Source organism: Plectropomus leopardus, chromosome 17 (genome assembly GCF_026936395.1).
Source record: "Plectropomus leopardus strain MGB_pleo_1.0 chromosome 17, ASM2693639v1, whole genome shotgun sequence".
NCBI lineage: Eukaryota > Metazoa > Chordata > Actinopteri > Perciformes > Serranidae > Plectropomus > Plectropomus leopardus.
Window position 1 is genome coordinate 19,322,194 of NC_142192.1, and position 144,179 is coordinate 19,466,372.

Sequence of the window (144,179 nt, forward strand, 5' to 3'; positions counted from 1 at the left end):
GGGTCAACCAGTTCTGTGCTGTTTTATATGGGCTCTTAACACCCATTGGACCTTGCAGTAAGATGATGAATGATAAATCCAGGTCACGAAAAGGAAGTGGCCAAAGTTGTTCATTTCTGGAATTGTACCCCACCAGAGGGTGCGGGGGGGGGTGTAACTGAAAGAAGGCCAACTCCAAAATGGGGGCAACCAAACCATCCTTCTCACTTGATGTTTGAGGGGTAAAAATATTCAGTTGTTTTGATACGAAGGATTAAAGGATTCATTTATATGGACTGAAATTTGGCCTGTAATTTAGTTTGGAAAAACTGCAGCATGGCAGATGCATTGAGAACAATCAGCACTCTTCATAAAGTCTCAATGAAAACACAAAAGTGCATTTTAAAATCCTTGTAAATGTTATTTTCAAATTTATTAATATTTTTTAGAACTAAGCCCACAATCAGCACTATTTCTACTGCCTGAGCTTGGTGGCCTGTAAGCTGGAGCTTACCATTATCTGAACTTTTAAAGGGGCATTATTATGCTTTTCCATTTTTTGTGTCTTACATATAGTGTTAAAATGAAGGATGTTCATGGTAAACATACAACAAAAAGGGGTTAATGTATGTAGTGTTCCCTATGAGCCAAACCTCAGGTTTCCTACTGTTCTGAACACTCGGTTTTCCAGCTTGTTTTTCTACTCTGGATACAGTATGATGTCATAGTGTGCCGAATTTCTTTATATGGTCATCTGCTCAAGGCACGCTTCTGCAAGTGTTTATATTGAGCCATTTCAAACTCATCAAGTACAGCTGCTTAGTCAGGGATTTCAGCATCAAACACCAATGCCAAAACCCACCTTTCAAAGTGGTATAATAACGCCAGGTGATGTTGGTTTATAATGCAGTCAGACTGAACCTTTTGCAGCGTTATGACACATTCTGGATGGCTCCTGTCACAGCAGTTTGAAACGCTGCTGGTAACGGCGTAATATAGGGTGCAAAGACAATGTAAAAATGCAGTAATACAAAAGGCCAGGAAACACTGACCAATCAGAGCATGGATACGAAAATAAGAATTCACCAGCAGGCGTCAAAAGACATGGACCAAGAGTCAGTGGACCAATGAGAGAAAAATCAAAAATAACATTCACATCACACACCTGAGACCATCTTTGAACATTTACCTGAGCAAGTAAGGTTCACTACATGGAAAATGTGAGATGTGCTCCAAACCTTTGAAAAAGTGAGTTGACCCTTGAGGGTAGATGAGACCAAATATATTTCACTCTGAGAATGTTTTAGCCAGATAGGATTGATTTCCGTCTCAGAGACATTAAAAATTTACTCTGGTCTCTTAAGGATACTCTCAGCAAAGAAACTGGTGTCTAGCTGAACACTGTTTTTATCGGCTTTTTACTTTGACTTAGTAGCCACACTTCCAAAGCTCCACCTACAATCGAGATGAATTTTTGGCAATTTATGAATTTATGCATAGAAATTAGAAGAAATTTGGTGTAGCTTTATATGAGATGTACTTTTTCTTTAAATTCCAGCACACTTTTTCATCACAAGGCATGTGATGAGGTGAAATTGATAAGATGTTTTCCCGGCATACAAAAGGAATTGGCTATTTCCTGAGTGTATGACTCCTGTCAGGTTCAACAACGAATTACCACTAAATCTCAGCGAGGATGCTGGGAATTGGGCGAGTGTTGGGCCGGCTGTGAGAACACAGCGGGGTTAATAGGATACACTTGTTTCTACGTGATATCAACAGAGGTAATTGATGTCCCTGGTTGGCCTGGCTGTATTGGAAATGTCACGCTCCTAACTAGCGCTCAGCTCACCATGACATTCAGTGTGTCTGCTGAGGCAGAGCGGCAGGATTCAGGGCGTTGCGGAGGATGGTTGGCAGGGGAAAAGAGGCTTGGAGAGATGGGAAAGAAGGTGTCAGAGAGGCAACAGAAGATAATAAAGAGTTGATATGAATTTCATCTTTGATCCGTGGCTCTGAAAAGCAACTCTATTTTCTATAAGTGCAGACTTGTGATCTAGTTTTGTATAGGATGCAGACAACGTCCCATGTGTCTTTATGACAAAGTATCCATTATTCAGGTTCTGTACTGAAGGGTGATATTCCTAGAATGTGGGTCAGCCCTGTTTTTCTTCTGCAACAGAGGCAGGGGAGCCACGGACCACTCCCATCACTACACAGTCTCTACACACATACAATGACTGAGTGGAGATATCTAGGCTGAAACCACCCAGCAACACCTTCAATAACAAGATTAACAGTCAAGTCCTCACGGTCGGCCCCTAGAGGCCACAGTTCACAACACAACTGTTAACGCTGCCGTGTTCAGTGCCTTACTTATGACCACTATGATGGATCAGGATAATAAAGCCAAAATTGCGAGAATTATGTTGAAATATTTTGAGAAAGACGGTCAGAGGATCAGAGTCATGATTTCAAGAAAAAAATTGTACTATGATAAGAATAAAGTTGGAATTTCAAGAACAAATTTGTACTTTTTGAGAAAAGGGCATGCTTATTTCAAGCAGGAAGTTCTTAATGTACAAGAAGAAAGACATAATATGAAAAAATTATATTAAAGGTTCCGTATACAGGGTTAATGGTGATATATTGGCAGAATTAGAATATAATATAAGTATGTTTTCTTTAGTTTAATCACGTCAGAATACAAATTACAAATTGGTCCCTGTACATGAGCCAAAAACGTAGTAGTAACCTAGTAGTTGAGACAGAATAAATTAATTGGCAACTATTTATCTTTCTTACATGGGTGGTGCCCCGAGGTGGGCTTAACAAAAGTGAAATTCTGTTATTTAATATTAAAGTTATTATTTCTGATCTTTTGCTTGATCTGTTGTACAAATTTATGTGTTTAGGACGCATACTTTCAGAGCCCCTTGAGGCTTGTAAACTGTCGGTGCATATTTTGGTATCATTAATGCACTTACGCTACAATAGTTTCCAGCCACAGCAGACAGCTGTTTTCAGGGAAAAGCTCTGAAAACATTGTACACCAAGCCAAGCACCAAACAGCACACAGACAAAGTTGACGCCTAGCTAATGAACACTGTGGAGCATTTAGCAACTAAAATGATACAAACATGACTGCAGATGACTGCTGATGTTGATCTTTGTCTGCTGGATGTGTGAAGCAGGGGTCTTGGATAAATCCAGAAAGGTTGAGTTTCTGCCTGTACCTGTACGCCCTAGCATTTCTCCTCTAAACTTCCTGCTGTCTGAAAGTGTGCACTGTATTTAAACAATATTGTTTCTCTTCCCTTTGTGTTGGAGCCAAATTTTCACTCTGCCCTAGCCTCCTAGGACACATGTTTATGCTGTTTATGTATTTTTAATTTCTCCCAGCTTTTTTTGAATTAGTAATGTGAAATGGAAATAATTAAAATAATTTAATTGTGGGTAATATAACGACACATTTGCCATTCATATGAAACAAACCAAGTGTAAAATGGCTAAATATAATTTGTTTTTTTACTTTTTAATTCATACTGAAATTTTGATGAATCACACCAGCTCGGCACAGAGGCACCAAGGTCTGATGAACGAAGATCAAGAGTGTGTGGGTTCAGTTCAAGGTGAAAGTAACAGGATCATACTCCCTTCTCTGGGAGCTGCTCAGAGGCATTCTGGTAATATGTAGGAAACCTCTAATTGCAAAAATGTTGCAAAGGCACAAATGGGTGAATTATGAAAGGTAAACCCAACATTAGTAAGACGTTACACCATAACTTGCTCTTGCTAATTTTCTGTTTTCATGATGTTGATGGAGCGCACTGTCTGACGAGTCTCTCCAAAATATCCCACAGGTTTCATCAAACCATTCAGAAAACCTTATGACCTTTATAGAAGCATCCGGTTGTTGATTCAAGGAGCCAAGTGGATATTTCCTTTAGTACGACCATTCACAATGAAGTACTCTGTTTATGGCGTCTTAGAGCTTACAGCAGTTTACAGCAGCTGATAAGACTGACACCATATTTTGAGTTTCAGAGCATTTCATCACCAGTGATCATGGGGACACATGAGTATTGTACTTGCATGCCCTCTTTATCTCAGGAGCTCATTATGAAATCTGGTTATGCAAAAGACAAGAAGCATGGAAGACTGAGTGAGAGTGATGTTATTACTCAGAGGGTCTTATGGCAACTGACGGAGGAATCAGCACCACATAATGTGAGAACTTGTCAAAATGTAGTCAAATAAGAGTAAATCAAAAATGATCTCAGTGAGAATGTCCCCATACTTAGTTACATTTCTAGTTTAAATTTCAGGCTTTTCAAGTAGAACTTACCATGAAGCATATAGTCCCTAAATTGATATCTGCAGCTTATTGTTAGTGACTGAAGATCACATTAGAAACCATTTTCTGTTGATTACGCATTTTACTTATTTCTATAAAAAAAAATACTGCAGATGGGTTGACAATACTTCAAGTTGTTCCTACTGCAGTTTCTTGTAAAATTGCATTAAAAAGAGTAATGTCTTCAAAAAAGATGGAATAAGGCCTCTAATCATCTTATTTTTTGCAGCACATTCTCTGTAGAGTTATTTGCACACAAAGCATCGTTTATAAATAAGGTAAACTGTTGAATCAGATCTGACTCACCTTTATGGGGTTGAAAATCCCACTTTTGAGGCATCTAGAGATGCCTGGTGCAACATGACTTGACTCAAACTTTGTTAAGTAACCATGTGAGTAGTGCCAACTGTGGAGATGGATTGGAGCTGCTGGCATCAACCCCAGTAAGGAATTTAGATAAACACTGCCATCGAGTGGATGAATCCTAAAACTGCTATTTCAGGGGCGAAGTATCAGCTTCACATTAGGGTCAGCAGTTTGTGTCAGAAATTGCTGTTATCAGTATTGTGTCAAAATGTGTTCCCCCATTGAATAGTGTTCCCATCTGTTAATGCAAGCAGTTAATGTTAATACCACCCTCGGTGGTCAGGGACTGTTTTATATCAGGTGGGAAGGGGTGGTGCAAAATGGGGATGGCTTTTTTTTTTTAAAATAAGCACTTGGGAGGGACATACAACTTCAAATGGTATTAATTTTGTATTATTTTCAAGAAACCTCAACCCCAAATCCCGCCAGAAGGCATTTTTTCTTTAAAAATCTGTAAAATCACACCATTTATCACAACCAGGAAGTGTACAAAAAGAAAAACAAAATTTCCCATGGTGCTTTAACGCATCATTTTTAAGCAGGATTTGTATTTTTCTTAAAGGGATTGTTCAGGTTTTTAAAGTGAGGTTGTAAGAGGTACTTACAGGCAGGCGCATGTCTCTCGCACTGCTGCAGCATTTCCCTCATCTGCAAGAGACAATACAAAATAAAATGAAAATACAATCCATTAATTTAGTGTGAAAAAATGCATGTCTGCACCAATAAAAAATAATTAATGTGCTTAAACACATTCTGTCTTGTAAACAATCCACTACAGACTTTACCAGAGTGTTGACAGATGTATGTTCTACCTGACAGAAATTTCAAACCCTGTAGGTTTGAGTCTCTGATCAGATATCAAAGTATTTCAATTAAAAAGGTTATCATACAATAGCCTTATTATATTGTTTGCTGATGTACCTGCTGTAGAAGGTCCCCTCTAAGAAGCTTTGCCATGCTAACAGGCCAGAATCACTCTCATCTCTCACTCACACACTCGCTGACTGTAAATTGAAAAATTATTAATAAGGTGAAATTCACTTAAAATGGGTTGACAACCTGATGATGGGATTTTTCCTTTGTTTTTCAACACTGTATGAGTTACTTATCAATAGTCAGTGTATAACCTACAGTAGATGTCTGTCAGTATGGGGTGCCCAGTGGCTCACCTGGTGAAGCGGGCGCCCCATGTGCATGGGGCTGCGTGTTTGCCACAGCGGTCATGGGTTTGATTCCACCCTCTGCCCTTTGCTGCATGTCATCCCCTCTCTCTCCACCTTTCACACCATCTTTACCCTGTCAAATAGAGGGAAAATCTCCATAAATATAATCCTTAAAAAAAACAATGTCTGTCAGTATGCCCCCTGTTTGGAGAAGTGGCAAGAGTGCCTAAACAGAAGCTAATCAATATACTGCTATGGATGGGGTCAGCAACAAAACATATTTAAGCCACCTAAAGAAGTCCCATTGAGAATACTTTACCTTTCCGTTATACAGCCGGTTTCGACAGGAAAGTCCTTGAAAGTGCACATCTATGCTCTTGTCAAAGCTACAAGACTCCACTGACAAACAAAGTAATTTTGGGTTGCTGAAAAAGGGGAGCTGCTGGTCTACTGCTGCTCTGGTTTGTCAGGTAATTTGTGTTATTGTGTTGCTTTGGTGAGTCAAAGCTAACTTTTTTAAACGCCAAAGTCACACAATAACACAAACAAAAGCTCTGTTCAGGATGTACACCCGTCCACTATATAACTCACTTTTTAGTGAGTCAGCCATACTGTAGTGCTGTTCAGAACCTTAAATGTAGATTTCATTCACAGTGTAGTGCACAACAAACTCGTTTCATGACTTTGCAGAATGCAGGGTACAGATGCTGCATCCTACCCTTAACCGCTGGTATAACTGATGAGATGAATTTTTTACTGTCAATTGCTGAAAGAGCCGAGGTTTTGCCAGGCATCTCAGACATCTGGACCTTTAAGTGGCATGTCGCCTCCTCTGTCTGAGCTGCAGGATTTTAAGAACTATTATTCAAGCCCTTACATGAACCAAATTGAAGTTAGGTTATGTTACTGGTTTGATATGTAAGTTGGCACTGATAGCTCCTTATGTAAACATTTCCATGCAGACACTGTACTGGTACCGCAAAATTACAAATAAATTGTTTTTAGAAAAGCATAACACAGCTTTGGTCCCCATTATGCTTTTGCTGGAGGCAGCCAACAAAGCTGCAAACAAAGACGAGTACACCAATTTGTTTTACATAATTTCATTTCAGCATGTTTTATATAATTTTATTTCGGCATTGTGAAGAGATATGTGTATATGATATGTTACAACTTACAAGGGCATATATGGTTAGAAACAGCCAGGTTGATGTACGTGCTGTCAAACACGTAGCGCAGCTCGGTCTTTGACTCATGAGACAGAAAACAAAAATACAGAGTACATATGTTGCACTATCACATCCAAGTAGTGTCCCAATTGTTATGTCATTAATTGCTGCCTTTGTCTCCGACATAGCTCCCTAATGTAATGCTTCCCAAACAGCAGAGGTAGACCAGCAGATCCTGTGTTGAGCAATGTTAAATCACTCTTTTTTGCTATGGAGTTTGGCTACAAAGAAAGGGATATGAGTTAACCAGTTTAAGATGGTTAAGCTGGTTGACCGGCTTTTTTGACCATCTTCAGGTGTGTTTTCGCATAACTTCCTGTAAAAATGAAACCAAATCAATGCCCTTGAAGAAATAACAGTGTCATGAGGGGGAAGTAAGAAAAGCAAAGTAAGTCTGCTATCATGTGTTATGCATAAAGATAAATGTGCATAGCTTAACAGGTCTGTCACACCAGCATGTCAACCAAAGACCAGCAGGAACTGGGTCAAAACCAAGTAGGCTAAGACCATGTTCGGCCAGCTAAAACCAGCTACCAGCATAAGGTGTTTTTTAGCTGTTTTGTTTTTTTGTTTGTTTGTTTTTTTGGGTTTTTTCAGCAGGGCCGGGACTCTCGTAATAATGTGCACTTAAAACTGATTCTGAGCGTTTCTTTACTAAGGGAACATGTCGGTGTAAATTTAGCTTGCTAATAGATAGTTAGCTAGGCAGAAAATTTCCTCATGTGGCATGACATTGCATGCAGATGTCCACATTACTGGAGAGTGAAAACTAAAAGTGGTAACCCACATTACTTGTACAAAAGTAACGTAACTCACCCTCACAAGCACTCAAAGCACAAACTGAGCAGGACTGACGGTAGCGAGCTCGCTGACGCGCGTGCATGCACACGCCTTGTACTTCCTTATTTTCGTATTGCCCGCCAACCACCCGAGGGGGGCGGGAGCTCCGTTGCATGTCATCAAATGCGAATCAACCAATCACAACAGCTTGTAGTTTTTGGCAGATCTTTCGCTTTATCAGTCTTTTAGACTGTATATAATATCTGTGTCTTTACCACAGACTGTATAGACTATATATAAAGATAGACGACATGACAGCTCCCCCAAAGTGAAGTTATTAGATCTCGATCTCCCCCTGGTGTCTGACTGCAGTACAGGTCCTACGACCCGCCCCTCCATGTCAGTGAATGGTCTTAGGCTGAACTAAAAACTAAAAGTATACGCCAAATAATTTTTTCCCAAATATGGTTTCTGTCACTGGTGGTAGTACCGTGATGTTTGTTCAAGTGTTTGTTTTCATGATACGTTCGGTTTTAATGAAATCATACAAAAGGGGGCGTTTTTGCCATGATTGACAGCTGTATCAGCCAATCCGTTTGCTCACATTCAATGGAGCTGCTCACGATTGGTCTGACGGGTGTTTGGGCGGGAACTCTCTCCACCGCGGTTATCATTACTGCGCAGATCATGGATGTATTATAAGGAAGTCAGATGCAGGGCTCCCAATGACATCACACTCGCGGGATGGCAGCACTCGTATCCGGGATATTTAAATCTCACTTAAGCATATCGGGGGTAAGTCGACTTCCATGGGGTAAGCAGGGGCGCGTCGTCCATGTTTTTGCTACTTGTTGGTTAACTTTAGGTTATCTGACTGCATCCCCTTTCAGAAATTTAGTAACTCGGCTGAGTTAAATCTCCATGAACAGTGACTAAATTAATGTCAAATAAACCTATTGTTGTAGAAAGCACAATATTTCCCACTGAAATTTAATGAAGCAGAAGTATAAAGTAGTAGTCCCATGGAATTAGCCAAGTAAAGCTACCTCGCATTGTAACTAACTAGCTACATTACCTGTATAAACGCCAGCCCGTCGCATTAAGTTAGGAGGCAGCGACACTCATCATTATGCCATGAGTAACTCCTCGTACATGCAGTACATTCAATTTTTAAAGCCATTTCTCTTTTAGCTTCAACTAAACAAATTAGACCTACTGAGGTGGTTAAACAGATGTGTGTAGAGAAACGTTGATGTTGTAGCTGCAGTCGAGCTGATTTAAAAAAGAGGTCTGGATATTCAGGCTGGATATTTAAACATTTGATTTGTGCAAGTGCAGTCTGTGTTAAAGAAATATGACAGAAAATACATGCGGCTGTGATTGGTACCATCATATGCAACTGCCGCCCCCACAGATTAAAAAAAAAGTAGGTTACACAGCTGATCAAGAGCCTCTCTTTGCCTCAAACTCGGGCCGGAATCGCATCAAACGGTCAAACTCAGTGTTGCCAGATTGATATAGTTAAACTAATTACTAACTAATTACTTAACACATGCACATAAATTGCTAGTGCAACAATACAACGCATAAAATGCACTCTTTCAACCAGTCAAAAAATAATTGCAGCTCCTATCTTGTCACCGGAAGACTTTTTTGCGTCAGAATGACGTGACATGAGAATGATTTCATTCATAGTGATCACCTATAGCCCACCCGGCCCCTTTTACCTGTTTGAATATCTTTTAAAGGGCCAGAAGTCAAGCAAAAAGTCAAGAGCAAGGCATGCAAGTTTAATTTTTATTGTGGTCACTGGCATTGAACACATTTTCAATTCTTCCGCGCCATCGGTAGTCATACAGCAGAAACTGCCAGTCAAATCATACTCCATGTTTCTCAGTTGTATTTTTGGGCTTCTTTTTTGGGTCTTCATGAAGGCAGGAGCTGGACATGAATATTTCCGACGCTGTGAAGGCAGCATTTGAACACATCAGCCTCGTCCCTCTGCTGATGCGAGCGGGTAATGCATCTACAATTGATTAAACATGAGAAGGGGGTAACAGTACAATATCAGGTTTTTATCATGATTAATATGATTTAAAGCGTTTTGCAACTCCAGAATCCATTCACATCCGTCTCTAGTTTTCCCTTTCCTGTTTTCCTGAGGGTAAAAAGCATATAACAGGGTCAGTAGTTTATGTTGTGGTATGTGTAGGCCTATATGTGTGTATAAGTGCAATGGCATATATTAGTGGTATTAGTCAGGTATCTGTCAACAAGCTTCTTTTAAAGTTTGCCATTCTGTCTTTGCAGAATTTTATTTTGAAAAAAAAGAGAGAAAAAACAAACAATAAAAATGAGGCAACTGTAAAAAAAAAAAAAAAAAAAATGCACAGCAGAACATTACAAACATTTGAAGGTCACAGGAGCTTGATTTTCTCTCAATTTAGAGAAAATCAGTACCATGAAGGTAAACTGAAAACCCTCTCACAAGAAATTTAAATAAATTCTGCACTTGAAGTCAGAAAAAAAAGTTTAACCCAGCAATTAAGTGCATTTTATGGTTTGAAATGGTCTATTAAAGGTATTTAGACAGGTAAAAGGGACTGGGTGGGTTATAATCTGTCAAATATAATCACTATTAGTGAAATCAAGTAATTTTGGGCAAAAATGGCCTTTCAGTAACAAGACAGGTGCTGCAGTCACTTTTTGGCAGGTGTAAAAAGTACTCAGTTAGTAATCAGTTAGCATTTCAGCACCTCCACTTCCCTCGTCTCAAAGTCAATGACTTTTTTTGATGGTCTTTTGGTTAGAAGCCTTAAATAAGTTCTGTGGTTAATACAAGCTTAAGAGACCTTCATGTTTTGCTCTCAGAAATAACATACATCACAAAATACACCACTTGGAAAGGACCACTTCCAGCGTGGCCATATTTACATTTTGGCAGTCACAGATTATTTTTCAAAATGAGTTGAAGCATTCCCACTAAAAGCTAAAACTGCCGGGGAAGTGGCTACAAACCTTTTGTCTATCATTTATAGACACGGTTTCCCGGTCAGATTTCTCTCTGCTCAAGGAAGAGAGTTAATGAGCTGAGTCTACGAACAAATATACACATTTATTCTCTGGAAAAACTCAGAATTTTGTTTTCCAAAAAGACTGCAGTAAACTATTTAGTCCTTGTTTTCTTCTGTCCAGTTACATATTCTGTGCAATCACTTGTGATGAGTGTTGTGATATGTATTCATTCTGAACTGCACGGCCTTACTGAAAAGGCTAGTTCACCATTATGTTGCACTTCATCATTTAGGACTGTGAGCTGGCTGTTCAATAATAAAATCCATTTATTAATTTATTTCAGATTAACATCTCTATTTGTGACCTGCTCTCTATAAAACGGGATGTGACGGCAGCTGCATATCACCCACAGACAAACATTCTGGATGAGGAAACAAATAACAGCGTAAAGAGGTAATTAGTGTTTATTGTGCTTGTGTGATAGGCTACTGTATCTGTCTTATCTGCTACGTATATGACCATTAGGTGTTTGCCACTATTCTGTTTTAGGGCCCTTAAAAAGCGAGTCACTGCCCATCAAAAAAATTGGCATCTCCTCTTCGATTGCAACTTTGTTCTCCCTGCGTTCAAAGAGTCATACATCCACAAAGTACAGTCCTTTCATGCTGATATATGGCCGAGAGGCAAGATTACCACGAGGTCCCAGAAGAATTACCTGTGAGCTTAAATGGTTTTCTTAATTCCATCAGTTAGGTGATATTACACTGGAGTAGGTGTGCCATGATGCCAGAAATGTTATCGTCACTACCTATACCAGTTGAATTCCAAGGTTCTCAGTTCCCAGATTGAAATATGGTAGAGTACCATCTGTGAGTTTCTGTCTCCAGTTGTCTCTTCCTGTCTCACTCCCTGCCTCCTCACTCTGTCGTTCCCTCTCTTCACCTCCTTCTCCGCCCTCTACGCCTTTGTCACCTGTAGATGCAGTGAGGATGACTTTGCTAAGTTAGAAGTGTTTACTCCTATGGTGTAAAAAGTTCATAGGCACTGTTTGCCTTATACTTCAAAGGATTAAACTGTAGATTTAATATTTGAAATATACCACTAATTCCCCCCCCTCCGCCCTATGCCCCATTACTCCTTGTCATATTTGTATTTTTCTCTTTAAAATATTCTTCTTAATATATATACATTCAATTTCTGTTTGACATCAACCATTATTAAAACATGAAAGAAAACTGGCAAAACTAAATTAAAACAAATAAAATCATCAAATAATACTGTTTAACATGGGAGCTGAAAATGTTCTCAATGAACGTTGTTATCAAAGTAAAAACCAAATCCACAGGGCAGTACAGACAAGTCAGGAGCAGATGGACCTGATGATGATGATGATGATGATGATGATGATGATGATGATGATGATGTTGTTGTTTATAAGTTTTGTTTTAATATTTCTACATGTCACTGTATATCTTCTATGTTTTTTTTTTAAATGTTTTTTTTGTCTCTAACTTTTCTGAGGCTGCAGTCGTAGCCAGGTCTCCCTTGAAAAAGAGATTGCTGATTTAAATGAAACTTACGTAGCTAAAAACAGATTAACTTGACAAAACATTCTAAAATATTTCTTCAATCACATTTTTCTGTCACAGCATACTATGACTTCCTGCTATACTATTAATTAATTTTTTCATTGCAGTGCTATGAAATACTATACTGACTTTTTCATAAAAATCTCATAGCATGCTATGTCATGACCTGTTTTTATCACATTGTAACTATTTTTTCCCTCACATCTTTATGACACACTTTACTACCTAACATTGAAAACGTTGATATGATACGTATGAATCATGCCAACATGTTCTTCTTGCAACTGGGCTGCCACAAACCATCTTACCATTTGCTATCTACTGTATTTTGTGCAAATTTTATATAGCAAATACAACACGACATCAGCTCACACAATTGGGTCTTTAAAACTTTTATACCTTTTATATTCTGATCTGCTGGCCCTATTTTTGAGGAGGGTAAATGTGTCCATATCTAGTTTTAAGAACTTCATTATTTCAACTTTGTGCTTATATGTTGCATATTAAGTTATGTCATGTCATCAAATCACCACAGAGAAAATATGAAACTGATAGTATTTCAGCAGGAAAACTGTAAACACTGCAAAGGGAGGAACAGGGTGTTAATGATGCTACTAATACACAGCAGCAGATTTTAGCTTCAACTTCAACAGTTTTGCCTTAACTCCTGTTTGTGAATAACAGCTACAACAGTAGAATAAAAATCAACACTGCTCTACCAACATTTTGGCATGGAGAAAAATTAAAATGTACTGTATTCATTTACGATAAATGCACACTCATACAAAGCACATTTAATTCTAACTGTGCCATAACATTACCACCAGATGTCAGTGAAAGACAGCTTAAGTTGTGCAGACTGCTCAGTTGGAGGCTGGCGTGATTTTTGATTTGGTCATACTATAATGCCTTCCTACATGCAATATTGTAAAGCCTAAGTAAAGAACATTGAGATAATATTGTTATTTTTTTCTAATTGCTGGACTGATAGAATGTATGAAAACTATGGATAAACATATGTGGCAAAAAAAAAAATCACAAAAAAATGGAGAAGCAGTCAGGTCAAACACTCAGTACTTGAGATATTTCCCTTATACTGCATGTTTGCGGTTTTTACCACCGTGTAGTTTTGGCTACAGAATGCTCCCTGAAGGCACGGATTCTGTACTAATGCAGTCATGTAGATAGACAATTAGGTCTAATTATTCTAGTCCTCCATTGGTTAAATTGTTGTCCTCTGCTTGTTGAAGTAATGTAATTGCCTTTATCACCAGAGCCCCTGATTATGATCGGATGTTGGGAAGTAAAACAGAGACAGGCTACATGGTTTTGGTCCTCTCATTTAATCAGCACTTCACGTAATCATGTCTCTGTCTTCCAATTAAATTCCCTCTGCCAAGAAAAGGCTGCCCTAATCAATTAAGTCATGTTGTAAAACCCACTTCAAACCGGTGACTTTGCTGCGACCTCAGAGACATCAAGATCTGGCGGAAAATTTGATTAAGGATACTAGGTCAAACACTAAAGATCATCTCTACAGCATTCTTTGTTTCGAAGTTCTGTTCCCCGGAGCCTAAAGATAAAAGATGTCTCTTTTAACTGATAATCTCCTCCTGATAAAATAAAGCACTGCCTCAATCAAGGAAAGTGGTGGTCTGTCTTTAAAAAAGGCTTTCAGAAAAGACTGCAGATACTGTGGTGAGTGAGAGAGGAAAGCCACGGAAGAACCTCCTCATCTCTCATTAAATGTCTCTGTGTTTTCCGTCTTTTCTTCAGCCATAGCCTGTGAGAAAAACAGCCTCTTTCACTGCCCCATATGTTGGTGAAAAGGGACTTTTTGATAATTTCAGAAATTTAAAATTAATTTTCAGTGAACTGCACACAGCACACTAATGTTTACCAGCGAGCTGCACTTTGATAGTTTAGAGCAAAAGATAGCAAAGGAACAAGAGGAGTAAAATATGTGCTTTTGCCCAGTGCAGACTAATGTTTTTATTTCACTCTTTTTTTTTTTCCCCTTTTTCCAAAATCCATGCCTGAAAGAAGAATTTCATCTATGGAGACACAGTTTACAGCAGGAGAAAAGCCTTTGTGTCACTTGTTTGAGTCTTTGATGCTAGATTTACACAAAGAATTCTAGCTCTTTGGGCCGTCATGGTCGCCTAATATTATAGTATGGAGAAACACAGTCAGGAGAGCCAGTGGGTTTTAGTCAAACCCCGCAGTCTTAGAATGGAATTTGAAGTTTTAACTGTAAAAATTATTTCCAAACTATCTGTTGTAAACAGTCATCACGGGTTACTGACCGATTTCCCTATTCAACCATACACTATATAAAAAATAGACATAGCTACCTTGATGTCATCCATTAATTTGTGGACTTCCATTTTGAATCCTCCAGTTCGGCATTTCAGCCGTTGCCACCTTGTTTTTTTGTAGCCAGAAGTGACTTTATTTGGCTGAGAGGGTGAAGCTGTGGAGGAGCAAACGCTGGGTGTGACTCACAGACTCTTGCAATGATTTACAGACAGCCTGTCACTCAAGTGGCCCCGCCCTTAAATATGTGCAACTTTGGGCCATAATAAAACGTTATGCAAGTGTAATGCAAGTTATATAAAAGTATCAACTATCAGTCCTTTAATAGCCAGAAAACAGGTCGGTACACAGAAGATCTAAACAAATCCTAGGCAGAGGTACAAAATCATCTGGCAAAGGGCAGAGAGCAAAAACAGAAAACAGGTCATACTCTCAAAAAAGGCTCACAAAACTCCCACAAGGATGGCTAGGATGCTGACGGAAAATCAAGACCAACTCGCACAGAGACTATATACTAAAGGGGAGTGCAGACAATTGGACACAGGTGCAACACATTAGGGCTGGGCAGGTAATCACACAGGAGCAGGAAGTGCAGGACCTGAAATAAGACAAGATGTGAGTTTCAAAATAAAACATGAAGTACAAAACAATGAAACACAAGGAGAACAAAAAAAGACAACTTGACAGGATGAGGCATGACAAATTATGACATCCTTTCAACTTCATCAGTTACTGTCAGAATTAAATTATACAAGGATAGAAAGTGTGTGTCCCCGTCCTAACTTGGTGTGTATGTAAATGTATATAAGAATGTCTATACTGTACTGCACAATAACAGTTTAGGTTTTTGTTGTTTTTATTTAACTTTTTTTCACTCGGCCTATGATGACTGCCCTCTTCCACCAATTCCTGGTGCCCTGAAATTGCACATATGTTGCCACTTTTAATTGGTAGCTGATCAACAGGAATGCAGGGTATATAAAAGATTCTGATTTACCTCCCAGCATCTGTTAGGATGGCATATCAAGCCATGCTGGAAGATATTGCAGTCTGTGCCCTCAGGAGAGAGCGCATATTTGGAGAGCAACTGGTAACACTTTCACTAGTATGTGCAAAGAAACAACATCACCACTTTCTCCATGGTGCACATCTAGGAAAACATATTTCCTTGTTTAGAAAAATGGTTGTGTGGCAGCATGCTGATGGTAAACGCCTAGAATGTGCCTGTCAATTAGATTTTGATTCACCAACATCGGAAAGGTGTTAAGAACTAATGAATGTCATGAATCATACATAATCACATAATTGTGAGTGAGGCCCATTGAGATTGGACAATTCTGCAAAAACAAGAATTTCATTCAATCAGAAACATTTAACTTTTAGAGCCAACATTTCCATAATCCATCTACAGTATTACATACAGGATGATAAAGGTTAGGTAATGCTGGTCTCCCACTCGAAAGTTGGATGTAAACACGCAGCCAGCACCTGTAAATCGTGAAGTGCAGAATCACACAATATGTATTTACTTTCAAGGGATACTGGGTAGCAATGTCACCACCTTCCCAAATTTCAGCAGTAAACTTGGGTACAATGTTATCTCGACCAATAGGGACATTAGTCAAAGCTACAAAACATAAAACCGAAGTTGTAATAAACCTGATTCATCCTTTCACGCTATCTTCCTGTCCCTTTGCTCAAGAATTCTTTCATTGGAGACTCCCTTATGGTTTATAGCAGCATAAAGACAGAAAGCACTCTGCTCTAGCCAAGTTAAGTTCTGAAAGTTTTCAGCAAATTCTGTCTTTCACTTGAAGACTTGTAGGCTATTCACACCCTTCAATAAGCCAAATGGTAGCTTGAGTTTCCGTCCCCGCTCCTCGGCGGTGAAGCCGGCAGTCATTCTAATTGTGATGAGGAAGCAATTGATGTGCAGCAGCTGCATCCTGTGACCGACGCTCCACTCAGCCATTTGTCTCTGTCAGCTCCCCCTCAGCCCGCCCACCCTCCACATCCTCCTGAAAAGCACTGGCAGCCTCAACCGTGACTGCAGACCGCCGGGCCTTTTGTCGCCACACATGGCGTGAAGCGCGCCCTCGGCCCTTCTGGTCAAGCCCAGTTTGACTCCTATCCCTTGCGTGGAGTGACACTTCAGATGGCAGCTGGTTGGGCAGCGGCCACGGCAAACCTGCTGCCGCTGCGTCACGGCCACGCCTGAGGGCCCGCAGCAACATCTGCCCTCACAATCGGCGATGGAGCTGGGCCAGCCGAACATATTCATGCCACCACATGCCAGCATCACTCAGCTGGGCAATCATCCTCTTCCTCTCTCTTGTCTTTATCTCTTGCCCCTCCTCTTTACAGCCCAATGGTAAGCTATTAGGAGAAGGCTACCCTGTAATTTTCTCCCCCAGCACTGAATGGGCACCAAAAGGTGTGCTTGGAAAATTAGCAACTTGACCTCCTGATTATACTCTATCAATGAGGGACGATCTGGTGCCCGAAAGGAGGAAGGAGAGCAGGTGTTTGATTGAGAAGTAAGAAATGTTCTCTTTTCTCCCCTTTCTGTAGTGGCTGGCAGGGCCCGGCTGTGTTCACATCACTCTTGTGAATGGTTCTCATTCTGTGACACTGACACAACTCAGTGGCTCAGTTCTAACTCTCTGTGCTTCACTGATGCTCTATAGTGCCCTTGAAATGCAATGAGACTCATATTTCCCTGCTGACTGTCTATGTTACTGACTCGGAGCACATTCCAAAGCATTAGTCAAAGCACTAAATAGCTTATGCATTTTTATTCACCATTTTATTACATACATTTTGACACTGGCAAGGCCAAACCGCCCTTAGATGAGAGGTGTCTGTATACTCAGTGTCTGCAGAAGCCACTGTTGTTAGATTTTCACAATCATTAAGAAAACCTCTTTCACGAATTTGAGAATTTACACCATTATACTGTTGTTTGCAGGCCTCCTGTTAACCTCACAAATGCTGCATGAACCAAAACACAGTTTATACTGGTGCTGTATTGAAATATGTTCCCATATTGAAAACTGTTTCCCTCCTTATTATGCGCTGTGCCCACCTTGGTGGATGGCTCTGGGCAGAGGGTTTGAGTAAGGTTTAGGGAGGGATGTCAGACACATATCAATTGACAAACCTGCCCAGCTTGTGTATACGTGATCCTAGGATTGCAAAGGCATGACCCGCCCTACTCTCCCTGTGACTGGTGAGTGCTCTTTGCCTTTATTGGTTGGATTGGTTAGGTTTAGGCAAGAGGAGTGAAATTAGTTAAGGTTAGGTTAAAGAGTGTCAGGGTAAGCCAAACAGTGGCAGAAAAGGGCAGAGTAGGGTGGGTCAGGCCTTCGCTATCATAGGACACGCAAATTCACGCCAATTCACCCTTGGAATTATATTCATATTGGGTGATTCCAAACCTCACGATTTATGATAAGTGTCACTGTAGGAAGTAGTGTGAAATACATGAACCAAAAGTTGATGTTTACCTAACCTAATCTCTAACTCCAACCTTAACATGCCTGTTGCACCCTTAGAATTAGGGCTCTACCTGACTCAGAATTATGCCAGCTGAATTAGATTTGGCTGTTTAATACAAATATTCAACAATTTGTTTGGCTTTCCATACCAAGTTTTATAGTTATAACAGGACTCAGCCGGATGTTCAGTGTATCAGCAGCATTCATGTAATGCACTAAACAAGTTAACTGCACTAACAGTGGATTGTAAATGTGAGACAACGTTTTTCCAACATAAGATATCAAACAAAAGCCAGAGACTGTATCATATTAAGTTGCTGTGGGTTGTAAATTCACCACTTCTAAGCAGAAGGTCTCTGCTCCCAATTTTACAATTACTCAGATTCAGCTTTTTTAAAATTATTTATATAAAAATGACTCTTGAGTTACAAATGTTAATTACTCCATCAACAATGTAGCCTAAGATAGTAAGGGTAACATGACATACTAGCCTGTTTCCTGATGACTGAATCCCACCCACATCTTTGATTTGTAGGTCTGGTATTGTGCTCACCAGCGACTGTTTACCCTGGCTGGTGAGATAAAGAATCAACAGAGTTCTGCGGGGATGACATTTATTTGTAGGCTTGGCCAAAAGTTAACTTCACCTTGATTCCCTTAACAAAAAAAAAAACAATAGTTGCAGTTGCAGCAAGTTTTGTGGCAAACTAAAGTTTATGATACTCACATGTTTTGTTCAGAAAGATTATTTTCACCAGGGAACACCATTTTTATCATTTTCAAAGCATAAATGCAACCACCAAAAGTAAAAACCTAACGTTAAGCTTTAACTGAACTACATCATGGTTGCATTACTTTAGCGTCACCATCACAGAGATGCAGTAAATCTGTGTTTAGAAAAAAAAGAAAGAAATCTGATAACATAAACATGATGCCAAGCTGAATGAATGTAGTGAATAGAAATGGCATGTCTCATTGTGTTTATAAAATTTCAGAAAGAAGTGAAAGAAAAGTGTCCTATATAAATTTGCCTGCCTCACTTATAAAGTCCAAATACTATACTTTAAGTAATGCTATCTGCTAACAAAACATAATATATTTACTTAAAAAATGTTAAGTGTATCATCCAACCTTGCAGGCAGTCTTGGTTCTTTCATTTATGTCACTAATCCATCTGAAAATCAATTTAAATCTTGAATATGCCTGACTGTATCATCAATGTTGCATCATAATTACATGGCAAAGTGAAGCCTTTCTAACCACTCTGCATCGCCAACTGCATTAAGATACAGTCTGAACGTGAACGGTCCCGTTTTCTACAAAAGCACTTCACTGTGGTGCTGAACATACTGTTCAAGAAAGATTCTGTTTGTTGAAAAGATGCAGTTTTGGATGACATGTAGCTCTCTTTCCCATGGAGGTGTCCTGCTTTTATTGTAAATCACTGGACAGAAGCATCTTCCAATTAATGTAATGTCATGTGATACATTTTGTCTAATTCAAGTATGTTTCAAGCCAATGCATATTCTACATCAAGCGAATGGAAGGGAGTAACTGATAAGTAGGAAAACACATAAAATAAACAACAAACAAATAAAAATGGTGGTATGGTATATAAAATGTCAGGTGTGGTCCCTTTGCCATTACTAATGACCAACTCTTTAAAATCCCATTAAGGGATAAAGTTTTTCTTTCTTTCTGCAGTAACTACACGACAACCACAGTATGGTTGAGGTAAGAGAAATTTATTTATTTGGTTAGGGTCAAGGCTAAGGTTTAAGACCTAATATTGCAATTCTGTCACCAGATGAGAACATTGGCACTGGACAATTCGATGAATCCTTTAGCAGTTCAAACACTTCAGACTCTCTAAATATAAAGGACACACAACACCTTAAACTGATGCATTACGAGATACAGAATTAACAACCCAGTCTCACTCTCTACTTGTCAAATACCGATGCTTGACCAGTGGCCCTCAGCATAAGATACTAACACACAGAGGCACCCTTTAGCAGTGTGGGACAAACTGGGAAGTGGCATTATTTAAAGCTTTCAGCAACTGCCATAGCTTAAAAAACACAAGAAAATCATTATAGGGTAGGAGGTCAAAAAATGTATGACCTTCCCCCGGGGGTCTGCTCTAATGTTCTGTGTGAAACCACAAGTCAGTCGAGTTATTTTGATAACAACACAGTGGTCTAGTGTGTGGAGCATACAACACTACGAACATATGTCACATGATGTAAGTCACATGACATGTAATGTATTACAGTGTTACATATGTGGTAACGTATATACGTATACATTAGTAATATATTTACTTATTTTAAGCCAAATCATCATTTAGTTTTTAAGCTAACTATATGCTTTTGTTACCTAAATCTAAGTAGTAAGTATATGTAAAAATAATTTTTTACCTGTGTTCTAGGTTTATTTTTAAAGGACTGCAAAAATTTAATGAGTGAAATGTACATGATGCGTTTTCTTTGAAAACAAGTTCATTTTTGCACACACTCACAAAAATAGCTTATTTCTGTGCATTGTGGAATGCATATTTTTTAGTACTTTCTTTTTAAACATTTTTTTTTAACAAGTCTTTGCACGTTTAATTTGAAAAAACACAATGCACGTAACAAGCGCAACTTGACATGTCGTCCCCGAGCGTCGGGTACTGGATTGTCACTGTTTGACATATGAGGTCACTGAACCAAGCTTCACTATTTGAGAATTATTATGAGAAACAGAATTCTTCCCAATCCTAATCACCTAATCACTCTGGCATTTAAGTCAAACCTGCATCACAGAGGCTCACATTATTCAAACAAGCCTTATTCGAATCTCAAAAAAAGGGTTAACTTTTGGGCAAAATGTGGATAAGAAATCCTTGATCAACAAGGGGAGAATGTTAATCCTGAATTATGGGCCTTTTAGTTTACCATAGACCAGATTGTGCTTTATTACCGCCACAATGGAAGTCAGCCAGCCTCTGGTGATTTATCTCCCCTTGCTCTACCACCGCATGCCATGCTGGGCCCGTGAAGGCTATCTGGGCCATTCAGAGCAGGATCCCATCAGCCCTGCTGGCTGAGTTATGGCGACAATGCTTGACCACTGCAATGTTGTAGCAATGAGACTGCTGGGGATTTATTAAAGTACAGCCCCTCCTGTCTTTTCTTTTCTGCTCACCTCCCCGCCCCTTCTGTTCCTCGACAAAAAGGATCCTATCTATCTATCCCCAACCCAGAAACACACACTCAGCATCTGAGAAGGCTTTAGTCACCTTGTCCTGCCTCTGCTGGCATACAGAGCAGACACACACACACACACACACACACACACACTGGCTTACACTCACATATATAAACACAAACAATTTTGTTTGGCTCTTATCTATTTAGATGTGAAATGTTACTCTTAACAAAGCTGTCTTGACTCACAGGTCCACGTATCATTTTCAGAGCTTCGCCGCATCTGATGCTCTTTTTCAGTGAAGTTGACTCAGTTGTCATCACATAAAATAAAAAAATATAAATGTATTACATTCTCCTTTCTCATCCGAGGCTTGATTACCAAAGCTGACAACTGACCATGGGCCCCAAACTCTCAAGGGTCAAGGGGGCAAAAGCCCTAGGATTGCCTGCAACAATCTTGAAACCCATCGGCTATTGGTCTGATGATGTTAATCGTCTGAGGGCAATGGCCAATATTTCAGGAGATCCAGGGTAGCAAGTAGATATCCGGGGTTAAGACTTCCCCTTCAGCGCACCGGTAATTTTGGCTAATTTACATAAATAGATATCTGCATATGCATGAAGATACATTTTTAAAAAGCTGATATGAAGCTAAATTGTTGTGGGATGATAGCCGATGGATTCAAAGATTGCATTTTGGTCAATTCATTCCGCCTCTCCTCACAGACTTTTTTTTTTTTTCTTGCTGCTTAAACATGATTGGTCAATACTATTCAGACCACAAAAACCGGGAACCATAACATTTCTTTTTTTTTTTACTACTCAAGCCCAGTGTCCATCAAGTCTTATGTTTCCATTGAGTTTTATTCTGTTACAACAATTTAAAAAATCTTCAACAGATAATCCTGAAGATTTCAGTTTTGGATTATTTAGTAAGGCAGGCGATTACTGGTCATAAGAACATCTTAAAATTACAAGCCCCGGAGTTCTGTTCGGAAAGACATGTTTATCAGTTGCAATTTGACACAGTGCACAAATGGCGGACTCTGCCACTGAATTGCAAACTACATTACTGAAAAGTAACCAATGAGTGTAAATACATAAATAAATACTTGCCATGAATAACTTTTAAAAAACAAGTGTGATATAATGAAAATCCTATGGATTGTAGCTTAATTATGTAAAACATGTTTCCAGAGCAAAGCAATTTTAAGTTGTATTTTTTCTATCCTAACAAACAAGTGTCATTTTTCTGTATTGGAGTTCAACATCTTATTCTTTCTAGTTTCCATGTACTGACACTCAGCCCTGGAAAATTCAGTGCCTCTTAGAAAGCGCTTGAAATATTCTTCCTGCACAGACAGATTATTTCATTTATTTAAGGAAAAATAGGTTTTTAGAAGTAGCCTTCAATGCATTGCATGATTTGATAAGATGGAGATTTTTACAGCTGAGGTTTGTTCCGTAGATGTTGGGGATATTAGTTGCATTAGTATTAGCAATAATGCAGTAGGTCCTGACATTGATGATGAGTATTAATACACTGGAATTATATCACGAACAACAGCTGTTGTGCTGTATTTGTTCAGGTTTGAGGCTCTCTTGTTTGGGGCTGCCTGGAGTTATTGGCAGCGGAGTTCTGAATGTCAGCTCATTCATCTACATCAAGCGCACTAACCAGCAGCCAAGGTGAAACGCTTTTCCCTCACGCGTCTGTTTATGAAAAAGAAAAAAAGAGAAAGAGGGGGGGGGGGGAAACTTCGCTTTCTTCATCCTCGCTGCGTCTTGGACCAATCTCCTCTCGTTTTATTCGTCTTTTCCTGCTTTTTTTCCTCCTCTCCCCCCTTATCTCGTCCCTCCCCCCCTAGAGCGAGAGTCTCCCTGGTTGTGTTGTGGGCGCGTGTTATAAAGCGGAAAGCCCCGCCGTTCTCCTCAGATCGGAGCGCTCCGACCGCTGCGCGCGCCAGCTATCAGACAATCAGGACCTGAACCTGCTGACAGCTATGACCCTGCCGCTCCCTCTACCTGGATTAACCCTCAAGTAACCGCTGTTTGTCGCCCCCCTTAGCCCCATCTGCCACCATCACTGCCCGCAGCAGCAGCAGCAGCCTCTTCATCGGCTCCTCCGTCCTGCTCCCCAGCCTCCAACTTTCACCTTTTGTTCTGCGGTCATGGGATGCGCTGTGTCCTTTTTGCTTGGGCTGCTGACAGGCTTGACCGTGCTGTGAGGCGGATACCAGGTGGATTTATGGTCCGCAAAGCCGCAACTACAAGCCGAGGGAAATTAGTGGAACTTTGAGCTCCGGGAGGATGCAGGTGACGTGTTGGTGCGCCGTGTTCCTCCTGACGCCTGCACTTTGCCTGGTGAGTTAGATTTTCCTACTCAGCTTGCACTTTAAGATCAACTTTCTCCACTTTGCGCTGCTCTGATAGAGCGTCTAAAAGCCATAATTGTTATTATTTTCTCAGCGTAAGAGCACTCCTCTCGGGTCAAACGTGCGCATTTCCAAATGCATGTACAACGTGGCTTCTGGGTTATTTTACTGTGTGGCACAGTGCATACAATGCCAAGTGTGATTCAAACTTTATCCTAACACGTTTTATATATATATATATATATATATATATATATATATATATATATATACACAACTGGCAGTGAAACTTGTACCAGGTATGTTTTTCCTGTGCGTAAAACCACTGTGCGTAAAATACAATAACTTTACATTCTTTCTTTACATACTTTCACTCATGCAGGGAAAATGTGTGATGAAGATGGGAGCTTTTTCAGACTATTTCAAGGTTGTTGTTTGAATATTTAAGAAAGCCCTGAAATCGCGATCAGTAAAGGGCGCAGGTAGTGGAATCGTCTCACGGGGGCGCCATAGCAAACCAAATCTCCATGTTCAGAGTCAGTCAGGCTGCTGCCTGGAAAGCAGAATACTACACACCCCACAGCGGGTTAGACTGGGACCCAATGACACACTCCAGGTCGAGCCTTGTTTGACTGGTTATTTTACCAGGCAAGTGTAAAAGAAAAAAAAACCTCATGGTTTATGTAGCTTTCTTTTTTTTTCTTTCGAGTTGTTCAGCTCCCCTCAGTGTTTAGAGTGATTAAATTAAACACTAATTCCAAGGTTTTACAATATATTTATTAATACATTTTTAGTTATAAACATAAAAATATATGCTAATATAGTTTATTCTAAGTGCTTTGGGATAAATGACGTCATTGACACGCAAAGTGAGGATTTATTGTGTATTATTTTGCTACTATAACGTAATAATGAATCAACAAAAAGAATATACTACTTTCCGATCTCTCTATCCGACACAAACAGAAGTAAAGTTAAAAAAAGAAAGGACATTGATTACCTTCAACCTTTTAAATTATTTATCTACTTTTTAGATTGCCATATCTTATTACAAACAGAAACCCTGCGTATCTCTAATGATTTATAAACCTTCAAGATTCAAAGGTGCTCTGTTTAATTTCATTTTAATCCTAGTATCCATAGGTTGAGAATTTTAATTTTCTTTTTATAAATGATAAAAAAAAAAATCTCATTTGACTGGTTACAGCCCACTGCCAACAGGTGTAATCACTGAATTCTTTTACCTTAAAGCAGAATATGAGTGCCAGTAAAAAGTGTGTCAAATTCCAAAAACTAACACTTCATTAACTTGAAAATGTATATATATTATATTATATTATATACCATATGGTAGTATTGCAGTTTTCATCTGCAGTGGGTTTAGTGTTTAAATGTGTGTGGCTTCATTTATCTAACGCACAAAATAAAACACACAACTGGTGGACGTGGAGCTCTCCAAGGTGCTGAAAGTATTTAAACACACTTTTCCTTAAAATATACAATTAACCAATGTGCTTTATGGAGCCATAATGGGATAACAGCAGGCCCGACATTAATAATATATTTTTTTTAACTCTAAAAACGCATTTAAAATTGACTTTTGTGATTAAAACTAATGTGTAAAAGTCAAATTGTGTTGTGTGACTTCCTTCTGACACCATTCTCTGCTTGTCACATTTTGAGTCCACTCATCTTCCTCTTGAAATATCCGCCCTGTGCTCTCCTTCTGAATTATATTCTCAAGCTTGATGTCATTTATAGACATCAAACACGAGCGTTAATTTATTGTTAAAATCCCCGCTATCGAGGGAAAGGTGTGTTTTTTAAATACAGCGCACTGGTGATGAAATCCACTCTCCAATAAATCCTGTTCGCCGTGTTGTCTGAGATGAATTGTGTAGCTTGGAGAAGGAAAAAAGCGCGCACACACAAAGCCACCCCGCCTAGAGTAAACCGAGTTTATTGTGCAGCCCGTTAACAGTCAGCCTTATCCACAGCAGCAGGGATTAGAGCTGAACTTTGATGGTTTTATTTCGTGTTAAAGGCTCTTGTCTCTACTTAAGCCTCTTGTCTGCGCGCCGCGCCTTGACCCCGATAACAGCACAGCCCAGGTAGACAGCAATACAGTACACACCACAGAGCGGGACCATCACCTAGGAGTCCACTATTTAATTAACTAGACTACTATTATTCCTGGACCGGCAGAGTTCCATCTGGGGTTATCATGATTTTTGTTCATATTTTATTTTAGTGGAAATTCTGTAGATTTATTTAACAGCAGTTTACATGGATAGAAGCTGTAAGGTGGTGCGTCCAATTCGGCTTACATTTGTATACTTTATTCAACTTCAAATGGCTTTAATTCGTAATGGAACTGTAGGAAATCATTTAAAATTCAATAGAACTTCAATGTTTTTTCCCATATTTTTTTCTCTGTTAGAATAAGTTGTTAATTAGATTGTAGTTGTTTTGTGGTGAGGTTAACATCAATCCACCTATTTGTACAGAAAGAGGATTAGGAAAGCAGATATTTAATTCTGGAAATAGTGTTTGTTTAATTTGGCCTTTTTTCTCTGAAAATCTACGTTTTTCAGATAAATACTGCTGTCATTTAATTATTTTTTCGTATTTTATATGCTTAATTTCTGTCTGGTTTATATCTTTTATAAATATCTGTGGTGTCTGTTTAACAGTAAGCTACAATTTGTGAATTTACCTCGTAATGTTGCCCTTTCTTATTTGCTTCAATATATCCTGATGATATTATTTGAAGTGACTCTTTTTCTATTTGGGGATCATAGACTTCATCTCAGTTTCTTCCTAAAGTCTCAGATATACTCAAGAAGGATTTAAGCTATGCTGACACACTGGTGACAGCATTTTTAAAAAATTTAATAAATGACAGATGTGGTTCTGTCTGGGCCTCGGTGCGGCATTGTGACTTGAAGTCGCTCCCCCTTCTCTCCCTCATCTCTCCCCTGGGAGTAACAGATGCAGTGGACCACTGGCGACAGTCATAGCAGTCACATTAAAGTGTTATTATCAAACAGTGCAAATGGGGCCTGCAGTGTCAAGCAGTCTGCACGGTGGGGAGGAATAAAAGTCCCACTGAGATCACTACAGCACAGCTCACACAGTGTGAACCCTCTTCTCAACCCCCTCCCGTCCCACCTCCACCTCCACCTCCACCTCCACCACCTCACCACACCTCCTTTTCAGGCCTCTAAATTAGCTCATAATAATAAAAATGCCATATGTTTGCACTGAGCTCTTTGAAGCTGAAATCAGAAGCGCGCCCAGTGTTAATTCAATCACCATAGCGAAGGCATTGCGCAAATTCCCCCATGCTGCGCGACTGAACACACACAGACGCACTGATACATGCTGCACGCGCTCGGACAATTGCATTGTGTGGCCATCAAGAGGGAGCCGTGGAGAGTGTTGGTGTATGTGTGTGTGTGTGTGTGTGTGTGTGTTTGTGTGTGGGTGTGTGTGTGTGTGTGTGTGTGTGTGTGTGTTTTCCCAGCCCAGATGTCGACTAAGTGAACATTTCTCTCAGTTCCTCGTTCAACCTTTGTGCTACTTAGCTTTTAAAGCAGCATGGAGGCGTCACTTTTGAGTTATTCAAGTCCTGCTGCTGGAGAGAGCTGAGTACAAAAGGGCTGAGGGTTCAGGCTCGGAGAACAACACTGCAATCCTCTGCCCCCCCCCCCTCCCAATTTCCAACCTCCGCCGCCGTCTCAGTGGCCTCAGCTCAGCCCACCGAACTCTGATACTTTGTTACAGTCCCCAGCTCTCGCTCAGAGTCTCCGCTGCCTCTGCAGACGGTGACAAGTGGTCCACCAGCTGCGGCGAAACGCGTTCATATGCGCAGGGGGGGCTCTCAAAGTGGAGATACAGAGAGGCTTGAGGGATTCCAGGAGGGTTTAACAGGGTTTGACACGACTGTTCGTCTTAAGGAGGTGTTTCCAGAGATGTATAGCAGCTGTCATGATTGATGTAATCATTTACAGAAGATCAAACTATACATTTTTAAACATCTGATGTATATATGCAAGGACGTAGGTTTCGTGTCAGCATTAGGAGGGACACATATGAAACGGGTGTCCTCTGCATAAAATGTAAAAATATTGACCATCCAACGCTTAATTTCATGTATTTTCATACAATTTTCTTTCACCAATTTGTGCCTTTTTGCATCAACTTATGGTGCAATAATTATCTTGACTTTTTTAGATTTAAGACAATTTGCATATCATATCATGTGCCATGTCATATTGTTCAGGGTAATACCGGTGTCATTTCAGTATGATGAGAAAAGTTCATATCATGATAATGGCAATATTCCAACTTGTTGACATAACGATGTCATACTGTTACAGCTGAGAGCAAATTTGCTAGTTACTGTTGTTGTTTACAGACTGAAGAAATGAGAGAGTTTTTGTTTAGTTTTTAATGAATATTTGAAGGCAAACTTTTATGTTTATGCCCATATGTAAAACTATACCACTTATTTTGTTTCAAATGTAAATTCTTGACATTAATACCAAAAAAATTGTTTTTATTTATTATTTTTTTGTCATACCATTAAGAATATTATTATTGCAAAAATAACCCTAAAATATTATTTTAGGGCCATATTGCCCACTATTTATACTTATACTTAAACACTCCTAATGCACTTATATGTAAATTATTATATATGCATATAGAAATGTCAGTAGAAAAATGGCTTGGTTGTGTTTAAGATGGGAGAGCCCGGGAGTGCTGAAAACACATGACCAAATTTAAGAAATCCATAACAAAATGGCGTCAGTATTTCATGTGTGTAATTAAAAAACAAAGAAAGCTATTAGCTGAAACATCATTATTTGGTTTTGTTTTAATTTAATGTATTGACTGATTTCATCATCAGCTCTAAACATCCGGTCGGATTCTAAGTTTTCATAATGTTTAGGTTAGGACTGCAACTTATTGTCCTCTTTAAAAATGATTATAAATCAAACTTTTGAATTGTCAAGTCAAACGTGATGTCTTTATATTATAAAATGTAATATATAAATGTTTTGCCCGATTAACGATCCAAAATCCAAAGATTCAGTTTACAATGATGTAACACAATACAATCAGCAAATAATCACTGGAAGTTGGAATGGTTGTCATCTTTGCTTGAAAAATGACTGAAAATATCAATCAACTGTCTAACTGACCAGTTCATAGATCTACTAATAGAAATCAGTTTTAGCAGTTTAGAATGCTGATGGTGTGTTCCCTCTTTGTTTTACAGCTAGAATGAACAGAAATAAGAATTTGATAATGACGTCACCAAAAAAATAAAATAAAAAAGAAAATATGGAATTATGTCAAAAATCTAAATTGAAACTGAGGTTTCTTTTGTGATGCTGACCTTTGACCTCCAATCAGTGTGCTGCTGTGCGTCTGGGCGGGGAGATTGATGGTTCGCAACTCTGGAATTGATGAGTCAAGGTGACTTGGTCTTGTTGTAGTGCTTAATACTGCATGAACTGTAACCTCTGTGATCCTGCCTCTGAGTCTGGAGCTGTCTGATCTGAGCCCAGCCTCCCCTGGCGGCTGCACGCTCGCACAAACAGCCAAAACAACACTTGACCTTGATGTTTGGCCATAAAGTCAATGATAATAGCACCTACTGTGGTGTCTAGAATCGGCACTTTGGGCTCCTGGCTATTTTTCTTCTCTGCATGCATCATTACAGGGACGACTATTCACATCTAGAGGAGGCTTGGATTTGGATATTTCCTTGTATTTAATTGGAGAAGACTCTACCTCAAATACTCCCAGAACAACTTCCCAGTCTGACTTTGCAACCTGAATGTCATCTGTGTGTGTGTGTGTGTGTGTGTGTGTGTGTGTGTGTGTGTGTGTGTGTGTGTATGTGTGTTTGAGGCGGTAGGTGTCTGTGATTAATGACCACAGCCTCTATTCTCTCCTCCACGCACCGCTCCAGATTTTCAATTGCGTTCACAGTTCAGAGGTCAGAGCTGGAGCTGATCGTTGAAGGGCGTTGTTCTCAGAAAATCCAGCCCGACTCACGACCCGGGTTTGATCCTGAGGGAAGCTGCAGCCTCCCCTTGCTTCTCTCTCCGCATAGAGCAATCCGTTTATGGCGAAGAGTGTGGCACCTTGATAGCAGCACTTTGAAGCAGAGAGAGAGTGGTCGAGAGAAGTGTCTCTGAAGCGGCTAGATAACCCCGTCCAACCTGCTTTACATCTCCAGGTACTCCTCTGACTCAGGAGTCCGCAGTTTGCTCGGCTCGTCATAACTGAAGTAATACAGCGGGCCTCTCCGCACTCACATTGATATCTGCATGCACATGAGATGAGTCAACAGTCTGTTTGATGGCACTCGGTCAGATTTTCAGGCCCCTGTATTTACCGTCTCTTTCAGGCCTTATGAACATGTAACATTTAAAATGAATAAAAAAACAAACATAGTAGAGGGGTATTTAATAAATTAGTTGCACTGTTTTGCACAGTTGTTTAACGCTGGACTTAATATTTTTATACTAACAATTAATCATTTGATCACTTTTGGTGACTAACACAGGGAATCTTTACCAATGCTTCCTCGGAGCTTTTTGCAGACTTTTAGCATCTTTCAGCTCATTGCTTTGGTTTTACGGCCTGCGGCTTAACTGCCAGGATTCAGTCTCATTGCTCTCATCAACCTCATTTGCAGCCACAACACTGAAAACTTTCAGCAAAAAAGCATTGATAGACTCATTGCACTAAACAGCAGACAGTTAGTGACTCATTAATGAACATAGTTTTTAGAAAGCTTTCTTTTTACAGGAGCTGATGAAGACCAAATTGCAAAAATTAGGGTGAATATTTGGCTAACATTCAGCTTATGTCCTGATAAATGATGCCCTGTTTGCCAGACATCCAGATATGCAACTGTTTGCTAACATATTAGCCATATTGTCTTTAAAAATTTATTTTTTACTTTTTATTTATAGGTAGTATGGCATGTTTTTATTCTTAAGTAAATACGTCAGTGTTTTTTTAAATACAAATTGTATTTGTATTAACTTGTTTTCCTCTCCCATGTGTCCAAATTAATTAATGCTGTTTTCTTTTTGCATATAGTAAAACTGATAATTTGTAAGAAACGCACTGGAGTTTACTGATTTTAGAATCCATTATAGCTCTCAAATCCCCAGATTTTACCTCACTGTGCTGTTACAACATTTGAGTTGTGTTAAGTTCCAAATTATCAAAAGTATTAGCAACACAGGTATCATTTTATACCAATTAAAATTTTAAACTGATTATCTTCAATTACATTTATTATTATTAATATTATTTTTATTATTAATTTAATTTAAAGTGTTCATTTTAATATTATCCTGCTGCAGTGATGATGAGCCGCACAGTCCAAATGATCTGTATTATTATCTAACATGTGAGCATGAGTGTGTGTAATGGCGTGGCTTCACTGGCGACTGGGTCCATTTGACACATTTGGTCTGATCAGAGTCTGGCTCCGCCTCACTGACTCCTCTCCAGTGATGCTCCATAAAATCTGCTCTACAGCTTCTCTCACGCTCTTCTGTCTGGGACATTTTGGCAGCTTCTCTCCATGTTTCCTGTCCCGTTTCACCCCATATCTGCCCAATATGGAACGTCCAGTTCTGCACATGTGCTCCCTCTGATATATACATGGATGTTATTTTGGGAGCATTTTGCCTTCATTAGATAGCAAAGATATAGAGCTGTCAGGAAATGACAAAACAGAGAACAGGGGTGACATGCAAGCAAGCATGCAGTCAGCCAGACTCAAACCAGGGACGCTGCAATAATATGATAATTGTCATAAAGGTTCTGTATGCAACATTCAACAAATTCATATAGCAGCAAAGCATTATACGCTATGTGAAGATACAGTAGAGTACTGGCATCCTGAGCAGAGAATGAAGTCACAGTACCTCTGTGTGTGTTGTAATCATGCACGTGAGAATATATTTTTGCTGAGGGGTGCTGCAAGGTGTAAGTGTTTGCATGGCTGTATATGTGCATGTGCTTACACACACTTACACACACACAAAATCCAATTAATATACACTTCATATGCATATTTGAACGTTGTTGTTTGGCTCCAACCCACAACTAAATTATGCAAAAATCCAGTAGGAGTTTATCAAGGATGCAGGTGTAACATTTGCAGGCACACCTGTGCAACAATTAGACCCAGCGTCCTGTTGTCAGCCTCACATTTTGTAGATTTTGGGCTTTTAGAACAAATAAAATCTGAAATTCTCTTTTGCGACATGGTTTAGCGTCTCCAGCAACCGCCGAAAGTTCCCCTATATGTGCTGACCTGAACTCTGCCTTTTGCACGTTGACCTGACGTTATGACGACAGTTGTCACACTATAGAAATTAATAATATGAATAATAACATTAAGAAAATATTTAATTAGTTTCAAATTAGGCAATGTATTGTACGCTGTTGTTGTTGAAAAGAAGGCAGTAATAATTATGTAAAAATTGTGAATTATATACACTTTGTGTATGTTCCTCCCCCTGCCAACAGGGGGTGCTGCAGCACCCTCAGTACCCACGTCATCAGAGGTTCTCTGTGGGTTTTTGTGGTAGCCATGCTGGCTGCACATTCATGTTAGCCGTTGTAAGTCCCTGTGAATATGTCCCACTCGTCACTATGGCTCTTCACTTCACAGGATGACGTTGTTGTGGAAACGTAGCATTGATTTGGATAAGGAAGAACTTAAAACAAAATAAAACAACAAGCTTTGTCCAATTTCATGAGTGAAACTCTTGCTCATCACTCCTCAAAGATGTGGTCATCATTGAGAGATATCCCCTTTAGTATGATCTTTTCATTAAATTCCACTTAAAAAAATTGATATGTACAAAATAGGGATAACAATTACTCGACAGTCGACTGAGGCAAGTGCTTACAATTTGCAACAGTATTGCAAAACAAGTTTCACTTCACGTTTGGAAAAATTATTTAAAAAACTGTAAATACTTCATAGTGCAGGGATTTCTATTATTTGCTCAAAGTTTCTATTATTTATTTTCCTTCCACATACTGCAGAAAATCCCTGAAATTAGGGAAACACTAATTTTAGGGAAATCTTCTATTTTAAGGAAAATATGTCTTGAAGGTTGAAATTGAGACAAATGACTTGAATTTTTCACAGTGCATGATCAAGTCCCATAATATCAGTGTATTGAGGAGATAAGGGTTTCAGTTCCAGTTTCTCAGGCTGAATTTAGTCATTAAATGTGGTGAAAACATACTGTATGGATATCACTGTCTGTGCTCTGCCACTGAATGGATACAATGCTGCCGCTGGTCTTGTATTGTGATGGATTGCCTTGCTTTCTAACCTGATGATGGGCTTGACTGACCAGTGAAACAGAGCAGGCTGAGATGCTGCACTCTGAAATAGTGGAAATGGAGAGGAGGAGGGCGGGGGAGGGGTGAGAGGGGGGGCGAGGGATGCCTCCCTCCACTGCGTCGCGGTGATGGATCTGCCATCGGAGCTCACGTCTTGCTGCACAGTCCAACAGTCACGCCACCCGCTGATGGGAATTACCAGCCATGTCCGTTATCTTCTACTTTAGATCTTTCCATCCTGTTAGGTTACAGTGACTTGCCATGCGGGTGCTGTCGTCCCGCTCCAGAGACATGTATGGATGACTTGTAAAAAAAATCAATGAGTGATGAACACTCGTCTACACTTCCATCCAAGGTTTAGACCCATATATTGGTTGATAATACTGGACTATTTCTGTGCGAGGGGAATCATTGCAGGGAAGTGTGGATGGATTTTACTCAGCAGTGTAAAACCTGCAATGAACCCAGTTTCGTCCTGTCTAAAGAGCTGTTAAAGAATTCTTTAAGTGGGTTTTACTGGAGAGTTTTAGTTTTCAATCCTCTAAGTGCTGTTTCAGATGTTTTTCCAACTCCAAATTGCTAAAATCCCAGAGCAAACCACTGCATAATTGTAACAATCTGAGCAGAAAAATACTGAATTTATGTAAGAACCACAGTTGGAGGAATTCTCTCTGTCTATCCAGGAATTTGCTTTCAAGCAGTCGTTAAAATAGGTACAAATTTACCACCATTACTGTATTTGTGAGACTTTGCAATTTTGTCGAATCCAGTCACTGTAGAGCTGCTGTTACAAGGCGTGTCTCACAAAGCAGGACTGGGTTTTTGTCCAGCTTACTCTGGGCTTGATTGGTTTGACAAAGATATTCCAATTTTTAAACTGAGCTCTGTTGCCATGGTAACCTACTACAAACTAAACTAGAGTGAAAGTGTTAAGGCTAACATCCTCTAACTGTAACGTAGTGCCAGTTCTTTCATCAACAAAAACAGAATTTACTGTTAATAACATTTTGCAGTGATTTTGTTTTTTTCATTTTACTCCTGTGAAAATGGTGAGACTTTACTGGAAGAAACCATTTTTATAGACTTGTTATATAAGGCTGCCCCTTTGAATCATCAGTTTGAGACCCCTCAGTTGACTTCGATAGTTTCATGTCAAGCAGTGTTTTTTTTTTGTTCTTTTTTTGCTGGTCAGGTTGCTGTGCAGGGTGCCTCTGAAGACATTTTGGTCCCCAGATTTTGCTGTGGAGTTAGTGCTCTTGACTTTCACGCTACTCTTTGGTAGAGGCTGCAGCGGATGCAATGCAGCTGCACAGAGGAAGAGAAACTCTGCACTTTAAGGCTCAGAGAGAACATTATCTTCTCTCCTCCGCTTAGAAGTGGTGAATCTGTAGCTCACAGCAACTTAATATAACATGGTCTCTGGCTTTTGTTTTGACACATAGTGTCAGCAAAAAATGTTGTTGCACACTGACTGCCTATCTGTCGTTAGCACCTTTAGCGTTTTTAATTATATTTCATGATTTACACTGAATAAGCCCGTTGAGCCCATTCAACTTTTATATGGAAAAAAAAAACGTTGAATCATCTTCGTATTTAAGGGCTAAATCTGATTTGCAGATGGCATGTTGCCTTTTCCATCATGTGTGCTGCCCTCAGGCTGCCTTGTTGAGCACAGTGACACTGAGAACATTAAAAACAGTTTAAGCTGTAGCATTCAGTACATAAGGCATACCGAACCAAAAGCTTTGTACCGAACGTTTGAAAACAAATATGTGGATCGTTGCACTCCTAAAGTTAACCCTCCAGGTAAAGATCACTCATCCTGGTGCACTACAATGAGATTCTTCAGTCTTACATCTGACACACGGCACCCAAACTGCCGCTCTCACCCACTGGCTCCAACCATTTGCTTCTTCACTCCTTTTATGCTGCATGCTCCTAATCAGCAGATTAAGCACAGGTGTGCTCAATCACTCTCTACAATGGTGAGGAGGAGGGCACCTGGGGAAAAAAAAGAAAAAAGACAGGCACAAAGACCTCACATCGTCACTCATAACACTCCACTATATATTTACACAGCAAACAGTGGTTTAAAATAGAGCTTTAACCAGCTCTTACTCTTCATCAGTGTGACTGGTTCCACTGTTTCAAACTGTTTGCAAATAATGTTTATGTCTTATTATTTGTCCAAATGTAACCACATGATATGATACTTCAAACTAACCATTTGATTTGTGGTGATTGTTGGGAGTGCTGCAACTAGGGAGAAAGCATCACCCGACAGACTGCTTTCACGCTCTGGGAACATTTAACATTCTGGCCAACTATCTGCACTCTACCAACTGGTAATGCTAACCAACCATTTGCACTAACCCCCCCCCCCCTAAAATGTGACTGTGTGAGCCTTTAAAAACACTATGTTGATCCACAGTTTCTTGCAACACACCACATAAAAATAAATTTCATCATAGCTTTTCAGAGTAAGTCTGGGAAATACACTTTAGACTGCTTTTATCAGAAAAACTCTAAGATCTGCAAGCTGGCACAGCTGATTACTCTAAAGTGGGCTGTTTGTGAAATACTGCAGTTATCCATGTGCTATATCTGTTCACCTTTTCCAACCTTCATATCAGAACACAGCAAAATCCTGGCATTAAATCTTCAAAGCGACAACTCTCTCCGACACCTGTGGTCCACTTCCTGACTTTGTAGTGCAAAGACCGATGAAGTGAGAGAAAGTGCGAGATGTGGAACCGAACGGGAAAAAAGGAAGGAGGAGGGAGGTGAGCGTGAGTGACTTTTATGCTCGGCCCGCTTTACAAGTACAGTACTCCAATTTGTTGTCGACACCCACATGTCTGTCAGGCTGGGCTGTTTGCGCTGTCACTGTCACTCCGAGCAAACAAGCTGATATATAATGCAGCCGGGGAGAGGCAGACTGAAAATTGTCAACACAGATGGTTTTTTGAAGAGGAACAAATGATAAAGTCAGTTAGGTTTAACAACAAACTGACACCCTCGGTGTTATTCTGCTCCCCCCTCTGCACTCGTAGATGGTAGGAAAAGGTAGAGAGAACGGTGAACATGAGCAGCTGTCCTCATGAAAGTATCATATATATATGTATAACCTTCTGTATTACCTCTCGTGTGTGTTTTGTTGACTTAACATAGTTTGTAGCGCAAACAGACTTGTTTCCTACTTGTGAAATGTTATGTAATGTGTTGATTACTTTTGTAATGTGCAAACCAGAAACACTTCAAGATGCCCCACTGTAAGAATAACAGTCATGTAATTGTGATCAGGAGAGCAATCTGATGACTGAGGTGTGCATGTGCCATAACCCTGACGGCATGTCTACACAGGGGGGGGTTTCAGCTGCCTCAGGTCAAAATTATCAATCAGTCCAGTTAGCATTTTTAACTCACAAGGTACGTGCTTGAATGCATATTTTTACCCTTCAAGTCCAATGAATTTTATTTCATGGCTGTAACTTCGGTGATTGTGAGTTGTAAACTCAGTGATAAAGATGGTGATAAACCTGTTTAATGACATTTTGTTCACTTAAGCTGAAAACACAACATTAATCTATAAACATATATCTTTTAAAGTTAGCGTGGCTAATGTAAAAATTGCAAATAGCAAAAACTGGACCCCTAAACATCCACAGCAGACACTGTCTTGTGCTGTTTGGTGCTGAGCAGGTATAGTTAGTGTCCAGTTTATCAGTCCTTGAATGCAGAAAACAGCTGCCTGCTGCTGAAGGTTTATGAGACAAACCAGTTGTTGTAAAAAAACTACTCTAATTAATTAATCGATTATCAAATTAGTTGGTAATTAATTTAGTTGTTTACAACTAATTTGTTAATGGATTAATCATTGTAGTGCTGATAAAAATAACGATCAGTGCAACTTTTAATGTTTAATGAAAATGTATCACATTTAATGTGAGTGTTTTTTTCCATTTTGACATTTACTTTGTTGGTTTAAAAAGGTTTCATGAACCTGGTGTTTGTATAATTCATTCTACCCACAAGAAAAGCCCGATTTATGAGGTTACAAGGCAGCAATACTCTCCTTCTGATTTTAAATTGGTTTTCATCAGGATAAGTGCATGATTTTTATTACTGCATAGACGTCAGCTAGTGAAGTAAATAGGGGAATTCATGTTAAAAATGACTGAGAATGAAAGAAGTGTTTCTTTTAAAAGCACAGCAGAGAGTGTATGGTTGGCTTAGATTTTTTTTTTACCCCATAAAATGACATTTTGGTCTGAAATGAGTGAATAATTGCTATTATTGATTAGACACGAGTTGCGGTGTGACAGTCAGCTCCACCCCGCTGGGGTAAATGGGCTTCAGCTGTTTGAAATTGCTTAGGCTTTACTTTTTCAAGACACACACCTGGGGTGGCGATGTTGGCCACTACAACAAAATTATGGATTGCCACTTTTAATGATAACACAACTAATTTTACTGCAAGCACACTTACATATAGCTTATCTTGGTCCACTAATCAATACCATACAGCACAGACCTTTGTCTCCTTTTTTCTATTTGGAGTAAGAGCCGCAGTGATGCTGGAATAGACCAATCACAGCCCTTATCAGCTCCCCAATGCTGCGAATGACAAGGCTTCATTACTTACAGCAGCCCCTGAGATTGTGGCGATATTGATTTTCAGAATTACAATTCTATTTTTTTGCCTGTGGATGGTTTCCAGTCACACGAGGGCAGAGAAAACAGCCACGGGGAGTGTGTGTGTCTGCGGCTGACAGCTGTCAATCATGTGTCAGCGAGATGAGAGTCATCCTTTAGAGAGGTGTTGCAGAAGCAAGAGTGAGGATGAAGAGAAGGAGAAGGAGGCCTTCCATTCCTCCCTTATCTCTCTTTCTCATTTACCGCTCCTCTCTGTCTCCTTGTCTGGTTATCGCGCTCTCTCTGACTTTCTATTCTCCACACTCTCTCCTCAGACTCACATGAATAACTCTTCTTATCAAGCTGACCCTCGACTTCAAACGCTCCCTTCCTTCCTGGGAATCAGATGTACTCCTTATTGTTTGCCATTTTCTAGATTTTTTTCCCCCTCTTATCATTCCAGTGCCATCAATTCATGTTTTTCTACCTTGGGCAGAGAAAATGAATTCCATGCAGGCTCTTGTTCAAACATGCAGTGTAAACATGCTCACATGCATTTCCTTGTTTACTGTCAGCCCTCTCCACTAAAACAGACTGACTTTAGACCTCTGCTGTGGAGGAGTGATCAAAGCTGTGGGACTATTGCAGGCGATGGAGACACCCCAGAAGACAGGGAGACGTTACTTTTCTTAAGTCAGCTAATGTTCAAGTCTGCATCACCTTTAAAACAGCACACACTGCTGTCATGTGTCTGTTTGCTTGCTAACATAAAGCCTTTTTGGTTTATTTATCAGTGTTTTGACAGTGTAGCAGCTTAGAAGCCATGACAGAAATGCAGCTCATGTGCACATGAAATTCCATCAGGTCTACTGCTCGTGTGTGTCATCACTCCATCAAAGACAGTTAAATTATCAAGAGTTTTTTTATTTTTTTGTTCACATCAATTTGCTTTTAAGGCAGTTTATTTTGCTCTTTCGTAAGAACCAAGCTGTAACCCCACCAAGCATGCAAGTGCCAAAAACTGCAGTTTAATGAATGGCCACTAGGGGCTGGCCCCAGGAGCGAGTCAAACATCATAGACATTAAAATACCCAACTGTACAGCAGAAATAAACGTGTACAACCTGGTACAATAATGGTTTTGGTTTCTATAGCTTTATTCCACATACAACTGTAGGGGGGTGAAATTTTAAATAACTTACCTAACTTTTAACTTTTTTAACTTTAACCTTACATTTTACTAAGGCTCAAAGCTACCCATAATTAACGGCATAGATGCTTTTAATGACAAGCTGTCTGCAATGCGTCACAAAAGTCATCGTCAGTTCCGCCCTCTTGTCCAAATGAGTCTCTTCTGACCCCAAAAAAGCTAAGACGTAAACGGCCGAAATGCCAAACTTGAGGCTTCAAAATAGGTGTCCACAAACAAATGGGTGGCATCACGTAGCTATGTCTGTTATTTTATATAGTCATTGATTACCGATTTGATGAGAAATTATATTACTTACTGTTAAAATATTAAAATGAACCTAACTCAATGCACATGCTCTTTCCAGAGCTTTTCAACTGCTTCCTAGGGAGTATAATAACACTTACAACAAAAGAGGGACATTATTTTTTTATCAATGACACAGTGAATTCCTCCATAGTTGCAGTTACCTCTCTACAAAGTTATTCACAAGTGCAAATGAAATTCACCAAAATTACAGTGAATGGTTAGACATAGAATTACAACAAAGGTTTGAAGTAATCTTTGGAGCAATAGCGCACTATCAATGTGCGTCCATTAAAAGTGTTTGTTTTTGCTACTGACAGGCTCAGATTGTTTTTGTAATTATCTGACATGATCATAGAAAGGACATAGAAAGGAGAAATTCATTTATTTTATGTACTTTATATATTGTATGTAACCAAGTCTTGAGGAGAAGTTGAGTTGAGATGTTGCAGGAAGACAATAACAAACAGACTGAAAAAAGCCAAAGGTAAAGATGTAAAATGTTCTTTCTCCGTAGGGCCCAAAAGTGTTGCCATACATTTAACAATCTGAGCCTGTCAGTGGCAAAAACAAGCCTTTTTAGTACACTGATCATGCATTATTTCCACAAAAATGAAATTGCAGCCTGTTTCACCGGTGTGGGCTGTAGCTTTCTTGCCCAATACTGGAGCAATTCCAAAAGTTGTTGTTCCCATTAGTCTCTCAGACAAAAACATAGGTAAATAGGTTCCAAGTAAAACAGAACCGAGTTACCAGTGTTAAACAAAATCCTGAAAATGGCTTGACCTAAGAAAAAACAAACTCTGATTCATGACCTTCCTGTATGGCCGTATTACCCTGCTAGTGAAGTTTTCAGTTGTGAATCAAAAGTTCCTGTTAGCCACTGGAAACAGGTGTGTAACAGAGTAAAGAAGTATCTCTCTGTCTTTCTGAGTGGCTCTCTGTCTCTCGCCGCGTCTCTCATTCTGTGTATGCTCGAACATTTATCAAATCAATTACTGCTGATGGGAGTTCCTCCTAACAGGTAGTGAGGTGTCTCGGCACTAATTCATCCTGTCGCTTTGATGGATTGGCTCAGCTCTCTGAGCGTCGGGCCTGCAGCTCGGGGGGTGGGGGGGGGGCAGCCCATCTATCAGGCCTCACAAGCCATTACTTAAAACATTAGCTGCTCAGGACGCAGAGCATGGCTCCACTATGATGATGTACAAGAGATTTCTGTGTGAATCTGAATGTTTGAGGGTGGACAGAGACCGGACAGTCAGAGAGAGAAATCCTTAGATCAGCCGGTGCGGGAGATGTTTCTGTGGCTGTGATGAAGTGTATGAGCCAGGAGGAACCCTGAGGGACATTTAACCCAATTGCAAAGAGAAAACTTTTGAGTATTTAATCTTGCAGCTGTTAGAACACCCCCCCCCCCCTCCCCTTTAGTGCTTCTGTCTTGTTATCTTCATTTCCTCTTTCATTTGTAGTTCTCCTCTCCTTGCATTTCCCTTCATTTATTTATTGTTGTTTTATGTTGAATTCCTTTTTATATACATTTGTATTTCCATTTACATGTGCTGAACTTTGATGTGCACTAAAATGCATCAAAGGTGCTGTATAAATTGTGTAAGACTGATTGAATTATAAAAGCAATGGTTGAAATATCAATACAATTATATAATTTCCATCAGTGTTATTGCATTTATAATATAATATGTTAACCTTCATTGTCAAGTAATGTTTTCTGCGCACTCACTGCTTTGACAGACAATGACAGTCAAGTTCCTATTGCAAAATCTATACTTTTTTTTTTTGAACAGATGTGAGCAAATATGTGAGTATAGAAAAAAAAACAAACATCAACCAAGAGACCTTGGTATGTGAAACTGGTGTTAAATTTCGCAAAAGTTTGCACACCCAAAGTAATCACAGTGCTCTTAAAATGATGTCAAACACAGGCCAATAAAATACACAGATGATATGCTTTTGCCCTCTTCAGTGTGCAGTATCATTTACGTAGAAACTGGGGGAAAATCAAGTCATTCTAACAGATTTGGAGGTGCAAATTTCACCAAAGGAAGCTTGCCGAGGATGCTAAAAAAGCTATATCCGTCACTGATGGTGGACAACTTTTTTCCAGCCAGACATCACATCTGGTCAGTAGTCATCGCTGTTACAAAATGTACTGCACAGAAAATTAATGTAAGGTACTTTTTTAGACTGCTCCTCTTTATCTAAATGTGCACTTGGTCACATAACTGAGACATAAGAGCGACAGAGATGCTGCAGCAAGGTGGGGACTGAGTAAACAACGGAATTAATTAACCTGAAATTCTTCTTCTCATAAGAGGAAACTAACCCAATAATGTGAACAGATGCACTCACCACTTTCAGAGGTGCAACAGTAAAGGACTGTCATGAATTACTGCTCCCAGACGGTAATAAGTAGTAAAATTACTTTTTGAGTAATGAGCCCGGCATTAAATAGAGCTGGATGCAGTATTGCTGTTGCAGAATGTCTCCTGTAGTTGCACATTCCCCAATAAAACCCCAGTTTATATCTTTGACTCAGCTAAAATTTAAAAACTATTTGGCTCTAAGTCTCAAGTTAATGGCTCCAGCAGTAAAGCCATTCCAAAAAAAAAAAAAAAAAATGCAGTGGAGTTAATTGAATGTGTTTGCTCTTGCAGATTTCTTACAGTCAGCATAAATGCAGAGTTTTGGCTGCAGCAGAGTGGGAGGAGAAGATGGGGCAGGAAATAACTGAACTGGTAGTGTGTGTCCGCTCCAGAGCATCCAGATACCGAGCTCGCCGTGTCATCCTGCCGTGACTGACGGGCCGAATGCACCTTTAACAACTTTGCCGGCGTGTCAGAGGAAAGCTTGATCTTCTTCCCCATGTTCAACACCTGAGTATCGTTTCTTACAAGCCCCCTGTGCTTGCCTGTTACTCACAGACGTAAAAAGCACCTGTCAATCATAAATCATGTCCTATCATTAGTAGGACATTAGCATGATTTCTTTTACTAATGTATTCCTCGCCCTGGAGGAACGTTTATGTATTTGGCTGAATATTTTACACAAGAAAATCTTTTTAATCATTAGCCTGAGGATCGTGTCTAATGAATCATGCATTGGAATTCTGCTACTGCTCTGTTATTGCACTGTAAGACATGCACGCTTTCCCCTCTCTCACTGTTTATTTAGCTTGTTACAACCAACAGCGAAGCAGGCCGAGCACACAGACACACACATACACACACAGACACACTCCAGCCGAGCTCCAGCGCAGGCCTGTAGTGGGGAATGCAGGGATGGAATTGGCTCTCTAATCCATCCCTTTTTAAAAAGTTGGACTAAATCCTCAACGGTTATGAGCAGCTCTCGGTCACCAGGAGAAATACCCGGCGCAGCTAATACTACAGCTGTTCAAATGAGTGTGAAATACTGTGGAAAATCTAGCAGTTTAACTCTGCAGCATCACATCAGACAGTTTTGTGCCAGATTCAAATACAGGAGAATCATTCGGACAATATGCAGTATGTGTGTGTGTGTGTGTGTGTGTGTGTGTGTGTGTGTGTGTGTGTGTGTGTGTGTGTGTGTGTGTGTGTGTGTGTGTGTGTGTGTGTGTGTGTGTGTGTGTGTGTGTGTGTGTGTGTGTGTGTGTGTGTGTTTGTTAAGCAGCAGGAGTTGTGGATCAGGCGGCGTGATGAAACACGGATTAGTTCAACCTGGTAAAATTACAGATGTTGCCAAATAAAGACAGCTGTGTCTGTTTGGATTATAAACTGTGTCTCACTTGGAATTGCTGCCTTATTGATTGACAGCATTGTATTGCTTAAACTAGCATGTAATGTGCATTATATGTGAGGTTTATTCTTCAAGTGGAGGGCTGGTTCATTTCATAGAAAATTCTGCTTCCAAAACATGACAACTGTAAAACTCTCAAATAGAATAAGATGAGACCAGGCCTTTATTTAGCCTCATATTATTTCATTATTTAGATATTTTTATATCATCATATTTTGAGTAAAACATCTGCCTGCTCTGTGATCTGCTCTTGTCTTGAATTTTCCGTTGATGCTGTTGCCTGTCAATGCAAACTCCATGTTACCTTCTCACTAATCAGAGGCACATTTAGCCCATTTATATAGTGAATTAGATATAGTGTCGGCTTCTGCATCATTAGGCAAATAGAGCAAGCACCAAGAGACTTATGCTGGCTGTGCTGCTGACTTCCTGTTTCGCACTTTGCTAACTTAAATGGGGATAAAATGATTCACTGGTGCAGCTCTTCTAGACTTTTGATCAGACTGAATGGTTGGAAACCCAAAACATCGGTGATACTGGGTTGTCCTGATCATCCATCTTAAGATAAGATAAAATGTATTATTCCCCGAATCCCAAGTGACTCAGTGATAAATTAGCATGAAACAAGACAGACCTGTGTGAAAATTCAAATAAGATCAGATAAAAATGAAATAATTCTAAAACAATTTACACCTTTCATTTACAGATACTGAATGTCGATGAATGATAATTTCAGAAAAGAAGATCAGATGAGATTTAAGATTAAAAGCATGATATTGTAAAAGGAAGAGGAGACATACAACACAGTTTTACATCATGAAATTATATGATGTTAACATGCGGGGCACAACGGGCTGTGAAATGAAACTGCCGCAAAAAGTGAGTCAATCCCCATAGACCCCCATGTTGAAAATGCCCAATTTAACAGCAGAAATAAACACATTTATAGCCCGGCCTCTATAGTTTACCTGTTCATGACAACCGTGCAGGGTTGAATTTTTGTTTAACTCTCCTGTGTAACTTGTATTTATGCTTAAAGCAATGCATAATTAAGGGTGAGTCATCAGTCAGATTTTTGGTCTCTCAACATCACAACCCAAATTCTACTGAATACCAAATTCTAACAGCTTTGGTCCCAGCTGGGTCATGAATTGAATGTTAAAGTTTCTAAATTAACTAATTTTATACAATTTTCTCATAACCACCAAATTTCAGGATGCAAAAAATTAAATAAGATAATAATTCAATCCCAAAAAAAATGCATGATTGTGAGTAAAGTCCATATTTATTGAGCCTGAAGCACAGACAGGACTGGAGGTCATTTTATAATCACATGTTGTTTCATTCACTATCCTAATATGTATGTCCATGACCTATCTCTCTTAATAGGCAGTCCATACAAAACATTCGGTCTACATACACCAATTCTCTGCATCCTCGCCGCAACACGATGGCCTGCTCTCAGAAATTTAAATCCCGCTCCACCTCCCCTGCCTGCTCCTGTGTGAAGCAATTAGCAGTATATGATTTTTGATAGTTTTTGTGTGATGTGTGTCCATAGTCATTGAATGTTGTGTTTCTTAAGCTCTGCCACATACAAATCACAGTTTTCCAAGAGATTATTTTCTCATATGTAAATATGGCTTCAATGTAGATGTAATCACTAATCACAGGTCAGAAACTGCAGCACCTTCAATGGCAGAATCTATGCTAAAAGAAAATTTGGACTCTTTTCTTTACTTTTTCTCTTTTTTTTTTGCTGTTTTGTCCATCATACCTACTTACTAATACTTTTCTTTCAAGCTAGGATATTGCCACTAAAGTGGAAGCCGACAAAAGTTGAAAAGACAAGGCTTGATTCTAAATATATTTGTCAACAAATTTCATGTAAAAACCAGTGTTAGACCATCTCTGACTACTTTCGGATTTACTCACAGGCCCATTTTATTTTTTTTTTAAGGAAGGCTCAGTAATTTCCTAAAACACTGGTCACTGTAGTTTTTAGCAAGTGTTACTCAAACAGGAAGAAATAGTGAGTGTATTGGGGACTATTTTTAGCAGTGGATTAATCCACATTTGGAGGTCTTATGAGTACTTTCAGGAGCAGAACAGTGTATGTGTGAATTAATCAAAGTGTGTGTCTCATTGATATGACTTTAATAGTTTTTGGACTACAATAGAGCTCTATGGCACAGAGGAATAAGATATATCAGGCCTTAGTGTTCTCTGTTTGCCATACACATGCAGTGACACACACCCTTTCACCCTGTCACACACACACCACTATAAATATACACAGTCCAAGCCTCTTCCTCTCTGGCCTGTGCGATTAAATCCTGCCTTTTCCATCAGTCTGAGGATGTCAGCCAACTGCCGTCCACTGTGATTAATGGTACACAGCATCAGGCTGAAAGGCACACTGCGAGGACAATGAACATTTTAAATGGACATTATTCCTACAAAAGCACCGTCGTGCTGCAGGACAATAGGCAAGGTCTTGACACAGTCAAAGTCAACCTGTGCTTCTTTTGTTCAAATATCAGCGCTTGTTTTTGGAGTGAGGGCTCTACAAATGGGGAGTTCAGAGACATGGTCAATGTTGCAAATGGGCTTTATTCTGATCCTGGTTATGTATGCAAGGGTGAGCAATGGCGACCTACAACATGAAGGGGACTTGGATTATTTTCAAATATATAAGGTTACAGAGGAAATAAAACACTCCTGCAATCAGGTAGAGTCAGCAGCAGGGATGTAGCACAAATTAAAAACATCCTCACAGACTTTTTAATTTGTTACTCTGCTGGCGATAGACCATAAAGCTCATAAAGCGGCGTTCTACAGTCATTGAAGTTGTCCATCCATCTGTCCAATTTTGGTTCAAAGCAAGCAACGTATCCTCATACAATGGCACATATGATGTCTTAGAAAAATGCATATAGAATGGTTTGCATGATATCTAACAAATTAATGCCCAAAGAATGACGTAATATACTTTACATAAAGGTACATATGTAACCTAAATTTATGGGTTTAGGCAAGTAAAATTATGCAGGTTGAATTTAGGAAATAATTATTTCACTTGGTTTCATATGGGGCATAAACACTGGTCTCCTGAGGGAAAGTCCTATGTTGTTTGATCCTTCCACCACCCCAACTTGCCAAATTATGCAGACTTTCATTTTTTTTACTGCTACCTCCGTTTAACCCATCAGTCCATGATCACATGATTGCAGCCTTCACAATTACGTGGGTTATACATAAATTACTGGCTCATGCTGACATGGGTTATGAATTGTGGTGCATCACTTTTCATCTGTATTCATATGCGCAGCGCATGACAACAACCTGAAGATATCTCGGTAAACTACTGGTGAGATTGTTTGTCCATTATGGAAAATGTTTGGTTACCACAGAATGGATCTTAATTTTTTGGGATGCTCTGACTATTCCTTTAGCATCAGTATCAGGACAAGATTGGTCTTTGATTTGTACTCTAGTCCACAACAAAGTATCTCGAAATCAATCAACCTTGCACACAGGATATTTTGTAATGTAATCGGAAGATTCAATGAGAATTTCAGTAGTTCTCTCCTGAGCAGTTAGCCTCATGCACTTCCCCATGGATTTTCCCTCTGCAATTTGCGATGCAGGCTGTGATCTTTGATCCTAAAATATGCTGACTTCTTAAACTCAAATGGCATTGAGGCAGTGGTTGATTTTCTCTAAATTTACAAAGTTATTTAACTATATTTTGTGATTGCATCAATACTTCAAGAAAACTTCAGATAGGATGGAAATAGTAGGTTAATGGGGACAAAAACATTGTGTCAGAGCACCTCTTGAGACAGACTGTTCCAAATGGCCACACTCAGATGCCGGATGAGAGCCTTTTGTCATTAACCTCCTCTCCTCTGTAGATCTCAATACAGTCAATTAATCAACGGGGATAACATTCATATAAATTCACAAAAGCATTTATGGTGTTGCACTGTTACTAAAGAGAAAAGTTGAGATCCTGCCTACTATCACACCTGCACAGATCTTTGCAAACACAGGCAAAGTGGGCCTGACTGTCAGATTGTCAGTTTTTGTCAGTTACAAAAATGTTGGCTGAAGCTCCCACAGCTTTTGAGGTCTCCAAAGGGTTTGAGGCCCTGCTAGGTGATTTAACAAGCACTGTATTTGAAGCATACTTAGATGTGAGATTCACTCTTACTTCAAAAAGGCGTTGTAACAGAGAATTCAGCATAAATGACTGCTTTTTATTATCGGTCAAATTGGTGATTTGGAAATCTTCTAAAAATGCACTTGCCATTCCATTTATTTAACACCTCGATAGCTGAGTGTACATTTGGTTTGGGTTTCTTTCCTCCCTTACATATGTGGTTTGTCTCATTTGTAGGTCATTTGGTGCTTTTTCTGTGACATCTTGTCACGTTGACAGCCTTTCTACAAAGATGTGACCAGTGCATACCCCACTGCCCCCACACATACCTGCCAGCTGCCCAAAGCCCATCTGAAAAGGATGGGTGACTTTTTAACAGGCCTGCTACATGCCATTCCTTGACAGAGTGCTTTGATACAACGACATTGCGTGGCCACTCACTCAGTTCAGAGCCGCTGAAGTGAGCACAGATCTGATATGGAATTAAAGGGCCAATTAGTCCTCAGGTAATGGATAACAGCTCATGTTCCTCTGCTGCTCCGCTTTGATGATGCAGAGAGAGAAAGAAAGACATGGCATGAAATCCAGAGCGTAGCGTTCACTTAGCAGCCTCCACCCTCTGGCTTCAGAGGCGACACAGGCCTTTGATTTTCCCATTAGCAGCCGGAATAGAGGAACCACTGCCTAAACCTACCTGGCTTATGATGTTCAAAAATGAGCAGTGGAGATAGCGTTAGCCTAACCCTGCATCCCCTCCTCCCCTCCCCTCACACAGGGGCTTCAGTCAGCCTGATAAGGGCTAATCTCAGGCTAGCTGCTGTTCATTTACAGCTGAGCTTACTGGGAGTCCACATTAATGTTGTGTGGCAGGCCTCATATCCACTCATCCTGGCCTCTCAGAGGCGGCTGCAGCGCTGAGATGCAGGTGAGCACTTGGTTGGAGTCATTGGAATGAAAATGAACTCCCCCACAGTAGTGTGATTAAGAAGTGCAGCTAGGCAACATGCTTTGAATAGGAAGCAGCTGGTGTGAATTTAATTGGAACAGAATGATAAGGCTGGCTAAAAGCAATCTATTGGCCGTCACTTTGATTCTATTAATAAAAAAAGGCTGTGGGAATACTTTCAATTTATGACTTCTGAGAAGTGATTTGAGAGTGTTTATCTCCAGTTTCCATTATTATTAAATAATTTTGCCTCATTTCTTGTATTTATACCAGTCTTCTTGTAATAATTTTGACTTTGCACACGATGACAGCAACGAACAGCATGCTGTTTCATCTTTATTAGAATATTTATGTTCCCCTAAATATTTATGAGGGTGAGTCATGAGCAGACAAAAATCACTACAGCACTAGAATTAATCAGCTTATTTAGATTTTTGGGACCAAATTTAAATTATCTAAATAGGGGAATATTATCACAGTATTTTGTACTGACAGAACAATGCCCTCCTCATGATTTAATACTTAATATTTATATTTATTGTGAGACCCAAGACAAAGAGACTGCGGCCTTAATAGCTTTACTGAGGCACAACAGTGGCCATTCTAAGGTACTGATATTTTGAAGCTATACACTTATCAACCACTGACTGCCTGCTTCAGCTTGTTTAAGTGGCTTAGAATTGCGCATTAAAATACGACATTAACTGTTTAAACTTTTGTCAATATGGATGATTGTTTATTCTTATCTACAATTTACGGAAATGTACAGAACCATGAGCACAAAATTATTATTCATTCGGATTAGGCAAGGGTCACGCTGAAAGGTTGCATGTGATTGTTACTGATCTCTGAACTTATTTGGACTTGGTAGATTACCAAAAAATAAAAACCCACACAAAATACAAAAACAGACTCAAAAGCTCCGGTTCATATGATATCCCACGAAAATGCATGCAGAAAAGTTTATATGATATCCTACAAATGAGAGCCCCATGAATGACACTGCATCTTTAACATACAGTTACATAATTAACATAAAGTTAAGAGTTAAGGTTTTGGTGATAAAAATTACTAGGTTTAGGTTTAGGAGAAGAAACACTGTTGGGCGACTCAAAATTCACTAAAAGTTGACATGGTTCTAAACACAAGTCTCTGTGGGAAAGTCCTTTGTTTTGCTCATCATTTCATTGGATTTATACAAATTTGGGTGTATTTTTATTTTATTTTATTTTTTAAATGTAAAATGTACAAATGGTTTATTAGAACAGCCTGGACCAAGAGGAAGCAACAGGAGGCAAGTCAATACAGTGCATTTATGTTCTTATGCAGTGTGTTCAAATACACGTCAAGTGATTACAATCTATAGCTAGTAGTAGGTTATTAAAAGAGAGGAAAGAAAGAAGGTGCAGAGTTTCAGCATCTTTTGCAACTCATTCTGGCGGAAAACTGGATGAGTGATTGCCAAAGTAATGCAGACTGTAGTATAGGATCTGACATACTAATGGCTTGCTACGGCATAAATTGTGGTTACTATTGGAGATACTGTGTCAGAGCAGGAGATATGGAAGGGTTTTGCAATAATTTTGCAATACCATGTCACCTGGTGTGGAGTGATGGTCAGCTGACTAGAGAATACAGGTTACAGTGATGATTGCTGAAAGGGGCACAGGTGACTAAGTGAATGGCAGTTAGAAATTGACAGTGGTTTAGTGAGAGGATCTCTGTTTGAAAACCTGTAGATTAAATTGCTATAATCCAGGGTTGGGAGAATCATCCTAACTAGAGTCGGTGACAAATTGTTCATTTATTTTTTTGCCCTGGGACTGCATAGCAGGTTAATCAGAGCATGCTTAAATTATCATAATAATAATATAAATATAAATAACCAACACGTTCTCATCCCGACTCGTCACAAATTGCCGCTTTGCACTTTGAGACATGTTGCTGCGTTGCAGTGGACTGCCTTGTCTATTTATTATGTTTAACATATCCTTCTGCATCTGTCGTTTACATTCTGGGATTGCTCTACCGTGATATCAACAAATTCACATAGTGAGATAACGCGGTATGTGGTATTGTGTAGACAACATGAGCACAAGGCAACCAACGCTGGACCGCCGACAAACGCACATGCGCACATGCTAGCATGGATACTTAGGATTAGGGGAAAAAGATAATTATTATAAGGTTTAGAAAAAAAAATCACATTCAGATGGGAATACTGGACTCCAGCATGAAAGTCTGGAGCTTGTTGGTCCCATCCACCACCTGCCCTTTAGGCGCCCTCGCACCGCTTATATCAAGTAGTTACTAGCAGTGTTTCAACCTGACGCCATCCTGCTGTGGTGTTTCATGTGAAGATGAGGGTGCCTTTTGGCGTCAAGGATGTATGCCAAAGGCACTGTCAAAGCGGCACTACTTTACGAATCCGGAATGAGAACGGGCTGGAATAACACTTGATTATAAAACCAATCGAAAGTTTCAACCCAAATGTACACTTTCAGTTTCCTGTTTTTATCTTTAGAGCACTACTGTAACCACTGAAACACATGAAACACATTTGGAGCCTAATGTAGAATAGCTGATTCAGTGAATGTGCATTAATTCATGGGTACTGAATCCAACCCGACACCCCCCCCCCTCCTCTTTAACATCACCTCATGACCTAAAAATCAATGATAGACAGTAGCAAACTAAAAAGCATTTCTAAAATGCAATTACAGGCAGCCAATACAAAGATCTGGACTGACCCAGTAACAACATCTTTTTGTCTCAGCTGAGTTATTTATGCCTGCACCTCTTATATTATATTGATTACAGCTTCTCATAGGTTTGAGACAGGGTCCTCTGGTGTCAGTGGAAGCAAAAAATGGTGGTTTATTGGATTATGAGTTTAATTTGATTTCAGGCAACAACTCTGCATAGCATAGCAATGAGATGTGGAGCTGTGGCTGTGCGCTTTCTTTACCAGATTGCTGTGACTCCCAATCCCCAGGTCAGCGCCAGCGCACTCTCAAATCAGCTCTCAACATCTCTGCTCTTGAGAGAACAAACTTAATTATGTGTGTGAGGGGAAATCAAATAAAGGAGCAGACTGGTCTCTAGCACATTTCTGAATATACTTTACATGTCTTGGGGTTTGGGAGGAATCGTGGAGTTTGACACGGGGAGTGTGGAAGATGGTAATTCCAAGTTAAGTCATTTTATCAATCCTTTAGTGTTGGTATAAATCCTTCTACGGTCAATACTTTGATTTTCATGATTAGACTGTGACATCCTAAATACTTAAATGTCTTGATGATGGCACTTCAAAACTATTCATTTCTGCTTCATTTTTAGGGGAACAGTCTAAACTAGCTCATGGTAAAATCCGACATCATGGTCATTTTAAAAACTTAAATGCATAGGTGACTAAATGTATCCAAACATTAATCCAAACAACAGTTTTGATTAATACTGTTTGCATTTTTTTCTTAGCATCCATTCAGTACTTGTTGTGGTTTCATGATTGTTCTCTTTCCTTCTCTCTGTCCTCGGTGTGTTTTGCGCTGCTGTCATTCAGCACAGACTAGAGATGTGCAGATACCATTTATTTCCTTTCCTATACCAATTCTGATTCCTGAACCTGCCTTGGCCAATTACAACTACCTCTCTGATGCTATTGTGGACAAAAAAATATATGTATATAACAACTGTGAACCTTGAATGGATGTAAAATGATTTCCATTGTTGTTGTTTGGCGTGGTGTACACGCAAAAATTAGAGATCAGACTCGTATAAATTCAGGGTTTTTAATCAGACTCAGGTCAGCACACAGGTGATAAGTCACCTGGGCAAAAATATCTGAACTGATAGACAAAAAGGGTGGTCAAAAGGCAAAAACAGTCTGACAAACACTCAGAAAACACTATAAAAATCTAGCACTTTCACTTGAAGGTAAAGACAATCTGGCACCACAGGAAGGGAAGACAAGGACTTAAATACTCTGAACACAGGTGAAACGCATTCAGACACAGGTGAAACACATTACAACGGGGCAAGTAATCACAAAGGAGGGAAACTTGACATGGGATCTGAAATGAGATGAAAGAATGGTTACTAAAATAAAACAGGAAACACAGGGATGACAACTTAACATGCACTCAGGGAACTTGACAGGTCATGGCAATGTCTTAGGTTAAACTTTAACAAAAGTTAAAGGCACTGTTGTGCCTTTAAAAAAATAAACAAATACATACAGAGAATGAGTGCATATAACTTTTTGTTATTATCTAGTTTGACATTTTGCCAGTAGCTGATGTCACACTGTGACATTCTAAATACCTAAATATCTTGCTGATGTCATTTCAAAAATGTTTTTTTCAGCCATTAACTGTTTTGACTAATGCTGTGAAAAACTGATTTACAGGGAAGCTGCGGTTTTATCTGGGTATAAAACCATTTAAAAGTTTATAAAGAAATGATGTGGTGTCAGATCAGTTCAGTTCATAAACTTGTGTACTCACTGGTATCCAATCCAGAATTTTAGAGAGTAAATGAAGCATTTCCAATTCTGGTCTCGGTGTCTGAATAACTTTGGTACAGACTGTTGATCTCATGGTTTCCCTAGTACGAATTCACTAACTTTGGTGACATGTGCACTTTATGTCACTCTGATTGAAACCACACTGACTGAAGTCTGTGTATTATGTGATCTAATATGGTCAGCAGCTCCCTGAAATGGACTGTTCAGCGCAGTATTTGCTGGTTATGTGTTTTTCTTAGTCAAGCGACAAATTCATAAATACTCATGTGTTCTCCTAGTGGAAGCAATAAAGAGGAGAATCATGTACAAGAGGGCCTTTTTGTTGATGGTACTTTGTGATGCGTAACCTTACTGGCCCTGCCTCCTCCTAAGACCAGTAATCAGTGGATAAAGGTCCTCGACTGAGATCGTTTAATCAGGGCAATAATCAACAGGTATCATTCAATAGTGAAAATTATGTTCAACATAAAATAATTTCTTTATTTTCTGTCCAGTAACCTTGGTAAAGCCATTTCTGAACAATCTTGTAGAATCCTTCAAAACAGACAAGTATATATATTTTTTTTCATTTAGGGAAACCATGACATTTCTGAACAATCTTTCTTGTAAAACTCAATAGTGAATGTAGAAGAATAGCCCTGAGACCTTCAAACAACTGCCCAGTGATACGTTCATTGCAGCGGGCATTGTCCTCAAGAAACCTTGAGAAAATCCTCTTCCTGTTGTAGATTTATTTCCTGCCGTTGTTCTATCCACTTGTTCTGGGATGCTTGCATCCTCTTCATGAAGGACTGCTGCTCAGCAGCACAAGTGCTCTCTCAAAGCAAGATGTTTACTCTAGTTTTGAACATTATGCTTTTGACAGTGTAATAGTTCACATTCTGCAACAATGAAGAATTGCAACCAAAAAAAGTCTCTCAGCAGACAAACCCATAGCTAAAGCAGGCAATACGTTCTCCATTTAACCATGCACTGCAATGAAGTCATTCTGCCAATTTGACTTATCTAAATGTTTTGTAGTTCTTTGCACAGTCAGCAGTCGTTCTTCACCAGTATCTGTTTTTTGTATAAAGCTATCATGATGGTCATGTCTTCAAGTTTTCAGCTGTTTTATCAGCTTTGTCAGTGGACTTCCATGTCTGCATATTATACTCTAGGTATCCTCCTGCATCTGCTGTTGACGATCCAGGATGCTGCAACCACTTCCAGGATGTCAACAAAAGCATGTGATTAGGATTAAGCTACAAAGGTACGGTTGGTTAGGTTTAGGCAAGAGAGGCACGTAGTTCAGTTTAGGAAAAAACATCAGGGTTTGGCTCTGCATTCATTGGGAAGCAAACACAGGGTCCAGATGAAAGTCTGTGGTTTGTTAAAATGATCCACCAACACTTCTGCCCATCCTATAGTGACCTTCCAGATACTTACATTACACTGTTACCGGTTGGTTTAAATGTTTCAACCTGATGATGTCCAGTAGCATGTCCTACAGTCGCAAAAAATTCCATCCGGCCAGGTATCATATTGTGACAACAGGAGTCGTCCAGTCAACTGGTGGCAGACCATAACACCGCTAAATGTTCTGTTCAGCTTTGTTACAAATTGATGCCACTCAGCTGCCTATCATACGGCTTTTGTTGTCTGCATCTTATGCAGAAATCACTGACAAAGCAGCAGTATTTGATGTTTGTCTGAGTGAGAATGTGCTGGAAATGCACCATTAGCATCCTGCTGCAGATGTATTGAAATTGTATGATGACATGACTTTTGGGAATTTGTGCATTTCTTTTACATGTAAAACTGAGTCACATAGATTTTTATACCTATGTGTCTCTACAGTTAGAGCGTGTGTATCTCTATATGAAGCTTAAATAGTGGGTGTGGCAACAATGTCTTATTTAGTGAAAAGCATGTGTTGAGTGAGGAGGAAACACAACATCCCTGATGTACTGAACTCCCTTGTGAATTAGACTAATGCTAAATTAGTAATCAAAATAATTACGCTAATCCCAAAGCAAAGTGTTTAAACAACACACTCTGTGTGTTTGTGTGTGTATGTGTGAGCAGCAGACTAAATAGGGAACAGAAATCCTTCACCTCTGAGTTCATCTCAGACGTCAGGGGAATACTATAAAAACACTAATAATAGCTCCCTGAAAAGTTCAGAAGGAATACATATTAGTTTAAACTGTGCTCAGGTCTATTTACCTCACATAGTAGAATGTGTTTAAACACTGAAATAGTTGTGTGAATGAACAGTTGTGTTAGTTAATCGAGTTACCAGAAAAAAAATGTTGGCATTTTATGTTTCTGCAAACTGAGGATACATAGTTACATTTACACTTAATTATGTAGTGGGTATGTTGAAACTTTGTATGTTTCAACAATTCTGTGGTAAACATTAGAATTGGGCACAAAAAACACTTGGTTGGTGGTTAGACAAAGATCATTTTGGCTTAACATACCAGGTTTTGGTAGCACAGCTTTTTGTGGTACTATCACTGTGTCTAAAAAGCCACTGGAAACTCAGCAATAACTCACAGAATCACAACTGTTTTGGTGTTTGTTGGTCTCTAACAGTGGCTTGCAGTGCTCTGCATCTTGGTAGATTTATAAATGTAATGTATTTGTGGTCTCTGTTGATTTATTTTATTTTATTTTATTTGAGAGGCTTTTTAAACACAAATACTTTTCTCTTACAGGAATGCTTTAAGTAACTGTACTTTCCCTTTCGAGACTTTAAAGAGTTAAATCCTTTCACATTTTGTCTGTGGACTAAGGAATACAGAAAATCCGATATACCACAAGGGGCAGCATATACTAGTTTAACATAATATGATAGATATGGTTATTGATTTACATAATATGAAATTTGGCAAGAATTTAATATGGGCTGTTTAGGACTATTTACCATATTAGAGAGAAAGAGTAGATATGCTTTTTATGTGAGACCATGTTAAACAAAATGTAAATCATAGAGGAGTATTTTTACAATGGTATGTTTATAATTTTTCGATCCTTTCTTAAAAAGAGTCATTCCTCTTGTTCATGTTGGCTATTTAAAAATCCACGCACAGTCCTCATTTTGTGCAAAAATGTATTCAAAGGTTTATCTGAAGCTAATATGTGGCTTAAATAGTATGAGTAAGACAAAATAAGTGGAAATTTTCCAAAGTTACTGAGTTTTTAGTAAATTCCCTTTAAGTGTAATCGTGCCTCCCATCCATGTCTGGAGGGGAATGTTAAGAAACAAAATATGAAATAGCTTGATTTGTGTGTGTTTGTGTGTAGGACACAATTGCCTACTTCACTTTGTTACTTGTTTAGTCTATATTTGTTATGTTGGAGTTTCTTTGTGACCATTGTATTTATCTGGTTAATGTCACAAGAAAAATAGCAAATATTAGAACTAATAATGATAATGAACATAAATACTGAGTGGAAATTTCGAAAAGGAGGATGCTTGGCCAAGAAAGGTTCTCTGCCAAAGACACGTCACAAAAGTCACTATGTGCATGTGCAAATGTAAGTTTTGGTGATCTATTCTTGTGTTGGTGTCTTGCTTTCTCCTGGTAACCCTAACTGAACCCAGAAGTAATGCCTGGGACCAGTGGCAAAAACTGAGCCTGAGCACTTCAGTCCTGCAGTGAAGTGTCTGAGGTTAACATTCAGACAGAAAATACAATTTAACGTCAGCCACAGGGTAAAAAAGATCTAGTAGATCTAGTAGAAGTTAACATCTCTGTGCATGGAAGTCAAAATGCTAATGTGTTGCTCTCTGTTAGATCCTCACAGTAGCCTGAAAGATTATATTTAACATCACACTCATCAAAACATTAATTACATGAAATAAAACAGCCTCTGCAGACTGCAACAGAATTAACCGTTAATTTCTGTTTAATTCAGCTAATGTCGATATGCATATTTATCTCATTTTCATGATGTTTAATGACTCATTGTTTGTAATTCTCCAGGACTGAAGACGCTGCAGAAACCGTTCATTATGAATAATGAAGTAAATAACGCCACACATTACACGCATACTGTACTTTCAGCTGCGTGTTTGCAGTGTGAATAATTCAATGCGATTTGTATAAGTAATAATCCTTCATAATGCATCCTTTACTGAGAGGAGGAATAGACAGAAGGTGCAGAAGTGGTTGCTTAAAAGCATTCGAGGCGGTGGGAATGGAGATGGCGGCGTGTGCTGGGGGAGTTATTGCTCCACTTACTTTACAAACTGAAAATCTCATTAAGTGTGACACTGAAGATTAGTTGAGAGGGACCAAAGTGGAAAGAGAATGAACTCACAAAGGGGCTGTGAGGAGGCTTTGGCTTTGTTTGCCATCATTAATTCAGCATTGAAACAGCTCAGGGGGAAGCTCCTAGCTGCTGATCAGAAGAGCTGCGGATATGACAGGCGAACAGGTGCCCTTTTTCCTCTCCAAACACTTTTCCCTTTTAGCTCCCCTCCTCAGGTCTTAATTGAGGTGAGTTGTGTATTTGGGCCATCTGCGTGCTGACAAAATAAAGCCGGCTTTGATTTATGGTTCCTCGGGACATATTAGCTTCTGAATTTCACCAGCAATCTGAACTGTTCTTGTAAACTCCAAGACAATAGGAAGAACGATTTTTATGTTTTGCTAGAATTTATAGGTAAGATCTGGACCAAGAATGAATAAGACAGTGTTTGTTTTACAAATGTTAATTATTTTCATTACATGGTTGTCTCCCTTGTATATATTACGCACATGCAGGTGTTTTATTGTCATGTTAAAATCAAGCTGTACATGACAGCTGTTGTCTTACAGCTGAGAGAATCCAACACTCTGATCCAGAGGAAGACATTACTGCAGGAGTTTAGTGTAAAAAACTATTCTTGGCTGTTTTAGCTTGAAATGCACTTCCTAGCATTTTCAGCAGATGGAGTTTACTCATTTAAAACAGCTTTTGTTTATATTAATAAACTGTTTTCAAAACTATGCTGTGGTGACAATGTAAAGTGCAGGACTGTGGCTAGAGTCCTGAGTTCCCATGGTGCCCGTAGAAAATTTTTCATAGGGGTGGCCAGATGAGGCAACTGAAAATCTTGGGGTATCCACTCAACCTTTTTAACAAGAAAATATGAAGACATGTAGTATGCTGTAATGGCATTTAAAAGGAGTTGTGGTTTACCTCTGCAGCTGAATCCTAATAATCTTAATGACCTTCTTGAATTTCATCTTTCCTGTGAGTGGTATTTGAAATATTTCCCTATGAATTCTTCAAGACTGTCATAAGTAGTTGTCAGTGGGGTTTATGTGCAGATACAACTATGGCAATAATGGTAATATCACAATGACATTTTTTTCCAGTGGAGATGGAAATGTATGCATGCTTAAGATTCAATCACAATAGCCTCACACTATCATTCTCCCAAACAAGCAACATGTTCTCATAGACCAATTCACATGATGTCCTACAAATTAGCACCCCATGAATTATGCTACTTCCTTAACGTACAGTTATGTAAGTTTAACTACAGCTATGGAGGTTAGATTTAAGAGAGTGCGTAGCTTTAAATTACGCAAAGTTCACTCAAAATTTGCATGTTTCCGAACACACGTCTCCAAGGGAAATGTCCTGTGTTCTGTGAGTGATCCACTGCAGCAGCAAGAACTGATCACATGATTGCAGCTTTTCAAAATATATGTGATATGCATGAATTTTGGTGCATTTATGTTTTGTAGGAAAACATACAAACACTAATTTATTACCAGGCCACTAGCAGTGCTCTGTAGGCTAATGTTAGCAACCTGTCCTCCTACTCTGGCAATCTGCAGTGATATATTAGATGAGAGTAACAAGTGCAACTTTGTGGTGTCATATGCCATCAAAGTGAGGGAATGTAAAATAGAAATGTGTCAAAATGTGGGACTGTCAAGCACAAATCAGCGATGATGATGTATTGTTGGCTAGATAGCCTGTCATTAAATAAGGACCGTAATACATTCAAATGAAATTAAACTAAGATGATACAATGGTTATTATTCTTTCTTACAATTGTATGTAGCCCTCACACTTTGCACCTCTGTTCCAACAACAATTGAGACACCCCCTAGACATGAATGTGCAAAACGGAGGGGTAAGGGCTAAGTGGTAAGGGCAGAGGGTGTACTGACATTAAGACCTGAACAATAATTTCAATTTAATGGATCGACAGTGATGCATTTCACTGAACAAATCCATGCTACTCAGAGGATGTACCCTTTTTTTTATAACTCTCCATAACGTTTTCCTCTAGCGTCCTTTTGCACACAGCATATCCCAAAACTTTATGGGCATATGTTCATAAAATTTGCATTCATGCTCTCCAGAGGATGACTTTATTTTCATCTAAATGACTCCATGGTCTTTCCTTTTTCCCCAGAGGAAAAAAAAAATCATTTTTAGTCCAGTCATTTGGAAGGCTCTTAGAATAATCACTAAATTTGTTCAGTTCAGCACTATAAAAGTGTAATAAAGTCAACACTGTGTAATTTAGGGGTGCAAGTAGTGCTTTAGACATTTGGTCTCATTAATAAAATTCTAAAAATATCAGCCTCATTTTAGTGGAAATCACTGTATGGTTTTACTGCTGAGTCAATATGCATATGAGCTGAATATCTGCACCTGCTGGAGAAAAAAAAGAGAGCAAGGACAGCTAAGATTTAAACACACACACAGTCTCTCTCTCTCTCTCTCTCTCTCTCTCTCTCTCTCTCTCTCTCTCACTCACACTCACACTCACACACACACACACACACACACATACAGTCTGCACATTTGCACTCACACAGAGCAAGAAAGTCAGCTCTAATGATGTGTCTAACAGTGCTTACATGACCATTAGGCAGCTCTAGTACATGGGCAAACCGTGATATTTCAGCAGCACTTAGCAGCAGTGTGGCGCCAAGCACCACTGGTTTATCTCATATTGTGTGGTGTGGGTGTTGATAGCTGTTAGCGGCTGTGTTTCATGGTTTATTCTCTCCGAGGAACACTTTATGAGATGTGGACACAGGGACCGGGAGCAGCCTCTGAATGCTTTGGTCATGTCTGAATGTGCTGCTCAATGTAGCTGAGCAGAAAACACATCAGAGGATACTTTGTAATCTGTGTTAACCACAAAAGTCTTTCCCACGTGTAGAATTTATTTGGGCAGCCTATCTTTAAAGATTTTTGTGTTGTTGTTCAGAGACTTGTTTTGCAGCTTCCCTTAGTGCTCAGTGCTGTTTGCAGCCACACATCTTTCTAATGCAAACACACTCCACAATCGTACTCTGGACACCTGGAAATGACTCGAGTGGCACTTATATTCAATTTACTTAATATAGTGCAATAGTAGGAACAGTACTAGAATACACCGTTTGCTGTGCAGCGGCATACACAATAAACTAGGGGTGTAAACATTAACTTAAACACTGGAAAACCAAGAATTAGATGAGTGCATTGATACACCACCACAGATCCGAACCAAATCTGGTGTAAAATTTGACAGAAATTGATACGACTGTGAAAAAGAAAATCGTTTCAAGCAGCTCTCACTCTGCTTTTCTCTGTGTGCCTGTGCCTATTGGCTGCATGTGTTATAACACTAAATCTTTTGTTAAGTGAATACACTACTGTATATCTAGTCACTTTATTAGTGCTTTCCTTCGGACGAAAAGAGAAGGGAAATTTTCCTGTGTTGCATCATCTGAAACTTCGCTAAGCTTTACAATCGGAAAGTGTCACTGCTTTTTTGGCTTTTGATACAGTATTATTTTGATTCTTTGGAGAACAGTGTGATATTTATTGATATCACAAAGACTGCCATGATACTTCTTCAATTTGATTCACTTCAGGGGCCTGCAATCCAAATTGACAGTTATTGGTTGTTCTTGGATGAAAATGTCTTATATTTAACCTTTTTTTTTTAAATTTAAGATACAAAACACTTGTAATGACTAGTATAAATGGGACTTTGGTTGCTTAAGGGTGGCTGTGGCTCAGGAGGTACAGCGGGTGTCTATTGATCGGATTGTCTGTGGTTTGATCTCTGAAGTCTACATGCCAAAGTGTCCTGGGGCAAGATACTGAACCCCCAAATTGCTGTGTGTTCGAGTGAATGTTATGTGATGAGCAGGGGGCATCTTATATGGTAGCCTCATGTTCATTTTGTTATTGTCAGCTTTATGTTTACATTAACTTATCACAGACAAGCCAAGCTCTGTAAGCATGAAGTCAAATTGTCCGACTCACTGATTGATCAGTTTTGGTGATATCATCCAGCATCATTAACACTACATGGACCCAGAATGGACAGTTCTTGTGACAGACAGCAGGTCATCCAGCACTCTACTGAACCCAGTGTGGTTATTTATCCCCTCTGCTGTCACGAGAGAAAAAAATCTGAAATTATTGGTTATGAGTATTATTAGTTCAGACTGTAAAAAAACACTCATATTATGAATAATGAGAAATGCATTCAGTATAAACACGAAGAAAAAACAGTTGTCCTATGTGTACTAAACAAGCTATGTGAATCACACTGAGCCAAATTCCTTGCTCTCTTTGTGAGGCCATACTTGACAAATAGACAAAGACTCTGACTGTGGGCTAAAACATGTTGTTGAAAAAGCCATTTATGTTGAAAAGTCCTTAATTAGCTCTTGAAATGAATTAGTGGATTTTGATTATTAAATTAAAGGGTGTTGTTGACTTTGACATTTTATTGCCACCAGCTGAATTGCCAAACGACAGAAACAGTTGCAAAGTGAATAATTATTGTGTAACTCCCAAAGCAGGAAACGGTGATACCTTAGAAAACATGTTCACGGCTTACCCTGTAAAATGAACATCCTTACAGGCCTTTATAGTATGTTCACTTATCAGTGTACAGCCAGTGAGGGCTCAGTTTTCCTTTACACTCCGCTGAACTGAAGGTTAATTGTCCGTATGTTCAGGGTCAATCCTCCTCAGTCCTGCTCTTCCTCCATTGTAAAGCTAACGTCCTCAAATTTTCCTCTCTTTCTCTTTCTCCCTTTCGCTTTTCATTCTCTGGAGCTTTCATAAGGCTTCTTTTACTCACCACATTGTGCTCAGGCCTTCATTCTTTGCCCTGCATTTTATTCCAGCTCTGCTTTGCAGCTCCCTCGGCATGAGTAAGATGATTGGAAATTTTCAAAAGAGACAGTGAATCTGGAGCTCATCTCATCTCAGATCTTTTGTCTTCTGTCTTACTGGGCAGTAAAAAAGTAAATGAGATGGTGCCGGCCCTGCTCATTCTCTAGAAACCACTGTCTGGGATGTGATTCTGGTTGACTGGGACTGGTTGACTTCTTGGTTGTCATAGAATTTACAATATATGGTTAGTGGTTGTATGTTCCTGTGTTATCTGTTGTTTCTAACCACTACAGAGTGTCCAATATGAAATAATACAATCTGCCCTCTCAGGCCATTTCCCTCACTGAGGCAAATTGCAACGCTCACAATACAACATGGATTGCAATGCAAGTGCTGTGATTTGATTTACTGTCCCAGTCTTCAGCTGTTGGCAATAACACAGCCACATCAATAATACCTGTGTGTTCAGCAGAAAGCGACAAGTTAATTACAAGAACAAATGAAAGAACTTCCAGGATTGCTTCTAAAAAGAGCACAGTTTAGGGCACCGTGGGGTAAATCTATGAGGATGATATTTCTTGGATCCAAATGAGGCATAACGAGTTCTTGAAGAATGGTCTTGAGCTTGATTTAACAGTATGTTACTGGTTCCAGTGTTGTGCTGGGTCACAGAAAACTGTTTTACTTGGCAGCTTGGAAGCCAAAGGGGGATCATGTCTTCCTTTAACCCCTTTTCTACTGCAAAAAAAACCCATTAACATATTGGTTTTTAATGTAATGGGAAAGGTTTCGATTGGTATTCACACCACTGTCAAATGATTCTATAGTAGTCACAGCTATTTATTGGCTCCTTCTCTGATAAGCATTGCTGGAAATACAACACCAGTGTGAACAAACTAATTTTAGCCCTTTAACTGGGGAAATGGAATGATGCGCCACTAAAAAATACCATCTATCGCCACCCGCTTTGAATCAATCCAAATCAGTCTGCACCGATTTTAAAAGAGAGACTGAATGAGTAAGAAATATAATAAGACAAATAACCACCTCATAGTTTTCACTGGCCTCCACGCTACTTTCTTTTGTTTATTAATCTATTTTCCAGCCAGGATTCGAACATGACACACCAAAAACAAACTACACACACAGCGTAAGGCATACTTGTCTGCTGCGAAGCTGTGTACACATCAAACAAAAAAGGGGTCCATAGCCTATTTTCAGCTGTTTTACGAATGCTTAAAAAAATCTGTTTTCTTGAGCCTGTCCCCTTGTCCTATAACATTTAAATTAAGATAACACAAGTTTGACACATATTAAACTTTTGCAGTTTGATCTATCCTGTCATCAGTTTTACTAATGTCTTTTTTTATAATGGTGGTCTATAGAGAAATGTTTTTTGGGGCCATTATTTACAAGGGACTTTTTTAGTCACATTAATGCACAGGTCTGGTTTTGAGCAGTTTCATGTAGGAACTATTTTCTTTCCACTGAACTTCATCTACCAACTGTACAGAAGGAAGTGTGCATCTACTAGCTCACTTAGCACCACTGGGCTAGTTAATGTTACAGCTCAGCTGAGAAGAGTGACATTAAAGTTTACATCTCATGCTGTCATGAGTATTAGCTCCTCATCCGTGAGTAGATGCATGTTTATGCATGCTCCTCGCATTTTAATGTACCTCATTAGTAGGCTTACTTTCTCTCCATTTTATCACCTAGCTTAATTTTAAAGTCACATACAAAGGAATTGATCAAAACAAAGCACTAAAATACTGTAGTAACAGCCCACATTCCCAATCATGTCTAGTTGTGCAAGTAGCGTGGAGTGGACTACCTCTGACTCGACTGATTGTTGCCAGTTTTGGTGCACAACGGACTACTCATTTGAGTCTGGGTCTGACCGAGGCTCAAACACATATGGCTGAATCTCTGCTATGTTTCCTATAATGCAAGTCATATTGATGTGCAGTGCTCTTTCACAGGTCAACCTAGCGCAAGCAATGGTAGTGAGCGAGGAAGAAGCCAAATTCAGAATTCAGAAAGCTAGATGTGCTTCCAGTCTCCTCACAGAGTTCTTATTTTAATATCAGAAAACCAAATTAATCACAGCAGAATATTTTTAGATACTTTTAAATGTTCCTGGAGGGGAACTTTTATGTCCAGCCAAATTAAAGGGGGACTCCAATTTTACACATTAAGTGTGTTTTTAGGTCCTACCACATATGTGAACAAAGTTGTAGCTATAAATACTTTCCTGGTTCCAGAGGGAGCTGTGTGAAATTTCTTAAGGGTGACAGTAGGAGCTGAAAACTATAAGTTTGACAATTTAAAAAAAAAACCTTTTGATGCCCCCTCCTAATTGCTGCTGCAGACTCAAGAAGCCAGGCTGTTTGCGCATGCAGTATCTTGACCTGGCTGCTTTCTGCCACAGCACAATTGTGAAAAAAAGTGTGAAAAAAAGATGAATATTCAACTTATACATCAGTGATATGCCTTCACTTCGTTTACTTGACATCATGCTGTGAACCCAGATTTAAGAGACAAATATCCTTTTTTTTGGCATAATAATTTCCAGCATTCATAAACATGCTTGTTAAAATCACTTTTTTTGTTGATCGCTGTAAGTGATTGATTAGGAGCCTGTAGCCAGTCCATGAAAGCATTTACACAATGCTGTACTGAACACCTGCTGTTTAGCTGATCTATCTAGGGAAAAACTCTCCAACACACACATAAAATACATGCAGCTTCATAGTTTGTCTTTGAAATAAATGGTACACATTGACATCCTGTGATGCCAAAGAAATTCCTATGTATAATGTGTTTGATGAACAATGCCTGCTGAGAAGTAGGGACTGAATTACAAATGTATATAATTATACACAGTCATGTTATTTCCAGCATCTAGTTCTCACTTTTGAATCCCTGTTTCTCTTTGCACCTTACAGTGTGTATCCACAGCATCTACCTGGGTTTGTATTAAAGATGCTTTTGTCAGTGGAGGCATCTAGTTGCTCAGAGAGTACGTTTGATATCAGACAGCTTACATCACACACATGCACACACACTGTCACACATCCTGTGGCACATTTACGGGTCGACACCCGTGACTGGAAACAGCTGAGACATTTATAGGACAACTTGAAAGTATTTTATACCAGCTGGTATAGAGCTGAAGTCAAAAGCTCAAGTGATCTGAAAAGAATAGGAGAGAAAAAGGGACAGATGAGTGTGTGGTGAAGTTACAATGGAAAACAACTCTCAGTCTCTGCCAGAAGTAAGCCTGAAAGGGACCCTACTGTGTGTGTGTGTGTGTGTGTGTGTGTGTGTGTGTGTGTGTGTGTGTGTGTGTGTGTGTGTGTATGTGTTCCCACAGCTAATCTTGCAGTATTACTGGATCAATCAGCCTAATATTTTTTGTGCACATTTATCAATGTATGCTCAAGCATCTGTTGCGGTTGCAGGGATTCAAATTTAAAAAAAAAAAGAAACTGATTTATTGACTGTTTTATACCGTCCTTGACTGCTGACTCTACATTCTTCTAAGCAAACTGGCAGGGGCCACAATTGATCAACAAATCACATTGTTTTTCAAAGAAAAGTTTCAATTTGTTTTAAACTGAGCATCTGCAGAATAAAGCCGTACCCAATATGGTATGATCAACTTAAAGTAGGCACGATAAGAGATGATAAAAAATTATTCCTGTTCTCTGGAATATTTATCCTTAACAGATGTGCTAAGGATTGTGCTAATGGTTATACTAACTAACTGGAGAAGGCAGCTAATGCTAAAGTTGAAGCTATCTTGGTTCATAGTAAAATACAACCAATAACTGGGATGAAGTGTTGTGAACATGGAACCTCTTTGTTCACCATCCCTATTTCCGTCAATAGTATAAAACCCAAGCAAAACTAATTTTGTCCTTTTATCAAAAGCAGGATCAATGCTCTCAGCTATTTTCTCAAGGTATAGCTAATGGTTTTGATTTGGAGGGCCTATAAATGCATCCAATTAATACTAGGATTCGGAAAAGAAGGTGAATTTGAGTCCACAGGGTCTCTAGACCATTTACACATGAATCAACCCACACATCGAACAGCAGATGCTCCTAAATTTAATTAAAGTTACACTTTCTCTTCTGCCCTCCTCCTCCTTAAAAGATCTATTCATCCATATTTTATGGCTTGGTCAATTGACTGTCAGTACAAGCCCACAAATGCAGATTATTCTTCTGGACAGCATAAAACATCTCATCCTCCTTATTTACCAAGCTGTTCACGTTCACATGAGGGATATGTAAACCTTTCTTTGACAAGTGTAAATTAATAGAGTCAGTGTGAGGTCATGTTAAATTAAATGGCTGAGAGTGTATAGTTTCTTTTTAAGAGATAAAACAAACAGGCTAGGCATTTCAACTTAAAATCTGTCACGGAGTGATCTCTGAATCGTTGCACAACTTCTCATCAATGTATAACTTGTCCACAACTAAGAAAAAAATATGGTTTTTGATCCCATACTCTCTAAGGATGGGAATTTTGCCACCTCTCATCAATCTCCACTGGGAAATGACCATTTATCCAAACATTTATACCCTTAGAGCCTTGCCCTGAGTCTTCACTAGCTTCTGTTGTTTAAAATGTTCAAAGCTGGCAATGTCTTATTCAGTCTTGTTCTTCCCCTACTACTAAATGTCTTGTACTGATTCCTGGGTTTATTGAAATTGCTGGCACATGAGTGTTGAGAAAAGAAGATCCAGCACACTGCTCTTGCTCAGCATGACATTTTATTAGTTATAGGAACATTTTGGTCCCTCTGGACCTTCATCAAGAATATTTTGCTGGTACATAAAATCCTGTATGGTTTGCTCTGTGTCGTCATTGTCTCCTGTAGAAATCCCAGTGAAAAAAATCGGATCTTGTCACATTGATCTACTTTGCACGTTTCCATAAGCTATTTGTGTCTTTTATGACATTGTCCAGTTATAGTGATCTATTTGTCATAGATGTTGAAATTCGAGTAAATTAAAAAGAAAAAAAAAACAATATCTCTTGAGCCTGAACTGCTTCCTTCTACAAGAAGGGTGTCCATGGTTGCCCTCTTTTCTGGTTGGTCATTCAAATTTGGGTTTGTAAACTGAATCTTAAAGTCTTCGACTGACCCTGCTTGCTGCCTCTGCTTCAGGATAGTTCAGGATGTCCATGCTCTCTGGGCTTTTGTGGTGGATAGATTCATTTGTACCCACACAATATGCATATATATCAGCTGTGCTTAAGTGCTTAAGTAAATTCCTTTTCTCACTAAATGCATTTTAGTCACACAAACACTTACTCACTAACCAGCCTCAGGTTGTGCTATAAACACTTAATAATTTTCTACATTTGTACTAATGATATCATTGACTTGCAGAAATAAAAACATATAAATTGAGGCAAAATTCTGATACAGTTTAATTCAATTACAATTCAAAGAACAACCCAGGTTTTTGAAGACATGATCATAATCCTTAAACAGTTGTTTGTCCTGCCACTTCCAGAATATATACTCTTCTTTTTATATGACTTTTCCATAGTATGGGTTGGATCCAATTGTCAGCAGAACCTTTTCAATAAACCCTCCTGCCTGCTAAACACCCATGTCATCTAAACTTTCCAAACTGTTTGTAACACAGGTTTTCCATGCAAACTGTCTCCAAACTCAAGCCAAGATGTTGTCATCAATTTTTTTTCCTCAGACTTGACAAAGATCCACCATAGGGCCACAGAAGACATTTTACAACAGTTGCGTTTTATTCCATATCAGTAAACTGATGTGAAAAAAAAAAACAGTTTAGTGGTTCACAACCTGTCTCATTCCCAATGAGTCAAACACTAACACTTGAGCAGTAGCCCTAGGCAACACACCAAAGCATCTGTAGCCTCCAGATGTCCTGAGTAGCACCATGTTTTGACTTTCTGAGCAGCTGCTGTAGCATAAAGAGCGAGAAACTGAAAGTGGGGCATGTGGATGGGCCAACAAACTTAGAACTTTCACCCAAGAGACTGCTGTATGTGTCTTGCATAAAACCAAAAGTCAGACAAGTCATTTTAAGGACAAATTAGTAAAGTATGCTAGTGTGTCTAGCATACTACGCTAGTGACATATATTACCTTACATCAGGTTACGTCAATAATAACAAACATACTTATTTTAAGCCAAATGTGTATGCCCAACTCAACAATGTACATTTATCACCCAAACCTAAGGAGGTAAACCTAGCTAGCAAATTGACATGCCATCCCCGAGGATCCCGAACACTAGAGGGGTAATTAGAGCATCATAGTCTGATGTATAAGGCCACAGACCAGGTGTCAGTATTTGACAAGCTGGGTGTGAGAATGCGTTGTGGTCCTTTAATTTATTTCACAGGGTATGTCTGTACTCATTTAACCAAACAAAGACTCCAATCAAGCGAGTAATCAGTTATTTTTTGGTTTCCAAGTTTTCAGGTGTATAAATCCAAGTTTTTTACTACAAAGCTGATGAAAATATTGGCTTATTTCTTTGACTTTGCTCTTGGATGTAACAATGAAAATTGCATGAGAGGCACAAATCACCCCAAACACTATATAAAACTTTAAAAAGTGCTCCACGCCATGCACAGAGACTTCAGTAAAGAATTCACGTCTGGACTGAATGGTGCAGACAGAGAAGGTGCTGCTTGCCTTGCCCAGCAGTCCTCCTTGCCTGAGGGCAACCAACTGGCTGTCTGGCCGTTAGTCAGGTATCTGCAAGGCCTGTGCTGGCCACGGTGCCGGCCATGTTTACCAGATGTACCGTTCCCTCAGGTCAGCACACTACAGCTGGCAGCTCCGGGATCCAGCAAACCCACTGGCCCTCAGCCCAAAACATGCTGGATGATGCCTGAGCCTGAGAACTGCACAGATAAACATGTCTGTATGCACCACATAGAGCCCACCCACTGGACAAGACAAACAATGAGTACAGATAAACAGCCACAGACTGCACAGCGACAGTCTTATGGCATTACTGCAATTAGTTGGGTTAAAGACACTTTAGTTCTTCAATAGTGCAATATTTTTAAAATATCAATATCTGTAGATACTAAGTGGTAAATCATTGGTCTGATTCACTATATGTGCAAAACCAGAATGGCTATTCCAGAAAAGTAATTGAGAGAATGTTTTATCTGCTGTATGGACTTTGAAAAGCTTCAATTTCCTCTTTAAAACTGATTGAAATCTGAACAACTGTATTGTGGTTGAGCAACATGTTAATAGCTAGATGAATCTGGGTTTTCATGTTGTCCCATGTGATCCAGCAATCAATGTATAAAACAAGAATTGTGTGCATATCAAAGCCTGATATATCTTCTCTCTATGTGCCATCGAGCTTCATTGTCGTACAAACAAACACATCAATTAGGGACGCTGTTGCACTAAGTGACATGTCCTTTATTACTACACACACTATAGTTTAGCTTTTGTCCATCCTTCGTACACCCAGCATGATTACAGACATGTCTGTCTTTGTATTTGTCCAGGCTATTCCTAGTGACGGGCAAAAGAATCAACCAATCAGAGCTTTGTGGGCGGGAGTGAGAATGGAGAAAGTCAGGAAGTATGAATAAAATGTCAGACTAGCAAAAAAATGATCAGGCTAAAAAACATTGTCCTGCGACTGTAAATAGCACCAAATGTTACTAATGCCGGATTGAAAATAGTCCCAAATAAATGCATCATTTACTTCTTTTTCAGTAATGTTTGCTTAAGTAATAGCGTTCAGCTAAAAAAGACAAACACATTGTTAACTAAACTGATTTGCGTAGGGGAAGGGAATATCATTTTCCCTAATCATGAGTATAGACCCGTATATCTGCCTGAATCTAACATAATTTTAAATGATGCATTGCAATAGCAATGTTATGATCAAAAGTCTGGATCATGACAAAGAGGTCTAAAATAATCAAAGAGTCAGGATCAAAAAAATCAACATTCAATTTATTGAATAAACAAGCAGAGTGAAAACAAAGCAAATGTATCCAAAAAGGCGACAAACAAAAGATTGGTGGGCTGGCCAAAGAGTAAAAAGAAGGGAAGAAACCCAGACTAACTCACAAAGGCTCATAGGATCTGGGCTCTTCCCATTAACCCACAACACAAAAACAACTAAACCTAACAGAAAGAAAGTCTTGTAAACATGACCACCAGTCACACCAAAAAACAGAAGTCAACAAAGACTGATATCTAAATCATACTAGTCACCACACTGCTGCTGCTGCTGCTGCTGCTGGCAGGCTGGAGGATGAAAGAGAGCAGAAATCCCTGCTCCCCTTTTTAAAGGTTTCCTTTAATTAGGGTAAGCAGCTCCACCTGAGAGGAAAAACGGTCAAAATCATATGCAATGCACAACATAACCACCAGGGAGGTGGAAGCATGTAACTGGCAACTGTTTTGCAAGGATTTGGAAGAGTGGAGTACAGCAAAACAAACTATGAGACTGGACGATACTGAGAAGACATGTCGATGAAGAACTCAGCATCTAGCTTGTCTGTAGTTCTGCTTTTGTTGTTGTTGCTCCTCATTGGTTCACTTCTCAACAAAGTCTGATGACAGTGCTAGTCCCACCTGTGATGCTGATTGGCTAATCGAGGCAAAATTTGTTTGGTAGCTTACATCAATAGAGCCAAACTAAAAACTGAAAGTGCAAAGGCTCTAAAGTGGCTTATGCATCTTACACAATACAATATGCTAAGCACCAAAGGGGATCTAGGCTGGCATTTGTTACCCAGTAATGGCCCACAGTTCATTATACCTTCTTGTATAAAAACAAATCTAGAGCCTATAAATAAACTTCAGGATAATAAATAAAACTGATCATGAATCTACTAATAATATTTTTATAGGATCCTACACCTTAAATTTGTGGAATATGTGAATTTAAAAACATTGGTAATACTTTTTTGAGTTGTCCCTTTCTGTATTCCTTTCCTGTTTGTTTGTTTTTTGAGAGAAGGGAAATTTAATTTATTTTGGAAACATTTAAAGTGAGAACAAATGTAAAATATAGATGTATTTCACTTTTGGGAGTCATATTATTGGATGGAGTCAGTGCTGAGTTGAAATTGTGTTGCTCTCTGTTGAATAAATGAGAATAATAATTTAGAATATAATTAATTATAACTGAATTGATTAATTCATTTTATTTCTTTAGTATTGCTGTTATTCTTGGCTGAGGTTGATATAAATTAGGCAAAAATAAGCCTTGGTCTTCAGGCTATTCCTTTTTCGGTTATTGACAGAGAAAAATTATGCGAAATAATCTTTATTTCACATGATGCATATAACCAAAACAAAATATTCAGTCATTCATATAAGAGCATTTAATTTCATGTTAAATATCTACCCTACTTATTTCTCAGAAGATTAATTGTGAAAGTATTTGAGCTTCCACTCCTTGTTAAACTGAAATTAAATAAGGTCCGGTTCTGCTGTACTACAGGCCTGTATCATAGTTTTTAAGTTGTTTACTAGAGCTGACTCGGCTGCATGCGCAAGGACTGCATTTCTATGAGGATTAAAGGATGTGGAAAAAAGAAGATTCCCCTCAAAGCAACTGAATCTGAAGCGCTTTGTCTTCTGTTTTTATGTTCATTTTTTAATAAATTCTATTGAATGTATTGTGAGAAAAGGGACTTTACCAGATCCTCTTCATAAGAAGGCACATTATCATAAATCCATTCCAATGTAATCCTCACCCTCCATCGTGCTGGGATATTCTTCAGTATGCGAAGGCCACCTCACCTGTTTGAATAGGAAATGATTGCTGAGTGTATCTGCCACACACAGCCAAGTGCTCTCTGAGTTTAACCCTTCAGGCTAAAGATAGATCCCCTGAGACCCTCTTCAGCTCCGCTGAGTGGGCCGTTAACTTCAGTTGGCTTCTGTTTGTTTCCTCCCTTTTGATTTTAGTCATGTCTAATGTAGAATACACTCTCCTGGGGGAGACTGGTTTATATTTAACAGTCTGTGCTTAGTGCACACTTTGAATGTAAAGCATTCCCTTTGAATGTCACAGTTTTGCAAAGTAACTCTTTATTCACTGAGGCTACAGCTGTCGCCATCTTTGATGTGTACAGTAACCATGGTTAGAAGTGCTTTTCTCTGCTGTCATTTCGTAAGCTGGAAAGACACTATTTACCACACTGACTCTACTCTGTAGATCCAGTGGTCATTCCCACACTCTGGCTGTTCAAACAGAGCTGCTCACTCTCTGTGGCTCTTGCTTACTTGTCATTGTTGCAGCAGTGCTCTTCACTGATGATGATTAGGGACGGGAAAAAATCGATTCTAGATCTTAGTTGAAGCTACATTAATTAAGAGGAATGCCAGTGTTACCATTAACATGACAATGTTAATGTTAATGTTTGCCCTCTTAGTTTAGTGTGTCAACATGCCAACATTTGCTAATAAACACTAAATACAAACAACAGCTGACATAATTTACAGCAACAACAGCTGGTGTCATTAGTTTTGCAGGCAATTGTTCATAAAACCAAACACTGGACAAACAGAAATCCTATGATTCATCATGTGAGGATGATGTCCAGGTGAACATGAACATCTGCACTATTTTCATGCAATCCATCTACGAGTTGTTAAGATATTTTGCTCTGAACCACCTTCAAAGTATAAGAAGAAAAGTCAATGGATCACTTGTCTGGGCATTCGTCATCAGGGAAACATGCATAACTTCATAGCAATCCATCCAGTAGTTTCAGAGATACTTTAGTTTGGACCAAAGTGGTGGACCAGCTGACAAACCAAGCAAACAGACACACCGATATGGCCATGCCTAGATCAATGCCACTATATCATGGCTTTTAGTAGCACATGTGCCTCAATTTTTCAGTATTATTTATTTTGTGTTTTGGTCAGTCATGTTGTAACAACAGCTTGAGGCCACTTTCACTTAATAAAGCAAAAGCTCAAACAGAGAGAAAAGACACACACACACACACACACACACACACACACACACACACATATATATATATATACAATTATTTTAAAAGAAAGTTCCTCCATTCTTTTAAGTCCAGCAATTGCAATTACAGTTTTGACCAAGATAAGAAGTATTTCAACATAATCTCTGTTATCAAATGTATTCTATAGTCTTATCAGAACTGTATTATGATTTATGTTATGTGGCCCAGTTTGTGACATCCTTTACAGTACAGGTATATTCTCCTTGTAACAGTATGTGTAAAGCTTTCTGTATGTCCCTGTGGTGTTGAGAGATGCTCTGTGAGGCAATTCACTTCAAACTGATTGGTAGCGAAACCTTATTTTCCAAGCATCGATCCTTGGGGCAGCCCGCAAAATGCAAAAACCTCTGCAAGACAGATCTGCTGTCACGTCATACAGTAGAAATCAGGCAATCAATGTCACATACCTCCACTGGGGCCTGTATGAGCCTAATTCCACTCATCGGCGCTAAATAGTGAAAGCCCTTGGGTTCATCAATCATCAATTCAAGGAGCACTCTTTAGTTAATAGTCCGCTCTTTACCCTCCGAACGGCCACTGCATTTATCTGTGTGAACCAGTGGATACTCCCTCTATTTGGCAGAGGGAGGAGATGGGAGCAATATGTTTTACTCTGATTGCGGTATTCTTTTTTCTCGCTCAGCTTGCTTCACTATAATTCCCAATTTGGAGCTGTCTGCTATCATGATTTGAAATTGAAGCTTGCAGCAACGATTGATCTCTCTAACTCCCGACTGAATACATTTGATTGGTCAATTTTGTGGAAAACGGCATGCTTGAATGTGAAAGTCAATATTTCCTGAATGATATAGATGATATAGATAAGTAATATCTCATGACGCATCATTTTATCCAATATAGAAGCACGTTCTTGTATTGGCAGGAGCTCAGGACTTAAACTAGGAACTCCCTCCCACCCGCCACCCAGCAATTCCACAGAATCCTTCAATATTATATACAAGAGGTACTGGAAGAGGAAAGTAGTTGCACTGGAAATGTGATTTACTCAATAGAAAACCAGCATGTAAGCCTTTTTTTTAAAATAATATTTTTACCTATGAACATTGTTGACTTGACTTGATGTAAGCAATGAGCATTTAGAAAATTTAGGGATTAGATTAGCAGTTGGTGATTTGTTCCATAATTCTCAATAATTTTCTTGTATCGGTCTGGGTCTGGATTGGATGGTGTCTAGATCTGGACCCGTAGGATTGAGAGGGTTGGCAGGTTAACAAGGAGAATACATTTTTGTCTTTTTGCAAACACAGCGGATCCTCCTTGTGCCCCCACAGATCGCCTACTGGTTATTGTTCCGTATAACTAATTCAAGGAGTGTCTTTTAAGAAAACCCTATACACCCCCATAGGTGTTTTCACACGTGGTTTTTATATTAGACTTTTGCACAGGTTGAAGGGTGGAAGAGCTGTTCTGAGAATTAAAGCTGCTCTGTAGAGTGTTTGACCACCAGAAATGTGTAAAAGAGTCAATCTTCATGTCTGTCTATTGTATTCATCTAACACCTACAGAATAATGCTTGTGACAGAATAAACATTTCAACAATTTATACTCTACTCAGCTGATGCACATTTGGTGACAAACTTTCCAAAAACAAAATATTCCCATTTTAATTTCCTTGGAATTTTCCTATGAATCCATGAATTTAACATTTTTGCTGTCCTGTTGACAAAACCCTGAACCCGATTTCACTCCCACCTGTCAAACAGAGACTTTTGGTAAGTGGCCCTCAGCGTCAGACACCGAGGCCCCCCTTAAGTGATTGTATGAGATGCACCAGGGCATTTCTTTGAAGCTCTGAGGAACTGCAATAGTATAAAGAGCAAGGAAGTCTCCATAGGGCAGACTGGAGGGGACATGGATGAATCAAACAGATTCTGGACTTTCACCAGGGAGACTGCTTTTCCTGTCCTGTGTGAAACCAAAAGTCAATTGAGTTTTTTTTTTTTTTTTTTAAATTATGAGTGTTGCATTCTACAATAGTGAAGCATGTCCCGTAATGCATGTGACATATGTCATGTGATGTATGTCACATGATGTCATGTTTGTAATGAACATGTTCATTACAAACATGACACCGAAACCTAACCATTTGTTGCCTAAATATAGATAAATAGTTTTGTTGCCTGAAGTTTGTTGTCACGCCATCCCTTAGCTTTCAAAAATGACACTTGAGGGGTACTGGGGTGTCGTGGATTGATGTGTCAGGCCCTGGCCAAGTGTCAGTATTTTAGGAGTTGGGAGTGAGATTGTGTTGAATCTGTGAGCTATCAATCACGGTTTTGCAACAGTTTTGTCAGAAGACATTCATTCAACACATTTGTTAGGCCTCAAGGACACACACAATGAGAAATATTGAATACAACACTGAACTGTTTACAAAGGAACCTAATAGAAATGTTAAAGTTGTAAGTCGTGGCAGCCTAACAAGTAAAACAAAGCAAAAAGGAGAGTTAAAGGAACATGTAGCCAACCATTTGTTTTTTTCTCTCTTTCCCAGGTTACAAGTGCCCACGCCTCAAAGTCGGACATTGTCAAGTCGGGAAGCCCCAAATCCACACTAAAGCATATATGGACAGAAAGCAGTAAGGATATGTCCATCAGTAGGCTGCTGTCACAGACTCTACATGGCAAAGAGAACAGCACAGCCTTGGACCTTCGCTATGACACTCCAGAGCCCTACTCTGAGCAGGACCTGTGGGACTGGCTGAGGAACACCACGGACTTGCAGGACTCGCGGCCGCGGGCTAAACGGCGGCCAATGGTTAAGACGGGGAAGTTCAAGAAGATGTTCGGCTGGGGGGACTTCCACTCTAACATCAAAACGGTCAAACTCAACCTGCTAATCACCGGGAAGATTGTGGATCATGGCAATGGCACTTTCAGTGTCTACTTCCGCCACAACTCCACAGGCCAGGGCAACGTGTCCGTCAGCTTGGTCCCTCCAACCAAGATAGTGGAGTTCGACGTGGCGGCGCAGCAATCTGTAATTGACGCCAAGGACTCAAAGTCCTTCAACTGCCGCATAGAGTACGAGAAGGTGGAGAAGGGCGCCAAGAACACACTCTGCAACTTCGACCCGTCCAAGACCTGCTACCAGGAGCAAACCCAGAGCCACGTCTCCTGGCTCTGTTCCAAACCTTTCAAAGTCATCTGCATCTTCATTTCCTTCTACAGCACCGACTACAAACTGGTGCAGAAAGTGTGCCCAGACTATAACTACCACAGTGACACTCCCTACTTCCCTTCTGGCTGATGTTCCCATACACTCAGATCCAGAAAGTGGACTAGTGGAGCACAGACTGGGGCTTCTACCATCCCAGAGAAATGTGTATGTTAGCTGTACTGTCCCTGAATACCAGAGTGTCAATCATCCCAACTGATTTCCCGATTCAATGTTTTGAATTTTGCAGAGAGAGCAGTTAATTTTAACTGGTGATATGTAGGACTGTAATATGCTTAAAATGACCACGATCATTAATTATTAGAATTTTGTTCCTGAATTATGTTTGTCTCTGCTGAACCATGTGTAGATAGGAGGGCTTATTTGTCATTTTGGGATATCATTATTAAGTTCCTTCCTTTTTTCATTTGCTCTATGTTTAGTTTACACTTATTTTCAAATGAGATGTCAATTACTTCTTCTTTTAACATATTTTATATAAAACACATTAACTCTCTGGACAACAACTTATGGACTGTTTGCCCCTGCTGTGCTGTTAATGCTCTGCAGTTTATCCTGCATAACTGGAAAACAAAATTAACTCCTCATTTCAAAAGAATAAAAAAATAAATCCTCAGACGTTTTTACAAAACCTGCAAGGCAGCTGAAGAGGACAGTGAAGATTTAAATGTGAGTCTGACACGTTTAGAAATGTAAGGTGGTCTTACCCATGTAGGGGTGAGATGGATCTGAGCAGGTGCCTCCCTTTCAGTCAGGAGAGAAAATAATGCGCTCAGATACTGTAACACTGTCAGTCTTCAGCTGCGGTCAGCCTTCCAGCTCGTACAGCTGTTGACTTTGTTGGGCAATTGGTTCATTCTCAGCTGACTGAATGTCTAATTACCTGATTGATTGATCAGTAGCTTGTTCGTGGGGGATGGGGCTTGCTCATTGTCACTTAATATATCAAATGTAATGTATTGGATTCTATATCTTAGAGCCTAATTTGTATGAATGGTTTGTATTGTACATAGTTTATCCCAATTGCGCTGCTTCTGTACATGCCCCCCATGAGCTGTGTGTTTACCCCCTCCCCGCTAAGTCCTCTTGTTCACTCCATTTATGCTCGTTCTTGGTTCCTCTAACAAAGAAAATGATGTTGCTGCCCTAGATGTGAATTTCTTGAAAACAGCAATCCTGTACAGAAGCTGTAAAACTGACGAAATATATTAACAGTATTCATTGAAATTTTCTTTTTTTGGGGGAAGTTGAGGGTTGGAGATGTACATATGAATTAAAGAATACAGTAAATTTTATCAATTGAATGTTAGTATGTGTGAGTTCTTTCTGAGTCTCATTGTAATAATGGGTCAATAATGACTCACTGACATCTGATGACGTGTCACTACACCTATCAGCTGTTTGAAGGACAGTGTGCGACAACACGCTAGCCACTTACCGAGAGGCTTGATAGAAGAATCAAGCAGCATGAAAAATTTACTGCACTGTGTACTTTGTTTTGGATGGTTATTGGATGGATATGTTATTTTATGTGTAAGGACTACAAGTCCATTTTGTTCTAATAAGTCACCAGTTGGCTGCAAATCTCCGACCACACAAATCAATGCAGTGATTTTATATCCCTATCATCCAATGAGCAAAATGTTCTAGGACAATCTGGGGGTCTCATGCCATGAGCAGTACTTTTAAAATAAAATCAACCACATCTTAAAGGTGTTCTATGCTAGTTTTAAGACACTAAATACATAGGAAGTAACTTGAATAAAAAATGGTGAATATATATATATATATATAAATCAAACATTGGCATAATGATCAAGGAAAAACACGCTCCACATTTGCAGTGCCAACACGTTATCATCTCAACTTGTCAAATGGTGCCGCTTTGTCAGTGACCTTCCATGTCCACTTATGACGTTTTAGGTATCCATCTGCATCAGCTGTTTATGTTGCGGGATGCTGTTGCCATGATGTCAACAAATGCACATGGTGCGATGACACTGCACTCTCAAGTGACACTGCCCGTATGCGTATCGTGTGGTGCCATCCGGCCATCCACAGAATATCATAACAACGCCACCGGTTCTGTCCCGTGGCATTCTCATCTGATGCTGTCCAGCTGCGTTCCAGGTGAATGAGAAAGTGGCTTTTGGTATCAAGCTTGTACGCCAATAGTGCAGACAGTGCATAATAGTACGCACAACTCACAACACGACTTAAATGAAAAAAAATCAATATGTTATTTCGATGGCCTAGAAGAGTTCAACCAATATTTGTGGACATCAGTTACTCTTCCTTAAAGACATAAACAAGAGACGTAAGTCTCAAACTTGTGATGTCATCAAATATAAAGTCTGGAACTGCTCCATAGACAATGATTTGGAGACTGATTTTGTGGTCACATAATTTGTTTCCTTTTTTTTATACCCAAATAAGCTTTACTCCACTGTAGTGTTCTCAGTTCAGCAAGAGAATGCATTCATGTACTCTGAACATACCCCAGGCTGCTCGCAGTGTTATTTTCTAAATTATTTTATTGTTCTTTGTCTATGCTGCAGCTCCAGACTTTATACCCTGTGACATCACAAATTTGAGTTTTAGCACTTCAGTTTTTGGACTTGGGAGAGAGTTTTTCAAGCTGACTAATAGTTTGGACTGTTTTAAACTATGGAATAACATATTCATTTTGAAAATGGGCATTGTTCCTCTTTAATACCGCCATATATGATTTAAGTCTTCTGCACCACACCAGAATTTAACTATTAACAGACAAAGCTCCTTTGAAATGATGAGCTGTTCAGACACGAGTAATGTCAGAAAACTACTGTGTGCCTGTAACAGTGTCTCTGATTCAGGCAAAAAGTGATAATGTAATAAGTAAAGTATCTGAGCTACTACTGATGCTGGAGGTAAAACTCCAAAGACACAGTATGATGCAATCTTAACATTCACCTGCAATTCACTGACTGTCTTTTGGAGCTGTTTTTGCTTCTTTTCCCATTTCACAGTTCTGAGCGACTTGGACTTTCGACTCAATGCCAATTATGCTGTTACAACAATCACCTCTAAAACTCATTATGGACATTGGTGACTCTTACAGCAACAACTAGGTTGGTACATTTCTCACCACCAGACACTTCAAAATAAGGGAAACTGTGGTTCACTGTCTCTTGGGTTTTATTTTCGTAGCTTGAGCCATATTTTGTATTGGTTATGATACAATGTTATCACAATGGATATTACTGACAGCCAGAGCTGCAAAAATAAAATGTAAGTTTTTATTAAAAGGCAGTTTTCCTTTCAAGCTCTACACACTTCATTCCAAATTTTGTTCTCATTGAGGTTCCAATTGTTAAGACGGTTTTGGAATCTGTCTATTTAAAATCACTGAACAAACTAACACTGGCAAACAAATGCTGCAAACACACGTCTGTGTAGATTTTCTGAAAAATTATGGAAAAGGACAACAAAATCACGGCAACTATTCTGTATCAACAGTCTGGCAACATGCAAAATAATCAGTGATCTGACACTATCAGTGTTTGACAATTTTCCAGACTTAAGGATTATTTAGACATTCATATGTAGGGCTAGTTATTTATAGTTAAATATTCAGTTAGTTAGATAGTCTGCACTACATTTTAGAACAGCATTTAAGTCATTTTTGCATTCTTTGTGATGCATTGTATGACAATTCAATTTATTTCACCCCTACATGGAATTGTGTTTTTCTTCAGGCTGAAGAAATTACTAGTTATTTACTTGGTATGTGTTATGACAAATTAAGCAGCCTCCATATTTCTCATGTGTATAGTGTACAAACAGAGTGCATGTAAACAGTCTGTGTAAAGCATCACATTGCCTGCACAGTGAAAGAGACCCAGAACACATAAGCTCTGTGCCTGTCTATAATTACTTCTTGGAGCTTCTTCTGATTTCGCACAATGTGTGATCGAGCAGATTTCCTAATAATCGCAAGTGCCAGAAAGTTGGACACATAGAGGTGAACTTGTATTTCAGTCCCTTGGAGATGTGGAGATTGGGATGCAAGACTGATAGCGTCTGTTCTGGGACTTCACAGTGGCACCTGCCATCGAATCCTCCGACTCGGCAGTTAGGATCAGCAGTCGGCTTTAAACAGATTAGGGGCTCTGGGGGGAGGGAAATCCGCTGCCTTTAGCTGGCTCACAACTTATCAGTAATTAAAGTGGATGCCAGGTTTGTGTGTTCATTGGCGGTCCGCAGGGTGCTTTTATAGCTGTCCTCATTAAGGAGCTGCCTCCAAAAGTTTGCCCTCAATGCTCACTTTTAACAAGCCAGTAGGGATTTCATAGTATATGGCTAAATACTATCAGTGTTGAAGTAAACACATAACAAAACAATTTTTGTTAATTCTTAAGGGATGAACTTGAAGCCAGTGGATATGTTGAAACTACATTTTGTATTATTGCTGCGATTGACAGGGGGTTGAGCAACGGAGTGGTTTAGGGTCAGGGTAGAAGTCAAGAAGTGGTTAAGGAGTGGTTGAGGTAAGGGGAGCTTGGTTTAAGTCAAATGTCAACTTCCATTTGTAAACTATACGAGCCATTCCTGTAACGTTTATCAATTAAAGACTTTGAAGATTTATTCCTACACCTGTCTGATATGCAGGTCTGATAGTTTGGACGGATTTAAATGCATTTCCAACATGTTTTCATCCCAAGTCATTACATGTTGCCGCTTTGCAGTAGACTTCGGCGTCTACATATAATGTATTAGGTAGCCTTCTGCGACTGCTGTTCATGTTCAGGGATGATGCTGCACTCCATCACATTCAGATGTGAAGTAGGATGCCCCCATAGAAGTCCAGGATTCACCTTTTCTACCTGTAGGCGCTCTTGTGCTCCTTATATTATGACATTACTGTTTCAACCTGCAGCGAATTCATGTGGAGGTGATAGGTTCCGTCTAGGCGCGTTCACAGGTGACACCTGCCTAATTTTGCCAATGTACACACTGGCTAAGGATAGTTTTAAATCATAATATATAGTGTAGCCACATCCCTGTGTATTGTGTCATTTTATCTTTAAACTCAAGTCAAATTTGAACCCCATTAATTGTCTGATACAAACACAAGCACCCATGAGGTTTCTTTTAAGGTGGTAAGTATGTGGCTGATTACATACACACACACACACACACACACACACACACACACACACAATAAATGTGTTTGTGGCAGCACGTACTCTCTCTATAGTCAGAAACACTAGGATGGTCTCTTTGGATTCTGTTCCCAATCAAAGTCGCCCTTATCATAGCACAGTATGGTGTGTCTGCTGTGTTTTTCTTAAATTTGAGAAAATAAGCAATCTGGTACCCGAAATGAACCTTTGATTGAAGCATGTGGTGCATTATCAACTCACAGCACATTAAACAGCTGTCTCACAATCTCAAATTGCATGAGCTTAATTGTGAACCAGTCACCTCATGTTCGACTTGTATTGAAACAGCGACATTACATCAAGTAAATATACGGAACAGCATTTCTCTACATGAGTCTTGAATACACTGAATTCCATAATTATGTTACTAACTCATGCCATTCATACATTACAGTGGTATCACGGGGCTTTCTTCTGTATTGATTTTAAATATGTCATTAAGTAATGCATTCATAATGACAGTGAAATATGTTCTCTTGCTCAGTTTCAGTTTATCCTTGCCAAAAGCACACATCAGCAACAAAATCCAACAAAAGCAGTCCACAGTATAATGCACTGCTGCATAATGACTTGGTTTCAATTGGCATTGGGCAGCAAGTGGAACACAATGCTACCAGTTGAATCTACCTGTCGGCTCCTGTTGAGGTCTCTGTCTTTATTGTACTTGATAATGGTGTTGGTCCTGCAAGGCTGGCTGCCAGAGAGCCTGGACACTAGCTGTGCAGCAGTCTGAGCTTTGTTGCATTTCCTCAGCAGTGAATTCTTTCTCACACAAATCTGCTTTGTTGGAGGATTCTGCATACTATTGACATGGTAGGTTTGTTGCATTGTGTTTGCACTATTGTTCACTAAATCTTTTCAATAATGTGAGGCTAGTGGTGTTGTGGTTGTACAGATACGTATTGGAAAATTGTAGCAGGACAGATTTTCTGTGGGCATTCAAGTACTTTTTGCCATGCGCAACAGAAATAAATTAGCTTTTAGCTAACACTAGTGCAGTTGAGAAGCTGTGCATTGTCCCTGTCAAATACAGTAAACACATAAAAAAGATTAGTTAACACCTGTGAATCGAAGCTGACAAAAGCCTCCGACAAAAGACAACTCTGAATTGCTTCAGAGCAACCTACCCATTGACCCTCTCTTTGATGCCAGCCTCTCACCCTTTTAAATTCTCCAACAGGCTAGGAAGGTTCTATGGGCCAATTCATAATTTCCTTGTCCACGTGTCCATGAGGGTTCACTTTGGACTGCTTGAAGTAAATGGCATCATCCACTTATGCTGGCAATGGTTCGTATGGATGCCTTTGCAAATGTACATGTGCAGCCCTGTTTCTGCAACAGCGCTGACTGCTTATGCGCCAGTCACCTGATGCAAACTCCATTGGACATTATGCAGAAAGTCCAAATCTAAAGTCTGCAGTCATGCTAGCAGAGACAGGCTGTTCTCATGTACTATTCTTAAGTTTAATAAAGCACTGCAATATACATCCTCTGCAATCATGAGCCAGTTATTTGTGCATAACCCACATGAACGGAAAGGCTACAATCACATGACCAATGCCAGCACATTTGCATTACACACTTGTCAAATACCTCCGCTTTGTCTCAGGTGTGAGTGCACGACACCAAAAGGCACCTTGCACGTCCACATGGAACACCTCTGGACGGCATCAGTTGAGAACATGGATGGTTAGAACTGGTCACGTTGTTATTATAGGCCGGTGGACAGCGGCGCATCCACATCACACACACATGGGCGTTGCCACTTGAGAATGCAGCTGGATAGACGCCGATGACAAAGCGGCACCATAAGAGGAGTTGAGATGAGAGTGTGTTTCCAATGGGATCGTGTGACAAGTTAACATTTTAAAGGTGTATTGTTGCCATTTGCCTTTTCCTAAACTTAACCTATGTCACTTGTGGTTAAGTACATGATGTCATTCATGGGGCATTATTTCATTAGATATCATACCAACTATTGTATGTGCATTTTTTCTAAGATATACAATGTGCTTATCTTAATTTTCTAATTGTGTAGCTTGTACACCTAACATACATAGCTAGTTACTATTCGGTACAAGAAACAATATGACCATAACTACATAATACAATGTAAATATTACACAACTGAATAATGTAATTTGCTCCAAAATAAAACTGTTTCAGTTGCTGCTATGTGGTCAGACAACCTCCTTGGCATATTTGTAATATAAATGCTAAAATTTAAGAAATACAGTCCTCTTTATCCATTATAAAATCCTAATTATGCAAGTAAGTAGACTTTTGATATATCTGCAGTGAAATAAAGTATGACCTACTCTCTAGTTGGCTAGTTATGTAATTGACCTTTTTTAATTTGCCTAATCTCTAAATCTGACAGAAAAACATGATTTCCTTTGCTGGCTCAGGACATTTTAGGACTTCAGCAACAGCGACTATAATTAAGAGACACATCTTGTATCTAGTATTGGTCCCGCCTCAGGAAACTAACCCTCTTCCTCCCCATTCAGGAGCATGTTATATTATTTCATGTCCATATTTCCCTGCACAGGTGTGTGTCCCACTCAGCGGTATGATAAATGCCTGTAATAACCGCAGATCTGATATTCAGCCTGGCGTCCTCGTGTTCATGATAAGGGTTCTTCCCATGAGAAGACATATCTGTGAAATCAGGGCATCAGAACAATGAGTTTGGGATCCTGCCCACATTAAGCCATCTTTGCCAATCCCATCCTGACCTAAACCACGCTTTTGCCCAAACAGAATTTCTTCTTTAATCAAAGGCGGAATGGAAAAAGGACCCCGCATGCCTCTGGGATATTTTTCCATTAACCATTTTGACACATGACTGACTGTGGGGGATTATTGGTTTTTGAAGAACTATTAACAGCTGTACATTTGCATTTTAATACAGTTCTCCTCAACTTACTAATGCAATTTGCTTCTCAGCTTTGTTGCCACCTCATTCCTTCAGCATTTCAGACTAACAGCTAAAAGCCCTCCAGCTTTAATCATTTTAATTGGCATAAAATAATTTTCTTATTAATCACTTCTGAATCTTCAAATTAGACACCGGCCATTACAACTTTTCTTCAAACTGTTGCTCGTCACTTCCTACAAGGTTTCGAACAACTGAACTCTGTTGCAATGAACGGTTCATCTCGGGTTGGACAAGATGTTTACTTCATTAAAATGTTTTTTTTTTTCTCTCACTCTCTCCAGGCATCCTTTGTTGTTTTTAAGAAAAACTGCGGAAGAGAATTTCAGGAACAGAAATACCTGAAAGGTAACATTGAATCCAGGACTCTCTAAGCAGGGCATTAAAATTCACCAGTGCTAAACTAAACTCAGTACCATAACCAATACAATTACAGAAATATTAATGCAATAATAACTCAAATTTCCAATTTCTATTTTCCATCCCTGACTGGCCTTGTGAATTGGTAGGTGGAAAGGTTCTTGGAAGTTTTTTGATAGAGGTCCCTGAAGGTCTCTTTACCACAGAGAAAAAGTCCCACCAATTAGTAATTCAGATGTTTTAGGATTCTCTTTGCTCAAAGGCTCTCTCTACAGAAAGGCAAACGTATCTGTACATCTGTGTTTCCTTCTGCATTTGTCATATTTGTTCTCAGCAGGAGCTTGTCCACCCTCTCTCTTCAGGGGAACACATTAGTCACTGAATATTACCTGACTGTGACTGAGCAAGAACATGACGCATGAGTATTTGCATGACATTTTCAAAGGGCAAAAGTAAACTGAAGGTGTGCATTTGATTTCTACTTCCTGGCATTTTATAAATTGTAATAAAAAAAAAGAGACTTTTTGTTCTTAACAACAAATAAATAATACATTTGACAAAATATGTCTTGAAGCTGCAAGAAACTTCCTATGTAGACTTTTGTAAATGGCATTGATAGATAAATTGTCGGGATATTTAGGACAGAAAGTCTCTTATAGGGCAAAAATACTAAACATTGGTGTAGTATCGTGGCTCACATGCATTACCTAGCACAATATATGGCTTTTTAAGGCTTGGGCATAGTTCCCATCGAGTGCCCCTGGGATGACATTTTTCTGCAGGCCAACCCCGAAGCTAACATTGCCCTGGTTACTTAGACAAAAAAAAAACTATGGGATTTTTTCCATTGGATTTTGAATCATTGCAGAAAATAAGCTTTGTAAACAAACGTTTTTGATACTTTGATACTTCACTTCACCAATGAACACCGCTTTAACGAGTTTTGAAGCCTAAATGCAATCACTGGAGGATAAGGAAAAGCTAACGTCAGCCTATGAAAGAACTACACTACTGAAGTGTTGCCGCCTCTGGTTGTTGCAACTTAAAATTTCATAGTCTTTTATTTTGTCACATTTTACACACTTTTCTTCAATGTCAGCCTGAATGAAGTTTGGGGATTTTGCCTGGAATTTATGCTTCTGTGGGTTTGAACAGTGCTTGAACATCAATTTGCACAGTGGAATCCTTGATGGCTGATAAGAGGATTATCACTTACATCCCCAGAGTCGAACACCTTTAAGTGCCTATTATGTTTTGACATAATCATTATTTAACATATCATATGATGGCCATATAATAGGTGTGAATCACCTGAATTAATGCATCTTGACAAACTTTATCAAACTTATAAAACCCTCCCACTCCCATTCCCAAATTCCATTAGACCTACATCAGTGAGTCTGAAATGACACTGAGATAAAGGTTACCCTCACATTTAATGATATACATTTCCCAAGGGACCCAAGAGAGCTTTTAAGACAGCTATAAGGGCCTCTCAGTGGGTGTTTGTTATCCTTATTAAAAGTTCAATAACACTATGGAAAAACAATTTAATTAATACTGATTGTGTCTGAAAGAGCACTGCCTCAGGGCCTTGAAAAATGTCTGATGAAACATGTAGCATTTTTAATCTATGAGAATTAATTACCTGCTGAAGTACACACCCCTCTTTGCCACATCCCCTGTAGGCCTTATCTTTTTGACCTTTTTCTTTCTCCTCCTCTTCTTCATCATTTAAACACACTTCCTGCCATAACTACTGTAAACTGCTCCTCTTTATAAACTTTCTGGCTGATGAACTCAGCAGAAGCGGCAGTGAAGTAGAAGCGTCGGGCTCTATTGACGGGGGTTAATAGAGTCGAATGCAGGGCAGGTCACTTTCTCCACAGATCAATATGACCTTAAGGGTCAGGCTTAAGTGTTTGGTAATAGGGGGATTATACACATGTGCTATGGAGATACGTAAGAAAGAAGTAAATCTTTCCACACTTGTACTGAATTACTATTAAGTAAAAATTAAGTTTATTATCTCCTAAGCCCATAAAAAGATAAATGAAGCTGCATTCATAGTCACTATGACATACTACGCCTGCAGACATAATAGCCGCAGAAGTTATATTTAAATAAGAAAATTAACTCCAACTTGAAATGGAAATGCTTGACTATCTATGGATCAGTTTTTATGGATCATGTATCAGTGGATCATTGTCAAATTAATGGTTATACCTTTGTACAATTTCTTTAACATATACAGACTATTGTTCTTGTTTTTCTCAAGTCAGTGTGGTATGAATAATTTAAGGTCTTATAAGTTATAAGGTCATATGAGAACAATCTATTAATCTAAACTGCAAAACATTTACAGCTCAGTAAACCTTGATTTTAAATTTCTGTTGCATTGGTTTACAGTGAACCACTACTGAGGCCAAATGGCAGAATGATGACCCTGGACTATTACACAAAATGTTTGGTTATGAAAAACTTTTTAATGTTTAAATTAAACTTCTTCCTGTTTGTTTTTAATGGCTTTTTCCTGTGTCTGTGCATGGGCTCTGTAACAAGAACAAAAATAAGTAACGAAAACAGCTAGAGGAATACTTTGATATTTTGTGAAATATGAATATTGGCTTTTTTTGGTTTAAGTAAAGCTGTAGGTTACTTTTTTAGAACAAAACTCATATTTGCTTAAACTGTCATTATATCCTGACAGTACATGAGACAGATAATCTGTGAAAATCTATGCTACTCCTTTTGCTCATTATGGCATTTGTAAGATTCAGCAGCACCTGAAATAAAACAACTAACCAGAGTCAGGACGACTGAAAGTGAAAGCAAGCTTTTCATTGCCTGTCTTCTTTGCTTATACGCTGTTGTTGATTGTGATGTGAATACGTTCGAGACTGATTGTTTTTGTTCCGCCATGGCGGATTATTGCATTTTAATAACTACAAACCTTTGACTTCTCTAATGGAGTCAAATGGAGTTGATAATAGTGATTTTGTGGCTGTTTGTTGTTAACAAAAATGATCTTTCTCTTGAACAAAAAAGACTATTTCTGCAGAGATACTATAAATATTTTGTCAGATTTTATAAAACATCTCGCTCAGTACTGGATACATTTCTAAACATGTTTTTCCCATCATTCAGACAAAAAAACATTGGAAAATAGGGTCCACTTTGAAAAATACCCTTTAACTGTGGATCTTTAAGTTAATTTGACATGCAGAAAGCCACACAGCAATTCTTCAGCCTGCTTGCAAATGCTTTGTTATCTACCTTGGGATAAAAAAGAAAAATATGTTTTATGGGCTTTACCATGAATAATGGTTTTATATTAAAAACAGTGGCTGGAATATTCACCATGTATTATGCTTGCTATATAAATGGCAATTGCCAATCGTTAACATGCTAATGCTAACACGTGCCTTGGTCTCGATTGTGAAAAGACTTATTTCCATTAAGATATGAAGATTTATAGGGTTGTAAGGGTACACCATGCCATATGCTTTATGCTGTGCTCTTTTGGTTATTGACGGTGAAACAAGTTTAAAACAGTTTTGTCCTGTCATGTTACTTTTAAAAGTCTTTCAGCCACTTTACAACCCAAATAATTTCTTGTCAGTCCCTTACCACATTTAATCAAAGACTCACCTCTCATGTGGTTAAATGACATGAATGGTGGAGTGTTTTGACTTGCTGACTGCAGTACATATTGCTCCGTGAAAAGGAAAGATTTGTCATCAGATACAATGCAGAGAAAATTCCTCTCCTCTGCTGCCGAACAAAGCCCTTGTTGTCTCATGGTCCTTTTGTTTCGTTTTGATGGGGTTATCAATTACAGACAATAACAGGGGAGCCGATGGGTGGGGAGCCTGGGTGACAAGGGTAAAAGAGCTATTTGGATTTCTAGAGCCACACTCCAGGCTTTCAATAACAGGATTAATGTAGCCCCCGGTGCTGCTGTTCCGGTTGGAAAAGGATCAATCGGAAAAAGGCAAAAGCGTATTAAAAGGATTATAGATTAGCAATTAGATGTCTTCTGACTGGGGGTTAGAAAGTGCTCTCACACAGTATTTTGAGTCATAAGGTGAGTTGTGTGACGGCTGGCACTGTGGTCCACTTCCCCACTCGCACTATATCCTCTCCACTTTGACACCCAGAGGTTCATCTTAGTCCAATGAATGTCTGCCGCTCAGAGTTCAAGAATAATTTTCTTGTTTCTGCAGATCTGTCATTGCTTTTTCTCACATATTAAACCTCCTTAGAAATATGCCTTTATATTTTTGTCTTTACTTTTGTTTTTGTTTTTTTTACTTGATTTTGGATTTTCTTGAACAAAATGTACTATACAGAGATCTGAGACTGTTTTTTCTTTAATCAGAAAGTCCTTGCTGTAGTTAAATTCCCATCATATTTTCATACAGTGTCCAAAGGATTTCTATACAGATTAACCATGTACCTTATACAGTGTAACAGACTAAACCGCCTTAACACCTTTACAACTTTGACTATATATCTACTGCAATCAACCAGTCAAAATATGTAAATAAGAATGGCCAGTAACTTCAAATAATTGCTTATGCTATATTTCCCTGTGTTTTTCTTTGCACGGAAACTAAGACTGTTTAAATAAATAATAAATCTATAGATGTGTCATTTAATGTGAATTGTAAAATTTAAAACATAATTCTCTACCATAAAGATATGACCGCAGTTCATTTAGCAATATATGTGGATGATCACTCATGTTTGCCACTGCCTGAGAACAAAACCATGCGTTTCCCGTTTCATTTGGTTGCCTCCACTGCTCTTCAGCTGCAGATCCATGTGCTCCTCATCTGGAAAAAAATAAGAAAGATCCTTCAAGAAGTGACCTGTGACAGGCTTCACGTGGCATCAGCTGTGTCTGTGCCGTCACTGCAAGCTGTCTGAATCATTTGTTATGTCCAAGGTGACTCTGCAGGGTCAACACAAGCAGATACTGGAGAATAAGTGGTATTTCTACAGCTTCACTCACATCAGATACAATTCAAAGGACTACACATCAGCTGTCGTATTATTAAATAACACATTGCAAAATAAAAGTCACCAAGGTCAGTACAATTCTGATCCTATGTGGATGCAGTTCGACCATTGCAAGGGAAAATTGTACTTTTGCTTTGGTTAGACATCTTTATGTGAATTCTGGTGAGAAATCATAGCAAATGAAAGAGCAAATGTCCCTCTAAATCACATAAATTAATTGGTTGACTGAGCAGACTTTTCTCATTCAATCCTAGGCTTTTATCAGCTTCTTTTTTTTCAGGATAGCCGGGGCTGATTGGTTACCTTGAAATATTTGATGTGAGCAGTTGCATTCATAATTTTAAATGGATTATGAACTGTTTATTTTTGAATTTAGGTTCACCTTGAAAAATCCAGTTACAAAATGAGTAATAGAACTCCAAGGGTGTCACATCTGATAGCTCATTACAGAACAGTAATCCAACTAATTAGATTATACGGTTTCTGGTGACAGCAACTATGGGCTTACAATAGCATCATAACAAGCAAATAACACAGAAAAAGACCTGATGAAATGCAGCAACAAATCTTTGCTTACATGACCTTCTGCTCATGTGTTTGTCAGTCTGTGTTCTTGTTGGTAACTGGTGTTCTTGTGAAATTTTATCAGTCATAACTCAAACTGTGTCCCAATTCACATGTTTATGTGACTAACAGTTTATGAGAAAATCAGGGAAATTTCATCCATTGTTGTAAAACCAGGTTGGTATAAGGTGTTTCTTAACCTGTGTTCTTGTGAAATTTCATCATCCACAATCTAAACTGTTTCCTAATTCAAAGTCCATATTAACCCAGTTTTCATGTACTGTCTGTACGAAAAGTAATGCAACACAATTCACACACACCCACATAATAATAAACCAGTAATTTGTGTATAACACACTTAATTTGGAGTGCCTAGGGAAGGTCCTGTGTTTCTTGACCAATCCACCATCCCAACCTGCCTCCTTACAAGAACTTTTTGGTCTGTATAGTACTTACTTTTCTACTGCTGTCAGTGTATTGGTCAGATTGCAGATTTCCCAATAATGTGGTGACTTGATCTCAGCCCTCCTGATTAAGTGGGATATACATGAATTACTGGCTTTATACAAATTGTGGTGCAGTAGTTTTCATAGGTATACATACCAACTGTGCATGAGAACAGCCTGCATACCTACACAACAACACAGATTTATAATTCTTCCACAATGGCCCATTTGACCATAACAAAAATATTCCGATTGCCCTCTTTTTGCAACATTAACAGGTCTCTGGCATGGTTAACTGGCCTGCAACAAAAATCAGAAAGCTGCCTTCCCCCAGCAGAGCTGACATCCAACACAACTCTCTGGGGGAACAGTTATAGCTCATTGTGCTAATGCTAATTCTGCTTTATCATGCTCTAAAGTGTGTGTGTGTGTGTGTGTGTGTGTGTGTGTGTGTGTGTGCATGTGTGCATGCATTTCATCCCATCCCTTTCTTTTCTATCTCCCTGAACTCTCTGCCAGGTAGTTTTGCACTGACCAGATGGCAGGCCAGTGCTTAGCCAGCTCCAATGAAACCCCTCAGCGGTTTAACATTAAACACAATTCTGTGTCGTTGTCCAGCTCTCTGTGTCTTCACTTGCTGTATATAAAGTTCATGTTTCTTCAGCATATCATGACATTGTGTCACATTTCATGTCATCTTGTACACTATAAAGAAATCATTTTTCTTTCAAAATTATGTAATAAGTAAATGCAAACCATCTGCCACCTGGAATGAGCACACAAACGGTGCTCTGACATGTTTTTTTTTCTCCAAGTGAGTATTGCAATGTGTGCAGTTTACATAAACATGTCGGAATTAATTGAAATTTTTTAAATGTGTAAAAACTTAAAACAGATGGAGTGATCAAAGTCATATTGAAATATAAGGTGTGTTGATTCACGTCATCATCTCATGCACTGACTAACATTAAGTAAACAGTTCACCTTAATAAAAAGTTATAATACCTGTAAATACATCAGTGTTTGTAACTCAGACATTATTGAGATCTGGAGGCAAGGCCTGTTTTACTCTTGCCTTTATGGGTTTGTTCTCCCAGAATGCCTTTCTGGCTGAAAGGAGAATTGAGGCAGGAACTGGACTGTGTCCAATCTCTATTGATTTTTGGCGTTCGTTGCCCTGTGTCCTAGTATTGCTGTAAATGCACAGTTTGGGAATGTCAAGAAACAAATGGACTCCTTCATTGGTTGTGACAGTTGTGCGGGATTTGACGGACAGGAACTAATTTTCCCATCATACGCAAATAGAAAACAAAAGAAGGAGAGCGAATAAGTGGCTTATTAGAGGCAGGTGTTGAGCAAACCCTATAAATGCAAATACCAGTTAGCTTGTTTCATTTCTATCATGATAGAACTGCTGATATTTTCATTTCTACAGAAAAAAAATCTGCTCTAAGTACAGAATTTCATTCAAAAAAAATATTCTACCTTTAGACCATTTCTGCTTACTGTTAGATAAATTTAACAATCAATCACAATGACTGAAACAGAGAGTTTGTGTCTGTTTTTCATACTAATCTATTTTTTTAGTATCCCACCCGTCCTTCAGTAATATGAGAAATGTCTCATGTATTTATCGACTAGAATCCTGCAACTTCCTGTATTCCTGCCTCACTCAAAAAAAAAACAACTTTCAGACCTTGATTCAGAATTCAGCTGCAATGCATTAACGGCAGTCACAAAGAGACAACATTAACTCTGGCCTCAGTGGCAACGGCAGACAATATCTTTTGGCTATATAAAGGTGGGGCTAATCCATTACTGGTGGGGCTCAAATCAGTGTCAAAATTTCAATATGAATGCTTGAAAAGTAATATCGCCCTCTCAGCAATCAAAAATAATACACAGGCTGAGATGCTTACTATGAGATTATTGCACTCACTCCTTTTTCACATGCAACAGATGCAGACTGTCTTTTCTGTGAGCAATTACGCACACACCGGCCCCTAAACCTTTTTAAATCATGTGTCACCTGTTACGCATCAGATATTGATAAAAAATTATCCAACATGCCTGGCACTTTTTCTGTCCATGGCCTTTTGACAATAAAACAGTCCATTTTGACATTTCAATTTCCCAAGTTAAATTCGCTTAGCTGCTAGCTTGTTTTGAAGGTGGTAAGAGGTAAATGTTAGCTGGTAAAGGCGCGGTGTGATGTCAGCGACGCAGCATGTCCGAGCTTTCCTACTGATCTCAAGACAGTGATATCCTTACATTTATGACCAACCAGGAGATTTTATGAATGAAGGGCGACTCTACTTCTGAACTGGGGTCAGTTTAATGTGTGAAGCTGCTGCCACTGCATTACACTGTTAGGATGTAGAGGTGCTGTTGGACCTTGTCAGTGGGAGAGCAGTGTGCAGGCAAACAGATGCAAATTAAAGGAGTTGATATTGTACTTTTCTTGGTTGTTCAATGGTAGAGCTAAGTTGGGGCGAAGGCAATTTCTAGTAGGTCTGTAGCCCAACCAAACCCTGCCCTGCCGTCACCAATGTCTGGCCTAAAGCATCATTGCACTTATTTCTTTAACATTTAAGAATTGATTTGGACTGGGAATGGACCAATGATTAAAAGTGCTACTCGTTCTCCCTCATTGAAGAAACCAGACAACAAATATGACACAACCAGTGGAGTGGAGAGTGGACTTCCAAATTTCAAGTTTCTGTGTGTGTGTGTTTGTGTGTGTGTGTGTGTGTGTGTGTGTGTGTGTGTGTGTGTGTATGTTTTATAATTATTACATCATTATTTTTGTTTTGTTTTGTTTTTCTCTTATTTTTTGGCTCTGTTGAGTTGTAATTAGTGTAATTATGTTTGCCTCATTTACCATTTCCAGCCTTGGTGTTACTTTGTAACATTCTTGACCTTGGAAATAGTTTGACCAAAAAGAAGAAAACAAAAACAAATCGCAAGGTCTATTTACTAGCTTTTTTAAGCTTTCAAGTGCATCTCAAAGTCTTTATCAGCAGATGGCAAACTCATTATTTTTTGGAAAATAGTTTTACATCATGTTTGGTAATGTCAGCCTGCGAACACTGTTGGCTCAAGGTCTAACATATTGTTTGTTTTCTGCCATTAATATCAGTGTTTTGTGATTGTTGTCGTCCGGTTTCTCTATAAAAAACATTCTCTATCTCAATGAGACTACATGATTAAACACAGAATAAATGATAACAGAATGTAATTGAGAATCATCCTTGTTGTCTCATAGAAATCCCCCATCATCCCGGTGCACTGCAGACTGTTTGTGTGCAGGGATCTTTTCAATGGGCCGCATGTTTTTGCTTGAGCACATTATTCATCATTTCAAAAAGCAATCATGCTTGAACATCCAAAACAAATCTCAGGCTGTTCGGCAGCTAGAACTGCTCTGAAGGTTCTGTCCTGCTTTTACAGCAAGATACTGTACATATGCATCACTGGTAAAACTGAAGGAACAGGATACTGCATGTGAGCATGGTCAGATTTGATTATATATTATCAACCTGTCAGTGTCAGCCATTGCTGATACAGTGGGATTCGTGCATATTTTTGCACTAATGCTGAAAGAAGCAAGAGAACAATAAAGTATTTCTTATTATGTCTAAATTATGGGTCAGTTATAGTAACGTACGCTGTGAGCCTGAGCAGCTCATTGTTAAGGTCTCTTCTATAACATGAGTTTCTCTCTGACTCCTCCCCTCCTGCTGAGCCTGAAGGAAATGTCTGGCATGCCGCTTCATTTCCATAAGTCACATGTAAAGTTAGAACCATGAATAAAATGCTGCCATAGTAGAAAAGTGTAGCGAAACAAAGTAAGAAGAGCAACGCAGGTTGCACAGTGAGCATCCTGAAAGAAGAGCCAGGTGTAAGAAAAACGCTCGCTGGATGAGCAGCTGCTGCTGTATATGCACAGGGCAGGAGGGTGGAAACGACTCCAGCATGGACGCCAATCTTAAATAGGATCTTCATCAATCAGATGGAATGCTTTGGTGAGCCAAGGGTTTCTGTGACTCTCCATGAGAGCAGAGAGATATGTATCAAAAGGAGAATTGATATCCACTCTGCTCTCTCCTCCTGTGACGGGCTCATCATCACACAAAGATACCAGGCCTCTGCATCATATGGATCTGTCAGAGGGCACATTCCCCATGCAGCTCCAACACACACTAAAGACACAGCACATGTTTAACCAAACATTTGACCATAAGGGTTCCTTAAAATTTCAATCTGGTCAGGTCAATGTGGTCACTCTTTGATAGTTTTATTTATTATCGCCCAAGACCATCCTTATAATGTGAGATTAACATTCTGTTCATCAGTCTGGACTCACTGCCTCCCAAACACTATCCAGAACTTAACCGTTTGAAACCTGGAGCAACATCATTTTTCTCGTGCTGCTTTCAGATGCCTTTCACAAGTGTTTGAACCTTTGAATCTGGAGAAAATTGGTTTGATTTCTCACAAAAACATGGGGAAAAATGCAAATGTTCTACACATTGCAAGAAATTTGTAAATTTAGAAAATTGTTTTTTAGAAAAACAGCTTTGACCCCAAAGAGAGACAAAGTGACCCCAAATAAACACAAAAAGACTACGAAGAGACACAAAACAACTACAAAAAAACCCAAACACAAAACAACACAAGGAGATGCAAAATAGATAAAAAAACACACAATGAATACCAAAAAAAAAAAAGACACAAGAAAACTAACAAGAGACGCAAAACAATAAAAAACCCAGACAGATTATCTCAAAGATACACCTTACAACCATAAGAAAGTACAAAATGACCACAAAGTGACACAAAACCATCAAAGTCTGTTATTCCTATTTTGGAGAAGTGGGGGAGGGGGCTTTGCATATCTGTGCCCAGGAGCCTATCATCTCATAATCCACCCATGGTTCTGGGTGCTTTATTAGGTGGTCTTGGGCTCCTGGTCTCTTGGGCACGGCTGTTTTGAGTGCTGGGTCCTTAGACGCCAAGTCTACCTGCTTGCAGCTCTATTTTTAGAATTTATTATTTCACCATCCTCATGTTGGAAAGCTTGCCCCGAACTTATTTTAATAAAAAAAAAATTAGAATTCTATTCTAAGTTTTCATCACTTCCGTACATTTATTTTTATTACCCTGAGTTTGAGTGGAGAGTGTTAGTGTCCCATAGTCTAAGTGTGGAGTTTACTAGGGGCATAAATTATAAAGTAATTGGAATGCTGCAAATATGTGAAATGATTCAGTGGGAAATTTCTAAGGTGATTACACTCAACGAGTTCAAAGCACTTATCTCAAGACCATTAAAACAGCCATTACAGCTCTGCAGATGACACCTTAAGGTGCTGAAAAAAGAACAGGAGAAACACATTGGAGGATGGGGATGTGTGGAAGTGTATTTGTGTGTGTGTGTGTGTGTGTGTGTATGTGTGTGTGGTGCATAGTGTAAGGTGGATCAGATAATCTACTGAACAACATATTTAAAGACGTATTAAATTACTTTGCTTGTTAGCTGTCCCATATGGCAAATTTGTGTTTTGTTCTAAAAATATATCAGCAGGAGCCTGTCTGACATCAGTTGTGTACAAGTACTGACTTGAATTGTTGCAAAAAAAATTAAATCTTAAGCTTTGGAATACATATCTATAAACAATCTATTTGTAATAACTTACGTTTGTTATTTAACAAAACTAAGAAATTTAAACATACGAACATGCTCCCAATGACAATTTAAACATATTGACACTGAAGTTGTGTTTACCATGTTTACCGTTGTGTATTGCCATACTAACATTTGCTAAATAGCACGTTAAACACAAAGTTATGCTGAGGCTGACCAAAAATTAATTAGTTTTGAGGGTTTTTGGTCATAAACCAAAATACTGAATAAGTAAATTGTTGACCTGATGATGACACTATATGAAACATCAGAGGATTACCAAAACTTAGATGTAACATTATCAGGGTAACATGAATGTCTGTAACAAAATCCAATTGATTACATTTTCAGCTTATTTTTTAATTACAGTTAGTTGTATTGCAGTCTCTACCAAAATAATGGACCAGCCAATCAATTTTGCCATCTTTGAACCTGCTAATGTGGCTACAAAAACAACACCTGTTTTGTTGTTTGTTTCTTGTGGTCTGCAGCTTGGCAAGCATCTCCCCATAGTGACACACCAGTCCGTTCTCATTCCGAAGTTGTCAAATACTGCTGCTTTGTCAAAGCTTTCAGCATAAGATCCTAATGCCAAAAGCGAGCTTTTGTGTCTGCATGATGTGCTGATGGAGGCATTAGCTGACAATGCGGCTAGACAGAACTGTTCTCATTGTTATGATATGTTGGCAGAGCCTCATGGCACCTGCAGCAGCAGCAAACTCAAACAAACTCCAAACTGTCATACACAAGTCCGGGATTCACCTCTGTCTGACTGTGATGTTGTTTTTCTACACCTTACCACGTGCCTTCTTTCCCTAATCCTAACCATCCATGCAACCATGTGCAGTTTTGACGTCCCGGTTTTGGTTGACATGTGCTTTCCTTGCCTAAACATAAGCACATGCAGCGTAATCCCACCATGTGCTTGTGTTGACATCACAATAGCACCATCCTACATTTGCAGAAGGACACTCAGAGGGTGATATGTAGGCGCAGAGGTCCACTTCAAAGTGGGAATATGCAACGACATGGGATGAGAACGTGTTTGACATGCCATCCACCATCCCCTCCACCTCCTGTGACAAATTGAGCTTGTATTCTATGTCACTTTAGCAACGCTGATATTATACATGTGAACCACGAAAATGCTAAGTATCTGTGGTTTGCAGAAATGCACAATACCTACTTGGCTTCTAACAATCAGGTTGGGGAGAATAGAGTTTTCTGAATCTGTTTGGATTTTATCTTTTGTCCAATATTAGGTGTCTTCAGTCAGCCAAGGTCCAATAATGGGGTCTTGACAAGATCCTAGTCTGCATAATGACTCCTGTCACAGCAAACGAAGGGGAGACCATGAAGAATTTCCTCCAGAGTCATCATTGTCATTGTGTGGAGCCTTGTACTTAGCCCTGTCACCTGCAATTAATGTCAATGGGAAAGTGTGGCCTGGCTGACACTAAGTTTAACTCTATGACAGGCTGTCAGCTGCTGGGCTTTCTCCATCACTTTGCTTCCCTCTGTGGTTCACAAAGGGGAGTCTGTTTTGTCTATCAAATAAAATATATGTGTTGATAAGGATTGGAAAAAAAAACGTTTAGTAACATGGTGACACTTTAACTAACAGCTGAAATGCTTTAGTGTAGCAGTTAATGTAAGAACAATGTTATTTACTGACAAGGTAGAATTGGTTTACTTTCAATTTGCTATCTAAGATCACTTAACTATTTGGTCATAATTATCTGGATTGTTAAGAGAGTCAGTCATAGCATGCCTTTTCAGTTACATCACAGTGAAACAAGAGTATCTTTATCTATTTTAGAGTAAAAAGGGAATATGGGCAGGGTATAATTTCAAAAATGGTTTCATTACATTAGTAAAGGATTTGTTTTGGTGATGTTCCTACATTTTAGCAATGTTTGATAGCACATGAGCAGTTAGACAATCCAATAGATTGAAAACCATCACCACTTTATTTGGTAAAACTATAAAGACGACATAGCCAACAGAGTATCCAAGGTAGCTACTATTTTGCTGGCATGTTTGCTTGCCCACCACTCTGATGCATTTTTTCATTACTTAAGAAAACTTCTTACATATATTCATTGTCAAATGAATAAAAACTAGAATTACTGCCTTGCAGCTGTATTCCTCCGAGAACCAGTTAAGTTGCAGTTACAGTTTAGATCCATGACTGTCCAGACTCATACTGTATGTAGCCATGACAGTAAACAATGCTTCAAATATTGCTGCACAGAAGCTACATATTCTAAAACATGGATGCTTTACACACATCTTCAACTGCACACAGAAGATCCGTACAATCAGCACAGTTTAAAGACTGACACCCAAGATTAATGTCACCAATGCAGTATCCAACCAAATGTCTTAGTTATATATTGTTGGGTAATGGCAAAGGCGTTTTACAAAAAAAAAGGATGTTTGCGCCAAATTTGAAGGAAGTGTTCTCCAGATATCGCATATCGCAAATAAGGTGGACGAGGTTGCAGAGTCGTTTATCGTTTAGACGGCTGAACCAAGTTTGCAAAAACATAATACCCCCGTCCATGTCTGTCGCCAGCATGGAGGTATAAGAAGATTTGAGAGGAAATAAAGTCACAATATATAATCAGAGAGGATTTCTATGCTGTGATCAAGACAGGAAATTGAGATTTGTCATAAACAGTCAATATACTGTCACTGTGTATACTGTAACCTGAATGGACAAAAAGAGCATCTCCACTCATTCACCTCTGATTTTCTCATTTCATTTAATCTCTCAGGGGGTTGATCTGGCTGTCATTTCTTCATTTCTCATTTTGATGTCTCACATTCAATTCAGTAATTAAGAGGTGTTATACAATTCTTGTTATGCAGAACCAAATTGTCACGTCTTGATTTGGCTCGTTGTTGATTTCATTAGGCTAAGCGGCTCCAGACAACAAGATCTAATGAAAAGCTAAAGTGAAAATACCGGGACGGTTGTAATGCTGCATTTTGTGGGCTTAATGGCATTAGTGTTTCGTTTTTCAGAGGCTAACGATGCATTGTGCTCCTACCTATTTGTGCTCCGAGGCAATGTCTCTGCATTATGAGATGTTTTTAATCGGCTTTGGTTGCCTGTGTCTGCTGACTGCGAAAACAGACTGCATGTAATATCATCCAGGCCCAGGTACCGCTGTTGCTATAGCAATCGTAATTACAAAAGCTTCATTAACTCACAACAGTTTTGCCAGTCAAAGGGGGGTTCACATTAACAAAATTTACATATTGAGGAAATTAACACAATTGGCATGAAACCAGGGTCATTAAAATGAGATGCCACCTAACAAAGAGGAGGTGGAGTGTGTAGAATGTGTACATGGAGGAGAGTGCACGTGTACGAGAGTTGCATCTTTGAATTTGTGGTGATAACCCTCCCTAAAGTGAAAACTCTGCAAATCTAAATGTTTATTCGTCTGGAGATCAGTAGAGGTTAACACTGTCCTCTCTTTTTTTTCCCGTAGCTTGATTCCTTTATGTTTGCTTTCAACACGGTAGCAGCTACCCTGCTATTATACAGTTACAAGGCAAACATAACCCTTCCTTTCAAAACCCCTGAATCAGAAGCCTAAGGGATGGATGCGTCAGATTTTTTTGTTTGTTTCTTTGGTTTGTTTTTTTCTCCTAAGATCATTTTTTGGCTTTTTTTCCCCCTTAATTGGAACAGACAGCTACAGCGTCCCAAAAGGGGGAAAACGAGGGGATGAAATGCACCAGAAGAGCCACAGGTTGATATTGAACCTGCAAAACACAGTTTGCCTCAGAGGGCTTTACAGCATATGACATCCCTCTGCCCTTAGACCCTCACATCACCTATGGAAAAACTCCCGAAAAAAGACCCCTGAAATGGGGGGAAAAAAATGAAAGAAACCTCAGGAAGAGCGGCAGAGGATGATGAGGGATCACTCTTCCAGGATGGACAGACGGGCAACAGATGTCCTAAATAACAATTGAATTACAATAATGACAAAAAAAAAGGAAAGAGAAAGAGAGAGGGAAAGAGAGAGGGGGAGAGATGCACAGCAATGATACATGAATACATTTAAAAATATATATGCATAAAAACAAATAAATAAACACTCAAGGAAGTATTTCTCATATGAAGTTTTGAGGCGGTTATTAATTAACTCTAAGTAGCTGTTCATTTTTTGGCTAGAGCCTTCTCTGGACCAGTCTCTCTGTCAGCATGTATTGAAAACTGCACATAATAACACTATGGAAAGGTAAAAAAGTAAATAGCATCTTTCTGTCAATACAACACAACTTTGCTGCAAATTTTATTGAGATGAAGGAATAAGATAATCATTCAAAATCAATGTCATTTGTTAGATACATTCTAATTATATCTGCAGGCAAAACAATAAAAGTGCAATTAAAAGAACAATGAAGATATCAATGTATACATTTTTGCAATCATGAATTACCTCTTAGGTGAAGTGTGTGGTGTACTCACCAAGACTAATAATATATTTTTAACATTCAAGTGCTATTACATGCAATACAGTATGACTTATTTCCCTTTATATCACCCTCAAATTATTATGAAAAGTACTCTGAATTAACTTTAAGTGGCGTCGTCAAACATATGCAATTAAGATGTTAAACAGTGCTGCTGAAAGTGTTGATTTAGTGCTCCATAATAGTTTGAAATTAAAGTATTTATTGAATTCTTCTTGGAAGAATATGAGCTTTGGCGAAGTCATTCGATTCAGAGCAACAGCTGAACCCATCTGCTGATCAATCTGCTTCGTGATGAAAAGCTCTCAACACAGTCCCTCATTCCCCTGCACAACACATGGGTAAAAAATATCGAGATTTTGTTTATGAACATTTTTTGAACTAATGGAGGGAAAATCTGGCTCTGTGTATTCTCTCAGTGCTACTTACTAAATATTTTTACACAAAAAATAATTACACAGTATGTTTTTGGCCTTGTGTCAGTATGTGACTTAATAATCGTAACTCAAGTCAAATCATCAGTTTTATTTTTAGAGCCCAATATCACAAATTTGCATCAAGAGGAGTTGCAGTTTGACAAAAAAATGCAATAATTTGGTTTTAAGGTTTAAATAATTGTGAAAGTTGTCTGAAAGAAGCACAAGAATAGCAATGTTGCTCCAGTTTCAAAAGGTCTGAGTGCTTCTGAAGGATCTGAGTACTTCTTCAACCACTGCCGGTAACAGACTACATCAGCTGTCTATAAACACCACCATTCACAGCAGGTCAAAGGTCATCATTTAGGAGTCAGTGAACAGCTGGAGAAATATTCACATCCAATACCCAGACCGTTTTCAACAGAGACAGGGAATATGATCTCTGCCGTACTTAACTACCTGTTATTACATGATTAAAGTTCTACACGTAGGTCAGACGTAGGTATCTTAACCAGTTCAGTTTCAAGAAAAACCATGAAGAGATCTGAAAAAGCTTGAAACTAGAGGTTCAAACTTACAACATTAGGTTTGAAGTTTGAGAATTACTATGTGTCAACCTATTGATGAGATTCAATTAAACACTTGTTTGACGAAGTATGCACCCACATACTTGGCCAATAAAGCTGATTCTGATTCAATGTAGCAATTAAGCCCAGTATCACCTTATTTTACAGTTTTATGCTTGAAATGTGTGATTCGTATTCATTTGTTCATTTTTTTAAATCACGTTGCTACAGCATACCTGAAGCCGGTAGAACAGCTGTATACATTGCACAGAGAGTGAGATAAAAATCGGTGTAAGAGCGCATCAGCTCCACTTTAACAAGCCGTGATCATACTAACAACTGAGACATTTTTATGATATTTACATTTTTAGGCTAACAATGTACACATTCATTATAGTGGGTTGAACTTCATGAATACACAGTTGTCTGTACAGAAAGTGATGCCTGTGTGAGGAGGTAGAATAACTGGATGCAGAAAGCACCATTGATCTAGAAGACACAGTAATGTTTCATTACTGTTAGTAATTATAAGTAGAAGCAGTAGGCTGGTTAAACAGCGTAACAAATTAAATGAATTATAACTGCATAATGAAACTCAGTTTCTTCATTATTATTTTTAAGGTCGCTGGGGTCTTTCAAAGATTCTCAGGAGGTTCATCCGGTTTTATTTAGAAATTCCCTCAGCTTCTTCCCACAGTGTAATACCAACTGTGAAGTGGCTGGTGACACCATCTGGTTGTTACTACTCTTTTACTTTAAAAGTCAATCAATCAAATTATTTCTCACATGAAATCATAGGACACAATTCCAGTGAAATGTTATCCCAGCAGTTTCTTTTGATTTGTGTTTCAAAACAAGATGGTGGGGGGCAGTTTCACCTGTTCTCGTTCCAAGGTTGTCAGATACCAACACTTGTTCAAGCAGCAACCTCCAAGGCTGAAAAATGAAGCCAAAGCCGAAGTGTCGAAAACAAAACTTTCTCTGATAGCCATTTGAGGCTGACTCCAGAAGCCAGTCAACCCAAAGACACCCGTGTCAAAATGTCTAACTTTACAGCAGAATCAAACATGCTGACAATTGAGTTGACATAATAATATTAATAATTATATCAAGTTAAAACTGTGTATTTCTGCTATAACTGATTTTAAACAAAATTCAGGTTGCACTACCACCAGAGATTGTGGGGGTGTGACGTAGTTCAATGGAGAGCCAACCATATAAAAGACGACAAAGACGTTTGTGTTGTTGTGATGTATTTAATGGCCTCACAGACTACACCGCTGCCTTTGTTAAAAGGTTCATTATTAAGACCTCCTCTGCGTTTGTGGTTGACTAAAGATTTTGGTCCTCTAGTGCCATCTTTTAGGTGAATCTATGATATCATATAGGATACACAGATACACAGAATACAAGGGCAGTGATGTTTACAACTTTTAAAACTGACATATTCATTTTTGTATGTTAAGGGAGTATAAATGAGCTCTAAAGTGTTACATAAAGAGAGCAGCAGAATTTGGTAGTCAACATATCTAAAAATAAGTTTATATAATAAAAAAAATCTCAAAATAATATGTATTTGTATTACATCAGACTAACACTTCTTTTGTTGGATTTCAACAACGCAGTTCCATGTGTCTACATTTAAACAATTTCAACAATAAAGAATGTTGATAAAAGATAATGTCAGATTTTCACCCTGCTTTATGTAAAAAGTTATAAGAAACAAAGTACCCATTAAGACAGAGGGGAATTTGACTCCTTAAGTGTTGTCTCTGCTGCTGTTGTTGTCATGAACCTAAATCTGTATGATACGTGATATTAATTATGTATATATTTGGGTTTTGACATTTTTCTTCATGCGTCAGCCATGCTTTAAAATATAATCACACCAGGAGGTCCTTCCTCTCTGCGGGCCCATTATGACTGCTGGTTATTGACCCTTCTTGTCACATCATGTACAAGCTTACACTCTGTATTGCCATTCAAGCACATAATGAATCACCGTGGCAGTGTGTTGTGACTTGTAGCGAGGCGCGGGCACTGCAGACTTGATAAATCACCCATAGATCGAAGTACACTCTGCGCCAAAGGGCTTTGAACAAAATACAGCCACCTATGAGACTGAGATCAATGAGGCTCTTGACCCGCTTGCTCACAGCTCCAGGTTCAGCTTATAAAAATGTGGAGGCCCGCGGAGAAAGAGCCAGTCACTAAGTGTAATTATGCTGCACTTGAAGTGAATATTTTCTCTGAAAGATAAAACCGGCTTGTGGTTTTGCCTTTTCACGCACACTGGCAAGTCATGGAATGCACTCCTTCAGCTGTGTCACTTTAATGACAAAACTATCGAGCTGGCACAAAACCAATTTGAGCTGTAATCAATCTGCAAGTCAAGATTTGAGAGCGCGCTGAGAAGTAGCTTGCTCACTTCTGACTGTTCTGAGCACCTCAGATCATGACAGAGTCCAGAACGGGCTTTAAGAGGACAAGCCCATCTTTGATTGTGGGGGTGATCTCTCTTTTCGGGACTACAGCCCGTTGACTCACAGAAATGCCATCAGAGCACAGTGGGAGTAGCCTGAAGTTGCTGACGTGTCTTCACAGGTGGAAGTTCATTTTTGATTTATAGGTGCATCATGAGGGCAAACAGACAAAGGATTTTGTGCTGAATTCATAGATGTGTCCCTGCATACTCAAAAATATTGAATTGATGGTTTTACTACAGTAGTTTTGTCCTTTCAGAACCCAACTATGTTCCAAATATTAAAACAATATAGACAACCAATGTTAGAAACAATGTAAAATACAGATGTATTTCATTTTTGGGAGTAAAAGTATATAATGCACTCTGTGCTGAGTTGAAATTTTAAAAAAGCCTTAAAATCTTGAATGATTACAAATCATAATGAAAATGATTACTATGTAAAATAATTCAGGATCATAGTTTAGAATGTTTTTTTTTATTCATTAATTCATTTTCTTTCTCTTGTTGCTGTCATTCTGGGTTATCCTTTGGTTAATATAGAATTGGCAAAAATAAGGGAGAAATACACAGTGAAGTAACATTATCTTTATTTACATTAGATCAGCACTGCCTAGTTTATTGATCGGGTTTTGATCCGAGGTTCCAGACAGAGATGGGTGGGTGAGTCTCATGATCAGCTGTATATTCTTGGTGGTGGCGGCAGGGTGGGTGGGCAATACGAAAATGCACAAGTACAGCCTTTAGTTTGAGCAAGAGCCCCAAAAGCCAACGAAATTCTGCCATGACTTAAATTACGTCATATGGCCAAGTTTAGCCGTGGGGGATGGGGGGATATCTAAGCACTGGTTAGATTGAGGAAAGTCTACCACAATTCATCTGCACATACTACCCAAGTTGTTTTTGAACAAAACTGTTTGAAAATCGGCCTTTAAGTAAATTGCAGTGCGTTGAGCATTTTGGGCCGCCAACAGGTTTGTTTTTCAGAGCAATGCATCAGACATAAAGGAGAGTCTGCAATGATCAGACAAAAGATTTGTGACATTTCTCTCTCTTAGGCTGCAATCAAGTTTTTCATTTTGGTGTAAAACTGGCAGCTCAGCCAATGTCAGGATAGTGGCATTCTGATTTGTGAGGACTTAGCTGCTGATGGCTCATATTTCATCTTTACTGTAACCATTTTTATTCCCAAAAACCTTAAAAAAAATCTCTATTTCAGTGGGGAAAAAGCCTTTTTAAGGCCTGTACTCGAAGGTTTTAAAGGCTGACATCCTAAAGTGTAAAATAGGAAGAAACCTCAGCTCAACACAGGTGGATGACAGTGACTGACCCAATAAAAGGCCAATATTGACAAACAGATAAACCACCGTCGCATAGCTCATCCATACGGGCAATCATGTGTCCTCAGGGATTCAGAGGACGTCAGAGGCGGAGAGATATGGATGTTTCTGAGACACCACGCAGAGAAAAAGTGTCCTTGCCGACTTTATGGAAATCAGAGAAGCATGTTGTAATCAACTGCAGAAATACAGAGAAAAGGGAGACAGTACCTGAGTGCGACAGCTAATAATCAGTTTGTACTTTGTTGATTACGGGCTAATCATGGCCTGAATGCAGGCTTGCGCTGTGTCTCTTCTCTCCTGCGCCACGTGACGAGCAATCTGCAGCACGAGGAGAACAGAATCAATGCCTATTATCTATTAAGAAGCTTCCCCGGAGTTCTGAGGCTGATAATATTTACGGTATGCGATTAAAGCTCCTATTTGCATCCAAATGTACACACACCAAAGCAAGCGTAAACATGAGATTGAAAAATTAGGAAAAACAATGAACATTTTTTTCTCCTCACATTAGCAAAGAGCAAACATGAGAATTACATGAAGTATTTAAAACCGTTAAGTCAATCCAATAAGTGTGATGCATAAAAGTTCGGAGCACTCCACTAGTTCAGCATTGCAATCTCAGCACTGAAGATTCAGCCTGAATGCCAAAAGACATTGTTAAAATTGTACATTTCTGAAAACTATATTATACGGCTACATTTCAAACATTATACTTATTATACTACACGTACTTTTTACTGGGACATCACTGCATTTTCAGATGAGATGATTCCACAAAAAAACAAGTATTTTAGGCCAAAACATTATCTTTTCCTATCCACAACCAAGTGGTTTTTGTGCCTAAACCTAACCCATTAACCAAAGCAGTGTTGAATTGTAAAGTTTTAACGTATGTGCTATATAATAAGGTACAATTGTAACGTATCCATGGTTTGCAGAAATACACAATGACTGCATTTAATCTGGCAAAAGGGTTGGAAGAATCACACCAGTGACACTCGATTAAGATTTTCTTAACTTGTAGAAAAAGTTTAGGAACATTTTTCTTTTTTAAAAGAGGATTTGTATGTTACATATTGAATCCCAAACACTAAAAACTACACTAAAACCAAGATAAGACTCTGATAAGAAACTGTTATACATGTAAACCAAGAGTTGAACACAATAAAATTACGCTAAAATATAATCAAATTATTGACTATCAAAAAGTCTGTCCCCTCACAGTACCAGTGGATGTCTGCCTCCAAGAGCCGTAAGGAAATGTACTGCTAAGTGGGAAGCATGACTAGGGATGTGACTGTACCCTCATTAATTATTGCTTTGCCTAAAAAGCAGAGTTTGCATCTAGAAGCCGGTGTGCAGTGAGCAGAAATCTCTCAGGTTCTTTAGCACAGAATCATGCATCTCCCTTTCATTAGGCACATGCAGCACGCTGGAGGACGGCAAATTAGGCTGAACTAATTACAATTTAAACGAAACCATAATTGGACATTTTGCGCTTGTCATACAATGAGAGACAGATGGGTTTGTAATTACATTACAAGTCTGACATCATGGCGGTGAGTTACGGCACACACCTCCCCGTGCCCTTCATGGAGTGCTGAGGAGAAGTGGCCCACGTTCAAAAACAATTTACTGTTGATTTCCATAATCAGTCAGCGTCGACACCAGGATACCTCATCAACCAAATCAGGATAAATCACCACACTTATCAACATCATGTTAGTCTGATTTCAGCCTAAAATGGAATGAAACCTGAATAAAAAATGTTAAATTTCATAACCTGTAGCCTCGTTTCATGGGATCAAATGGGGGCTCAATGTCAATGGCTAAACTCAAGTAATGTCAACCTTTACATCCGACAAAATGGAAACTTATTAAAGTCACAATGCAATGTGAGCATGATATTTTCGCTCAGTGTTATGATGTTTCGGACAAATAATAAGTGTGTATGCTGACTAAAAAAGAAAAAAAGAAACAGTACTAGATCTTCTTCAGTAAAATAGCACAAGGTAAAAAAAAAGAAAGAAAAAAGAAATACATATACATATAACTATGGACAAAATAAATAAGATATAACAAAAATATATCTCATTAATAATTAAAATAAAACATCTATAAAATTACATAGGTTATCCAACAATAACCTCACCAGTAGCCAGTCTTTTTTTCAGTTCTGCACTGTTTCTAATGATGGACACAAACATTTTGTGATAAAATGTGGGAATTATTGGATGACTCTTTTGAGTCTGATACTTGCCCCTTAATGAAAGATCATATCTGGTCACTGACATTTGAATAAAGTCATATTGAGCTTATCCTAAATAATATTATGTTAGCTTAATTAATGTAAATTTATATGTCATGACTGGTGATTTACTGACGAGAAGTGGGAAGCACACTACTACAACACGCACATACTATAGCGAAGTGTCACAGTGAAAGCGAAACCATATTTTGCATAAAGTATCAAAACTCAAAGGTTTGAATGATTTGATACATTTACATGTATCAACTTGAAGGAACTATTATTGTGAAAAGAACTGACTGGCCCATCATTACTGTGGTCCTAAGCACTTTAACCACTAGTGCACCGGAAAGCCCCAACATCACCCATTGTCACCACTGAATTGAAAGACAGATCAAATTAACTTTTCTGAAGGAAAAGCAGCAGTTGTAGAGTTATGTCAAAAATTACTTTGATCTTTTTTGTAATCAGCTTCGCCCTGCACAGTATTTAACAATTCTTTTTTTTTTGCAACCGGTGTGTATTATACTCTCTGATGTGATCAAAATAATTACTAACTTATTTTCCATGTAAAAAGCTCTTACAGTATTTATGATACTGCTGTGTTTAAATTCTTATGAGCACTACTTCAAGCAACCAATTTACCTAATATTTATATTCCCTTGAATAGGAAGGGTGACTCTCCTTCATAGATTGGCAGAGTAAACTGAAGCTACAGTGAGTGAGTTTACCTTCTGCTAATCCCTGCTTATCCAAAGTAAATTCAGCATCCTATATATCAAGAAGCCTGAGCTACAGCAAACAAAGTGCTCAGCAAGGGTGAGAGCTGTCATCGCTGCATGAGCACACGGGTGATTTTAACCAACAGTTTGGACACAATGCTAGTTCATGGCCGCTGCTGCTGCCAACATTGCCATAGCAACATATTCACTCGATCTGACATGATGGTTGATGTAGAATGATTTGGATTTGTCTGCTGTCTTCTCCTGTCTTTGTGTGTTCCCTGCATTTTTGATTGTCTGCCCTGCCCTGATTAATTTCACCTGTCCCTCTCTAGGCTCACCTGCTCTCACTTTCCCACTTAGTGTGTTCCCTTTGTCTGATTATCTGTTCATGTTCTTTGAGGTTTTCCAGAGTTTTTGCTTTTTCCTTTTGATTTTCCATGCCTGTTAACCTGCCTGCCTGTTCATCTCATCTGCCTATACTAGCCTCCTCTCCTCCATTAAAGTACTTTTGCTGAATCCAGATATTATTATTTTTAATTAATTAATTAATTTATTTTGCATATGTTATTAACATTTTACTCCTAACTTTACACCAGTGGTTCCCAACTGGTGGGTTGCAGTCCAAGTGGGTTGTGGGTCCAATCTAAATGGGCAGCTCAAGGACCTGTCAAACATACATTTTATTTTGAAGTATAATGAATTCCTGACACATAGCTTTTGTGCCGTTTTTTTCTGCTGTAGGGTGAGTAAATAACAGACAGCTACTTAACAGAGACAACAAACTAGTGTGACGTCATGGCCAAGCGCAAGTATGATGAGGAATATATTAAACAGTGTGGACACTGAACTATTGACTTAAGAAAAAAACTGGACCCCTTGGTTGGATCAGTTGGGGACCACAACAATACACGGTTTGCTTTATTGCACCACCTTTTGTTGGATTTGTACGCAGTTTGTTAATCAATGTGGCCTTAACTGTGTTAACAAATAAAGCACATTGCCTTCAGCAAAAGTTAATTTCTCTTGATAAGTTTATCTGTGTGAAATGACTGCCTATGATATCTTTATATCAAAAAGCATCCAGGCTCTTTTTAAAAAAAACCCAAAAAAAAACATATTTTGATATTTACATTGCTTTGAGGTGTAGGATAAATTCAATTTTAATATAAATTTGTACTATACCAAACAATAGGTGAAAAATTACATAAAATTATGTCGTGGTTTCATTCTATGCCTTTCCGCCTGTGGGGTGAGTTAATATATTAACCGATTTCATCAGTTTTTGCTGTATAAAATATTTTTGTTATGACCATTATATGAAGGGGACAAATCAAAACGATGAAAAAAATATGGTTGTGTTTTGTCCTACTTCCGGTAATGGTATCTGAAAAACTAAGGCCCTTATGATGATTTGTGCCTGTGTCCCCCAGGCAGATGAAATAATGTGTGCATGAGTGTGTGTTCCATAGACTGTACTAACAGTAATCCCTCCGCTTTGCTAGTCATACCTGCTGTCAGGAAATGATTGACTTCTCCAATCCCTATGAAATAAAACATTCATATTAATTTAGCTTCACAGCAGGTGGAGGGTTCTTTCTGTGGCTTTATTTGAAGGATCAGAAAATCTCATTGAGATCAAAATGAAACTGCTAAAGCCCAAACTTCAATTGAAGTTTGATATCATCCTCTGGTAAACATGAGTGGATTTGGTTTTAATAGCTGCCTTTAATCCCTGGGATGTGATTTAACTTGAAGAAGTGCAGGTCAATGATGAAAAACTTGGAAAATATGATTATGTTATCCAGAATTATTTGAACTCTGGAGAATTACCTGTCACAGCCTGTGAAAACGGGATGAATAGCCCAAATTCTCATTCGGAATTACATTCTGTTCCTTTGTATACAAATCGGCTTACTCATTGTTTTGACAGATTGCACAACAATGCTGTTAAAATTCAGCTTAGGCTGCAGCCGTCGCACTGAGGAGTCTATTGGAAATAGAACAGAAGTTTGAAATTTGTACATCAACAATTGTGCACACCACATTCTGGATGCAGGCAAACGCACATACACACAAACCAGGAATTTGTATAAGCCCAGGAGTAATTACATGCATGCTTTGGCCCAACACTGAGTCTTAACAGTTTTAGCAGGAAAATTAAAGAGCTGCACGTCCACGGTTTTAAAACAACAGCAGAGAGAGAACTCTGTCAGACTATTATTTGACCCATTTACAGGTCAAATTGCACTTGTGGGATTTCAGGCACACTCTGAGGGCCAGTATGGAGGCCCTCTACTGTCTATATAGAGTTTATAAGCATTTAGTATTGCATGTTCAAAAGGATTTGGATTACCAAGAAACAGATTAAATAAACAGTGTTCAAAATTGAAGCAGAAGATGCTATGATTGCCTGACTTTTAGTCCCTATAACATGGGTGAACTCTATCAGTTTTACACAGGTCATTTTAACAGCTTTATGGTCTAAAGCCTGTCTAATGTGGTTAAGGAGGAGCTCTGTATAACAAATTTATAACAGAGAGACTTTGTTACAAACTGGGAATGAGAGATATGGGCATTTACCAGGCAGAAAGAGCTGAAATAAATGTGTTAGTGGTTGCACTGTGGGAAAACTGCTGTTTTGGAGCTTGATTCATATGAGGGGCAAAAATTCAGAATATCAGGGAACTCCATTGCATTTTAATTTTAACCCTTCATTTTTTATCTACCCTCCAACTGTCAAGATCTGGAAGCACTAAAATTGCTATAAAGTTAAAAAAGTTTAAGCATTACATTACAGATTACATTTTTTTGTACCATCGCAGCCTTCAAGAAATGATTTGTTTCAATATTGGAATTTGTGCATTCCATCTGATAACATTTTAAAAGTCGAGAAGAGCTGCACGATCAAATCATTTAACCCCATTTAAGTTAGTGGAGCGCTAAACCAGAAGTTAGACTCTCAACCCAAAGAAGTCTCGAGTGCACTTGCTGTCTGGGTCCCAAGATGTGGAAGATGCAGGTAAATATATACCAGGGAAATTGAACTTTTTTGGCTTCATGCATGATTTGAGTAACTTTAATAGGAATGAATGGATGTATCTAGTTATATATCATTGTCGCAAAGTGTCTACCAAGTTGCACTAAATCTTGTTCATACAAGCACTACCTAAGCTGTCTCACTGCACACATCTCAGAACAAGTCAGTCTAGTTGGAACCAGTGGATTTCTACAACCACAAAAAATGAGAGTGTTGTGTTAATGGGGTGTTGTAGAAACTAAAGACAATACATTTTCTTGTGTCACAATAATGTTACCTCGATTTATGGAAGTCTTATATCGGAGATTTGGGACATAACTGTTGTGTATCTAATTGTCTGTGGTCATGGGAATTTAGTTTAATACTTGTCTCGTACCTGTGTTAAGCTCCTTCATCTGGACGATACCCCTACATACCTTGCCTTTGTTTAGGCTCTCATTTCAGTGTATAATCATTCAGCTATGATAGAGCACATACACACGGCGGTGTGTACCTCCGCGAGGACATGATGGGAATCTGCTTTGTTGGACAATGCACATGGCATGGGAGCCACAGAACAGATAAGCAGCAATTTCACGCCTGGAGAGAGCGGATAGATCCATGTAACAGGCATTAACATACAGGCACCAGGATGGGATTAGTAGAGAAGGTATCATGTATGCAGTGCAGGACAGTTATCAGGAACCAGCTTATTTCTGATAGGCTTAGATCGGGGCCTTCCAACGTTTTCAAGTCGTGGCACTTTGAAATCAAGCAATGTCTTTTTGTGACCCCTCATTACCCCTGTGACCCCTCATAAGTTTTATATGTCTGCTGGTTGTGACCCTTTCCTCCAAAAAGCACCTTTTCCCCCTTCTTGGGATGTTATATACAGTAACTGATTAAAACAACAATCAATTAACAAAATGATGACTAAAACTAAAATGCATTTTCATCAAATGACTAAATTATAGCCAGGTGCCAAAATGAACACTACCTGGAGCAGAGCACAATCACTGATTTAGCATAAAATTGTATTTCTGGATGTGTGTTGAGATCAGATTTATGACTATCAAAAAATCTTACATTATCATAGACCAAGTTGGCCAAGCTACAATCCAGACAGAGAGAAGGGGAGACAGAGACAGAGAAAACAGGCAATTATCAATCAAGGCAGCAGATTGGAGCATTTAAAAAGACTCATTCATACAAAGATGTGTGGCAGCATTTCAGTGCCTCTGATTAGAATCCTAGAATTGTAAATTGTGGCTAATTAGGCTGTCATGGGTTCATTAAGGGCTTCAGCGACTCAGCTTTCCCTCACCTGCATGTATATTAAAACTCATTAGCCTCCTTGTCTGAGACACCACTTGCATTAATTGCCATTGATGCCCTGGCTCTCTGTGCTGGGGCTTTTTCATGCTCCCTTGCACAGCATAGTTAGCAACATCAAAGTCCTTTGAGAATAAGCATTTTTTTCCCTCAGTTTTCATCTTATGTGTGCAATTTCTACAGAGTATCAGATTTTATTGTACATCCCTAAGATCTGAATAAAACAAGAGTCTGCAAAAACAAACAAAAAACACTGAACAGCAAGACGATATAGGTAGGGAAAGGCAAAAAGTACAATTTTAAGTTTTACTGAAACCTCTTTAACAATGTCAAACATCCATTCATTTTGTGATGCTAATCTGGATGACATTCACATCGGCAGCATGTTAAGGCAGGTAGCCTACAGGTCCTTATCCCTAGCCTCATCCTGCAGTTCCCCTTGGTCAATCCATTTTTTGTGGAGCTTTACTTGTTCCCTCCAACTGGAAAGAAATTTGACAGCAGGCCCATAACACACTGCAGGGTTTACATACTCTACTGGCCTCAGAATAATGTCAAGCAAAAGACCCTAAAATTGAAAGGCTAACACATACATATGGGCAAACAGGTTATTTGACTGAAATTTGAGCTGTGTCAGGCCCAATCTCTTTGGGCAATGGGCTCTCCCAGGATTGTCCTTTACCCACTGTTCTTTTTGTTACTTTTACGGACAGAGTGTTTTAGTGGGGTTGAGTGTATACATTGGCTTTTTGCACATAGTGTAGTTCTGCTGGTTCTGTCAGAACTTGACCTCTAACAAGAGGACATGTCATAATCAAAAATGAAGCAACCAGAGAGTGAAACAGCACCTCTAACTCCTTAGCTTTTTGCTCATGAGTGAAGGTAACATGGATCAGGAGATGGACGGATGGATTGGTAGAGTGTCTGAAATGATGTAGACAGGGTGAAGCCTTAAGTTTAAAGGTTGAATTCATTTCCGTCATATTGCTAACACAGGTCACCACTTTTAGGTTATGCCAAAAAGAATGAGGTCACTGATATAAAGGGCCAGATTCAGAGGCCTGGAGTTTGGCACTGTTGCTCCTTTACATTGAAATGAATCAAGCCACCTGATCAGGATGCCTCCTGGAGGTTTTCCGTACACATCCAACTAGGAGCAGACAGGCCAGAAAATGATGATAGACAGTCCAGCATCACAAACTCTTAGGCACTATTAACGGTTTTCACTTCTACTCCTAACACTGATGCATAGGAAGGCAAAAGGTTCATCGACAAGCAAGGGGGTGTTTGTATCTTTGAATAATCCGATCAAATAAGAAAAAGCTCCACAAAGAAAGCGGTGCAAGAGTACAAGGGTGCCAGCTGAGGTGGATGTCTGAAACAACTACATAGTGTATAATGATATATCCTTGCTCAGTGCTGTGTTTGTTTGAACCATTTGCATAAAAATGTATGCAGTCTTAGTGATGGTTGATCTGAAGTTGTGTTCATGTCAGTGTTCTCATGAAGCTTGACGTTGCTGTGTTGTATGGAGTTGTCCTGCTGCCAAGGTCACAGGTCTGGTTCTGCTTCAGTTAGAGATTGGTGCACACCTGTCTGTGCAGTGGACTGTGGATCCTCCAGAGGAAAGAACCACTCCAACACATAACATATAACACATCCAACTCTGTGCAGCATCTGCTTACACACCACATTCCAATAATACCAACAGGGGACTGTCAGGCTACCCTATCAAATTGTGGACTTCTGTTTGTGGTCATTAAAAAGAAAGAATTGAAAACTTACTTTTGAGGTCTTCATTTATAATAATACTGCAAATGTGCTTTAAATAGTTTTTTTTAAAAAAATGCCAAGAGGGGACTTGCATCCTTGAGTGATGTCTGTCTATCAAAAAGGAGACCTCCATATACTACAGGAAAACTGTCTATATTGAAGAAGACGTAAGCTAACAATTGAGACCATAACCTCATAAGTAAAATGTCTACTGATGTAATAAATAGTGAGAAGTTGGCTCATTTCTGCGTAGACTAGGATATAACCTGACTTCTTTTTGCAACTGGTGGAGCTGCCCCCTGTTGGCCATTAGAAAGAATGCAGGTTTATTGGCTCAAAAAATTAGAGGTAAACAGGGGTTCAGTAGAAAAACAAAGAACCACTTAACATGCAGTTAATAGGTAATAATAAATTAAATTACACATTAAATTAACAGCAAGATTGTTGGTATATTGGAAATAGCAGTTTTACACAGGCATACAATAAAGTTAAGCCACACTCGTGTCTTTACCAGGTTTAAGGTAATAAAGCCATAATTTTAGAAAGGTCACCATTACTGTGTCACCATTCCTCCCCCAGCCCACCACAAGTCATTTTGACTCCAAAACAGTCAATAATATTCTAGTTTTTCTTTAATTTCAAATTAAAACAGTCATCTATGTTTTTCTTTTTGTTATTTTGTGAGCTTTGGGGTACTTTTACATTGCAAGCTAGGGGACTCAAGGGGGGCATCCATCACCCAAGTATATATGTACTTATATACAATATAGTGTCCAGTTCCATGACGAGCAGTTAAACATTTTTGCTTTCAAAGTCAATACTCAGGAGGCATCAATCTTTTTAAATTCATTTACTCATGCATTAAGTCAGTTCAGTCTTCGTCCCACCCACAGACAACCACTCCAGTACACTGATCGATGACACAATAAATACGTAATCAGTCAAACTGTATCAGAGGTGGAGCACACACTGGACCAAATCCCAGTTTAAACCGAAGGCCAGTACAGCCTGCACATGAAGAGGGGATAACGGCTTGTTTAATGTCAACTAATTATTTATGCCCAGTAGGCCCACATCAGGCCTGCTGCCAAGATGAATGACAGCTGAGAAGTGCCAACTCACATGCAACTTGGCTCCATCATTTATGGGAGCAACAGCACAAATGGCTGTACAGTAAATGGGCTCATGTTCAAGGTGAAAGTTTCTACACTTTTTAACGATATTTGAATTGTGTGTGTTTTTCTTTTTTTTTTTAATTGTCTCCACTTTGCATGAAAACAGCAACACTCAGGTCTGTTTCTATGGCTATAAAATCATGACAGGTAATTTATTAAAGTCTCTGAAAGTATTTTCTGGTGTTTGTTTCTAATGTGACCTCAGTAGTCCACTGCAGCCCATATTAATCAACCCCCTCTAGAGATGTGGATGACAGCTGTGGGAAATGGACAGTCTTCTGATACATCCAGTTAAAGTAAGGCCACCAGTTAACACAATAGTCAAAAATAATAAATAGAAAAAAAATAATAGCAGTATCAAAAAGTTATTTGAGACATTTCTTCAATTAGTGCCAGTAGCAGCTCAAAAACATTCAGCACAAATCCCAATTCCCTAGATCAGACCTAGTGCTGCCACTGGCCACCAGTCTGATGTGAAACCCCACACCAGATTAGTGGGTCAGATATGGCTGAATTTGAGTTGCCAGAGCAAGTTCGTCACTGCCTCTCTGGAAGTGCGGGCCTCTTTCCTCACGACATAAGTTGTCTCATAAGCTGGGAGTGAAGCAGAGAAGAACTGCAGGGAGGCAGCCAGCTCGTAGGAACAACTTCCGAGTCACAACAAATCAGACAAACATCAAAATCAAATTCAGTGCAAGACCTGATTTTTCCTTTTCCTATTTTTGATCTGAGCACAAAATTCAAACTCCGAAAAAAAACCCCAACATTATTCTAAATGATGATAATAATAATAATAATAATAATAATAATAATAATAATAATAATAATAATAAAATTATTATTAAAATTATTTGTTTGTTTGGTTTCAGATTCATAATTCTAATAACAAATTGTTTAATTTTCGGAATCTCAAAAGAAAAGAAAAAAAAGACACACAAATTATTATTACTTAAATTTAGTTGCAGCTTTAGCAAGTTTTAAAAGTAATTTCCCTAATGCATGTAACCTTTCCTTACCAGTGATCAAAGTGTGAATGTGAATTCATCATGAGAAAAAGAAACAATAAAATGTGAACATTGATTAGCTGAGGAGATATATCACAACTCTGCCATGAGGAAAAAAATGCATTTTACCAGCAGATGCAGAAGGAAGTGAAATGCAACGTGGATAATGTGAAGGAATGACACCTGAAATAAAACTATCCAAGCGAATTATAAGGTGAGGAAATGCTCCTCTCATCCCATCGTGTGCAGAAGAGAGCAGCAGCTGTGTGAAAAGACTCAGTGTGGTATTATCACGCTGTGAGGGCTTTCATACAGGCCTTCAAGTGGAGCTTCTTTTGAAAATGCAAGTACAGAATATCCCAGAACAACCACTGCACCCGCTGATACACTTCTGACTTCTGCCGGTTGTGGGACTGTGGCATTATACGTATAATTTGCACCTAGGAAGATGTGCATATACACACTCATACACACAATAGTGGATGGTAGAGAAATAAAGTGGCGAAATGAAAAAGACAGGAGAAGAACACTCTTGCCAGAGCTATAGGCTTACTCAGACCTGAAAAGGAAACTAATTTGAAATGGTAAATATGTTTTTTAATTACATTTAACATGAGGAAATGTAGCTAATTAACGTACCTGGCGAGTCGTATAAATGTTAATACTGAACATATTAGCAACAATTTGAATGAAAACCAATTTTGTTTTCCACCAAAATGGTCAGTCTTGCAATACACTATTGCTTGATTGATGTCCTTATTTCCAACATGTAAAATACAACAAAAACAGAAGTTAAAAACATATGAATAACAAAACGAAAAAAAATCAAGAAAAAAAGGCGTAGGAAGAAGTATAAACTCATTTAATCCTACCCTTTTACTCAATAATTACATTATGACTAACTCCCAATCATGTCATATATGCATACACATATACACACCTTAATATAAATATAACAATTCTTTCAGCACATCTTATATACAATAATCTATATACAAAATATAAATATCCTTACGTACCCATGTACAGTTGTACATTCATATAAACAAACTAGCTACATTCTTATCTAAATATAAAGCCATGTAAACACATGATGATTGTTGAAGCCCTTTCTTATCCTTGTAGCTTGTGAAAATCATATCTTTATACCAATTTTTCAACTGGATGATGTTTGGAAACTGCTTTAGGTTGACATTCAGACAGTTACACAGTTTCACTACACAAATTAAAATACAAACTTTTCAGTTAGAACACTGATAATCTGCAAATCTTATTTTCCCGTGAAATTATCCACTCATAGAGACTAATGCCAAAGAGGGTATAATACCAAGAGGTGACACTAATGTCCTTTATGCACAGCCACAAAAGAGTGCACTTACAGACTGTTATCAAAGTATGTCAGTCCAGTTTTTTTCTCAGAAAATGTTGTCTTATATCCTCTGAAAATGCAGACTCATTACTCCAGAACTCCAGTTTGTGAGAACCACAAGCAGTGCTCTTCTATTAACTGCTCAAATTATCCAAGTAAAAATACAAAACTAGTTTTCCAGAGATTTCCCAATAATCCAGACAGCTAATTATTAACAAAAAGCTAAAAGAGAAGATAGGACTTGTCAAAAGTGGCTTGAAACAATAAACAACTTGGATCTGCCAGGGTATTTGGTGCATCTTTAAAATAATTTAGCGCAGATGTTGCATTGATGATCCATTGCCTCATTGCTAAAGCATTATTTATTTTATTATTACCCTATTTATTCACACTTAAACAAAATCAAAATTTTTTATTTTCCAAAATAATTTGGTTGCCACACAAAACACACACTCATTACTGCAAATATTTGTTCATATGCTTATAATGTATTCACATTTGTTTACACCCCTACAATAATTCTCTTATTTAGTCAAAGACAGGGTTTTTATAAGGTTTTGAAAATCCATTTTTCCTTGGAAGACCAACATAAAGATGTGCATAGTTATGCACCATAGGTGGTAAGAAACATGTCAGTACAGCATTTTTTAAATTATTTCTTTCACCACAACAGTCATTTGATTTCATTGCAGGTCTAATCAATTACGCAGACAGAATGAAGCCTTCGGGCGAAGGACCCCGACTCTGGCAGCATGAAAAAGAAGCAGAAAAAAGGAAAAAGTTGTAGTCATCAGGCATTTGTATCTAATGACAGAAATTTCACCCCATGTAGATGAAGCACATCAGCATCTCGACAACATTTTTGTTCCACGCCATTAATCTGCAGAAGCTTCCTTAGCGGGAAAAACAAAATGGAATTAATTAGGAAGATGCAGGACACCAAGTTGAGGAATTAATAAAACTGCGTTCCTTGTTAATGGACACAAAACAAATGACGCCATTATTCTTTAAAAGGCAGGCTGGCTCAGTGCACTGGCTGCTCATTTCTGACTCAATTACAATGCAGAGAGAGCGCCGTTCCCTACCTTTCTGAAATGAGGTTTCAATGAGAAAATTTAATTAGGAATTATAGCCCAGTGAGGACGCTGATCAAAAACAAAGCTTCTCATTTTCACTTTGCAAGTTTTCCATGTGAGTTTGTATTTAGTTAGAAACGCACGTGTGATTTTATTTTCAGAAATCTCTCCCGAGAAGCGTGCATATTTGGAATACCAATCGCAGGCATATACAGCTAAGTGCTCATGATATAAACAATTCGACAGGAGCTTCAGCTCTATTTCTTCTCTCATTCTTTGATATTTCTGACAGCAGCACATACTCACACCCAGCAGATGTAAGTAATGAAATGCATTTTAGCCCGAGGATAAAGATAATGCTCTCACTGTGTGATCCTAGCCGTACGTCATCAACAAATGTGCCACTGGGCTGAACCCATTTGGCCACAGTGCGGGCTTGTTGTTGTTGTCCCTGAGGGCTGATCCCCCTCCCTGACGGCCACGTGCATTGCATCTCTCCCCGTAAACAGGTTAGGCGTCCAAAGCCGTGGGGCCAGAAGTTGTGGAGGGGTTAGCGGGGGTCAAACAGGAGTGGAAGGAATCAATATGTGATGACTCAGAGGGAGGAGAGGGCCGCCTTACCTGAGGACAGTGAGACCTTCCTCTAATCTACTCAGGGAGAAAATTGCAGAGCTCAATTTAAGACCTAACCCATGAAATTAACACCTCCAGCTCTCTTTTCTGCTACCAAGAGTGATTTCACAGAATGGGCAGCCTCTTTTAAACTTTTCAAAGTGAGAGAGGCCCCTGACTTTATTTCAGGATTCACCTTACGTGCCTCCTCTTCCAGAGGGGGGCTGAATATGGCAGAAATATGGTGGGAGGAGCACTGAGGTGAAATAAGCACAAAGTATTGTTCAAGCAGAAAAATGTAGAGGAAGACATCATATGTTACCAAAGAAGAGGGGCACAGAGGGTCATTGGAGTAGTAATTTTATTTGTTTGTTTGTTTGTGTGTGTGTGTGTGTGTGTGTGTGTGTGTGCACTTGTGTGTGACATTACAATCTAAATGCCTTCATCATGTAAGTAAACAAACAATTGTTAATATTCAAAATGATGTTCTTTAAAAGCAGAATATATGATCGACTATATGTGTGTGTGTGTGTGTACATGTGTTTTTATTACATATGTACATGTATTTAAACACTGTAAGTAAGGTGAAACAGTAACAAATGTAACAAAATCAGCCTACCACCACTTCTGAGGCTCATAAATTAACATTTCATGTCTGGTTTGTTTAACCTGTGCAAAACAATTAGCCGTTAATGGTGGGTTATCTGTGGGACTATTTTTTGGCTGGTACTAATACCTTCCAAGAGTCTGCTGGTCCCGGCCAAGAAAAATCTGGCACTCAATCTTCCGTAAAATGGCAAATTGTGGTTTTTAAACTTTGGTTTTTGTACAGATTAAACAAACAAGATGTTACGTGTAAAAGGGTAACTACAACCTCACACTATGCTGGAACCCCCTTTCACGGTACATTTCAAAAATGGAGTGAGAAGGAGTGAGGGAGTAACTGTAAGAGGAGTGGCTTCATGGCCACATAGTGTGTGACAAAGGGGGGGGGGGGGTGTCAGTGGACTAAGAGGATACTGACTGATCACCACTTTTTGTAGCATTAGTAACAATGTAGAGCCGGTAGTTACAGCTAAACAGTTAAACAGTTGTACAAAGCTGTTAGGTTCTCCATGTTCTGCTGGAAAGACAGGAAGTCTGATGGAGAGCTTTTTGGTACCTAATTGTAGCCAACCCAACTGCCAGAATATAAGCTGACATTGTACGTTCCTGCAAACCATGGATCTTAAACTCTGCATTCTTTACATTTCAGCAAGACTGTGGTTAACGTGGTTTAATTTAGGCACAAAACCACTTGGTTAAGGTTAGGAAAAGATCATGTTTTGGCCCTAAAATACCCATTTTTTGAGACACTCTCCCCTCTGGAAATACAGCAATGTCTCTTAGACAATATTGCTTTTGGTGTCACTATCCCCTATAATAACAGGTCAGTAAAAACACCCACCTTTTGTGGCCAAAAAGTCACTGGAAATGCAGCAATGACTGGTCAAAATCAACTGGTTTTGTTATTTGTTGGTCTCTAACAATGGTCTGCATCTTGGCAGAATCCCACCTATTGCACCATCCATCATCCCTTGATGATGATGACAAAGACAGTTCATATTGTATGTCACTTTAGAAACATTGATATGATATGTTTGAAATGACACATATAGACGGATGCAACACATCTTTCGTTTGCTGAAACATAAAATGCTACCATTTTCTTCTGGAGATTGCTCTGTTAAAGCTCTGCTGTTTATTTTGTTTAACATCACAGTTCATCAGCCCCTAATATCTTGTTCTGAACATAGCACATAACTGTCAGACCTGTGTGATGTGCTTATTGCCACTGCAGAGATATGGCTCCATGACTCCATGACCTGACATGAGAGTGGCAGCCTACTGGTCCTCTCTTGTAACTCTCAGTAACAAAGCACAATATCATTTAATAAGCCTGATTAAATAATAAAGATACTTGGTACTCAAGAAAGCTTTCCAAAAATTAGATGCTTTCTTCTGATGACCCCACTTTCATTTCAAAATGAATGCTTGTTATGCACTCAAGTGACAAAAGTGAACAGTTTTTGGTTACTCTTCACACCTCTTAAGACTTATGATAACTTGAGAAACACTGAGATGTCAAATTATTCAATTATATGTGTGAATATACGTATAATTCACATGGTCAAACAATAAATACTGGACATTTAATTAATATATGAACCCAACTTATAACTGTTCCCTAACATCATTAAGGGCTTATGTCTACCCCCACTAATGGACTTGCCAGTCAGGAGTTCCTGTCATTTCTGCTGCAGATCAGCTTTACCTCCTGCAAAAACAGCTCCAACTGTTTGCAAAACTCCATTAAAAACAGCTTCTCAAGAAAATCTGCTGCATTGACTATTGTAATACATCATTTTAAATGAGACCACAGTAGTAATATTTCTAAGATGACATACCATACAGTTAATTACAGTGTTAAATAGAAATATTATAACTTGTTATTTGAAAAGCACAAAACCAGAAGCAAAAGTAACCACATAATATTTAATAGCTATTTAACTCATTTATTATCTTGAAGTGATCATGCGTTTGGTTGTGGGTGTGTGCGTGTGTATGTGTGTGTGCAGCTAAATTCACAAATGTGTGCACATGTTTGACTGTATGCTCAAGGACCTCCCATGGTTGTGGTAATTCAAAGTTGTTGAATAACCTTTGTCTGTTTGTTTCTGTCATTGCAACATGTTCTCATTCCAAGTCGTGACACGTTATATGCTAGGTATTCTTCTGCGTCCGCTGCAGATGACGCTGGGATGCTGTTACTGATGCTGGGATGTCAACCAAAGCACATGCTTCGCATTTGCCCACAAAGGCACAGAGGAGACATGGTTATGTGTTGAAAAACAACCCCATAACATTTAGGGAAAGAAGGCAGAGAGGTGAAAGTCTGGGATTCGTCAGATCCATCCATCGCCCCTCCCGCCTACCTTATAGGAACCTTTAAGGTCCTTATATTATGTTGTTATCGACATTGTTTTGACCTGGCGTCATCCAGGGGCATATCATTAGGATGTGAAAAGTTCCATCTAGCTGTGTTATTGACCCCGACAGGTGTCGTCTGGCTGTCCAGCGGAAAATCATAACACCACCACCAATTTTGTTCTGCCGCTGATACCGCCAAGCGGCATGTTATACAGCTGCGAAAGGTGGCTTTTGGTGTCAGGATCTTTTGCTGATATCATGACATCATCATGATATCATCAAATTAGAATAGATTGGTCATTGACTGTTGACTCTTGTCAACTTGTCTGGCTTGTCCAACTGGTTGAAAGGGGCCCGGAAATGGTCTCACCTAGAAACAACAAGCGTTATTGTCTGTTGAGAGCCACATTTTTGCCTTAGTTGTGGCTCAAACACTGACATCCATAGAAATGCAGTGCCTTATTTTGAACTGGAGCATCAGCTGAGCGTCTGGCAGAGATCTGAGCTGCCCATCAGGAAACATGGCAACCTTACCATGATGGCACTGTCACTTATAACAGGAAGAAGGGAATCAACTGGTGACTTGCAACAGTGCTGTTCTTATCTGGTCATATTAGGTACAACACTTACAGTCTAGAGCTACACAAGCAGCTCTGCGAGATGTTACTTCAGCACAGAGCTTTGAGCTGTATGCCAACGTAAGCATATCAACATTCTTGTAGTGACACTGCTGACATGCTGATGTTTAGCATTCATAATGTTTACCATGATCACCGTTTTAGTTTCAGGTGCTAGGTGCATGCTTATATTTGCACAAAACACAAAGTATAGCTGTGGGATGTCATGGGTTCACAGATATTTAGTCATTAACATTGTACTAGACACATTTTAACTCAAGAATGGTACAAGAAGAACATGATGGCTGGCTTTCCACTCTGCCTTCCTGTCTGTTCAGAACAGCCATAGATACTTATGTCTTCTGACACGTTCGGAAAACACGTCGTAAAAACCAGTTCTAGCATAACCTCGCCCTTAATCTTGCTATTCATCGCTTCAATAGGTTCAATTAGTCTCCCTTTAAACATGAAAGTCTAAAGATGGACAGAGAGAAAAAGGTGTGTGACCACCTTGTTCAAAGCCAAACAACCTGCCTTTGATAACTGGAGCGACACAATATCCACAGATCTCTGATAAAATTCTGGTGGCACACACCGGGGCTCTGGATGTACTTTCAGAGCATAGAGCACCAATTAGCATGACAATGACATCATTAATGGATCCTAAATCTGGCTGACTGCTTAATTAGGGCCAGCAGAGGATAAGGGTGAGGACTAAATAAAGAGTCCCCTGTCCCTCTCTGGTATTGTCAATATAGAGCAGTCATTGGCGAACCAATCAAAGGTTCATCACATGGCACATTTAAAACAGTCCCTCACGCTGCCAGCCAAGGCCAACTGATGGCTCATTATCCTGCAGCCGAAAATTGCAGCCATCCTGAACAGAATTTCAATTATGCACTTCTTAAAACACTCACCGGATTAAAGATGTTACAAAAGGCCACTCACTGCAATCAGGCCGACTGATTAGCTTTTCATATAGAGGATGAAAGCTGTGCTTCTAAATGCACTGAATCCTTTTTCTGTGACTCACATGCCGGTCCTTTTGTGCTCTCATCTACCTTTTCTACATTTCTTTCAAAGTGGTGAATTTTAATAATGGAGAACAATGCTAAAATAAAGTTTCTAGAAACAGTAGACATCTCCATCTGGTGATATCTTTAACTGTAGAAATCATGTGCCTGCAAGGTTACAGGTATGTTCATGGACAGGTATTCTGAAACAACCCAGCCCAAAGCCTTAGTTCTCCTTCAAAGCCAGACTGCATAAACACAACTTCCCAAGTCCAAAATAGCGACACTTTGGGTTGGATAGTTAGTCCAAACCACTGTCAATGGGCATGGAGCAGGTTTCGCCAAATGCAAAAGAATGCAGGAATTAGAAACTCAAAAAGACAACTCTTTATTTCAGCAAAACAGAAACTAAACATTAGTCCACCAAATCAAGAATTCATCAAAGACTGAACTGAAAACCAGGACTTAAATACAAACTGGAATGACGAGGGAATGAAGTGCAGGTGGAGAAAAAGGGCAGAGAAGCTCAGTTGGGGGACATAAGGCGATGAGGCAGAAGAACAGGCAGATAGCTGATTGACTGGGAAAAACTGAGCAACAGGGAAGGACTAATAAGGCTAATAAAGGATAGGTGTGCAGCTGGGCAAGTGAGGAAAAGGCAGCACAGGAACACAAGAGGTGAAAAACACATTAAACTGAAACCCCAAAACCAAAAAAAACACACTCTTTTTAATAATTAGCTAACCAAGTGAAAACAAAGACAAACGCATATAGACACTTAGTCCAGTCTTCCAAAAGTCTGAAGGCATCAGGACACAGAAGACTGTGACAACTAGTTACATACAGCACTTTTAAAATGTTCAGCCAGATGAATACACCTTGAATCAAAAATAAGCAACATGTCCAATAGTGCTCACTGGAATTTTGCTTCAGGTGCATTTTTCGTACGTCCACCTCCATATTCAACAGGTGTGCTTTGTCTGAGCATTTGAAAAGTTCAATTTAAATGTAACTTTAAACAATAGAGATTCTTTAACCAGCCAAGCATTTCCTGACTTATCCACATATCAGTGACTATGAATAAAGCTGTGAGCTATGTCACCCCATTGAGTGCACTGCAGTGCTGTGCCTGGACCTCTTGGGGTCCAACAAACCACCAAATCAACACAATCACTCCCAACTCATCAACTACTGACGCTTCAGTTGTGACCCTTCTCGTCAAACTATGACACTCCAAATACTGCTCTAGCTTCAGATTTGAAAGCTCATGAAGCACATGCAGCGTCTTTTCAAAAGCAGCATTGTGTTATTTTACCAGTAAATCCAATTGGCCTCACTAACACAGACAATGAGTGGCTACACTTGCTCAGGACCTCCACATCCAGTGTCTTTACTTGCAAGATTTGCTCAGAACAGCAACCTGAACTGCTGGTGCAATAATTGGTTTGTACAACCAAAGAATTTGGTTGTCAGAGACTGCAGGGAAGCTTATCTGCAGGGTATTGAGCAGACATTACTTCTTCATCGTGACTGTGGTTGTGAGGCTGGTTGGATGTACTGCCAAACTAACGGAAACGACATTGGAGACAACTTATTGTGGTGAAATGAACATTCAGTTCACAGGCAACAGCTTGGGTGGACATTCCTGCAGTCAGCATGGCAATGGCATGCTCCCTCACAACTGCTGGGGCATTATGTGACCAAACTGCACATTTTAGAGTGGCATTTTATTGTGACCATCCCGAGGCACAGCTGTGGAGTAATGATGCTGTCAGCATCTTGATATGCCACAACTGTCAGGTGGATGCATTATCCTGGAAAAGGAGTATTCGCTAAATGAATAAAAAAAAACATATATCTTGTAAGTGCATGAAAGTCTTGGATTCACTTAAATCTGTGAAAAGCAAAAACAAGTGTTGTGCTTAATTTTTTGTAAATTTTGTAGATGGAGAAATTTTCACTTGCTGAGATGGGACATTTTATTATCTGAAGTTGTAACAATACAACTGTCATGACAAGTGACCGTGATAATACATGCCATTATGAAAAGTGACACAAAATAAAACTTGACACATGAAAAAGACATTTGGAAACATATCAAACAAGGAATGGAAACAGACTTTTGAAATGATACCCAACAAAATGATGTTCTTAAGGAAATAACATTTAATAACAATGTGTTGAGTTTTAATCATTTCTTTGTATGTCACATTTTTGGGGTAAAAAATTCAAAGGTTTTGTGGGTCCATGTTGTTGGCCAGTTTGGGTTGTATTGCAAATTTTATATAAAACTGTGTTGACAGTTTCAGAATTACACATCCAGCTGGAAATTCTTCAATCCTTCAGTTTTGAAAATTGTTTATTATATATATATATATATATATATATATATATATATATAATAAACAATTTTCAAAACTGAAGGATTGATATATATATATATATATATATATATATATATATATATATATATATATATATATATATATATATATATATATATATATATATATATATATATATGGTGGAGGCCATTGCATCTCTTCAACATCAAAATACTTGCTGGGATCCATCAGTTTTTGGTTCTTTATCTAGAGGCTCTTGATATTTTTTAATAGTGGGTCACAGAATGCCACTGCTATCCACAGAGGACAACATGACATGAAGTGTGATGGTATTTTATGATACAGCCAATTAAAAATAATGATCTTGGATTAACATTTCGAGGCACTCTGGGAACACCCACCATGGTGAAAATGGAAAACCTGATTAGTATTCACCCGTGGCATGCACCTCATCTGGCCGGGTGCATAACAAAGGGTCGCAGCAGGTTTCATTGTGTGATATTTTCTGGAACTGAAGCCATTTTTCCCCACAGCTCAACCTTTTCTGTTGGCCTGCGCTCCTGTAGCTCATCCTTTCTGCTTCTACAGCCCTGAAAGCTGCACAGCAAATAAAATAAAAGCTGCCATAAACACATACACTTTTTTACAGTGTGGGGAGAGAGAGCTCACTGGAGTTATTTACAGCAGGATACAGACTGCGTCCAAGTGAAAACTCATATTCTCACTGCAGTTCCTGGGCTCGTATCTCTGCTGTGCAACATGGTGTGTTGTCATAAAACATTTCAGCACAGAGGGTTTATGGGCTGGCTGGCTCTCTCAGTGGCCCTGGACTCTCCTGGCGCTTTATGACTCTGCTGCGGTCCAAAGAAACGACACCAAAATACACCTGACAAACCCAGGGACTCTTTGACGGATGTCCCATTCAGTCTGTTGGTTGTTATCAGCGAAAAGAGACAATGATCTGTCAACATTATACAGTTGTTGATCAATCTAAGGTTATGCAGAAATAACAGAATCTGACTCGAGTTGTGACTTCCTGCAAATGAAACTGTGTTTTTGTAATTGTATGGTTTTGCTTTATGTGTTCTAGCTCAAGCAATCATCACAGCATGTAAACAAAATTATATATATATATATACATATATATATATATATATATATATATATTTCAGTGAATAATTTCATGTTAGGTCTTTGTGCTTAAATGGTGACAAGTGATCAAAGCCATACCATATAGAGTTCTGCTGCAACCCGGGTTAAAGTCCAGCCTGTGGCCCTTTGCTGCATGTCACTCCCACCCTATATTTCATGTCTCTCTTTTACTGTCCTATAAATAAAGTGAAAATGCCGTAAAGTAACCTAAAAAAAAAAAGTCAAATGTGTTGACAGTTTCAGAATTACACATCCAGCTGTTATGGAGCAACATTATCACACGTTTAAACTTTTGTTTGTGTTCACCTGATGAATTTAAGACTATTTTTTCCCTCCCTTTTAGCTCTATTTTTGGTCTCCACCAACTAATTTAGCTATATTCACCAGCTGTGTCCATCTGCAGTTAAAAACAGATGACTGCAGTCTTCACTATTAGAGTGTTAATTTGCAATGCTTGCTTTGCTGTGAAAGCCCAGTTTAACAATGTTGTATTGCTGCTTTTGGTAATCTCTTCTCTCAGAAGAAAACTTAATACTGAAACCCCATTCCCCCTCTCTAAATAACACACATTGGAGGCAAAAAGCTTATTTTCTTTGTACTGGAGAACCACTCTTCATAGATTTTTTTTTCTTTTTTACCAGTCGTTTGGTAAGCACTGAGGTGTTTCATTTCAAGCTTTTCTTTAAAAGGCAGACTTACAAATGTGTGTTGTAGAAGATAATCCACATCATTCACATTAACCACAGTTAATATCATCTGTAAAAGAACCACAAGCACAAAAAATGGCAATGCCTGTTCTACAATAACAGTACCAAATCAGTCAAATTCTAGTGTGGTAACAGGCAGGTTAGCCCCAGCTGACTTCAGATTTGTGCCATTCTCTTTCATTGCCAAAAGGCTTTGGGCATACATGTTATTGTTATCCCACAATCAAAACTGTGTGGGGCCATGCCCACATTATGGCCTCTCAAGTCAAGCGCAGAACACACAATTTTAAAAGTACTACATAACCCACTGATCCTAAATTGCAAATAAATGAAAAATTTCAGCAGCAACCAAGGACTGCTTATGTCCTGCACAGTCCAGGATTATATTAATTTCTAAGTGCAAATGTTTCTAATTTTCTTTTTTATGATGTCAGTTTTGGTTAATTTGACTAACTTAAAATGATTTTAATTACAGAAAGCATTTATACAAACAAAGCAGTACTGGTTGTACTGGACAAGGGGACCCTGACGTGACAGAGTGTAAACACTGAGGGCAGAAAATTTGAGAGGGTCAGTGGGGGCTCAACTATGAATTTTTGCCTTTGGGCCCACTAATAGGTTACTCTGGCCAGAAATACAAACTAAAGGATTCAGTTTTTCCAATTCTTCCTCTTCCTTGTTGTTATTCCTCAGACACTGCCCTTTTGAATTTCCTCCTTTTGTCGGTGTCAGTGAGTTGTATTTGTTTCTTTTTCCATGACTTCTGATCAAACTAGAGACAAACCATTTTAAATTATTTGTATCCTTTGGATGTTTTTTTTCATTTATTTATTTATTTTTTTTACATTAAACACCAACATTTCTTGTGTTTCTCGTGTTTCTCATGCAGCATGTCTCCTTAAGTGATCATGAAGCAAAAACTCCTGTGAGTGCATTTTCGATGTCTGCAGTGTGGAGATCACAGATGGCTTTTGCTCTACCTTATAGAGGGACGGGGTATGGCTTTTTATGCACTGAATCGCAATGAAAGTCTTTATAGCTGTGGAGTCAGGATCTTTCAGATAGGCTACACAGGAAATACTGTCTACAGCGACATTCATTAAACTGAGCTGGACATGAAGATTTTACAAATAATATGTTCCTCCACTTTGCACACTCTCGATGACCTTCCATACAAGCAAAACTGTTGACACACCAAAGCAGAAAAAATTAACAGTTGTGAATTGATAACATACAAACCAAAAAAAAAACAAAAAACGTGAAAACTGCTCTGTTTAAAATATTCATATTTATAAGAACTGCTTATATTCATAACATTGCAGTTCATAATTAATCTGTGTGACGGCCCTGCTTGTGAGTGTGTGCTGTCGTGTGATTGTTTTGAAGGTATCAGAAAAGCCTGATTGTAGTCCCAAAGCCAGATCTGTAGCACGTGGGCCCAGGACTCCAGGATACAAAGGCCGCAGTTACCAGGATGGCTCTTTCTTCCCTGCCAGCACCCCTTTTAACTTCATCCACACACAATTAAATAAATACTAATGTCGCTGACTACCACATCTCACAACCAAATTTACCACTTTGTTTATATTCTTTGTTAAATAAATTATTATATTATTCTGCATTACATGCCCTTTCCTGTTTTGTTGTGGCCCATAGGCAGGGTTGTGACAAATTATTAGGCCTGTACCTGACTCAGAGTTTTACAGGTCGAATTGGATTCTGCAGTTCAACACTTGATTCAATATTGACAATTAAGATTTGTTTAAAGTTTGAACAGGGCTCTGCGAGATGTTCAGTGTGACAATAGTATTCATGTAATACAGTAAGCAAGCTAAGGGCACTAATGACAGATTGCAATTGTGCAACAACATTTTTTGCCAACACTACATATCAAACAAAAGCCAGAGATAGTATAGTGTTAACTTGATCTGAGCTGCAAATGCACCGCTTCTTAGCCTTATGGTGCAGTCTCTCTCTCCCTCTGTGCCTGTATGTCTGCAGCTGCTTGTACCAAAGAATAGTGCAAAAGTAAAGAGCACTCACTCTGTAGCAAAATCTGGGCCCCATAAGTTCCCTGCACAGCACACAGACTAGCAAAAAAACAAACAAGAAAAACTGCTCAACTTGAGGCAATCTCAGTCGACTGAGTCGTCTCTGAGGGTCAACAGATGATTCGAATCTCTGACTTTTACGGGGCAGTCCAACAATTTATATTATCATTATGACTGGAGCTCCCCAAGGCTGTGTTTTAAGCCCCCTGATGTACACACACAACTGTGTGTATGTGGAGTTTGCTGACAACACAACTATGGTGGACCTGAGCGCTGCACACTTAATACTATCATATACCATAAACCCTGGTGAAATTTTAGGAAGGTATGAAGGTGTGAAATATTACATACCACCCAAGCCTAATCCCAATTACCTGCATACCTGTCTTTTCTTTCTGCTGAGGTGAGGAACAAGTACCCGTTACACCAGGCCAGCACTGAGAGATTCTGGAAAAGCTTTTTTCATTTTTGGGGCTCGATAAACACTGGCCATATGTGTGAAAATGAAGATGTAATAAATTAGACCCCTCCTGAAAAACAAATCATCACATCATTTGTGTTGTTTATTTTCAAGTACCCAGAGAATAAAGCTAAATGCCCCAGAGCCACCAAGACAAAATCTCAGTTGGAGCCTGTTGCACAGCTAATTAATTTTCCCTAACTGAACATCTCCATTCTGTCGTTTGGGGGTGTGGCTGGCCTCATAGTAAAAAGTCTTTCTTGGTTTCCCACAAGGCCAACTGAAATGGAATAAATAGTCCACACATCCTCTTTTGTGCCTGTCCTCATCACACTCTCTCTTCCTGGCTCATCATTTGCAGAAGCGGAAGCTTGTAATATTCCTGCTGATGTTATCTGTGTTATTACAGGGCTTCGGCTGCGAGATAAACACATCGACTTGTGAAGTGTTCTGCACAGCTCTCCATTCAGCGTACGTGTGCATTGTGGTGACTGATTTGTGTTTTCTAGCTTTATGATGGTTGAAATCATCTTTGCTATTAATAACTACCTGTATAAGGAACATGTGCATTAGATAAGGTGCAGGAGGCGGTCAAGTTCAATGTCAGTACACAACATCATAGAGTGATAAAAAAAATACACATTGTAAGTAAAGTGGTGGTATGAAAATAATATAGACTTTTAACAACATTAGCAGTGTAAATAAAACTGCTGTCACTTTCTCAATCTACTTTATGTTAACAATAAGCACTTATAAGACAAGGAAACTGTGTCATACCTCTCTGACTTCTTTCATCTCCCTGTAGTTACAGTTTATGCAAAATGTTGTCAAACGGAGAGTGCAGAACAATCTACTGGAACAAAGCAGCTTGCTTGTTTCCATAGTCAGGAACAGCATCCTAGTATGTGAATTTGTCAGGAACAGCATGGTATGTGAATTTGCATTTCCCAGGGTAACAAAGCAATAACCTGCCCTTCTCTCCCTATGGTTTACCAACGCATTCTCATCCCATGTTTTCATATGTTGCCACCTTTTTTTAGTGGACTTCTATGTCTACATATCACAAGTTAGGTATTCTTCTATATCTGCTATGTATATTCTGGGATGCAGCTACCATGATGTCAACAAATGCACATGGTGGGATGATGCTGACCATGCTGATGTTTGGCAACAATAGCACATGGAAACCCATGCTGGAATGTCAACAAACACATGGTGGCACAGATGATTAGGATCAGTGGTAGCGGGCACATGTTAAGGCGAAGAAAGACCCCAACACATTCAGATGGCAAGCTAAACCCAGATTCTCCGTAAGTCTAAAAAAAAATACAAAATACTGCAGCAAGTAGGCCCAGCTATAGACCATTTCAAACCACCTCCTTTTGGCTCTTTATATGTGACAGTTTTGGATGCTGGTGAAAATCATCATATCAGCATCTGTTCAACATCAAAATGTTTTCTGTCAATTGATTCAAGGTCCTTTGGAGAAACTGGACAAAGTCATTTAAATGCACAGTGGTGTCACTGTTGCAGTTTGCCTATTGTACATTCTCCGTTATTTGTTCTATCAAACAAAAGCCAGCTCACAGCCAGTGTATCTCTCCACTTGTGTAACAAGTGAGCAGCCAACAGATCTTCCCTCTGACACTCCTCTCTATCTCCGTCTCCCCTTTTTGACGCATATGAATATGAGACAACTCCTTGGCATTAAACTCCTTGGTGACATCAACCAGGAGGAGCAGAATAATAGTCCCTTTACTTTCTCCTTACTCGATAGGAAAAGTCATTTGAAGCTGTGGGTCTTGAAGAGGCAGTTCAAACAGAAGCTGGCCATGGCCTGGTGTTTGCTCTCCTCCGTCTCCATCTTCTCCCCTGCTCTCCCAGGACATAAAGGGAGATTTACTCCAGCTTATCTATAAAGGGCCAGGATGAGCCTCAGCAACTGAGCGAAACAATTACTCACAGCTGCTCCCTATCTGTCCCACCGTGAGCAATTGCACTTGAGCAGCTGACGCCAAGACTCGCATTCAGACGGACACTGACGCGTCCACAAATATACCCGCTGATGCACAATACAGTCCTCACAAGTGGGCTAACGAGTTCGTCCTACCGATGCTAGGTCACTCAATGTCATCACTTCATTTTTGCCTAAAGTGGCCAAGTAAGAAGTTCCATTGGACTTCAGGGATAATCAAAAACAAACAACAACAAAAAACAAATCAGGCAATGATTTAAGAATGTGCTTTTTAGTTCATATAGTAAGGGTTTTTAACATGCAGTTGGTGGGCTCTAACCAGTATTGGTCTGTACTGCTGAGGAAGTAAAGTTTGTTTTCCTGTTCCTTGCCTAACATTTTGAATAGGTATGTTAGGCTAAGCTAACTGTGTCTTGATGCCAGCTCTGTTAACATAATAGCCATGAAGTCAATATCAGTTGCTTGTTTAATGAGTTTAAGATACTCTTAATGAACTTTTAAATTGGAAGCAACATTGCTTTTCTTGTGCTGATTTCAGACGGACTTAAACCTTTGAATTCTATCTGGGTTGCCTTAAAACTTTAAGTTGACTAAATTTGAGAAAACAAGTTGAGGTTTTTTGTAATGATTCGCTTTGTCTTCTCAAATTCAGTCAACTTAAAAATTTAAGGCTGCCCACAAAGTAATTTTTTAAGTTAAGAAAAATTGTGTCTTTTTACAGTGTTATATTTCATGGCAATTTGTTAAGTTTGTTTACAATTGTAAACAAAATGCCAAATTTTAATTTAAAGCAGTTACTAAGTAACTATCACCTATAAAAGACGCCCTTCTTCCTTGAAAGAAACATGCATGGTGTTCTCTTTATTCAAACTAAAAACAAATATTTAAAACCACATTTCTAATACTGAAAATTTAAAGTAGTGCTTTCCAAAAATTGTAATCTGGGACCAAAAGCCTCTGGAACAGTATTTTCACATTAATAGGAAATTAACTCAACACTGAAACTCAGGAGAAATGATGATGCCCTAGAATCAATTAGATTTACTGTCTTTTGGTGTGCAGAGCAAATGTAAAATTAATGTCTTATTCAGGTGGTATCCTATACATAGATTACGGTGTGTGTGTGTGTGTTGACCACATAATACTCTAACATGTGTAACTCTCCCGGAGGTTGTGTTTGGGGCTCAGTGTGTGCTTCATAGCCCCTCTGTCGCCTCAGCGCCCTGCAGCAGAGAGCAGAGGCTGCTTTAAATGAGCAGCAGCAGTAGTCAGTTAGCTGATTAAAGTTTCCTGTGGTCTGTGGAATGAAGAGCAGCATCACTCTGGTCTCATCACACTCATCCATCACTGAGGGGAAACATTTCTCACTCAAATACAGACCTGGGGGTATTAAATCCTCATGTTTCGCTCTGGGATGTGTACATTGATGGCACACAACTGACACCAACTGTGGAGTAGCAAGAGCACAGTCATTGTTTCGCCATATCTTCTGTATTGTGTGGTTGGTATGGACCATGCTAGGGTGAGACAAAGTGAAGTGTTAGTCCCACCAAGAATTACAGTATTCATCCTTTTAATACCAAAGATAACAGTTAAGAGGAATAAAAAACAAAATAAAAAAACAAGTGAAAATGAGTAGTAGGAGGCAGGTAGAGGAAGAGATGTAGAACAGTTGGGGGGTACTCAGATGACAACTGTTTGGAGTGACGTACTCCAGTAACTACATTATGTTTTTAAAACAAAACAGAAATTTGACTTTTGGTTTCACACGGGACACAAACATCAGTCTCCTGGGGTAAATTCTTGTGTGTGTTTGACCCATCCACCCCATCTTACCCTACTCGCCTTTTCAGTTGACATACGTTTTAAGTCACAGATTGCTGTATCATGGCTAGAGAGACGCCATCACCAGATGGTCTCTAGTTGTTATTGTCATGAATTCCCCTGGGAGAAAGAGCGGTCTGCTTCTTACCGATAGGAGCTCAATATTTTGGCAGCAATGTTTGACCTTGTTAACCCACAATCCCTCTCCATTACCCAGATCCATACCCAGATGCAGGACCTATAACTTATATATGATTGAGAATGATTAAATTCTGAAAGAGCGTTTATACAAGCATTGTTTTCAGTGCTGTTTTTTCCCCCAATTCAGTTCAATTCACTTCAATTCAATTCAATTCAATTCAATTCAATTCAATTCAATTCAGTTCAGTTCAGTTCAGTTCAGTTCAATTCAATTCAATTCAATTCAATTCAATTCAATTCAATTTGATTCAATTTAATTCAATTCAATACAGTTCAGTTCAATTCAATTCAGTTCAATTCAGCTCAATTTTATAAAGCCTATGAAACCTTAAAAAAGAGCCACTGAGGAGGAATCCCTCTTCCAGAAGAGAAAGACATGCAATAAATGTTCTGTTTAGAGAACAGATCAACATAATAAAATTACAATAATCAATGTGACGTCAATGTCAGTGGTCAATTGTAGTCTGAGTAGTGTTAAGGCATTTGAGCAGCAGGGAATCATATATATGGAAACTAATGAGATTATTACAATGTTTACTTCTGCTGTAAGTACAGTCTTGCTCTTTGCTTTGTTACACTGACCAACTCTCAATATGATCTTTACAAGTGTGAAGTGTTTTTGGGAAAGAAAATGGACCCGAGTAAACTTTATGAATATGTAAAGCATTACCTGTTACTTGTTGAGTTTGAGTTTATTTCTCCAGTTCTTGCAGTCAGTTGGTGATTTTCTGTCAGAGCTGAGCGGCCTTCCCTCTGGGTTGCCCATGTGATGAGGAGCGACAGGCGCTCGTAATGCAAAAATAATCTGCTAATCTTCACTGTAATTAAACAGATGGAATGAGGTCTTTACTGCTCGCTTCAAATAAGCCTTAAGTTCCCCCAAGCCACAGACAGAGCTGTGCATAGGAGCAATGAGAAAGACTGCAGTGAGATCAGAGGAAAACTCTGCATCACGACCTGTAATCTGCCTCTTCCTACAAAACATAGCATTATATTATCGAGTGAATGTCCTGGTTTTGCTCTCGGCCTTGATATTTACTTGTTTAACAATACCTAAAAATATATGTCAGGATAACAGTATTATATAATATAGATATTGATTTATTATCTAAGTAGGACTGTAAAAAAATGATTATTTGTGATGCACTGTAGCTGAAAATAAAAGATCCATTGACAGAAAAAGCACTTGCTTTGCATGTTTTTGTCTTTGTCCACCTTCCATCCCTTATACCATATACTGGGCTGTTGTCGCTGGGCCATCCTGTGAAAAAAAGTTGAGTTTAACAAGACACTATGCATGTATTGGGCATAAATTGACACGTCACTCATAGCGTCTCATACCGCTGCTGAAGGGTGCCTCAGTGTTATTATCTGACCCCAAAGGCCACTGCTCATGCATTGGTTTTTGACGAGTTAGGAGTGAGAATGTTTCGGAAAAAACAGCCTGCTTCCATTCCAAACTTGTCAAAAACCGCTGCTTCATCACTGATTAAGGTGTCATATACCAACGCCAAAAGGCACCTTTCACAACAATATGATATTACGCTGGTTGTCATCAGTGTGAAATGCTGCCGGTAGCAATGTAACATAAGGAGCTGCAAATTCCTATATGGAGGGTGGGAGGCTAGGTGGATGGGCCCATCAAATCCCAGACTTTCACCCAGGAGCCCACTGTTGGCATCCTGTATGAATGTTGAGCCAAACATTAATGTTTTTTCCTAAACATTTGTTGGATTAACCTAGGCCTGTGCTTTTGTTGGACAAAGAAATAAAAATAAACATGAGGTGTTTTCCCAATATTGTAAGTTTATTCTGAAAGAGATTGTATGTATCTAAGAGCAGACGCTGTACATTTCCAGTGAAAACTGAAGTGTATTTTGACACAATCCATTTAACAGGCAGATGTTGACATGCTGTCCTGGAGCGTCAACAACAAACGCAGGAGGATACCTAACGCGTCATATGTAGACGTGAACAGCACTGACCAAGCAGTGATATTTGACAATTTGGGAGTGAAAAAAATTCTCTAAACAGTCTATCAAATTTGCCTGTTAGGTTCTTGAGATGTGGTGTAAACACAAACAAATGGGATCTTTAATTTCTGAGTTTTGCTCCTGGAAATATTTGGTTGAAAAAGGTACTACTGGTGCAGCTTAAATTTTATTTTCCACCTTCACATACATTTCAGTTCAGGTTCTGGAAGTATGGACCTTGATGATATCTTTCCTCGGCCGGGTCTTTTCAGTCTCCTGCTGCTTAAATTACATCATTTTTACTACCCCGTACATATCCATCCCTGTCACCTGAAAAGGACATTTGTATGAAACTAATTTGAAACAGCAATATGTTTGAGGAAAATGTAATACTAAGAAAATTACTTTTCCTTTTTTCTATTTTTTGCTATCTGATCAGATGAGAATGGCACGTACACTATCTCTGCATGTCATATTTCTCATATATGGTGCTTGTGGAAGCTGTGGTGATTAAATGCACCCGAGCTTATGAGAGCTTGTTAGCACATCAAAAGGAGGACAATATAAACCCTTGTATGTGTATCATATGTAAGGCTGACAGAAGACATGTTAAGGCAAGTTCTACACAGCGGCTACTCCAGTGTCTGCTAATGAGTGTTGTTGTGCATGGCACCTTATTTGGAGCTGCTGTTTGTTTACCGGAGCTGATACAACTCTGTGGATGCTGCTGAAAATGTCTGAAAGTGTTAATATGTGGTCTTTCACAGTGCCGAGAATTACGCTGTCTATAGTAGCTATGACAAATGCATCTAACAAGAAAAACATTTAATTACACCTAATGATTAGGAAGAGACAGATAATGCTGGGGTTTCTGTTTTCTCAAAATGAACTTGTTAGTAACTAGGTAATAATCATAGATTATTGGAATATAATGATGATAAAGGTTCCTCTAAGAAGCAATATATTTGGCCCAACATTTTAAATGCCCCCCTAAAACTGTATTAAATGTGTTGCTCAAAGGCATTTCACTAAATTTCTGTTAGTTTTTGTTAGTGCATATTTGATTGTGCCACAACCTGCCCTGATCTCCTTGAATTTCCTTTGTTTAATTCTTTAGTTTTGCTTAGTGTTTAGTTTTTTACACTGCAAAAACATTAAGTCTATGTGAGATGAAACAATCCTAAATCAAGGCAATATATGTAAACATATACCCTTACAATGGCACTGGCATTGGCTAATTTTTTTCTTGATATTGAGAAAATTCTTAAAGTCTTAAATCTTGTATCTAGACAGATGAACTTGTTTTTTTTTAGTCTGGCCTTGCAAAACAATTGTGAAGAGAATTGTTTCTGTTCAATTGGCAGATAATTTTGCTAATTTTAAGTTATATTTTCCCTATTTTATATCTGTTTTTTTCCTTGTTTTTGTTTTTTGCTGTTTCAGATTACTTCACCTCCTTCCGTGTGTTTTGTCAAATCTCATTGTGTCTTCTGCTCTCTGATGCAAGCAATAGTGCCCCCATTTTTCTTATTAGGCAGAGAAACACAACCATACACCTTCTGAATTCATGATTTTCTCTTTTACTGAAACTAAGACTTTTGCATCGCAGAACCTGTTTGTTTTTTCGTCGCACATGTCACCACATTGATGGCAAGAGCAGCACTGCTCATGTGCAACTCATTTAGAGAAAAAGAGTCTTTTTGGTAATTATTTTAAATCTATACCACCTTTTATTACAGTTTCAGTGTCTTAATCTGTTACAAACTTTAGGGAAATACAAATCTAACTGTTTTACTCAACCTTTCCTGTTTCAAAATAAAAGTCCTATGACAATGTTTCTGTCAACAGAATCCCTTCGGTTGTTGACACAAGGCATTTTACTGTGACACATCTGCAGGACCGTGTTGTTGTCAATGCAGTAACTTGCACAATTTCATGAATGAGTGGAGTATTTGCTTTTAATTATGGAAATATTTAACAGTAGGCAGCTCTCATTTCTATCAAACTGCTAAAAATGCTCTTAGATGCAAAATGATGTTGTCCATAATGAATAGCTGCAAAGGTAAGGCCCAATAGGAAATCACTTCTAAAAGAATAAAGTTTAGCACCCTAAATTGCATTTTAAAAAAAAACAAACATCTTTCTGTCTTTCTAGAATAAAAACAGTCTTTACTGTTATCCAAATGCTGCTGCAGCACATGCTGCTTTTTCTCTTCAGTAGGTGAAAAAAGGATGAAAATGAATATAAAAGAATAAAAGAGATTCTGAAAAGAACTGCTGTCCTCTGCAGAAATGCACTAGCTCAGGAATACTTTCACCTTTAAAGCCAGTAATGACACAGCCAAATCTGCAGTGGAGAGGCTGAATGACAGAATTATCCACTGCCTGGAATAGCCCTAACCTCAACCCCAGGTGAACATCTTTGAACTAACACAAATGGAGAAATTCATAGGTTATGTCCTTGTACAGTATCTAAGTGAACTCTGACTCACCTGCTAAAAATGTGTAGTAAAGTGTAAGTTTCATGTGTAATAATTCAACCTAACAGAAGCAGTAAGCTTTCAGAGCAGGTCCAAGCCTTTTTGGGGGCTCCATGCACATTCTGACCCCAACCCCCCACCACTATTATCCCTGAACACAAACTGTGCATTGTACAGACACAGAACTGGCTAAATCATATAGGATAAACTGTAAATCATTGCTTTTTTTTGGTGTTCTTTGATCGAAATGTAAGTTATACTAATAACTTCTTTGACATTATTTTTAAGTAAGAATGTGTTTTTGTGCTTACTACCATATTTACATTCAATATAAATGCTCTAAGTAAAGGTCAATAAAAGACTTTGACCTTTTTTTACACTCAAATGGTATTCTTTGAATTAACTATACAGTATTTTCATGCAATTAATTGGTTTTCTTTCAGCATTAAGCAACTCCTTCGGACCAACTTAATTTACTTGTGTAGTTGTACTACTGTAAAATAGTAGTACCAACCTTATACGAATCAGTTCGATCCAACCGTTATTAACTCCACTAAAGTGCATTAAGTTGGACTGATAGAATTACATAATTCTGAAAAAAAACTTAATCATGTTAGAATACTTTCCACCATTTAAGTCTATTTAAAGATTTTTTTAAAATTGTCTGTCGTATTGCATCTCACAATTAATTTGTCATCAATACTTTCAAGATTTTCAGGCAATATGTTAACATCTTTAAATTAAAGAAAGCTATTTTCAAATTAAAGTATTCATAAAAAGAAATATGTAAATGAGAAATAAAGAAATAAATAATCTGTAAGATGAATACATATATTAACAAAAAAGTTGTTTTTGCCTTTTTTTAAAGAATTCATTGTGCGATACCATTTTGAAATTCATTAACTCACTATTTTAAACTCAGAATAAAGAAAAGTTAATTATCTTTCTACTTTTTTTCTTCCATGCATAATTTATATGCAAATTGAACCAATCAATTTAAAACTGATTTTAAAGTTTGTTAATTTATGATTAATTTATTTATTAGCTTATTACAACACTGTAAAGTATTTAATTATCATTATTTTATTTTATTTTTTTTTGGCACAGTCCAGGCTCCACAGTACACACAGCATTAAAGACAGGTAACCAGCCCCTTGGGCCCCCTCCCTTAAGAACTAGTTAATAGTTTAACAATAAATTAAAATGTTAGGAGAACAATAACCTGAACAACAACAATATGGATCACTGAAATAAACTGAAAACTAAAGAAAATATTCTTTTCAATTTAATCATTTTTTATGCTTTTATTTGGCAGTGGAATGTAGAGAGATGAATACGATAGATGGGTTATGACATCCAACAAAAGCCCCCATGCTGGACTCAAAATCTGAAAATACATTTTGATAGGATGTGATATTTTCTAGATCTACTGCAGATGTAACCAAGGCCTCTCAGACCGCAGACCACCCACAATCAGTACAAACAGAGCAACCAGTCAATCAAGCACTGTGTAAGTGCAGGTTAAGGACTTAAGGACAGAATATAAAAAACAAGAAACACATAGGGTGGGCGGGTCAAACAAACAGGGACTTGTGTTGGGTTTTTTTGCCTTAGATTGAAAGCATTAATTCTTTCTATGAACTTGACTGAGGTCATGTGTTAGTCTGTCTAAATAAAAATCACAATTAGTGAAGAGCACAAGTTTAAAACTTGCTTATTAACTTACCTGTTGAGACTTTAAACTTGATTTGAGACCACTCTTAACTTTGGACTTCATAGCCAAGATTTAAGACTTACCTAGGAGTTTCAAAACAGTGACTTCATCCCACCTCTGTTTGTTTTAATATTTTGACGGTTTATGACTAAGTCCTGCTAAATATGATCTTTTCATGGGTAGTGTAATTATCCAAATGATACTTTAACACTCCAGTTTGCCCGCTCTTATTGTTCAGGCTCGTCTGTGTGTCATGTACACTGTTGGATATGTCAATGTCAAGGACCATTCGTAACCACTATGTGTGTGTCATCTTTTTTCTTTCATCCAGTAAGGACTGATCTACTTCTGTAAGAGGCATGATAAATAATAGACACAAGATGAGATGAGAAATTATTGGCACAGTACAAGGCACTTTACCTCTTCTGTTCCTGTCACACAAGAACCACTGGTGATGAGCAAAGATATTGACAGCTTTGCTGATATCCAGGTGCCTAGTTTCATTGCAATAGTGTCTATTTTTATCTGCGTCCTGTCTATTTATATTCCCACATGTCACTCACCAAGTATTTCTGTCTACATGCTGATGTCTGTGAGTTCTTGATGATAAAGCTGGACACAAAATAAAATCTTATGGTGAATTGAAAATATAATTTAGAATCTACTTACAGAGACGCTGAGAGTAAAATGAGAAGCATTTAAGGGGAATTTGAAGGTAAAACTGTTTTGCTAAGTGTGATAGATAAACTATTCAGGCTTTCTAACAACAAATTGCTTTGGACCACCAAAACACTTAATAATACCAGGTATAAACAAGCCTGTTCTTGATCCGAACTTGTCAAACACCACTGCTTTGCGCTTTTGGAGTACAATTCTGATACCAAAAGGCACATAATATGTTCATGATGTGCTGCTGAATGGCATCAGTTGAGAACATAGCCAGACAGAATCAGTCATGTTGCTCTTTTACACTGCTTTACAGCCAGATAGCACCTGCCACATCAGTCTGATATGCAATCACTTAAGAACTCGGCCAGATGAAACCTGTTGTGAACACGTAATACACAACAGAATAGTGTTAGGTTGAAACGCTGCTGGTAAGTAATAATAGAAGTGCGAGGGCACCTATAGGGCAAAAGGTGGTTGATGGATCCAACAAACCCTGGACCTTAATGTGAAAGTCAGCTGTTTGCTGAATGTGACGTATTTCTACATCTTACAATTTGCCTCCTACCCCTAATCCTAACTATCCGTGGCAGCATGTGCAGTTGTTGACATTCCAGCGTTGGTTGCCATGTGTTGTTGTTGTCTAAACATAACCACATGCTACGTCATCCAGCCACGTGCATTTGTCGACATCTCAGAAGCAGCATCCTGGAATGTAAAGAGCAGATGCAGAAGGATACCCAAAACATAATATGTAGACGCAGAAGTCCACTACAAAGCGGCAACATGTAATGACTTGGGTTGTTGTGTAAACAGGCTCAAACAGTGTCTGTCTGCTGTATGGTGCTTGAAATGTTGTGTACAGGGTTTATTAGAGCTTTTTTTCTTTTCTTTCTATTTTTTTTTTTACTGAAAACTGCCAACTACTGCTACTGGAATCAAGACTGATGGTCACACTGAACCAAGCTAAATTTGAGGGTCCCACCTTCACACTTCCCATAGTCACTTGTTCAATTGTTGATATGAAATCATTGATTAGTACAGCTTGAATTTCCTCCAAATATCAGTGAAGTCCCTGAGCACTAGCTGTGCATTACAAGAGGCAAAAGTAGGTTTTACAGCAGACCTTATGTAGGACAGATGTAGGATAAATGCATAGTAGGGGGGTAATAACGGTGGATTATTGCATAGTGTAGAGTCTGTGAAATCGACAAAAGAAGAGATGACGGATTTGAGGATTTTGTGTTACCATTTTGTGTTTTTCTCAGCATGACACAAGTAAGCCAGCCTGTGTGAGAGAAAGGACAGATATGAACACAGTCAGGATCGCACTATCTAAATCTGAAAACTAGCTGATAAAACCGGCTGAAAACAGCCTGGTGAGCTCTCTCTCTCTCTCTCTCTTGCTCACTCTCTGTGTTCAGGCAACTAAATGAAGCCTTTGAACCTCTTCACAGTGATGGGAGCTGAATGCTCTATCAACGGCAGCATGCTGGAAACAAGCTACTGGCCCAGGAATCCAGATAAACATGTAAGAGGCACTGGCCGTCGTCAACAGGCACATTCATAGGCAGACAATAGGGCTCTGATCAGAACAATGATTATGTGGGCCCTCTGCCGTCCTGTCTTTGGCAGCCCACTTTCTCCATTCCTATCATTTTAATTAATTCTGTGATATTTCCAAAGTCTGGGCTGTATAGACCTCTAATGAGAAACCTCATCAAAACACGCACAAGCCAGGCAATTTGAGCTGCGGCTGGCATGATATGCTGCACTTTCAGCCTCCTCCTCCATCCCCAATTACTTGCTTTTCTTCTTGATACACAGCAGTGTCCATAAGCACAAAGAACTCTCATGGTCACCAACGGTACACCTGTACTTGTGTGTTTCTTTTCTTTTTTTTTCCCCTTGAGGTAAGATGCTTTTTTTCTTTCCTTTTTTTTCTTTTTTGACTGGTTTGCTCTTGTGTACTGATAGCCATCTCATTG

General features: G+C 38.9%; 1 protein-coding gene and 1 long non-coding RNA gene across 4 annotated transcripts; one reads left to right on the forward strand and one right to left on the reverse strand.

Moving 5' to 3' along the window:
- Window positions 1-8,577: 8,577 nt before the first annotated feature.
- On the forward strand, window positions 8,578-77,493 carry nxph1 (neurexophilin 1). 3 transcript variants are annotated; one of them, XM_088090577.1, is made up of 3 exons: window positions 8,578-8,669; window positions 11,233-11,342; window positions 75,506-77,493. In XM_088090577.1, the coding sequence occupies exon 3, from the start codon at window positions 75,599-75,601 to the stop codon at window positions 76,259-76,261; it is 663 nt and encodes a 220-aa protein (XP_087946703.1). In that variant the 5' UTR covers window positions 8,578-8,669; window positions 11,233-11,342; window positions 75,506-75,598; the 3' UTR covers window positions 76,262-77,493. The 3 variants fall into 3 exon arrangements, 2 of the variants coding, with proteins under 2 accessions (XP_087946703.1, XP_042362774.1); XR_015779494.1 differs by lacking the exons at window positions 8,578-8,669; window positions 11,233-11,342 and adding an exon at window positions 23,360-23,849 and having other exon boundaries at window positions 75,506-76,886; window positions 76,926-77,493; XM_042506840.2 differs by lacking the exons at window positions 8,578-8,669; window positions 11,233-11,342 and adding an exon at window positions 23,360-23,849.
- LOC121958002 (uncharacterized) lies at window positions 9,665-15,312 on the reverse strand. The gene is made up of 3 exons (XR_006106804.2): window positions 15,225-15,312; window positions 14,833-14,951; window positions 9,665-9,900 (listed from the first exon to the last, which is right to left on the reverse strand). It is a non-coding gene; the product is annotated as an uncharacterized LOC121958002 (long non-coding RNA).
- Window positions 77,494-144,179: the final 66,686 nt, after the last annotated feature.

Excerpts from the sequence above, each read along its gene's own strand:
- nxph1 (XM_042506840.2), top strand. The coding sequence starts at position 23,796 with ATGCAGGTGACGTGTTGGTGCGCCGTGTTCCTCCTGACGCCTGCACTT. Across the intron at positions 23,850-75,505 it reads TGACGCCTGCACTTTGCCTG|GTTACAAGTGCCCACGCCTC; the intron begins GTGAGTTAGATT and ends TCTCTTTCCCAG.